General features: G+C 32.7%; 3 protein-coding genes, 1 long non-coding RNA gene and 51 other non-coding genes across 55 annotated transcripts; 2 read left to right on the forward strand and 53 right to left on the reverse strand.

Annotated features, from left to right (window-relative positions):
- Positions 1-5,272: 5,272 nt before the first annotated feature.
- On the reverse strand, positions 5,273-15,308 carry LOC139481019 (inactive hydroxysteroid dehydrogenase-like protein 1). Its single transcript, XM_071264048.1, has 9 exons — positions 15,049-15,308; positions 13,041-13,163; positions 11,766-11,876; positions 10,368-10,426; positions 9,874-9,918; positions 9,359-9,393; positions 7,820-7,901; positions 6,066-6,293; positions 5,273-5,489 (listed from the first exon to the last, which is right to left on the reverse strand). The coding sequence occupies exons 1-9, from the start codon at positions 15,257-15,259 to the stop codon at positions 5,337-5,339; spliced, it is 1,047 nt and encodes a 348-aa protein (XP_071120149.1). The 5' UTR covers positions 15,260-15,308; the 3' UTR covers positions 5,273-5,336.
- Positions 15,309-22,482: 7,174 nt separating this feature from the next.
- Positions 22,483-23,996, reverse strand: LOC139481020 (leukocyte elastase inhibitor-like). The gene has a single exon (XM_071264049.1). It carries the CDS (start codon positions 23,801-23,803, stop codon positions 22,643-22,645), a length of 1,161 nt encoding a protein of 386 aa, XP_071120150.1. The 5' UTR covers positions 23,804-23,996; the 3' UTR covers positions 22,483-22,642.
- A 2,610-nt stretch (positions 23,997-26,606) lies between these two features.
- Positions 26,607-26,691, reverse strand: Trnal-cag (transfer RNA leucine (anticodon CAG)). Its single transcript has one exon. It is a non-coding gene; the product is annotated as a tRNA-Leu (tRNA).
- Positions 26,692-39,427: 12,736 nt separating this feature from the next.
- Trnal-cag (transfer RNA leucine (anticodon CAG)) lies at positions 39,428-39,511 on the reverse strand. Its single transcript has one exon. It is a non-coding gene; the product is annotated as a tRNA-Leu (tRNA).
- A 324-nt stretch (positions 39,512-39,835) lies between these two features.
- Trnal-cag (transfer RNA leucine (anticodon CAG)) lies at positions 39,836-39,919 on the reverse strand. Its single transcript has one exon. It is a non-coding gene; the product is annotated as a tRNA-Leu (tRNA).
- Positions 39,920-40,245: 326 nt separating this feature from the next.
- On the reverse strand, positions 40,246-40,329 carry Trnal-cag (transfer RNA leucine (anticodon CAG)). Its single transcript has one exon. It is a non-coding gene; the product is annotated as a tRNA-Leu (tRNA).
- Positions 40,330-40,653: 324 nt separating this feature from the next.
- On the reverse strand, positions 40,654-40,737 carry Trnal-cag (transfer RNA leucine (anticodon CAG)). The gene has a single exon. It is a non-coding gene; the product is annotated as a tRNA-Leu (tRNA).
- A 325-nt stretch (positions 40,738-41,062) lies between these two features.
- On the reverse strand, positions 41,063-41,146 carry Trnal-cag (transfer RNA leucine (anticodon CAG)). The gene has a single exon. It is a non-coding gene; the product is annotated as a tRNA-Leu (tRNA).
- Positions 41,147-41,470: 324 nt separating this feature from the next.
- On the reverse strand, positions 41,471-41,554 carry Trnal-cag (transfer RNA leucine (anticodon CAG)). The gene has a single exon. It is a non-coding gene; the product is annotated as a tRNA-Leu (tRNA).
- Positions 41,555-41,877: 323 nt separating this feature from the next.
- Trnal-cag (transfer RNA leucine (anticodon CAG)) lies at positions 41,878-41,961 on the reverse strand. Its single transcript has one exon. It is a non-coding gene; the product is annotated as a tRNA-Leu (tRNA).
- Positions 41,962-44,175: 2,214 nt separating this feature from the next.
- Positions 44,176-44,259, reverse strand: Trnal-cag (transfer RNA leucine (anticodon CAG)). Its single transcript has one exon. It is a non-coding gene; the product is annotated as a tRNA-Leu (tRNA).
- A 6,008-nt stretch (positions 44,260-50,267) lies between these two features.
- Trnal-cag (transfer RNA leucine (anticodon CAG)) lies at positions 50,268-50,351 on the reverse strand. Its single transcript has one exon. It is a non-coding gene; the product is annotated as a tRNA-Leu (tRNA).
- A 324-nt stretch (positions 50,352-50,675) lies between these two features.
- On the reverse strand, positions 50,676-50,759 carry Trnal-cag (transfer RNA leucine (anticodon CAG)). Its single transcript has one exon. It is a non-coding gene; the product is annotated as a tRNA-Leu (tRNA).
- A 324-nt stretch (positions 50,760-51,083) lies between these two features.
- On the reverse strand, positions 51,084-51,167 carry Trnal-cag (transfer RNA leucine (anticodon CAG)). Its single transcript has one exon. It is a non-coding gene; the product is annotated as a tRNA-Leu (tRNA).
- Positions 51,168-51,491: 324 nt separating this feature from the next.
- Positions 51,492-51,575, reverse strand: Trnal-cag (transfer RNA leucine (anticodon CAG)). Its single transcript has one exon. It is a non-coding gene; the product is annotated as a tRNA-Leu (tRNA).
- A 323-nt stretch (positions 51,576-51,898) lies between these two features.
- On the reverse strand, positions 51,899-51,982 carry Trnal-cag (transfer RNA leucine (anticodon CAG)). Its single transcript has one exon. It is a non-coding gene; the product is annotated as a tRNA-Leu (tRNA).
- Positions 51,983-52,306: 324 nt separating this feature from the next.
- On the reverse strand, positions 52,307-52,390 carry Trnal-cag (transfer RNA leucine (anticodon CAG)). Its single transcript has one exon. It is a non-coding gene; the product is annotated as a tRNA-Leu (tRNA).
- Positions 52,391-52,715: 325 nt separating this feature from the next.
- Positions 52,716-52,799, reverse strand: Trnal-cag (transfer RNA leucine (anticodon CAG)). The gene has a single exon. It is a non-coding gene; the product is annotated as a tRNA-Leu (tRNA).
- A 325-nt stretch (positions 52,800-53,124) lies between these two features.
- Positions 53,125-53,208, reverse strand: Trnal-cag (transfer RNA leucine (anticodon CAG)). The gene has a single exon. It is a non-coding gene; the product is annotated as a tRNA-Leu (tRNA).
- A 325-nt stretch (positions 53,209-53,533) lies between these two features.
- Positions 53,534-53,617, reverse strand: Trnal-cag (transfer RNA leucine (anticodon CAG)). The gene has a single exon. It is a non-coding gene; the product is annotated as a tRNA-Leu (tRNA).
- A 326-nt stretch (positions 53,618-53,943) lies between these two features.
- Positions 53,944-54,027, reverse strand: Trnal-cag (transfer RNA leucine (anticodon CAG)). Its single transcript has one exon. It is a non-coding gene; the product is annotated as a tRNA-Leu (tRNA).
- A 326-nt stretch (positions 54,028-54,353) lies between these two features.
- On the reverse strand, positions 54,354-54,437 carry Trnal-cag (transfer RNA leucine (anticodon CAG)). Its single transcript has one exon. It is a non-coding gene; the product is annotated as a tRNA-Leu (tRNA).
- A 325-nt stretch (positions 54,438-54,762) lies between these two features.
- On the reverse strand, positions 54,763-54,846 carry Trnal-cag (transfer RNA leucine (anticodon CAG)). The gene has a single exon. It is a non-coding gene; the product is annotated as a tRNA-Leu (tRNA).
- Positions 54,847-55,172: 326 nt separating this feature from the next.
- On the reverse strand, positions 55,173-55,256 carry Trnal-cag (transfer RNA leucine (anticodon CAG)). Its single transcript has one exon. It is a non-coding gene; the product is annotated as a tRNA-Leu (tRNA).
- Positions 55,257-55,582: 326 nt separating this feature from the next.
- On the reverse strand, positions 55,583-55,666 carry Trnal-cag (transfer RNA leucine (anticodon CAG)). Its single transcript has one exon. It is a non-coding gene; the product is annotated as a tRNA-Leu (tRNA).
- Positions 55,667-55,990: 324 nt separating this feature from the next.
- On the reverse strand, positions 55,991-56,074 carry Trnal-cag (transfer RNA leucine (anticodon CAG)). Its single transcript has one exon. It is a non-coding gene; the product is annotated as a tRNA-Leu (tRNA).
- A 325-nt stretch (positions 56,075-56,399) lies between these two features.
- Trnal-cag (transfer RNA leucine (anticodon CAG)) lies at positions 56,400-56,483 on the reverse strand. The gene has a single exon. It is a non-coding gene; the product is annotated as a tRNA-Leu (tRNA).
- Positions 56,484-56,807: 324 nt separating this feature from the next.
- Trnal-cag (transfer RNA leucine (anticodon CAG)) lies at positions 56,808-56,891 on the reverse strand. The gene has a single exon. It is a non-coding gene; the product is annotated as a tRNA-Leu (tRNA).
- A 326-nt stretch (positions 56,892-57,217) lies between these two features.
- Positions 57,218-57,301, reverse strand: Trnal-cag (transfer RNA leucine (anticodon CAG)). Its single transcript has one exon. It is a non-coding gene; the product is annotated as a tRNA-Leu (tRNA).
- Positions 57,302-57,629: 328 nt separating this feature from the next.
- On the reverse strand, positions 57,630-57,713 carry Trnal-cag (transfer RNA leucine (anticodon CAG)). Its single transcript has one exon. It is a non-coding gene; the product is annotated as a tRNA-Leu (tRNA).
- A 325-nt stretch (positions 57,714-58,038) lies between these two features.
- Trnal-cag (transfer RNA leucine (anticodon CAG)) lies at positions 58,039-58,122 on the reverse strand. The gene has a single exon. It is a non-coding gene; the product is annotated as a tRNA-Leu (tRNA).
- Positions 58,123-58,451: 329 nt separating this feature from the next.
- Positions 58,452-58,535, reverse strand: Trnal-cag (transfer RNA leucine (anticodon CAG)). The gene has a single exon. It is a non-coding gene; the product is annotated as a tRNA-Leu (tRNA).
- A 325-nt stretch (positions 58,536-58,860) lies between these two features.
- On the reverse strand, positions 58,861-58,944 carry Trnal-cag (transfer RNA leucine (anticodon CAG)). Its single transcript has one exon. It is a non-coding gene; the product is annotated as a tRNA-Leu (tRNA).
- Positions 58,945-59,270: 326 nt separating this feature from the next.
- Positions 59,271-59,354, reverse strand: Trnal-cag (transfer RNA leucine (anticodon CAG)). Its single transcript has one exon. It is a non-coding gene; the product is annotated as a tRNA-Leu (tRNA).
- Positions 59,355-59,680: 326 nt separating this feature from the next.
- Positions 59,681-59,764, reverse strand: Trnal-cag (transfer RNA leucine (anticodon CAG)). Its single transcript has one exon. It is a non-coding gene; the product is annotated as a tRNA-Leu (tRNA).
- A 326-nt stretch (positions 59,765-60,090) lies between these two features.
- Positions 60,091-60,174, reverse strand: Trnal-cag (transfer RNA leucine (anticodon CAG)). Its single transcript has one exon. It is a non-coding gene; the product is annotated as a tRNA-Leu (tRNA).
- A 326-nt stretch (positions 60,175-60,500) lies between these two features.
- On the reverse strand, positions 60,501-60,584 carry Trnal-cag (transfer RNA leucine (anticodon CAG)). The gene has a single exon. It is a non-coding gene; the product is annotated as a tRNA-Leu (tRNA).
- A 324-nt stretch (positions 60,585-60,908) lies between these two features.
- Trnal-cag (transfer RNA leucine (anticodon CAG)) lies at positions 60,909-60,992 on the reverse strand. The gene has a single exon. It is a non-coding gene; the product is annotated as a tRNA-Leu (tRNA).
- A 324-nt stretch (positions 60,993-61,316) lies between these two features.
- Positions 61,317-61,400, reverse strand: Trnal-cag (transfer RNA leucine (anticodon CAG)). Its single transcript has one exon. It is a non-coding gene; the product is annotated as a tRNA-Leu (tRNA).
- Positions 61,401-61,725: 325 nt separating this feature from the next.
- Trnal-cag (transfer RNA leucine (anticodon CAG)) lies at positions 61,726-61,809 on the reverse strand. The gene has a single exon. It is a non-coding gene; the product is annotated as a tRNA-Leu (tRNA).
- Positions 61,810-62,133: 324 nt separating this feature from the next.
- On the reverse strand, positions 62,134-62,217 carry Trnal-cag (transfer RNA leucine (anticodon CAG)). The gene has a single exon. It is a non-coding gene; the product is annotated as a tRNA-Leu (tRNA).
- A 6,278-nt stretch (positions 62,218-68,495) lies between these two features.
- Trnal-cag (transfer RNA leucine (anticodon CAG)) lies at positions 68,496-68,579 on the reverse strand. The gene has a single exon. It is a non-coding gene; the product is annotated as a tRNA-Leu (tRNA).
- Positions 68,580-68,904: 325 nt separating this feature from the next.
- Trnal-cag (transfer RNA leucine (anticodon CAG)) lies at positions 68,905-68,988 on the reverse strand. Its single transcript has one exon. It is a non-coding gene; the product is annotated as a tRNA-Leu (tRNA).
- A 324-nt stretch (positions 68,989-69,312) lies between these two features.
- Trnal-cag (transfer RNA leucine (anticodon CAG)) lies at positions 69,313-69,396 on the reverse strand. The gene has a single exon. It is a non-coding gene; the product is annotated as a tRNA-Leu (tRNA).
- A 325-nt stretch (positions 69,397-69,721) lies between these two features.
- Positions 69,722-69,805, reverse strand: Trnal-cag (transfer RNA leucine (anticodon CAG)). The gene has a single exon. It is a non-coding gene; the product is annotated as a tRNA-Leu (tRNA).
- Positions 69,806-70,129: 324 nt separating this feature from the next.
- Positions 70,130-70,213, reverse strand: Trnal-cag (transfer RNA leucine (anticodon CAG)). Its single transcript has one exon. It is a non-coding gene; the product is annotated as a tRNA-Leu (tRNA).
- Positions 70,214-70,537: 324 nt separating this feature from the next.
- On the reverse strand, positions 70,538-70,621 carry Trnal-cag (transfer RNA leucine (anticodon CAG)). The gene has a single exon. It is a non-coding gene; the product is annotated as a tRNA-Leu (tRNA).
- Positions 70,622-70,946: 325 nt separating this feature from the next.
- On the reverse strand, positions 70,947-71,030 carry Trnal-cag (transfer RNA leucine (anticodon CAG)). Its single transcript has one exon. It is a non-coding gene; the product is annotated as a tRNA-Leu (tRNA).
- A 325-nt stretch (positions 71,031-71,355) lies between these two features.
- On the reverse strand, positions 71,356-71,439 carry Trnal-cag (transfer RNA leucine (anticodon CAG)). Its single transcript has one exon. It is a non-coding gene; the product is annotated as a tRNA-Leu (tRNA).
- A 324-nt stretch (positions 71,440-71,763) lies between these two features.
- Trnal-cag (transfer RNA leucine (anticodon CAG)) lies at positions 71,764-71,847 on the reverse strand. Its single transcript has one exon. It is a non-coding gene; the product is annotated as a tRNA-Leu (tRNA).
- A 325-nt stretch (positions 71,848-72,172) lies between these two features.
- On the reverse strand, positions 72,173-72,256 carry Trnal-cag (transfer RNA leucine (anticodon CAG)). Its single transcript has one exon. It is a non-coding gene; the product is annotated as a tRNA-Leu (tRNA).
- A 325-nt stretch (positions 72,257-72,581) lies between these two features.
- On the reverse strand, positions 72,582-72,665 carry Trnal-cag (transfer RNA leucine (anticodon CAG)). The gene has a single exon. It is a non-coding gene; the product is annotated as a tRNA-Leu (tRNA).
- A 6,622-nt stretch (positions 72,666-79,287) lies between these two features.
- On the reverse strand, positions 79,288-79,371 carry Trnal-cag (transfer RNA leucine (anticodon CAG)). The gene has a single exon. It is a non-coding gene; the product is annotated as a tRNA-Leu (tRNA).
- A 15,116-nt stretch (positions 79,372-94,487) lies between these two features.
- On the forward strand, positions 94,488-104,579 carry LOC139482810 (uncharacterized). Its single transcript, XM_071266861.1, has 3 exons — positions 94,488-94,890; positions 102,248-102,412; positions 103,783-104,579. The coding sequence occupies exons 1-3, from the start codon at positions 94,572-94,574 to the stop codon at positions 103,992-103,994; spliced, it is 696 nt and encodes a 231-aa protein (XP_071122962.1). The 5' UTR covers positions 94,488-94,571; the 3' UTR covers positions 103,995-104,579.
- Positions 104,580-111,034: 6,455 nt separating this feature from the next.
- On the forward strand, positions 111,035-119,276 carry LOC139482811 (uncharacterized). Its single transcript, XR_011654965.1, has 2 exons — positions 111,035-111,131; positions 118,830-119,276. It is a non-coding gene; the product is annotated as an uncharacterized lncRNA (long non-coding RNA).
- The last annotated feature ends 24,903 nt before the right edge of the window (positions 119,277-144,179 follow it).

Raw genomic sequence — 144,179 nt, forward strand, 5'->3', positions numbered from 1 at the left:
AAATATAAATACACTTTAAATGGCCAAAAATTGAACAAAAGTCTACAATGCTTTTCAACTTTGTACTTTATTTGACCCTAATATAACTTTTTGTTTCAAGTGTCGACCAAACACATGTGTGGCATACAAAATTTCAATGATGAGATAATTTGCAATCATACCATATCTCCTGATTTTATAAAAACTATCATGCAATACTAATGTAAAAATATCATGTATCTTTATATAGGATGTTGCAAGTAGGTGCTATAAAGATAAAAGAAAAACGTGTCAATACCACTCACCAATGAACATAATTAATCTGCAATACATCCAAATATTTAAATATAGGAAGATATGGTATGAGTGCCAATGAGACATCTCTGCATGTTTTGCTCTTTTTAACATTTTTCACAAATATCCTTCAAGAAATGTAGTCATAAGATTGCTACAATACAAATTTTCATATAATTTCTATTTTCATGTGGCATAACTCTTGTAATAAACCATGTTAAAAAAATTGCCAATTGCTTAGTTGGACTTTGATCTGCACATACTATAGTTACTCTTGCATTGCTGATCAGTTTTGCATTTTACATGTTTATCATAGCTCATATAGTTTTCACAATAATGTAAAGAAAACAATATATTTCAAGGGCAGCAACTCCAAAACAAGTAAACAGTTTTCCACAATTTCTCAGGATGGATACAGCTTGTCATAATGATCATTTTTTGCAATTTTGATCTGCCACAGAAAAAGGAAGTTTTGTAAAAGTATTTTATTTTCATGCAATTCAAATTGTGGTTCAATACCTGTTCACAAAGATCTAACTTTCATTTTTTTCTTGTACCTGATTGAATCTTCTCTGCAAAACAACAATAAACAAGGGAATAGTTTCATGAATTTCTCATAATAGCTAAATTATTGTAAATAAACCCACGAATTTAAAGTAATTGTTGAATTGCTGCCAAAAAATTTGCCTAAAATATCTAGCCAACTTTGAACAACTCAAAGAAATGTTGATCTTTCTTTTACTACCATATAACATGGCATGCTCCTTACAGACTGCAGATAAGATGGTTGGTTTTCCAGTTTGAATGATTGACACTAAAAAAAAATTGGGGCCCGTTATAGCTTGCTGTACCTTGCCAAAGCTCTGTACCTTGACCTACAATGGTTTACCTTTATAAATTGTTACTTGGATGGAGAGTTGTCTCATTGGCACTCATACCACATCTTCCTATATCTATGGACACACTCCCCCCTCTGCATGGGTTTCACTGCCAAGTAGGACAAGAACAGAAGACAGTATAATACCCCAGTCAACTTTTTTGAAAATTATTTAACAATGTAAATGAGTATTGTCTTCATTAAGAAAAGTTAATCACCTTACATTCTGATGTGTTGTTTTAACATTTCTTCAAAAAAATACATGAGTTAAATTAGGCCATAATCAAATTAACCTTATGTTAGATATAGATTAAAGTGACCACTTCTTTTTAAAGCTATATATATCACGTTAAAAAATAAACCTATGAAACATGTGTCATATGTACCGTTTTTTAAAAAAAACTAATCAAAGCCACAACACTATGCATCATTTACATGGGTTATGTTAATTTTCACCATCTGACAGGTATCTGGCAATCTTTCTGATAAATTATTTCCCTCCATACATGTGTATGTGGACATGGATGGCTAGGAGCACCCAAATGTTTAATTTCAACTTCATTGAAAAGGAGTACTATAGAGTTGTTATGGAGGTATATTTTCCAATGGCTGAGCCAGACTAATAGTTTTGTTATAAATTAAGCCTTTGGTTTTCTCAATTGAGCTGTTTCATATTTTTCATGTTGGGGCCTTTTATAGTTGACTATACAGCATTGGTTTTTTTCATTGTTGAAAGCTGTAAGGTTTCCAATAGATGATTACATCGGATGATCCACTTCATTTCAATTTTGGCAGATTGTTGTTTCATTCGCATTCATACCATATCTCCTTATTTCTATTTTTATCATATATTTAACAACATGATAGATGAATCTTTCGCATGCAATCTATCAAAGTAACATTATGTAAGTTTTTACTATTACTTCTTAATACAGCATGCTCATCACAGAAGCATAAATAAATGTTGGTTTTTGGTTAGACCTGGCCACAAAAAGTGTCTGTACTGTTGATACAAAAATAAATCTAATCATTGAATGAAATTCTATAAAACTATGGCACATACATTACAATATAGCACAGACATTACAATATAGCATAACAATTTAAAGTCGTAAAAAAGACAAGCACTTTACAAACAATCATTTCATAAATACTTTTTTAAATTAATTTCACAACACATAGAACAATTCATTTGAATGAAGTGAATTTTTCTCTTACTTTCCTTGCATTTGCATAAAAACACAAATACATGCAATAAAATAAAAATTCACAACATGCATATGGTGCATAAAATTGTTTTAGTGCATTAACATTTCAAATTACTGTGGCTAACAGTGGCAAAGAGACTGTTAGACATTGAAAAAGAGCAAAACTAAAATAATTTTTTGTGGGATGTAAATACTTTTCAATTGATAGAAATAGATTGCATATTTAGTCTGAAAAACAATATCAATAACAAAAACTTTTTACACACATATATATATCATCAACTTAATTTTAGTCTGAGTTGTTAAATGTTGTTGCATATTAGGCAAACTTTCATTGCTATCGAATCAATTTAAAAAAAAAAATGCATTTCTTCTGAACAAAATTACTCAGAATTTTTTATCATGTTTTATGTCATGTATGTTGTAATTTTAAAAAATATTGTGAAGAGATAGGTTTAAAAAAAAAGCCTGTGTCGATCACCTTGGTCTATGTGCATATTAAACAAAGGATAGATTTATGACAAAATTGTGTTTTGGTGATAGTGATGTGTTTGCAGATCTTACTTTACTGTACATTCTTGCTGCTTACAATTATCTCCATCTATTATGAACTAGGCCCAGTAGTTACAGTGGAAAATATTTTGTAAAAATTAAAAAAATATATGCAAATTGTTAAAAATTGACTATAAAGGGCAATAACTCCTTAGGGGGTCAATTGACCATTTTAGTCATGTTGACTTATTTAAATGTCCTTCTTTGCTGTACATTATGGCTGTTAACAGTTATCTCTATCTATAATAATATTCAAGATAATAACCAAAAGCTGCAAAATTTCCATAAAATTTCCAACTGAGGGGCAGCAACCTAACAAGGGCAGGCCATTCATTAGGAGGCGGTACCTGGTACTTTTACCCTCCTATGCTATTGACAAGTACCGCGTAAAAGTAGGAATTTTTATATAAGGTATTCATGGAATAAATTGAAAAGTACCACCTAGAAACGTGGAAAGTACCAGTCAACATGAAAGATAATGAAACCCCTGCAAGGGGTTGCCTGAATGGTCTGAAAATTTAGGGCAGATAGATCTGGACCTAATAAACAATTTCAAATCCCTCAGATTTGCTCTAAATGCTTTGGTTTCAGAGATATGAGCCAAAAACTGCATTTTACCCTGTGTACTGTTTTTAGCCATGTCGTCCATCTAAGTTTGTGGGCAGGGTCATTGAACACAACTTCAAAACTTGATACCCTAATCAGTCAGGGGTACTTCTTGTACAAGTTATTTTTATTTACTTGAAGAAGTAAAAAAAAATATACACATATAAGTAAATAAATAATGTTTGAATAATCTCCCCTTAATTTTCTCAAAAATTTACTTGTATAAGTAAATTTTTCTTACAATCCCACAAAGTCCTCGAGTTTTGAGATGTAAATCCATGCCTTTATTGATTTTTCCCAGGTTTGCTCATTTTTTTTTTATTAGAGTTCAATGTTTCATCTCATTAATTCAACAAAAAAACTGATTGCGCAAATATCTAAAGTATTTGCGCAAGGCCTTCAAAATTTGCTCCTTTCGGGCTTGTAAATGAGCAGTGTTCTGAAGATTACAGACAAATGGGATTTTCATTGTCCATGAAACTACACTTAAATGATTAGTAAAGACATCTGCAAAGGGCAGATAATTTAAAATTCTATTAGAGCAAAAAAATCATAAGAATTCAATAAAAGAAGAAAGGATGACTTTTTTACTTCTACAAGTAAAAAAATCTGAATGTCTAAGGGACTTAACTCAGCCAATTTCTTTTTTACCTATACAAGTAAATAAAATTCACTTGTATAAGTATCCTACAAATTTACTTATATAAGTATATTAATATTACTTCTTCAAGTAATAAAAAATAACTCCTACAAGTAGTACCCCTGACTGCTAATGTTGATTGAGGACAAGTTTGGTTAAATTTGTCTTAGTAGTTTCAGAGGAGAAGATTTTTGTAAAAGATTACATAAATTTATAAAAAATTGTTAAAAATTGACTATATAGGGCAATAACTCCTTAAGGGGTCAACTGACCATTTTGGTCATGTTGACTTATTTGTAGATCTTACTTTGCTGAACATTATTGCTGTTAACAGTTTATCTCTATCTATAATAATATTCAAGATAACCAAAATTGGCAAAATTTCCTTAAAATTACCAATTCAGGGGCAGCAACCCAACAACGAGTTGTCCGATCATCTGAAAATTTCAGGGCAGATAGATCTTGACCTGATAAACAATTTTATCCCAAGTTAGATTTTCTTTAAATGCTTTGGTTTCAGACATATAAGCCAAAATCTACATTTTACCCCTATGTTCTATTTTTAGCCATGACAGCCATCTTGGTTGGTTGACTGGGTCACCGGACACATTTTTTAAACTAGATACCCCAATGATGATTGTGGCAAAGTTTGGTTAAATTTGGTTCAGTAGTTTCAGAGGGAAAGTTTTTGTAAAAGTTAACAAGGATTGGACGAAGGACGCAGGATGACAAGTGATAAGAAAAGCTTACTTGGCCCTGTGGGCCAGGTGAGCTAAAAATAATAAGTTGTTTTTGAGAATTTTATAGCCTTATTTGTATGCAAAATGTCCTAAAATCAAAGATAATTAATGCAATATTTTTGTCCATTGATTACAAATTGCAATAATTACTGCATGCATGCACAAATTCTGTATTTATATTTAATAATATCAAAAGTTAGAGGAATCGGAAGATTTCCCCCCTTCCACTCTTAAGTTTGATGTAAGTATATCAAACTTTCCAACCAACATTATCTAGCAAGGAATGAATAAATCACAGTTTCAACTAGACCAGTATCAGTTTCATTAGGATCTTAAATTACTTCAATTACACCTTACATGAAGAAAAATCTCACAGTTTGATTTTCAAGTTTCTCATATTTTAGTACATGCATAATAGTGTGTTCTATTTTCTCTTAACATCAAGAATCTGATTCAATAGACAATTCACTGCCCCTATTCCTGAGTGTTTTCTTGTGATGTAACTTTTCTTGTCCCTGTCTACGTAAAGCATTATTCAGTCTTGTGGCTCCCCACATCCACAGCCATTCAGGAATACTATCTGATATCCATGCCTTTAATAAAATATAGCGATATAACGTATATGGATAAAAAAAAGGGAGATTTAATGAGACAACTATACCTAACAAAGACCAAAAGATGTGAATGTGCAACTATAGACCACCAAACAAAGTTCAATAATGAGCAAATTTCAAAACATATAGAAAAAATTATAATTGGTCCAAGATTGACAAAATGTGAAACAATTTGGCCTAATTTATGCTAAAACAATCAAACAAAATCATCAAACAAAACCCCACAACAATCATAAAATATGTTTTTGGTAGGTTTTTTGTTGCTTAGTCTTTAGTTTTCTATGTTGTGTCTTGTGTTCTATTATTTGTCTGTTTGTCTTTTTCCTTTTTTAGCCATGGCATTGTCAGTTTATTTTCGATCTATGAGTTTCACTGTCCCTCTGGTGTTTTTGGCCCCTCTTTTAATATCAAATCAAGTTACTTATTCTCTCAATTGTTATCAATTTAAAACAATTAATGAAATGACAACATGTTCTTTTGTCTTGGAAATGATGGCTTTGAGTATTTAAAACCACTTCAAACATAATTTATATGTATATCAGGATAAGCATGTACCTGTATAGTATGTGGCCAGTATCCTGATGTTCTGCTACTGTATCCCAGTGTAGCTATTGCTGATTTAGCATAGGTATCTGCTGATGGTATAAATAAACCAGGTTTAGATAATGTCTGACTATAACGTGTCATTCTGGTCGCAACATAAAATGGCATCAGAGACTGTACAATGACTCCTGAGTCCTGGTACTCATATTGTAATCCCCTTGCAAAATAGTCCAGGAAATACTGAAACATAAAATAGCATCTTATTCAGCTTAATGTACATTAATTATTAGAACATATACAGATTTTGTTGGATTAATTTCTTGATTGATAAATCGTAGTATAAATGTTCATTCCAGCATTGTGCAACTGTGTTGATTCATACATATATGAAAAATGTCTATAGAGTTGTTAATAATACATCAGAATTTCATGGTTAAGTGAGTAATGAAGTTATGTTGTGATTTAGTGCAAGAGATGTTTAACTTTGTGTTAAAGGAGAGCTGTGGTGTAGTGGTGAGCGCATCAGACTATTAACACAAAGGTTCCTGGTTTCATCCCCGTTCTGGGAAGAAAATTTCAGGGACAAAATTGGCGGCTCTCCCTTGATATCATTTGCAAGTATGAAATGATGATGGTCCATGGAAAGGGGATGATAAATTGATGACCCATGTTAAGAGAGAGCTATATCTCATGCATGTAAAAGACAACCTTGTAGATTTCAAGAGAGCAGGCTAATGCCGCTACAAGGCACCTGCAAAGTGAAAAGGGATTAATATAAGTTGCAATAACTTGTTTCCCAAACCACTATAAATAAATATGTTTAAACTAAACGATGTTCATTTCATTGATTAAACAGCGACTGACCTATACTTGAAAAAAGTTAAAAATTTTACCCACAAAATTTATCTAAGGAAGGAAAAAACATCAAGTAGTCATTAGAAAAAAAAAATTCAAAATGTCTACATTCTTTTTTATATCTATCATGTCTATATCTACAGTTCTGTACTGATAATAGTGCTACACTTTTGACTGAAAGCATTTGCAATCAAGAAATCATTAGATGATTACAACAATGAAATTACAAAAAAATAAATGAAAGCTAAGAAAAGCACATGGATGTCATCAATAGTTTTGTTCCACTTGTTTATAAATGTGAATTTGAATATAGTGCAAATAAATATTGTGTTAATAATTGTTAATTTAAAAAAAAAGGACTTTCTGGTATGTGTTTTTGTTTGCTTCTACTTTCCCTGATTTTCACTTAGGAATATCTGAAATTAATAGTTTTCTAGAACTATAGTGCTCAGTCTGTAGGAATACAAAAAGAAACACACAAAATGTACCATTTTACACCTAATCATGTAAAATTAATCAATTTGCTGATACTATTTATTAAAAGCTGTCTGATTTGTTGCTTCAGCTATTTTTTTAAACATGCATAAAGTATTAAAATGAAACATCAAAAAGAATGATTCAAAATTAATTTTACAGCAAATTTATTCTTCTAATATTTTCACTAAAAAGAGAGACAACTACTTTGAAACTTTCATAAAGTGACACTGATGATTATTCACTCTGTCATTTTATTCCTTAAGCCAACATAAAATGTCCCTTTAGCAGAATTTATAGATAATAGTTTTATATTTTCTTTTCCATAACCAAAACATCATATTAATCTTACAAATTATTTGAAACAAAAATGTAAGCTACAACAAATAGGATGTTATAAGCATGCAAAAGACGTACTACTCTAACACTATTCTAACCGTTGTAGCAGCATACACTGTCATTTGTGGAGTTATTTTTGAACATGAACCTGAGGACACCATAACTATAGCTCCCTTTTTCCTGTAACAAACAATTGTCAAACTCAAGTTTAAAATTTTATCTCACCACACAATCAATTGGATGAGAAAGATATGCTAAAAAACCATAAAAGTACATATCTAATGTTCTAAAATCAATGCACAATTTTCTAAGACTGCATAAGTTGTCAACTAAATATCTAAATATTTGTTATCATTAATATCCTAAAAGTAAAAATCTGTGTTGGATACAAGAGTTCAGTAGAGAGCTTTAACCCCCACACTTGCGGCCAAATTGTATTAAATCTTATTTTTTTCAAGACATTTTTATAAATGTTTAAATAGTCCAACATAATTTGACGTGCTCAACTCAGTGGTATGTATTCATTTATTGGGAATTATGACCCCATCCCTTTAAAAAATCATGGATCTGCTGTTGAAAATAAATATAGATGTCAGTCAATAAATGATTTGAGAGAGCCCACAAAAAGATTATCCAACAACAACATTAGTACATTGTAGAAAGTATTCTCAATTATTTCTCCTTTATCTTATTTTTGATCTGGATTGCTTCCCTTATGTACATCCTAACATCATAATGTAGTTTTATACCAACATACATCCAGAGGTCTATGAAGAGTTGCACTTACATGGATCCTAGAAAATGTTTATGTGCCAATTCATTTTTATTTTTATGTATATAAATTCTGGTCATCTAAAAGAAAAATCTCATTTTGATATTTCAACACTTTTATGGTTTTTTAACTGTCTTTCCATAAAAAAATAAACAGAAATGCATATGTTTCATTCAATCTTCTAACCTTTGTTGCTGCATAAACAGTCATTTGTGGTGTGATTTGGGAACTTGACCCAGAGGCAAGCATAACAACGGCTCCCTTCCCTCTACAACAGAAAAACATCTAGTCCAGATATATACATATTCAACTATCTTGTCTTTAACTTTCACTTTAAAAAAAATATGGAAAGTTAAAAACAAAATAAACTACTGTAGATCCATTTATTTTTCATGGGTACCAATGTTCGTGCATTGAGGAAAACTTACACTTAAGTTGATATTTATTTTTTGGGATTTGTTAATTTCTGTCATACAAGGCCGTGAAAAAGTTGTAGTTCTTTGAACATTTGATTTCTTGGTTCACCTGTACCTATGAAATCCATGAAATTTGGTATCCAATGAAAAATAATAAATTCACAGTATTAGTGAAAACCATCATTCCCAAAAGTACTTACTTTCTGAACTACAGAATATTGTTTTGATTTTTTAATTTTTGTACAATAATCATGCTTGATTTACCCTCAATACTATATGCAATGAGCGTAAGTTTCCAAATCACAAAAAACAAAGAACATAACAAATTTTAACCAATAACTTGATATCTAAGCTAAAATGTTCTACATTGATATTGGTTTGAAGCTTATTTAAATGAAATAACTTTTTTGGTAACTATATATAGTATACATATATATATATATACTGACCTTTGAACCATCTGTGGCATTATAAGGTGTGTCATCTGTAAATAAAACTTAAGAATATATTTTTTTTCTTCAGAATATCAATAAAAAACTTTACCATAATCAACTTCATTATTGTTAATGTGAATAGTCATACATATTTATTAAACAAAAACTCAAGGTACAGTTAAACCCTGTCTCTGTCCCTTGCAAAAACTGCTCTCAGTGTAAACAGAAATTAAAAAAAAAATATAAGTAAAAATAATTTGTTTTGCCCTAACCAATTGATACACATGATGAAAAGAAACTAGGGTTGATCATTAATCAAAATAATTCAGTAAATAGCATATCAATGAAAGGCCTACTGGTTAAGATTATGATAAATCTTTAATTGCTGTATTTTTAATGATATGTGATTTTTTTATTTTATTAATATACAAAAATATCAAAAAGTTATGCCAGAGAGATTTTGTTTGTTAAATTGCTGTTATATTGACATAATTATACTCCACATGTCATCTCCCTCTAATTTAACATACCATAGTTGCTGCTGCCACATTCACATTCACAAGTGACCATAATCTCTGTAAAATATAAAAATATCATCAAGATGTCTGCTGAAATACTCACATTTACATGTGTCCACAATCTTTCTAAAATATTAATTACTATAAAATTTTCATTGCCACAACAAACTACTTACAGGTATATATATAAACATTAATCCAAGAAGAAAAAAAGATTAATTTATGTGTATATAATAAAGTGTATTGTATATGATATGGCTTCCTCAAAATCACACACTATATGAACCATTTACCAATAAATAATTCCTTTGGCAAACTTTTTATAGAAATTTGTCAATCTATTTTCAAACTGTTGTGGATAGATAAAGTGTGATATTAATGACAAGACTGATGATGACAACCACTTAAGATGACAAATCCCCATACTAAATAGATAGGCATTATCAGTTGACACAATAATAATGGAAAATATCTTATTTTTCATATTACTATACAATTCTACATACCTCAACAGGCACATCTAAGAAAAGCTGAGGAAATTCATACATCACACCAACATTGTTTACTGTAAAATAAAAATGAAATCAGAAGATTTTCTTTATTGTATCTGATGAACAAGGGAAGGGAGGTTTGTATTTCAAAAGACTTAGTGGCTTGGGAGTATATTATCAGATTCTGATATGTTAACAACATGGTGCCTTTGCATTTTCTAAACATGCTTTTAGGTAAAATAGAAATTAAAGATTATATCGTAAAGGTTAAAAAAAAAAAAAGAAAGCTATTTATTGATGTATGTGGAATGCCAGGGGGGATAGATTTCAGGTTGCAATAGATTGTAAATTTTCAGAAAAAATAAATAAGATTGCAAACCAAGAAAGAGTAAGGAAATGAGTACATTTCACATCTGGTTTACTCATACTTAAGATTACATTTATAGTCTAGTTGCAGTTTCCCTAAATATTTCATGAATATTCAGGATGAGAATAAAGTAACGATTAAAAATCAAAGTAAATTTGGTGCTGTGAGATAGCCATCTATACTTGTATATGAATACCATACATTTCAATTAGTTAATAAAGAAAAGAACCAATGACATAATTTATTTATCACAATTTTTTGGGGGCGGAGAGGGGGGGGGGGGGAGAATTGTCTAAGCGAAATTAACACTATTCCTGAATGAATGCTTAAGCTATAGAGTTTTTAAAACTGATATAAAATTGGAAAGTAATTTTTCCTTATTGTAAATATATATATAATAAAATTTTATTGTGTAAAATCAGATGTGGGAGTCACCAATTCCTTATCGAGACGGGAAGGTGGAATAACATATCCAGAAATGATAGGTTGTGACATCTTTGTGAATCAAGATTATCATCATATTATGTCATGTAATGGTCTAAATCAAGGAAGAAAGAGGTTGTTACTTTTTGTCCAAATATAAATATCAGCAATTAATGAGATCTAGTTACTATATTGTTCTTGCAGACCTATGTAGATTTATAAAAAATATAGACTTGAGGGTCACTCCTCCTGGTAAGTTTGTAATTTAATGTTTATGTTTGTATTGTTCACATGTACTTTAATATTTAATGTTATTGTTTATACATATATTTCTCTGTAACTATGTAATTTGTAGTTAATGAGAAATGTGAACAAAATTCATTCATTCACAGTAAGACATCCAACTTGAAGCAAACAAACTGGTCTCAGTGTAAGTTCATGGTGGAACCAAGCACAGATTGAGTTGGATATGAGATAAAAACTTACAGCTAGTTATTTCCTTCTTCAACAATGTCTTTCTCATGAACAATAATATTCTTTACTTGAATATACATCTCAAAAATTGTGTTCAATATTGCATCTGCTGTATCATTATCATGATTATACAGAATGAAGTTTTATACCTAGTATACCAATTTCTTTGTCTTTAATTAGACTCCAAATCTTCTCGTAAATTTCTTTTCCATGAGCAAAGTCAACAGCTATTGTACAGGTTTCCACTTTATATTGTTCTTCTAATGAAATAGAGCAATACATTGTAACATCATGTAATGAAATATTGTCTTAAACGTATACAAAAATACCACAAACATTTATAATACATTTTATCTTTCAAATGTAAGATATAATTGACTAAAAACATGTGCTATAAATTGTATGAAAATGGATTACTTACTGTATTGTACCTTACTACTTGTAAAAGTTTTGAATTTCATTTCATCAGTATACATGGTATATTTATGTTTGTTTGTGTAAATTCAGAAAATTTTACAATGTCATAATTATTTCGATCAAAAGTGTGATGGGATAGGCGTCTTGAATGATAAAACATGGATTTCACAAATGTATATAGCACTATTAATATGCATTGTTTCCTAAAATTGTAAAAATTAGTCTAATGGTTCTTCCCTACGCCTATATCACCCTACTCAGTCTTTCCATAATTCTCGTAGCAAGGTTTTGATACCAGAGCAGGCATTATCAGCGATGTCAGAATGTGAGATGAGATGTTATTAAGCTTTCTTTCATCAAGAGTAAAACTGTCTTAAGGGAGGGAGAAAAGACCACTAATACAATTATAGATAAACAGGTAATTGGGTTTTAATTGTATAGCTATAGTAAAATATCAGCCACTTGACACAATGTGAAGCTTTTAGCTTGTTTTCTGCAATCTCTTTCCAAAAAGATTCATATTGAACTAACAGAGTTTACCCTCTTTAAATAAAGAATTTATAATTATTATTATTATTGTGGCTTACAGCTGATACTTTACAATACCAATGTGTAGAAACCCTTTATCTATACCGGCATGTCTGTCTATGGTTCAACAATTTCAAATATAAATGCACAAAATTTAATTTCTGTGTCATTTGGTCACTTGTCAAGAGTTGTTTCATTGGCATTAATCATACCACATCTTCTTCTTTATATACACAAAAATTTCTGAATTTACATGTACAGTGATTAATAATCAAACGTAATACTGTAAACTAATAAACTTTCATGACTTTGGCTAGTAGAAAAATAATGTGAATATAAATCATCTTAAACATGTACATTATGTTTCCAAAATAAAGTTGCCAGGTTAAAAAACTACTTGAACAGGATACCAATTACACAAAATGAATCAAGGATATCATTATAAATACTTGGGTAGAACTATATAGTATACAGTATACCTATATCTTTAGCTGCTCTGTATAATTTATTTTCTCCTCTACTTATCATAACAATATTCAATCCTCTATTTGCAAGTTCTTTGGCATAGGCTAATCCAATACCTTCACTACTACCAGTAACAACTGTAAATAAATATAATATGATTTCATCATGTAATACATAAACACAGGAAATATAAGAAAAATACAGGAAAAAAGATATTGAAAGCTTGTGACAAAGTGATCTGACCAACACTGACAATGACAGGACTAACATTGACAATGACAGGACCAAATGAAAATGCTATTAATATCTTTTTTATTTCTCAAAGGATTTATCTCAAATTTGAAATCTAATAAGATTTCATCATCTTTTATATATATCATGTACATGATGTTCATGATGTATACATGTATATATATAAAAAAAATAATACTAGAAAAATATTTAAGGTTGCTTCAACCTGACCAAATAATGTTGACAATAACCTCAGGCTGACAAACAATGGCAACATCGCCAAGACAGGACCAAATGAAAATGCTAATAATTGTTTATACAGTTATATGGGGACGAAGTCCCCAATTACGGTAGAAAAATCAATAAAAAAAAAAAAAAAAAAAAATCGGGAAAATTTCCCGAATTTTTCATTCTACTAATGAATTCAAAATCGTTAACTTTTTTTTTCAGATCTAGTTCCTGTTCCGGTTTTCTCCGCTTTTGGGCAGATATCTGTCTTGTTTGCATGAGACTTTGAAAAAATTTATTTTATCAGTCTAGTAAAATATAAGATTGGATCTCAATACAAATTCAATTTTAATAATTGTTTGATATGAAAAAACGTTACCTGATGAAATAAAAGCGTTTCTTTTGTTTACATCGAATATGACGTCATAACTTAAAGAACGTCACAGCTAATTCCCTAACAACAGAATCAAAATCGGGAATGTCACGTCTGAACTTTACAATGATAGACAAAATAAACAGCATGGAAATAAACTAAGAACTTACAGATTATTTAAAGAAAATATTTATATGGAAAAGTACTTATTAATTTTAAATGAGGATGAAAGGCGACTGCTCACTAAGTTCAGAGTCAGTGCACATAAATTAGAAATTGAAAGAGGCAGATATGTGGGGCTTCGAGTGGAGGATAGATATGTAAATTATGTAACACTGAAGTTGAAGATGAAATTCATTTTCTTCTTCAGTGTCCTGTTTTAGAAAATAAAAGATCTGAGTATATAGATTACTTAAATAAGGTTAACAAAAACTTTAAAAGCCTCCCAAATAAATCAAAATTAATATGGTTAATGTCATCTGAGGATAATGTTATAATTAAAAAAGTAAGTTTATTATTGTGTACTTTATTCAAAGAGAGAAAATTAATTCTAGATACAGTTTAGTCACCGGTAGTTTGTCCATCTATATTATATTGTAAAACTATATATATATATATCTTAGTTTTCTGCAGAATTTATTTGGTTGAAAAAGACTTGACTTTGTTTAATTGTTAAATAATCAATGTAATCAATATGTAATCACTTGTATGAAATTGAACTTAATTGTACTGCTCAAATTATTGGGCGTCATAATTGACAATAAAAAACTTTGTATTTGTATTCGTACAGTATTTCGGTTTCTTTTATCAACATGATCAACGTGATTGAATTAAAAAAATAATACATTCAGACTTCGTCCCCATTCACAGGTTATGCCTGCCTCATATTATGGACTTCATCCTCTTTCTCATCCTGAACACCATGAACACTGCTAGTCCAAATAATTATGACATATTGCAATCCTTATTTTTTCGCTGTGACAATTGAAAGAATCAAAATAGCCTTTCAACACGTTATAATTATTTGGACTATGAACATTTGTATGAAATATTTGCCACTGGACATAGACTCATAGTTCAATAAATCAATCAAGCAATCCTTTTTAATCTGCAGCATTTCAAATGTGTGAACAAAAGCTTTGTTATCACATGTCAGAAAAAGATAACTTTTTTCTCTAAAATAAAATTACCCGCCCATGGTCCAAAACGTTTTTTGTAGTTGCTGATATACGACAGTTTGCTCAGGAGATGATCGTTTGTTGCTTTTATTAATCCTGTGAGACATTGAAGCGTTCGTTTACAAGCATACAATACACCAATAACTGCTAAAATATCTCTGGTATTTGTACAGGTTCTTTCTAATTCTTTCAGGAGAAAGTCGAAGCTGTCAACTACTGCCATTTCCCGACCTTTAAGTTACTTTACGGTAATCTACTAAACCTTTACTTTTCTAGCCTCCAATAAAAGAGTAGATAGGCCTAATACCGAAAAACAAAAACGAACAAAAGAGACCAACTAAATATAATGATTTAATATAGTTAGTTATCCCTGAGATTAATCTCATGTTATCCTCTTTTTGTGGAAAATAGGAATGGAGCGGCAAACTATACATATAACTGTTTGTTTTCCAAAAAAATATTCTGATCCCCAATTAGATGGGAAAAAAATATTGTGGTCAAGGCTGGCAAAAAATAATATTCTGATCTCAGATTTCCCTATACACTAAAGTGTTCAATTTGAAAAAATAATAATTATAAGATTGATAGCATCAAAAACCTAAAAAAAAATCTGGGAGAAAAACCCTTATCATGACCCCCCCTTTTTTTTTAAGTTAAATTGTTGCTCCCTTTTATGGTATATTGAAAATAAGTTTAAATTCGGAAAATAAATCATGAAATATTAAACACAGAAATGGGAAAAAACAAAAGGGGAGACTAGTTAGCTATAATATGATTTAAAAGCACTTTGCTATTGGAGAAATTCTCATAATTACATAAACGTTTATCCATTTTTAGATGGTGACGTTCCCTTGTCACCATCTTATGGTGTTTATATATCTCAACTTGTACGATTCGCTCGTGTATGTAACAATTTATTAGATTTTAGCGAGAGAAATTTATGTATTACTGAAAAATTATTACACCAGGGTTTTCGATATCACAAACTGGTCAAAACATTTACTAAATTTTATCACCGGTATAAGGAAATAATTCGTAAATATAACTCAACATGCAGACATCTTATACGTTCAGGTATTTCACATCCAAAATTTTATGGAAATATTCTTTATAAAGCACAAAAATGTCAGTATTCTCCTCAGAAACTAACAAAACCTTTAAAAGGGGATATAGTTACGATACTGTTGTCAGGTCATTAAAGATTGCATATTTTGGCTTTAACATTGATTCACTGATAGGGTCTTTGCATCGGAACTAAACACATTTATTTCTAAAAAAACAGTTGTTGGCATGACACGGGTTATGTTCTTCTCATATATTTTATGATAGTATGATACTAAACCCCTAACGGGAGGGATTGTACCTGATATTCATATGATGAAGACATAATCTTTCAATCAGTTTAATTGAGGTCTGGAGCTGGCATGTCAGTTAACTGCTAGTAGTCTGTTGTTATTTATGTATTATTGTCATTTTGTTTATTTTCTTTTGTTACATCTTTTGACATCAGACTCGGACTTCTCTTGAACTGAATTTTAATGTGCGTATTGTTATTCTTTTACTTTTCTACATTGGCTAGAGGTATAGGGGGAGGGTTGAGATCTCATAAACATGTTTAACCCCGCCGCAATTTTGCGCCTGTCCCAAGTCAGGAGCCTCTGGCCTTTGTTAGTCTTGTATGATTTTAAATTTTAGTTTCTTGTGTATAATTCGGAGTTTAGTATGACGTCCATTATCACTGTACTATTATGCATATTTTAGGGGCCAGCTGAAGGACACCTACGGGTGCGGGAATTCTCGCTACATTGAAGACCCATTGGTTGCCTTCGGCTGTTGTTTGCTCTATGGTCGGGTGGTTGTTGCTTTGACATATTTACCATTTCCTTTCTCAATTTTATCTAAGTTATAAAAAGTATAAAATAGCCAATTTACAATGCATATGCTGGAGTAATATGTACATGTATCCGCATTTCGTGTGTATTTTAGTCTAGACGCCATCATATTAACATCCGATGACTGCCGACGGCATTATCATAAATGTAGATATAAATAGATGGTGAACTCGTGCAATTTAATTTGTCTGGGTCTGTTTGATTTCATATCAAGGTTAGAAATATCTGTTAATTATCGTTTTAACATGTATAAGAATGAAAGTTATAATTGTGGATCGAATCAGCCAACAAAAGGGTTTACCCTGGTTTCACTTTCAATGTTGACATTCTCTTCTTTTTTAAAAATTGAACACGCATAATGCATGCGCACTAAATTGAAGTTTTAACGAGATCGAATTATTCACTTGCAAGTGAATAATTAAGCAGCGATGTTTTAATGCTTATATATAGGCAAAATTTTCAAAACTGACTGCTAAAAGTGTATTATTATTTCAATATTGCACTTTTTTTAATCATTGAACCAAAAAATACATATTTCAATTTTTTTCATATCTCGTAGCTAGTGCCCCTTTAACTGGGACTTTTATCATAGTCCTAGATTTATGTACGACTTTTATGCAAGAGGACACAATACATGTACGTGGTAGTAAATATTTGCAATTCAAGAACAATACAAATGCTCTCCAGAGTCCAGTAAGGCACGTCTTGGCGCTCATATATTGATTATCAACTACGTCTCTATACATGCTTCATCCAATGTCAGACTATAAAATATATAAGAAATGACTGCGTTAATTTGCTTTAGAGAAATTAACACCACCAATGTGGAAACAATAGCAGGTTGGCATAGATATACTTGGAAATTGGCGAACAACCTTTAATATGTAACGAGATTCTGACCAGTCAAATGCAATAAGATGGCATCTAGCAGCTAGGAAGACAAGAGTGCACACACTGAAATGTCTCGCCTTCTTTACTTATCATTGATATTATGCTGATAGTCATAAATATAAAGCTTTACTGTCACATAAACTTAGCATTAACCAAGAAAACTAAACATTGACCAATGAACCATGAAAATGAGGTCAAGGTCAGATGAACCATGCCAGGCAGGTATGTACAGCTAACAATTCTTCCATACAACAAATATAATTAACCTATTGCTTATAGTTTAAGAAAAACAGACCATAACACAAAAACTTAACACTGAGCAATGAACCGTGAAAATGAGGTCATGGTCAAATAAAACCTGCGCGACTGATATATTGATCATAAAATATTTCCATACGCCAAATATATTTGACCTATTGCATATAGTACAAAAAAAAACCCACCAAAACTCAAAAACTCAACTTTGACCAATGAACCATGAAAATGAGGTCAAGGTCAGATGACACCTGCCATCTAGACATGTACACCTTACAATCATTCCATACACCAAATATAGTAGACATATTGCATACAGTTTAAGAAAAACAGACCAAAACGCAAAAACTTAACTATATCCACTGAACCATGAAAATGAGGTCAAGGTCAGATGACACCTGCCAGCTAGACATGTACACCTTACAATCATTCAATACACCGAATATAGTAGACCTATTGCATACAGTATAAGAAAAACAGACCAAAATGCAAAAACTTAACAATAACCACTGAACCATGAAAATGAAGTCAAGGTCAGATGACACCTGCTAGTTTGACATGTACACCTTACAGTCCTTCCGTACTCCGAATATACTGGACCTATTGCTTATAGTATCTGAGGTATGGAATTGACCACCAAAACTTAACCTTGTTCACTGATCCATGAAATGAGGTCGAGGTCAAGTGAAAACTGTCTAACGGGCATAAGGACCTTGCAAGGTACGCACATACCAAATATATATAGTTATCCTATTACTTATAATAAGGGAGAATTTAACATTACAAAAAATCTTTTTTTTCAAGTAGTCTCTGAACCATAAAAATGAGGTCAAGGACATTGGACACGTGACTGGCGTAAACTTCGTAACATGAGGCATCCATATACAAAGTATGAAGCATTCAGGTCTTCCACCTCCTAAAATTTAAAGCTTTTAAGAAGTTAGCTAACGAAGCTGCCGCCGCCGCCGCCGCTTGATCACTATCCCTATGTCGAGCTTTCTGCGACAAAAGTCGCAGGCTCGACAAAAAACTATTTAAACTTTGATTACACCCTGAATCACACTAATTTAGTTTTTTCCCAATCATAATCACAGCAGCTAAGGCAGTACTATCAGATATTTCGCTTGTTGTCAATTAAATATAAGATTTGTTCAGTCTATGTTCAAACTGTTCAGTATTTGTTATTAACCTATACATATCAAGGTATGTAATAGTAACATCATTATACTGAATTGTCTGAAAGCGAAATGTCTAAAAAGTATTGCATTTACTGTATTGGTTAAGTCTAAACATTGACTGATAGTGTTAGAAAAAAAAAGAGGCATCATCAAAAATAAAATTTATTATTGTACAGTAAGTACAACAGACCACATCAACTGCCCAAAACTGTGTTACACATTATCCAGATAGCTTTGGCAGGTACAAGCACACAATGTGATTGGATTAGTCCATATTCATAGTTGCCTACACAAATTTTATCCTTCACCTATCGAGACTAGCCATGATACTATGTCTTAAAAGTGCAGCATGTATGATATAAAAACCTGTTCAGTCTAGCTATACGGGATGAATACAAACGAGTCCAAAAAGAAATTTAAGAGGAAACATAACATGGTATCTGATATAATGATTGCGGATTTTATAATATTTAAGGAACTCTTGAAATATTTCAGGACCTGCAGAATTTGAACACATGATAATTATTCTGGAATTACATTGTAGAACTTCAAGAGTGTGACATATATAATTTGAGAAATCGGGATTTTTAAATATTAGAAATAGAGTCAAACAACTAAGACTCAATCATGTTTTCAACATTTTGATCAATATATACCAAAACTATTTGCATACTTATTTTGTTAGACATGAATCACCTTTCGATACAAGATCTATAGCTATAGTAATAAAAATTGTTATATACCAGGAATTAAAGGGTGCGAATCTATCACTTTCATTTGTAATAGAAATTGTTAAAAGTTGCTCAAAGAAGTATAATTTTAAAGTTCAAGTGAAAATATTTTTGATGTTTAAATTCAAATCCATCTTTAATAGTGGATTATTTTTTTTAATTAATTTTACTGAGGCTTTGACCGTTTATCTGATAATTTTTAATGATTTTTGGGTATTTATTTGCGTCAATCTTAGCTTTGATGGGACATGGAAGTCTCTTCCTAAAAGGACCCGAATGGAAATAATTTTTAATAACTTTTGTGGGTCATTGTAGGGTATTACGCTGCAGTGATAATATAGTCTATGAAATTAACTTATCATAATCTAGTCTATTATAAAAATAATCATGGAAAATTTCCATATATTTAATTTTTCAATTAGATATTTTTTTAGTAAACATGTAAATATTGTTAAATCCATGTCTTTTATCATGAATAGATATATATGAATTGACCAATCAATGAAGAACTCCGGAAATATCATAGCATGTATAGTACTATATTTCGATCTCAGGACCACCACGATCGTTTCATAATTGGATTATCAATGCTCCTAACATGCAGCTTTGGTAGAGTCCAGTTAGTAGTGTCTTATATTTCGGTCATACTTTCATTGAAAACTGCAATATTTTTTAGAGGTCCATATCTAAAAATTATCAGAAATTGGGCGAAAAACAATTTTGACTAAATGTGTGTGTATATCAGACATGCAACCATTGTTCGTTTAATATCTCTTCGTTATCAATTTGGCAAACGTTAACGTTGAAAATGGAAGCGACAAAAAATGTCTGTCTATGCCGGATGTATTAAAAAGCAATCACATCCGGTAGGAATGCTAGACGGATTAGTGTTTTATTAGCTTTCTTCAGTAGTATGAGTACCACACTCTCTACATGTTAAATTTATAATCCTGGCAAAAACTCTTTAATGTATCAGGGCCTTTGGCAGACAACATTTCTGCTCCTTTCAAGCACTCCATCATTATAAAGGTTCTATCAAAGTTGTCATAACCTCATCAAGCTCATCATATATGTCTAGATATATATGAAACATTTGCCACTGGACGTTCAGATATCAATCAATCAATCCCGTAGTCTGCATGAAGCCTTAATTCATACTACTATCTAGTTTAACGGAATAACAAAAAAGCTCAAAGAAAGTCGCACAAACAAAACCTGATTTAGGTGAATCGATATGATCAATCGATGATCAACCTCGAGGACTACAAATACTAGTGGAAAAACGGAAACTGATGTAAACTTTGTGAAGTGAAGGCGGAATCTCTTACTTAACAAATTTTCATCTATAGACTATACCAGTTTTTCGGAGATACCTTTAGAAAACAATATGGATTCATCCCAGATGTAATTAAAATTTTATCAAAATACTCCCTTTTGAAATTTTTTGACAAACTATATGTTTACAGGCACATTCCCGACCAAGTTTCAGTGAAGAAACATTGTCAATAGTGCTGTTAACCTAATTGAAAGACTTCAAAAGGAAGAGCGAATGCGCAGGGACAACGATTTTGTCATGTTTTAAAGATTATCTGAAAACAATAACTATGATTTCCTGTGGCAATATGCAAAAGTTATTGAGTCAGACATACTTTTAACCGCGAAATATATAGCTAAACTCTGGACTACTCCCCCTACTAGCGGAAATTGCAAACTGTGTGGACACTTTGTTCTAGATATACTAAACCACAAAATATATATATGTATGTGCACAGAACTTCAATCACAGAGACTTTTACTATATATATAACAGATTAACTGAATTAACTAGTTTCAATTTCGTGTACACAACGGTTTTTAAAATCGGACGAGAGCTTCTCAGATCTTTTGCTTGACAACTATGAAGATCTCTGTGACATTTTAATTCCAGAACAGCGTTTGGAAGTCCTTAACGAAGGATTTTCCTTCCTAAAATACTGTAAACTGTAAATACTTATCCATTCAAAATATTAAGCTATTGACATTTCTAATTTTGTGATTTCAGAACTTTATAAGTGTACATACTAATTTGAGTATTTGCATTTTGTCTTATCTCATATAGGAGGAAATAAAGTATGATGATACTATTATCTAGTTTAACGGAATAACAAAAAAGCTCAAAGAAAGTCGCACACACAAAACCTGATTTAGAAAAAGCTCATAAATCAATAATATCAGTATAAACAGTTGACATGCTTTATTTAAACAAATCTTATGCGTTTTTATTAACAACAGTTATTAACCACTTAAAAAAATCACCAACATGTTGGATGGAAGAAAAGTGAAATTAACTTGAGGAAAATATACAATAAATTAATTCATGGCGTAATAATATTTAAAAAATTGTTTTTACAATAATGAACATCTAGTTTAAACGTTACTTTTAATTAGAAAGTATGTTTTCCTCAATTACATCACGTTTTTAATGGTAAAGAAACAAAAAATATTCATGAAAAGCTAAAATTCTTCCAAAACATATTTATTATTTAGTTGCACAATGCTCAGTCTATAAATTTTCAATAAGTATATACTCTGATTAAATTACACAAAATAAAAGTTACATGATACTCTTGTTGTACAAGTTCACGGCTTCAATGTTTATACACATACGTACATACATCTTTTATGTCGGCTTTGAATATCTACCCATGAAAAGTATTGTTCCAGATTCATTTTCACGGATGAAAAACAAGAACGGATGGTCTGCTCTAAACTCAAATGGCGGAAGTGGCATCATCATCCGGGTCATTACAAGGGCAGTGGCAGCAGCGGCTTCTGTTCCTTCCTCGTTCACTTCAACGAAAGCTTTGTGTATGGCGTCGCTCACATAAACATCTTTCCCACCATCTTGATAGATTCCACTAAAGTCAGCACTAGTATCGAATATTTTTGTGATGCCAAGCTTTGGTAAAACTTTAGTAAGATCAAACGTAGCCTCAATTTTAAACTTCGGTATTGAAATGTTTGTGTCCTGTTTATAAGTACTGTCAATGGCTTTTTGTAATGTCGAAACGGTCAGATTACTTTCTAACACTTCCAAACCCATCTTTTTGTTTGGTAGAATAATCAACATAGAAAGTGTGTCCCCTTTGTATGGCAGTTGCAAACACTTACAATCCATCTCGTCAAATTCATTGGACATAACTTTCTTTTTACCAAACATCATATCTACTTCGATCACATTTTCGTCGTCCACGTGAAATGATTGCCTCGAAGTACTTTTTTCATCAAATTTGAGCTCCCAATCGCCTTTAAAATATATAGCATTTGTTAAAACCATCAGTGTATCCTTAGTCAGAAGATTCGGAGAAAGGAGATCCTTAATCTTATCGTTGGTTTGTTTTTCTATCCAAGAGTTAATCTGAATTCTTGCTTCTTCCGCTTTGTTTTCAAAGTCCATGAGTTGTACTTCACTGCCATAATATTTCTTAGCAGCATCGGTGAAATTTGTCTTCAAATCTACTCCTAGTTTCGAAAATAATCTATTGGCTATTGCCACTAGTACACCATTTCCTGATTTAGAACACAGTTTATTATGCAGTGAATTGTATCCTTCATGGGCAGAAGAACCTGTTTGTCCCTGAAGGTTTAAAGCAGATTCTAATTCTGTTTTAGTGTCACCATCCGTTCCCAAAAGAAGTAACATCAAGGCAGCAGATACACTGTACGGTGACATAAACACATTTCCTTCTTTGTCTAATGCTTGATACAGTGGTAAAGAGAATTCAAGAACCAATTTCTCGAACGCACTATTCATTTTCGACAGTTCTTGTTGCTGAGACATGATTATTAATAATCCACTCTACAACAGCAAAACAGTCGGTTTTATTACAATCCTTCCTGGGTAGGCGTATTTAATTTACTATAATTTATAAGTGTTTTACGATGCGAAAGTAGCTTAAAGGGAAACACAAATTAAAATGAATGTGATCGATATTTACCACTTTGTACTTGTGTGTACGATAATGATCATATACGTAGATACATGTATATTATGTGACCTTCATGACCTTCACATGCATGATAAGAAGGTAAATCAGCCTTGGGTTCATATATAGGTAAACGCATATTTTATGTAATTTTCTATCTTCACATATTAGTCTTATAAACTTGGCTGTGGAGTTGTTAAGACTGATTAGATTATATTGTAACCCTACCTCTGATCACCATACCCCCATCCCTTCCCGGAAACGAATCTATAATACTATATAGTATATTTTTAAAATAAGATAAAGTTGATTTTATTTTACATAAACAAAATTAGTGACAATAGGACAAATATTAATATCTTAATATTACATATTCACACCTAAAGAACAGTAATTTCAAGTTAAACCATTTTCTTCACTTTGAACTAATTTCATAATAAAAATTATGTACATATACATATAAATACAGTAATACATGAATACAAAGGGATTTGAAAACAATATTTCTTTATATGAATTCCTCTCCTTAACAATTGTCTTCACAGTCAAATGTTAATCTTGAACTTAATTCAATTAATAAATTGTTAGATAATTATACTTCAATTGAATGTTTCCTTTCTTGAAAATTATTGCGTTAACCGCATATATAGATATTAACCATCGGTGTTGTTTTACATTAAACTTATGTTGTTTGTTTCATTCCCGAATATCTGTTGAATGTATTGTCCTCTACTAGTTATCTTCTCCTGACGGCTCCGTGCATTTAGTAGTTATATTTAACTGAGTCGTAACCCTGACGGGATAGCAGCGGACGTAGGGATACACGGTTTATCTTAATATCTTTGATGGTATAGTATATACATGAGTGTTAAACATACAGTACAGTGGCAAACATTCGAACAAAAACCAGGACAACTTAAAAAGTTGTTAGTGTTGAATATACAATGGATTGCCCGAATTTGAGGATTCTTAAAGACATGTTAGTTGCCCATTATCTGTAGTTGATTACTAAATACATGTATAAAGAAGTACATGTATGTGCATTCCAACTTGTCTTTGCAGTGTGGGAAGAAAATCTAGCTTTGAGATGGTCAATTCCAGATATACTAAACAGCTGCACCAAGACTGCACGACATGTCCGTCTTAACTTTCTTACATTAATAAAAAACAATCAAATATCAGATTTCAAATCAATAGATTTAAAAAAAAATATGTTGTTGATACATAAATTTCCGTTTTAAGGTTGTAAAATTATAATAAGGTCATATATAGATAGATAGATATAGGAAGATGTGGTGTGAGTGCCAATGAGACAACTCTCCATCCAAATAACAATTTATACTTTGTTTTTACGGTATACATCATTCAAAGTGGTGTTGTACGCGAAAAAATTACAACAAAATATCGAAATATGTGTCAAATTGTCGCGATTTAGACCGTTTGTGGTTCCTCAGAGATAACAAAAATGTAGGATATTCTCACTAGGAGTATATAAAATTGCCTTCGGTTAAATCATATCTCTGGAAACAGTAAAATCTCCAAAATAGAAAGGTAGCGTATATGCAATAATTGTGTAACGTTTCAAGTAAATCAATACAAGCAAAACCCTAAAATATTGGACAGTATTTCAGACTACACAGACAAACCGCAAACATTCGACTCCTTCATAAAGTATGTTTACAAGGTCAGACTAACAATATTGAAGATCACAGGGTCCAAATAGCCTAACTTGGTCCAGACATAAACTGTGTTATGCTCAAATCAGATTTATATTCGTACCCAGCCACCTTTTTGCTTATCTACTTATTTTTTTTTATATTTAAGAGTTAAAAGTAAAATAAATAATAAAAAAAAAAAAAAAAAAAAAAAGTTTAACCCTTAACACTCAAAATATGCTTACACACATACACCGTAAACAAGTTGCTCCTATTTGTTATTTAGGAAAATATTCACGATTTGTCTTTTATCCCTTTTTGTGATATCAAACATGACACCATTTATATGAATATAGGAGCGAATATTGTCTTTCTCATACTAGCCATTTACTTGAATAGATTTATGAGTTTATGACTGTATCGTAGGCGATTGTTAAATGCTTCAAGTGTATTATATTTGATTTCTCACGACCATGCTGATCTAACAGTTTTGACATATTTACAAAGAAGGCAATACAACTGAAAGATAAATATTTATTCGATATTAAGGGTTTTTCGTTAAGATGTGAATATATTTCAATGTGCAGTATCAATGCATTTTACTCAAAGATTCTTTAATTATCTTGCTTCATCATGACAATTGAAACACGTCTGTTTCTCGAAAAAAAACCTAAGTAGCTTTGAGTTTCAGTAACTGACTTACTGAGATTACTCTTAGATCTGTAATTTTCTTTTAAATTAAGTTGTTTTTTAATCTCGGCCATCCTGACAAGACAGAATTATGGTAATGGCTTTGATAAAAACACTTCTTGTTTGTCAATTAAGAGAATATCCTCGTTCAGAAACGAGTATTAATGAGTATTAAGAAGTTTTGTTTCCTTAAAAACAGCTTTGGCGCATTTACCATGTTTACAAATTTGCGCTATTGTGTACAAGATATTTTGCAATGGTTAAACTGTCCGACGTCTATAACATGTATAGGTGCCATTAAAAATATACCATTTGTTAGAAGTGGGATTCGAACCCACGCCTGGAGAACCAGACTGCGACCTGAACGCAGCGCCTTTAGACCACTCGGCCATCCTGACAAGACATCGTAAGTGTCACTAATTTGTCACTTCATGTAAAAGGTGATTTCTGGACGGTCAAATAATAACAAATCCATTTCATCTTAGTCTAGGGTTCTTTATTCAACAATGATGTAATCATATAATTATTATAAACCCTACAAAATATAACAAGATACATATTAAACACATTAATCTAAAAATACTATATCATACTGTGTTACAGTTATTATAACATTACTGCTGATCAACATAAAATCAGAACATTGAATGTTTATAGTTCTTATACAATATCTATACACAAGGTGACATGACATGCCTGATGATAATTAACACTTGCAAATATTCACTCATCGTTCATATAAAATCATCAGCTTTGACAATTGAACATACTACTATAATGTCAAGATCATATAACACTATTTCAATTTACTAAATAGATATATGTAAATCCATATTCTACAAATAACCATAGAATATATATCAACGGTAGATAACTCTATATTATATCAAATGTTCTTCACTGTCTTACATGAACACTATATATTATGCTATTTCAAGTATACATGATAAACTCACCAGTCTGTGGAACTGAGTTTAATAACTAACATCGACAGTCTAACTAATACTAACAGTAACGATCTTCATACTTCTATAGTAATGGTAACAGAGGTTCACATCAAATATGGTTCTGTAAACAATGTATGACAATAATAAGTAATCTGACTTTAATATCTTAATTAAAGGCATTATACAATTCATAATAAACTATACTAATCTTTATCTTTCATCTCGAATTTACAATTATAAATAAGTAATCTTATTTCAATACTAAAATCATTAAGTACAAGTACAATTGTACTGTTAATTACATCACATTGGATATACCAATGTCATTTCATGACTGCATGACAAAAGGTCAAGGTCATTCATAAAAATAGATTAAATCTCTCTTTCTAACATTTATACTAAAATCTCTCAAATAAATCAGATCCAAACAACACTCAAAGCACATTCTTTCATAAGGCTGGGAATCTTACCAAAATGAATGTAATAAACATTCATTTCAAAGTTAAGGATCCAGTTCATCCAAGACACCTCAAAGAGTACAAAATGTAACTTACCATATAAAGTCATGATGTCCTGTTCCAGAATGAATTCCATCACTATACTAATCCATAGAACTTATGGATCTACTAATCAAACACAATATAAAGTCTATGAGCACAAAGTGCATCAAAACATACAGGATCACAACAAAGACATCATTCCTCCATTACTGTTTTCAAAACTACCACCAAAACTGGGGGCAAGGCTTAATAAACCAATCAGAATACAAGAAACCTATACACTCTAGTGAACAGTGAGTACTGATAGTAAAATCAATAATAGGTAAATGCTACAAGGTAAACAGTTAGATTTTATGGATCAATGAATAATCAATAGGCAATCAATAGAATAAAGGTAAACTTAAGTAAACTACTCTGCAAATGAAAGAATATAATTAATGGTGTCTCGGAATTACCTATAAAACATAATAAAATATATAAATGATTAATATGATAAAAATCCACACTACCACATCTGGTACCTCCGACGGGAATTTTTCAGCGACTCCGTGATGTAGGACTTAAGCTATCACCTAAGAAATGTTCATTCTTACAGAGAAGAGTAAAGTACATCGGACACATTGTTTCTGCTGATGGTGTAGAGCCAGATCCTGAGAAAGTAGAAAAAGTAGCCAACTGGCCAAGACCAAAGACCCCAGAAGAAGTACGCCAGTTCCTGGGATTTGTTGGCTATTATAGGAAATCTATCAGGGATTTTTCGAAGATAGCACGGCCATTAACAGATTTGATGCCAACAACTTGTAAGAAGAAGACCCGAGGAAAGAAGAAACCAATAGAACCAACATCTTGGCACTGGAACAAAGAACAGAATGAAGCTTTTGAGACATTGAAGTCGCACTTGTCGTCACCGCCGATTCTTGGTTTTCCTGACTACAAGAAGCCTTTCGAAGTGCACACAGATGCATGTCAGACAGGACTTGGAGCCGTTTTATACCAGCAACAACAGGGAGAACACAAGAGAGTTATAGCCTATGCCAGCCGAGGTCTCTCAAAGACAGAACGGAATTACCCAGTCCATAAACAGGAATTCCTAGCACTAAAGTGGGCAGTTACAGAGAAGTTTGGAGATTATCTGCAGGGAAACAAGTTCACCGTCTACACAGATAATAATCCATTGACATATGTATTGACGTCTGCGAAGCTTGATGCGACAGGTCACAGATGGATTGCTGCTTTAGCTGCCTTTGATTTTAACATCATATACAGACCAGGCCGTAACAATGCCGACGCTGATGGATTATCTAGATTGCCAGCGATAATCAGTCAACAAGATTGCACACCAGATAAACATGACAAAGAGAGTATTAAAGATCCAACAAACATCTCAACAGAAAGTGTGAAAGCTATTTGTAGTTCGATACAACGACAACCATATGTAGAATGCCTTGCAGTAACTACAAATGATCTTGCTAGTAAAGTGGATACAGCATCAACCAAAAAGATCGACATCAGAGAAGAGCAACTACGTGATCCAGTGATAAGAACTTGGATAAATTATCTATCGCATGGACAGAAACCACGAAAGGAAGATATACCGTCTTCACCTGCGCATAACCAGCTATTCGCCAACTTTGACAAACTGGTTATACAGAATGGAATCCTTTATCGTAGAACAACTGTTAATGGAGACACAAAAGATCAGCTTGTCTTACCAAACTCACAGATACCATCTATACTCCGTTCACTTCACAACGACATGGGTCATCAAGGTCGTGATAGGACAACATCTTTAGTGAAGGATAGATTTTATTGGCATGGAATGACAAAGGATATTGAAGAATGGATTCAGAAATGCCCAAGATGTTTAAAAAGAAAACAGCTACCCAACCAAAGAGCTCCATTGACGAACATCCGAACAACTCAACCAATGAAAATTGTTTGTATGGATTTCCTTACATTAGAACTTTCGAAAGGTGGTTTCCAGCACATCTTGGTAATAACCGACCATTTTACAAGATATGCCCAGGCGATACCGACTAAGAACATGAGTGCAAGAACAACAGCAGAAGCGTTCTTTAATAACTACGTGGTTCACTATGGTCTTCCAGAACGCATACACTCGGACCAAGGAGGAAACTTTGAAAGTCGTTTGATGAAAGAACTTTGCAGTATAACTGGTGTCAAGAAGTCAAGAACAACACCATACCATCCCATGGGTAATGGCCAATGCGAACGCTTCAATCGCACATTATTGGGTATGCTTGGCACATTACAGAATCACCAGAAAGCCGATTGGAAATCATACCTTGGTCCAATTGTTCACGCATACAACAGCACAAAACAGGAAACGACAGGATTTTCACCATTTGCTCTGATGTTTGGCAGAGAACCACGCCTGCCTATAGATCTTGCACTAGGAATAGAAACAACGAAAGAACAGAAGACAAATACGAAGTATATTGAGAATGAAATGACATTGGTATATCCAATGTGATGTAATTAACAGTACAATTGTACTTGTACTTAATGATTTTAGTATTGAAATAAGATTACTTATTTATAATTGTAAATTCGAGATGAAAGATAAAGATTAGTATAGTTTATTATGAATTGTATAATGCCTTTAAGATATTAAAGTCAGATTACTTATTATTGTCATACATTGTTTACAGAACCATATTTGATGTGAACCTCTGTTACCATTACTGTAGAAGTATGAAGATCGTTACTGTTAGTATTAGTTAGACTGTCGATGTTAGTTATTAAACTCAGTTCCACAGACTGGTGAGTTTATCATGTATACTTGAAATAGCATAATATATAGTGTTCATGTAAGACAGTGAAGAACATTTGATATAATATAGAGTTATCTACCGTTGATATATATTCTATGGTTATTTGTAGAATATGGATTTACATATATCTATTTAGTAAATTGAAATAGTGTTATATGATCTTGACATTATAGTAGTATGTTCAATTGTCAAAGCTGATGATTTTATATGAACGATGAGTGAATATTTGCAAGTGTTAATTATCATCAGGCATGTCATGTCACCTTGTGTATAGATATTGTATAAGAACTATAAACATTCAATGTTCTGATTTTATGTTGATCAGCAGTAATGTTATAATAACTGTAACACAGTATGATATAGTATTTTTAGATTAATGTGTTTAATATGTATCTTGTTATATTTTGTAGGGTTTATAATAATTATATGATTACATCATTGTTGAATAAAGAACCCTAGACTAAGATGAAATGGATTTGTTATTATTTGACCGTCCAGAAATCACCTTTTACATTTATATCTCAGTATCCCCCCAAAAAATATTTAAAGTCAAGAATAGGCAAGTGTTGGATCAGATGAAGCTTTTATAGAATTATAGTAATGGCTTTGATAAAAACACTTCTTGTTTGTCAATTAAGAGAATATCCTCGTTCAGAAACGAGTATTAAGGAGTTTTGTTTCCTTAAAAACAGCTTTGGCGCATTTATCATGTTTACAAATTTGCGCTATTGTGTACAAGACATTTTGCAATGGTTAAACTGTCCGACGTCTATAACATGTGGCATTAAAAATATACCATTTGTCAGAAGTGGGATTCGAACCCACACCTGGAGAACCAGACTGCGACCTGAACGCAGCGCCTTATTTTTTTTTTTTTTTTTTATCTTTATTCAATAAAACATTCACTGCAATTTACAATAGTATTATAAAAACAAACATATAACATACATGTTCCATTAAAATCTCAAAATGTCATTCTGTTATCTTATCTTATCTTACTACATATTTACAAATTAAACAACAGGATATCTTCATCTGATAAAACAATACAATTATCATTTAAAAATTTCTTGTTAAAAACAGAAAGTCTGTTTGTATATTTACAATATGTATAAAAATATCTTACATAGTCCACTGTATTTACACTTTTTACATTGTTTTTTTTATCATTTGTCTCTGTTTCATAACAAAGTTTTGCAACAGAAAGGATAAAATTAACAAAATGAATATTTACACCTTTTACTGTTCCTGTCATTCCAAGAAGGAAAATCCTCTTGTAAGTATACTTTTGAAACAAATCTATTTCAGACTTTACAAACAACTCAAAAAGTATATTGAATATATAATCATGATATTCTTTCAATTTTTCACATGTTAGAAAAATATGAAATAAATCTTCTTGATCGTTATTACAACTTTGACATAAATCACTGTCTAATATCCTTATTTTCTTAAGTTTAATATTTGTAAAAATTCTGTTATGAAAAATCTTAAAATCTAAATCAATACAGTCAGATGGCTTCCAATAACTATGCACTTGTTTCCAAATGTCAACAAATTCGCTTTCGTTTACATCACCATGATCTCTCCAAAATTCATAACCATTTTGTTTAATAAAACATTCAGTCAATAGAATTGAGTAAAATCGTTTAGTGTTACAGGAAGTTACATCACTAACTTTGTTTTCGTACTCAATAAAATAGCTAGAAACTTCTTCATGCACTTCATAGCAATTTGTGCATACAACAGTTTTCCACTCATCAGGTATTAACAATAACAATTTTCCAGATTTAACCTTTATGCTATCAAAGCTAACATTTTCCACTTTTTCTTGTATTATTTCAAAAATAGTTTGACTTGACAAAAATCCAGGAATTACTTCATATGTTATATCTTTTAATTGTACAATACCAGCAGTTATAAAACAATCCCACTCATTGATTTTACTTGATAAAAACTTTTCAGAATTAAATAACAAAGGTTGGTGATAAATATCAATAGTACTGAGATCCACACTTATCTCTGGTTTAATATACTGCGACGCTTCCATCATCTCCTTATAAACAGGAGGTAAACATAACATACTTTTTGTATATAAAGACATAAATAACACACTTCTATCTAAGTTCATGTTATGTACTCTTTTCAAAAAATAATTAAATGTACTTTTCCATAAACTTTTACAATCAGAATTTAAAAACCTTCCTAAAAATTTCAGTCTAAAAGACAATATTTTTAAATAAACATCAGGAATGTTAAGTCCTCCTGTATCTTTACTTCCAATAATTGTTCTATACTTTAACAAGTGTGAGCCAGATGACCACAAAAAATTAATACATACTTGTTTCAATTTATCAGAAACCCAATGAGGTACAGATGAAACAGCTAAAGTATACCAAACCCTAGACATCATCAATGAAGAAATTACAACAGCTCTACCTGATAATATTAAATGTCTCTGTTTCCACATATTGTAATTTTTCTAATTTTATCTTTCCAATTTCTATCAATACATTAATTTTGGTTATTCCCAACAAAAACTCCTAAGACCTTTACACAGTTTTCACAAATTTTGAGACCTAGGTCTTTTTTATCACAATCATTTAATTTACCTTTTCCAACACACATTATCTCAGATTTATTTTTATTAACTGTAGAACCTGACGCTCTACTATAAAGATAAAAAACACCAACATTTTCATATATTGACCTCTTGTCGTTTACACATAATGTTGTGTCATCGGCATGTTGAAATATAAGCGCCGTTTCATTACTATAAGGTATATCTATGCCTCTAATATTACAATTACTCTTAATTCTATATGCTAATGGTTCTGCTGATAATACATATAATAAGGCACTGATAGACATCCTTGTCGAATACCATTCTTAATTTTAAAATATTTTGACAAAAATCCATTACATTTAACAGAACTTTGTATATCAGTATAAAATATTTTAATCCAATTTATAAATCTATTTCCAAACCCAAACTTTTCTAACACTTTTACCAAATATTTATGACATAATTTGTCAAACGCCTTTTCCTGATCAAATTTTACAATATATGCTTCCATATTCTCATCTTCTATTAAATCTATTATATCTCTAATACATGCAATTGTATCTGCAATGTCCCTTCCTGATATACAACAAGTTTGACAATTTGAAATAATTTTACAAAGCACATTTTTAAACCTGTTTGACATAACACGAGCTAAAATTTTATAATCGACTTGCAAAAGTGAAATAGGTCTATAATTTCGTAAATCCCTCTTATCACCTTTATTCTTAAAAATAAGAGATATGAGACCACTTCTCATAGATCTAGTCAATGATTTGTCATTTTCTACTGTATTATATAATTTCAATAAAATATCTTTTGAAAAAAATTAAAAACATTTACAATAAAACTCTACAGTAAGTCCGTCTGACCCTGGACTCTTATTCTTTGCCATCTTATTCACAGCTAAAGATATCTCATTAATTGATATATCACTGTCACATAATTCTTGGTCATCTGTATTTACTTTTATAGGTACACTTTGTAAGGTGTGTTCTCATTTCGCCTTAACTGTGAATTCCAGGTAAAAAAGGTAAAAAATATACTACGGCCAGATTGGAATTGAACTAAGGCGAAATGTGAATTTAGATAAAAATATTAAATAAGCAAATTAAACCTCTGTGTTTTTATAGCAATTAAAACAACAAGTAATTAGGGAAGTGTTTCTCTTGGATTGTTATTTTTAATAAAAGTTACCATTTTTATGAATTTAAAAGTTGTGAAATCAGGAAAAATCTACAATAAAAACATTTTTAAGAAGAAAGTTGCTTCTCTTAAAATATTGTTTGTTTCATATTTAATAAAAGTTGAAACTTTTTTTTTAATTTTTAGCAGTTAGAAAAATCTAAATTATTTAATTATCCTTGATATTATGCAACACACAAAAAGTTTAATAAAACAGAAAAACATGTTTTCCCACAGACTTGTTTAATTATATAAAAGAAACTTTAATAAAAAAAACTTTAACTGCAGACTATATGTAATGTGACTGGATGATAACCTAAGTCCATTTATAAGTAAAATACAGAAAACAAGAACAATTTTTTTTCTTTCTAGATACTAGCTTTTGATCATAAACAAGCTTCTGACCAAGTTTGGTACAAATTTAGGATAGAGAAAGTAATTAAAATTTTAAAACTTGACCACAGAGTGAAAGTAATGTTTCCTGGCAGAAAAAAACTAAGTCCATTTATAAGTAAAATACTGAAAAAAATGAATATTTATTTTTTTTAAATTTACATCTGTATACTATCTTATGATCATAAACAAGCTTCTGTCCAAGTTTGGTTCAAATCCAGGATAGTTTAAGAAAGTTAATATTATAACTTTTTTTAAAAACTTTAACCACAGAGTGAATGTAATGTTTCCTGGCAGAAAAACTAAGTCCATTTATAAGTAAAATACTATCATTATATATAGTAATATTCATTTGATGTTTATGTAAATAATTCTTGTGCTTTATGTATTAGTGCTGTTCTCTCATGTGATTCTTTATAACATGTACATTATTACATTATTAGTTTGCTAATTTAAAAATACATTTTTAAAAAGTTGAGCCACTCTTAAAAGAATTGTTCAAAAGTGAGACATTGGTAAGACACATAAAAACACATCTTTTAAAAAGTATTTAAGGATGTTCGCTGCTCAGTTTCAAAATAAATAACTATTCATAAAACTAGTATGTATTGATAGGGAATAAATTGAGGAATCAAAAAAGCAAAAAAAATATAGGGGTCAATGTGCTTGTTTTCGAGATAATAGTCATTGGAATTTTGGCGGGGAAATGTTCTCTCTTGATTTTTCATAGCTTTATCATTGACCAGTTAAAGTTCTCAAATACTATCAAGAAATAAATAAAATTTCATAAGACTTTTAAAAATGACTTATAGTTATACATGTAAAAGATTTATAAAAAGAAAAATGGGGGTTCATGGGGAAATTTTTTTAAGGCATTGAAATGGATAAAACCAGAGGATTCCGAAAATCTGACAAAAACTCCAAAACATGACAAGCAGTCATCCTTAAAGGCAGATTTTGACATTAAAATAACAAATATCACACATAATTGCAAAACAAACAAAAAATAACTTAATTCTATTGTTTACACAAGTTCCCATCTCGCCTTAGTTAATTCATTTTAACCTGAAAATGTATACTAAGGCAAACTGGGATTAATCTTATATTATAATTTTGACAGCTAAGGCGAAATGAGAATAAGCCCTTTGTAACAATTGATCCATGGCATGTTCATTTGTTTCTACACAAGAATACAATTTCTTATAAAACTGATATTGCAATTCTAATAAATTTTCCGTATCTGATACAACAATATTGTGTTCACTGTCAAAAAGTTCTTTTATACAATTAGCTTCTTGTTTATGTTTCTCTAAATTAAAAAAAATATTTGGTACATTTATCATTTTCTGTTGCCCAATATGCTTTTGATCTTAATATAGCACCTTTACACTTTTCCTCCTCTAAAACACTCAATTCTAATTTAAGATTTTCATATTGCTCTATATTAACATTGTCACCTTCTGCAATTCTAATACATATTCTTTCAATTTTCTTTTGTAAAGTATAATACTTAGCATTTTTTTCTTTTGCTATTTTCTTGCTAAATACTTGTGAAAACTTTTTTTATCTTATACTTCAAATTGTCCCACCATATCAGTGTCTCTGTTTCAAAAAGAGGACATTTTCTACTCTCTTCGATCATCTTGATAACCTTTGAAACATATTCTTCATTATCTAAAAGTGTATTATTCAAAATCCAAACACCTGGACCTCTTTCTATATTGTCAAAAATAACTTTCATTTCTACAAAAGCATGATCAAGAAGTATCTTTATAGCTTACATATTGTACATATTGTGATATATTTCTACATATTAAAAAATAATCAATTCTTGATTGCTGCAAATCTAAATTACATACACGCTTCCTTGAAAAAGTTCTACTGTCCGGATTTCTCCGACACCATACACCATAAACATTATTATTATTCATTAAATTACACAATCTTTTATAACCAATATCGTCTTTGTGTTCTGTTTTACTAGGCCTGTCCAATTTTGACAAAGTTGTATTCCAATCTCCAGATACAATAATATTATCATATTGTTGCATATAATTATCTAAAAACATGAAAAAATCACTCTTTTCTTTTACTACATTGTGAGCATATACATTCAAAATATTATAAACACTACCTTCATGTTCAAACTTCACGTGTAAAAATCTACCATCTTTATCATTATACACTTTAGTTACATTGTGTTTATATTTCTGACTAACAAGTATTGCAACACCTTGCCTCAATTGAGTACTATTACTATAAAAAAAACTGTACCTTCAAAAAAGTCAGATAAATTTGTTACAAAACTTTCATCCCAGAATGTCTCTTGTAACATCAAAAAATCTATTCTACTTTCATTTATTACAGATACATACTTCTTAAATTTATTCACATTCCTCAGCCCATTACAGTTATGGCTGACAAATAAAACCATTACGAAAAAAGAGAAAAAAGGAAAAATACATTAAGATTCTCCATTGTTTACACTCTTTTTATAAGGATTCCTTCTTATATTACCTTTCACATTTGGGGGAATTTTCATTTTATTTCTCCGTTTAAAACCGCCTGACTGGATGGACTTAGACTGACCATGTTCTTTTTCATCAGCACATGAACAGTCTTCCATACTTTCGCTGTTGACATCAGATTCTGTGTTGTTTTCACACAATACGATGTCCTTGCTAATATTACTATGAGTATCATTACTTTTATTTTTTCCATCTTGCATATCATTACCTTCATTATTTTCATCTTGCATATCATTATCCCAATTTTCAATTACAATTTCATTATCATTATCATCATTACACAATATTTTTTGCACAGTTTCAGTTTCATCATCATCATCAATCTGTCTTTTCTGTCCTTTGTTCTTTGCACCACTGGGATCTTTTTCATCGGCGCGTTCTTTGCCCTTTGCACCACTGCGATCTTTCCCACCAGCGCGATCTTGTTTCTTTCTACCACTGCGATCTTTGACATCAGCGCGATCTTTATTCTTTGCACCACTGCGATCTTTTGCAGCCTCTTTTTCTTTTCCTTTTGCACTACCATCGCCGCGATCTCCGTTTTCTGTTATCTCCTCGATAGTATCCTCGGAAGAACTGCTACCATCGTCATCAGATCCACCATTCCTGTCATCATCATTTGTACTCGTGATTTCTTCGTTAACGTCACTCATGTCCTTACTTAAGGGATGTACTTCTGCATGAACTACTATTTTGGGATGACTTTCTACATCATGTTCATCATCTACGTCATCATCCATTTCTTCTTCATTTGAGCATTCACATTCCTCTTTCTGTTTGCCACACCCTTCACAATGGCATTTGCATTCATCATATTTCTCATAACAATTTGCCCAAACACATTCACAAGGATTATATTTGCAATATGGACAAGTACCGTCATCTTCAATCGGACAGAAACACTCATTTGGCAAATTATCACATTTATCACACTTCTTTGCTTTACATTCCTTCTTTTTGTGTCCTTGTTTGTCACAACCACGACAAATCAAGTTTGGACATTGTCTATACTTATGTGAAGGAGACACATATTACAAAGTTGTTTCTGGTGATCATGAACTACTTTAAAATATTTTTCCCCGTAACCGGTATCAAACTGCATAGACCACGACAAAGAAATCAAGTCAGGTGGAAATTTCACTTTCACGTATCGAATGCCATCAGCAACCTGAGTTCCCGGATGTACATGTCTATATATAGGTGAATGAATTGTACAGTTCTTTTCTTTCAATTTACCAATTATCACACTATACTCAACATGTGCAGGCAAATTAAAAAATGAAACAACAACTAAATCAGAAAATTGAAAATTACAGTCAAAAGATTGTTCATCTATCTCTAATCCTCTTGTCAATTTTTCAGCATTTTCTTCTGTAATCGTTGTTACCACATAATAACTTTCAGCATCATTTGGTACAACTGCCAAAACGGAATTTTCTCCACATACTTTCTCAGCTGCTTTAATTACTTGCGCAGCCAAAAATGTCCTAGTTGGTATGTTAATTACCTTAACTGCACATTCTTTCTTAAATACCTTGCCGCCTTTCATATATTTTGTTTGTTTATAGGAATTCTGCATTTTTCCATTACGACTAGTTTCTTGAGATATTTTTCCGAACACACCTAACCCAGTCAGGTACACCGAAGTGTCCTCCCCCCTTTTCCTGAAACCACCAGGAATAGGGGTAAACGTCAACACAGTTTATCAATAGAAATTGTCAATAGTATCTTCGAACTAATTTTTAAAGTTAATCTATGTATCAACAATTTATCATAAAAACAATTCTCCAACTCACCGAATATACGAATACAATATAGGTCCAATCAACACTACATGCTTCCGCTTTGGGTGCATTCGAAAAACCAACGCAGCGCCTTAGACCACTCGGCCATCCTGACAAGACATCGTAAGTGTCACTAATTTGTCACTTTATATCTCAGCATCCCCCCAAAAAAAATCTTTAAAGTCAAGCATAGGCAAGTGTTGGATCAGATGAAGCTTTTATAGATAGAATTGTAGTAATGGCTTTGATAAAAACACTTCTTGTTTCTCAATTAAGAGAAAATCCTCGTTCAGAAACGAGTTTTGATTAAGGAGTTTTGTTTCCTTAAAAACAGCTTTGGCGCATTTACAAATTTGCGCTATTGTGTACAAGCTATTTTGCAATGGTTAAACTGTCCAATGTCTATAACATGTATAGGTGCCATTAAAAATATACCATTTGTCAGAAGTGGGATTCGAACCCACGCCTGGAGAACCAGACTGCGACCTGAACGCAGCGCCTTAGACCACTCGGCCATCCTGACAAGACATCGTAAGTGTCACTAATTTGTCACTTTATATCTCAGCATCCCCCCCAAAAAAATCTTTAAAGTCAAGCATAGGCAAGTGTTGGATCAGATGAAGCTTTTATAGATAGAATTGTAGTAATGGCTTTGATAAAAACACTTCTTGTTTCTCAATTAAGAGAAAATCCTCGTTCAGAAACGAGTTTTGATTAAGGAGTTTTGTTTCCTTAAAAACAGCTTTGGCGCATTTACAAATTTGCGCTATTGTGTACAAGCTATTTTGCAATGGTTAAACTGTCCAATGTCTATAACATGTATAGGTGCCATTAAAAATATACCATTTGTCAGAAGTGGGATTCGAACCCACGCCTGGAGAACCAGACTGCGACCTGAACGCAGCGCCTTAGACCACTCGGCCATCCTGACAAGACATCGTAAGTGTCACTAATTTGTCACTTCATATCTCAGCATCCCCCCCCCCAAAAAATCTTTAAAGTCAAGCATAGGCAAGTGTTGGATCAGATGAAGCTTTTATAGATAGAATTGTAGTAATGGCTTTGATAAAAACACTTCTTGTTTCTCAATTAAGAGAAAATCCTCGTTCAGAAACGAGTTTTGATTAAGGAGTTTTGTTTCCTTAAAAACAGCTTTGGCGCATTTACAAATTTGCGCTATTGTGTACAAGCTATTTTGCAATGGTTAAACTGTCCAATGTCTATAACATGTATAGGTGCCATTAAAAATATACCATTTGTCAGAAGTGGGATTCGAACCCACGCCTGGAGAACCAGACTGCGACCTGAACGCAGCGCCTTAGACCACTCGGCCATCCTGACAAGACATCGTAAGTGTCACTAATTTGTCACTTTATATCTCAGCATCCCCCCAAAAAAAATCTTTAAAGTCAAGCATAGGCAAGTGTTGGATCAGATGAAGCTTTTATAGATAGAATTGTAGTAATGGCTTTGATAAAAACACTTCTTGTTTCTCAATTAAGAGAAAATCCTCGTTCAGAAACGAGTTTTGATTAAGGAGTTTTGTTTCCTTAAAAACAGCTTTGGCGCATTTACAAATTTGCGCTATTGTGTACAAGCTATTTTGCAATGGTTAAACTGTCCAATGTCTATAACATGTATAGGTGCCATTAAAAATATACCATTTGTCAGAAGTGGGATTCGAACCCACGCCTGGAGAACCAGACTGCGACCTGAACGCAGCGCCTTAGACCACTCGGCCATCCTGACAAGACATCGTAAGTGTCACTAATTTGTCACTTTATATCTCAGCATCCCCCCAAAAAAAATTCTTTAAAGTCAAGCATAGGCAAGTGTTGGATCAGATGAAGCTTTTATAGATAGAATTGTAGTAATGGCTTTGATAAAAACACTTCTTGTTTCTCAATTAAGAGAAAATCCTCGTTCAGTAACGAGTATTGATTAAGGAGTTTTGTTTCCTTAAAAACAGCTTTGGCGCATTTACAAATTTGCGCTATTGTGTACAAGCTATTTTGCAATGGTTAAACTGTCCAATGTCTATAACATGTATAGGTGCCATTAAAAATATACCATTTGTCAGAAGTGGGATTCGAACCCACGCCTGGAGAACCAGACTGCGACCTGAACGCAGCGCCTTAGACCACTCGGCCATCCTGACAAGACATCGTAAGTGTCACTAATTTGTCACTTTATATCTCAGCATCCCCCCAAAAAAAATCTTTAAAGTCAAGCATAGGCAAGTGTTGGATCAGATGAAGCTTTTATAGATAGAATTGTAGTAATGGCTTTGATAAAAACACTTCTTGTTTCTCAATTAAGAGAAAATCCTCGTTCAGAAACGAGTTTTGATTAAGGAGTTTTGTTTCCTTAAAAACAGCTTTGGCGCATTTACAAATTTGCGCTATTGTGTACAAGCTATTTTGCAATGGTTAAACTGTCCAATGTCTATAACATGTATAGGTGCCATTAAAAATATACCATTTGTCAGAAGTGGGATTCGAACCCACGCCTGGAGAACCAGACTGCGACCTGAACGCAGCGCCTTAGACCACCCGGCCATCCTGACAAGACATCGTAAGTGTCACTAATTTGTCACTTTATATCTCAGCATCCCCCCAAAAAAATCTTTAAAGTCAAGCAAAGGCAAGTGTTGGATCAGATGAAGCTTTTATAGATAGAATTGTAGTAATGGCTTTGATAAAAACACTTCTTGTTTCTCAATTAAGAGAAAATCCTCGTTCAGAAACGAGTTTTGATTAAGGAGTTTTGTTTCCTTAAAAACAGCTTTGGCGCATTTACAAATTTGCGCTATTGTGTACAAGCTATTTTGCAATGGTTAAACTGTCCAATGTCTATAACATGTATAGGTGCCATTAAAAATATACCATTTGTCAGAAGTGGGATTCGAACCCACGCCTGGAGAACCAGACTGCGACCTGAACGCAGCGCCTTAGACCACTCGGCCATCCTGACAAGACATCGTAAGTGTCACTAATTTGTCACTTTATATCTCAGCATCCCCCCCAAAAAAATCTTTAAAGTCAAGCATAGGCAAGTGTTGGATCAGATGAAGCTTTTATAGATAGAATTGTAGTAATGGCTTTGATAAAAACACTTCTTGTTTCTCAATTAAGAGAAAATCCTCGTTCAGAAACGAGTTTTGATTAAGGAGTTTTGTTTCCTTAAAAACAGCTTTGGCGCATTTACAAATTTGCGCTATTGTGTACAAGCTATTTTGCAATGGTTAAACTGTCCAATGTCTATAACATGTATAGGTGCCATTAAAAATATACCATTTGTCAGAAGTGGGATTCGAACCCACGCCTGGAGAACCAGACTGCGACCTGAACGCAGCGCCTTATTTTTTTTTTCTTTTTTTTATGTTTATTCATCATACTTCATATATATACATACAATTTTCATATACACATATTTATATACATTATTATCACAGTTTTAAATATCCATTTATTTTGACATATACTTTATCTATTTACTTTCCTAATATTCATTCATCATTACTGTTATATACTTTATATATTTCTTTTAAAATATCCATTGATATTTAAAGTTATATACTTGATATATTCACTTTCAAAAAAAAAAAAAAAAATATCCATTCATTTTTACAGTTATATACTTTATATCCAATGTCATGTATTTACTTTTAAAATATGTCTTTTTTTTATCTTTTTCTTTTTATCTTTTTTTTTTTTAATTTTCTTCAATTTGAACCAACAAAATACTATCTCTTATCAAATAAAAGTTAATGATTCGTATTCAATTCTGTAAACAGTGATTTTAGTCAAAACGGTTATGCAAGATGAAAAAATAAAATAAAACAATATATGCGGATGGAGTTCCAATTCCTTCACATATTCAAATTTTTAAATCAGCCGCATAAGTTATTAACCAAAGACTCATCTTTTGAAATTGAACAAAAACTAGTATTTCGGTATGCTAAAAAATAAAATTATTTACAACAATATTCATTTCACCAAAGTAAACAGTTCATTGTCAAATGCAAATCTGGCCATCAACTCAACTTTTTCGTCCGTATCGTCTGGACGAAATTCATAGTCTCTCACATCACCAAAGTCTTGTTCTACATTTTTCTTAAATGTATGGTAATCATCATCAATTGAACACACTTCTATTGTATTGTCAAGTTCCCTATCATACCGTATAATTTTACCGGTTCCTTTCAATTTTGCTATTAGTTTATCTGGTAATAATCTACTTTTCTTGATCACAACTTTAGAAATAACGTCATCAATTCCAACTAATATATCCTCATCATCAGATTCATCCAAACATTTATCATCTTTTTGTATTGACAATTTTTTTTCATTTCTACTTTGTTTTACATTTTCCAATAAATTTTATCTACATTGTCTATTGATCCTTTCCTTTTTGTAGTTTTCTTAGGTTTCTTAGGTAAATTCTTATGTAAATGTTTATCTGAAAACATTGTGCCGTTTTCCGGTAATTCATGCGCAATATTGTCCATTACGGTTGCAGTTTCGGCGCTCCGTACATTTTCATTTTCGAGTTCCATCAATTGATCACATTGAATAATTTCAGTAGCTTGACTTTCGTTTGTTGCTATATTTTCATTATCTTTGGTAACTTTCTGTATGAAATTTGACATTCTAATGTTATTCCTGCGTTCCATAGATTGAGATTTACGTTTATTGTTTTTATCCTCACTTTGTCCAAACATTATAGAAATCCTCGCTTTATTTTCATCGCCATGTATTGTAAATGTGATGTTATTAAACAAACTACATGCATTGTCTATCGATTTTACCAAATAAGCAGGTAATTTATCCATATCTACTGTAATTGGACTGGTTCAGGTCAAAATCTAGGTCGACAGCACATATCTTTAAAAAAGTGTCTTTGTGAAACAGGACAAGCGAATTATTAAACAACGAAACAACACTTACTTTAAACTAGTAAGTTCCTCTGCCTCTACATGAAAAAGTATACTGGTAATCCAAGTTTTCAACATATATTTGGAAAAGTTTTCGTTGACAAAAATAACGTCCTTGCCACTCAAAGGTGCGTTCGACTTCCCAGCTTTGGCGCATTTACAAATTTGCGCTATTGTGTACAAGCTATTTTGCAATGGTTAAACTGTCCAATGTCTATAACATGTATAGGTGCCATTAAAAATATACCATTTGTCAGAAGTGGGATTCGAACCCACGCCTGGAGAACCAGACTGCGACCTGAACGCAGCGCCTTAGACCACTCGGCCATCCTGACAAGACATCGTAAGTGTCACTAATTTGTCACTTTGTATCTCAGCATCCCCCCCAAAAAAATCTTTAAAGTCAAGCATAGGCAAGTGTTGGATCAGATGAAGCTTTTATAGATAGAATTGTAGTAATGGCTTTGATAAAAACACTTCTTGTTTCTCAATTAAGAGAAAATCCTCGTTCAGAAACGAGTTTTGATTAAGGAGTTTTGTTTCCTTAAAAACAGCTTTGGCGCATTTACAAATTTGCGCTATTGTGTACAAGCTATTTTGCAATGGTTAAACTGTCCAATGTCTATAACATGTATAGGTGCCATTAAAAATATACCATTTGTCAGAAGTGGGATTCGAACCCACGCCTGGAGAACCAGACTGCGACCTGAACGCAGCGCCTTATTTTTTTTTTCTTTTTTTTATGTTTATTCATCATACTTCATATATATACATACAATTTTCATATACACATATTTATATACATTATTATCACAGTTTTAAATATCCATTTATTTTGACATATACTTTATCTATTTACTTTCCTAATATTCATTCATCATTACTGTTATATACTTTATATATTTCTTTTAAAATATCCATTGATATTTAAAGTTATATACTTGATATATTCACTTTCAAAAAAAAAAAAAAAAAATATCCATTCATTTTTACAGTTATATACTTTATATCCAATGTCATGTATTTACTTTTAAAATATGTCTTTTTTTTATCTTTTTCTTTTTATCTTTTTTTTTTTTTTTTTTTTAATTTTCTTCAATTTGAACCAACAAAATACTATCTCTTATCAAATAAAAGTTAATGATTCGTATTCAATTCTGTAAACAGTGATTTTAGTCAAAACGGTTATGCAAGATGAAAAAATAAAATAAAACAATATATGCGGATGGAGTTCCAATTCCTTCACATATTCAAATTTTTAAATCAGCCGCATAAGTTATTAACCAAAGACTCATCTTTTGAAATTGAACAAAAACTAGTATTTCGGTATGCTAAAAAATAAAATTATTTACAACAATATTCATTTCACCAAAGTAAACAGTTCATTGTCAAATGCAAATCTGGCCATCAACTCAACTTTTTCGTCCGTATCGTCTGGACGAAATTCATAGTCTCTCACATCACCAAAGTCTTGTTCTACATTTTTCTTAAATGTATGGTAATCATCATCAATTGAACACACTTCTATTGTATTGTCAAGTTCCCTATCATACCGTATAATTTTACCGGTTCCTTTCAATTTTGCTATTAGTTTATCTGGTAATAATCTACTTTTCTTGATCACAACTTTAGAAATAACGTCATCAATTCCAACTAATATATCCTCATCATCAGATTCATCCAAACATTTATCATCTTTTTGTATTGACAATTTTTTTTCATTTCTACTTTGTTTTACATTTTCCAATAAATTTTGATCTACATTGTCTATTGATCCTTTCCTTTTTGTAGTTTTCTTAGGTTTCTTAGGTAAATTCTTATGTAAATGTTTATCTGAAAACATTGTGCCGTTTTCCGGTAATTCATGCGCAATATTGTCCATTACGGTTGCAGTTTCGGCGCTCCGTACATTTTCATTTTCGAGTTCCATCAATTGATCACATTGAATAATTTCAGTGGCTTGACTTTCGTTTGTTGCTATATTTTCATTATCTTTGGTAACTTTCTGTATGAAATTTGACATTCTAATGTTATTCCTGCGTTCCATAGATTGAGATTTACGTTTATTGTTTTTATCCTCACTTTGTCCAAACATTATAGAAATCCTCGCTTTATTTTCATCGCCATGTATTGTAAATGTGATGTTATTAAACAAACTACATGCATTGTCTATCGATTTTACCAAATAAGCAGGTAATTTATCCATATCTACTGTAATTGGACTGGTTCAGGTCAAAATCTAGGTCGACAGCACATATCTTTAAAAAAGTGTCTTTGTGAAACAGGACAAGCGAATTATTAAACAACGAAACAACACTTACTTTAAACTAGTAAGTTCCTCTGCCTCTACATGAAAAAGTATACTGGTAATCCAAGTTTTCAACATATATTTGGAAAAGTTTTCGTTGACAAAAATAACGTCCTTGCCACTCAAAGGTGCGTTCGACTTCCCAGCTTTGGCGCATTTACAAATTTGCGCTATTGTGTACAAGCTATTTTGCAATGGTTAAACTGTCCAATGTCTATAACATGTATAGGTGCCATTAAAAATATACCATTTGTCAGAAGTGGGATTCGAACCCACGCCTGGAGAACCAGACTGCGACCTGAACGCAGCGCCTTATTTTTTTTTCTTTTTTTTATGTTTATTCATCATACTTCATATATATACATACAATTTTCATATACACATATTTATATACATTATTATCACAGTTTTAAATATCCATTTATTTTGACATATACTTTATCTATTTACTTTCCTAATATTCATTCATCATTACTGTTATATACTTTATATATTTCTTTTAAAATATCCATTGATATTTAAAGTTATATACTTGATATATTCACTTTCAAAAAAAAAAAAAAAAAATATCCATTCATTTTTACAGTTATATACTTTATATCCAATGTCATGTATTTACTTTTAAAATATGTCTTTTTTTTATCTTTTTCTTTTTATCTTTTTTTTTTTTTTAATTTTCTTCAATTTGAACCAACAAAATACTATCTCTTATCAAATAAAAGTTAATGATTCGTATTCAATTCTGTAAACAGTGATTTTAGTCAAAACGGTTATGCAAGATGAAAAAATAAAATAAAACAATATATGCGGATGGAGTTCCAATTCCTTCACATATTCAAATTTTTAAATCAGCCGCATAAGTTATTAACCAAAGACTCATCTTTTGAAATTGAACAAAAACTAGTATTTCGGTATGCTAAAAAATAAAATTATTTACAACAATATTCATTTCACCAAAGTAAACAGTTCATTGTCAAATGCAAATCTGGCCATCAACTCAACTTTTTCGTCCGTATCGTCTGGACGAAATTCATAGTCTCTCACATCACCAAAGTCTTGTTCTACATTTTTCTTAAATGTATGGTAATCATCATCAATTGAACACACTTCTATTGTATTGTCAAGTTCCCTATCATACCGTATAATTTTACCGGTTCCTTTCAATTTTGCTATTAGTTTATCTGGTAATAATCTACTTTTCTTGATCACAACTTTAGAAATAACGTCATCAATTCCAACTAATATATCCTCATCATCAGATTCATCCAAACATTTATCATCTTTTTGTATTGACAATTTTTTTTCATTTCTACTTTGTTTTACATTTTCCAATAAATTTTGATCTACATTGTCTATTGATCCTTTCCTTTTTGTAGTTTTCTTAGGTTTCTTAGGTAAATTCTTATGTAAATGTTTATCTGAAAACATTGTGCCGTTTTCCGGTAATTCATGCGCAATATTGTCCATTACGGTTGCAGTTTCGGCGCTCCGTACATTTTCATTTTCGAGTTCCATCAATTGATCACATTGAATAATTTCAGTAGCTTGACTTTCGTTTGTTGCTATATTTTCATTATCTTTGGTAACTTTCTGTATGAAATTTGACATTCTAATGTTATTCCTGCGTTCCATAGATTGAGATTTACGTTTATTGTTTTTATCCTCACTTTGTCCAAACATTATAGAAATCCTCGCTTTATTTTCATCGCCATGTATTGTAAATGTGATGTTATTAAACAAACTACATGCATTGTCTATCGATTTTACCAAATAAGCAGGTAATTTATCCATATCTACTGTAATTGGACTGGTTCAGGTCAAAATCTAGGTCGACAGCACATATCTTTAAAAAAGTGTCTTTGTGAAACAGGACAAGCGAATTATTAAACAACGAAACAACACTTACTTTAAACTAGTAAGTTCCTCTGCCTCTACATGAAAAAGTATACTGGTAATCCAAGTTTTCAACATATATTTGGAAAAGTTTTCGTTGACAAAAATAACGTCCTTGCCACTCAAAGGTGCGTTCGACTTCCCAGCTTTGGCGCATTTACAAATTTGCGCTATTGTGTACAAGCTATTTTGCAATGGTTAAACTGTCCAATGTCTATAACATGTATAGGTGCCATTAAAAATATACCATTTGTCAGAAGTGGGATTCGAACCCACGCCTGGAGAACCAGACTGCGACCTGAACGCAGCGCCTTATTTTTTTTTTCTTTTTTTTATGTTTATTCATCATACTTCATATATATACATACAATTTTCATATACACATATTTATATACATTATTATCACAGTTTTAAATATCCATTTATTTTGACATATACTTTATCTATTTACTTTCCTAATATTCATTCATCATTACTGTTATATACTTTATATATTTCTTTTAAAATATCCATTGATATTTAAAGTTATATACTTGATATATTCACTTTCAAAAAAAAAAAAAAAAATATCCATTCATTTTTACAGTTATATACTTTATATCCAATGTCATGTATTTACTTTTAAAATATGTCTTTTTTTTATCTTTTTCTTTTTATCTTTTTTTTTTTTAATTTTCTTCAATTTGAACCAACAAAATACTATCTCTTATCAAATAAAAGTTAATGATTCGTATTCAATTCTGTAAACAGTGATTTTAGTCAAAACGGTTATGCAAGATGAAAAAATAAAATAAAACAATATATGCGGATGGAGTTCCAATTCCTTCACATATTCAAATTTTTAAATCAGCCGCATAAGTTATTAACCAAAGACTCATCTTTTGAAATTGAACAAAAACTAGTATTTCGGTATGCTAAAAAATAAAATTATTTACAACAATATTCATTTCACCAAAGTAAACAGTTCATTGTCAAATGCAAATCTGGCCATCAACTCAACTTTTTCGTCCGTATCGTCTGGACGAAATTCATAGTCTCTCACATCACCAAAGTCTTGTTCTACATTTTTCTTAAATGTATGGTAATCATCATCAATTGAACACACTTCTATTGTATTGTCAAGTTCCCTATCATACCGTATAATTTTACCGGTTCCTTTCAATTTTGCTATTAGTTTATCTGGTAATAATCTACTTTTCTTGATCACAACTTTAGAAATAACGTCATCAATTCCAACTAATATATCCTCATCATCAGATTCATCCAAACATTTATCATCTTTTTGTATTGACAATTTTTTTTCATTTCTACTTTGTTTTACATTTTCCAATAAATTTTGATCTACATTGTCTATTGATCCTTTCCTTTTTGTAGTTTTCTTAGGTTTCTTAGGTAAATTCTTATGTAAATGTTTATCTGAAAACATTGTGCCGTTTTCCGGTAATTCATGCGCAATATTGTCCATTACGGTTGCAGTTTCGGCGCTCCGTACATTTTCATTTTCGAGTTCCATCAATTGATCACATTGAATAATTTCAGTAGCTTGACTTTCGTTTGTTGCTATATTTTCATTATCTTTGGTAACTTTCTGTATGAAATTTGACATTCTAATGTTATTCCTGCGTTCCATAGATTGAGATTTACGTTTATTGTTTTTATCCTCACTTTGTCCAAACATTATAGAAATCCTCGCTTTATTTTCATCGCCATGTATTGTAAATGTGATGTTATTAAACAAACTACATGCATTGTCTATCGATTTTACCAAATAAGCAGGTAATTTATCCATATCTACTGTAATTGGACTGGTTCAGGTCAAAATCTAGGTCGACAGCACATATCTTTAAAAAAGTGTCTTTGTGAAACAGGACAAGCGAATTATTAAACAACGAAACAACACTTACTTTAAACTAGTAAGTTCCTCTGCCTCTACATGAAAAAGTATACTGGTAATCCAAGTTTTCAACATATATTTGGAAAAGTTTTCGTTGACAAAAATAACGTCCTTGCCACTCAAAGGTGCGTTCGACTTCCCAGCTTTGGCGCATTTACAAATTTGCGCTATTGTGTACAAGCTATTTTGCAATGGTTAAACTGTCCAATGTCTATAACATGTATAGGTGCCATTAAAAATATACCATTTGTCAGAAGTGGGATTCGAACCCACGCCTGGAGAACCAGACTGCGACCTGAACGCAGCGCCTTAGACCACTCGGCCATCCTGACAAGACATCGTAAGTGTCACTAATTTGTCACTTTATATCTCAGCATCCCCCCAAAAAAAATCTTTAAAGTCAAGCATAGGCAAGTGTTGGATCAGATGAAGCTTTTATAGATAGAATTGTAGTAATGGCTTTGATAAAAACACTTCTTGTTTCTCAATTAAGAGAAAATCCTCGTTAAGAAACGAGTTTTGATTAAGGAGTTTTGTTTCCTTAAAAACAGCTTTGGCGCATTTACAAATTTGCGCTATTGTGTACAAGCTATTTTGCAATGGTTAAACTGTCCAATGTCTATAACATGTATAGGTGCCATTAAAAATATACCATTTGTCAGAAGTGGGATTCGAACCCACGCCTGGAGAACCAGACTGCGACCTGAACGCAGCGCCTTAGACCACTCGGCCATCCTGACAAGACATCGTAAGTGTCACTAATTTGTCACTTTATATCTCAGCATCCCCCCCAAAAAAATCTTTAAAGTCAAGCATAGGCAAGTGTTGGATCAGATGAAGCTTTTATAGATAGAATTGTAGTAATGGCTTTGATAAAAACACTTCTTGTTTCTCGATTAAGAGAAAATCCTCGTTCAGAAACGAGTTTTGATTAAGGAGTTTTGTTTCCTTAAAAACAGCTTTGGCGCATTTACAAATTTGCGCTATTGTGTACAAGCTATTTTGCAATGGTTAAACTGTCCAATGTCTATAACATGTATAGGTGCCATTAAAAATATACCATTTGTCAGAAGTGGGATTCGAACCCACGCCTGGAGAACCAGACTGCGACCTGAACGCAGCGCCTTAGACCACTCGGCCATCCTGACAAGACATCGTAAGTGTCACTAATTTGTCACTTTATATCTCAGCATCCCCCCCAAAAAAATCTTTAAAGTCAAGCATAGGCAAGTGTTGGATCAGATGAAGCTTTTATAGATAGAATTGTAGTAATGGCTTTGATAAAAACACTTCTTGTTTCTCGATTAAGAGAAAATCCTCGTTCAGAAACGAGTTTTGATTAAGGAGTTTTGTTTCCTTAAAAACAGCTTTGGCGCATTTACAAATTTGCGCTATTGTGTACAAGCTATTTTGCAATGGTTAAACTGTCCAATGTCTATAACATGTATAGGTGCCATTAAAAATATACCATTTGTCAGAAGTGGGATTCGAACCCACGCCTGGAGAACCAGACTGCGACCTGAACGCAGCGCCTTAGACCACTCGGCCATCCTGACAAGACATCGTAAGTGTCACTAATTTGTCACTTTATATCTCAGCATCCCCCCCAAAAAATCTTTAAAGTCAAGCATAGGCAAGTGTTGGATCAGATGAAGCTTTTATAGATAGAATTGTAGTAATGGCTTTGATAAAAACACTTCTTGTTTCTCGATTAAGAGAAAATCCTCGTTCAGAAACGAGTTTTGATTAAGGAGTTTTGTTTCCTTAAAAACAGCTTTGGCGCATTTACAAATTTGCGCTATTGTGTACAAGCTATTTTGCAATGGTTAAACTGTCCAATGTCTATAACATGTATAGGTGCCATTAAAAATATACCATTTGTCAGAAGTGGGATTCGAACCCACGCCTGGAGAACCAGAATGCGACCTGAACGCAGCGCCTTAGACCACTCGGCCATCCTGACAAGACATCGTAAGTGTCACTAATTTGTCACTTTATATCTCAGCATCCCCCCCAAAAAAATCTTTAAAGTCAAGCATAGGCAAGTGTTGGATCAGATGAAGCTTTTATAGATAGAATTGTAGTAATGGCTTTGATAAAAACACTTCTTGTTTCTCAATTAAGAGAAAATCCTCGTTCAGAAACGAGTTTTGATTAAGGAGTTTTGTTTCCTTAAAAACAGCTTTGGCGCATTTACAAATTTGCGCTATTGTGTACAAGCTATTTTGCAATGGTTAAACTGTCCAATGTCTATAACATGTATAGGTGCCATTAAAAATATACCATTTGTCAGAAGTGGGATTCGAACCCACGCCTGGAGAACCAGACTGCGACCTGAACGCAGCGCCTTAGACCACTCGGCCATCCTGACAAGACATCGTAAGTGTCACTAATTTGTCACTTTATATCTCAGCATCCCCCCCAAAAAAAATCTTTAAAGTCAAGCATAGGCAAGTGTTGGATCAGATGAAGCTTTTATAGATAGAATTGTAGTAATGGCTTTGATAAAAACACTTCTTGTTTCTCGATTAAGAGAAAATCCTCGTTCAGAAACGAGTTTTGATTAAGGAGTTTTGTTTCCTTAAAAACAGCTTTGGCGCATTTACAAATTTGCGCTATTGTGTACAAGCTATTTTGCAATGGTTAAACTGTCCAATGTCTATAACATGTATAGGTGCCATTAAAAATATACCATTTGTCAGAAGTGGGATTCGAACCCACGCCTGGAGAACCAGACTGCGACCTGAACGCAGCGCCTTAGACCACTCGGCCATCCTGACAAGACATCGTAAGTGTCACTAATTTGTCACTTTATATCTCAGCATCCCCCCCAAAAAAAATCTTTAAAGTCAAGCATAGGCAAGTGTTGGATCAGATGAAGCTTTTATAGATAGAATTGTAGTAATGGCTTTGATAAAAACACTTCTTGTTTCTCGATTAAGAGAAAATCCTCGTTCAGAAACGAGTTTTGATTAAGGAGTTTTGTTTCCTTAAAAACAGCTTTGGCGCATTTACAAATTTGCGCTATTGTGTACAAGCTATTTTGCAATGGTTAAACTGTCCAATGTCTATAACATGTATAGGTGCCATTAAAAATATACCATTTGTCAGAAGTGGGATTCGAACCCACGCCTGGAGAACCAGACTGCGACCTGAACGCAGCGCCTTAGACCACTCGGCCATCCTGACAAGACATCGTAAGTGTCACTAATTTGTCACTTTATATCTCAGCATCCCCCCCAAAAAAAATCTTTAAAGTCAAGCATAGGCAAGTGTTGGATCAGATGAAGCTTTTATAGATAGAATTGTAGTAATGGCTTTGATAAAAACACTTCTTGTTTCTCGATTAAGAGAAAATCCTCGTTCAGAAACGAGTTTTGATTAAGGAGTTTTGTTTCCTTAAAAACAGCTTTGGCGCATTTACAAATTTGCGCTATTGTGTACAAGCTATTTTGCAATGGTTAAACTGTCCAATGTCTATAACATGTATAGGTGCCATTAAAAATATACCATTTGTCAGAAGTGGGATTCGAACCCACGCCTGGAGAACCAGACTGCGACCTGAACGCAGCGCCTTAGACCACTCGGCCATCCTGACAAGACATCGTAAGTGTCACTAATTTGTCACTTTATATCTCAGCATCCCCCCCCCAAAAAAATCTTTAAAGTCAAGCATAGGCAAGTGTTGGATCAGATGAAGCTTTTATAGATAGAATTGTAGTAATGGCTTTGATAAAAACACTTCTTGTTTCTCGATTAAGAGAAAATCCTCGTTCAGAAACGAGTTTTGATTAAGGAGTTTTGTTTCCTTAAAAACAGCTTTGGCGCATTTACAAATTTGCGCTATTGTGTACAAGCTATTTTGCAATGGTTAAACTGTCCAATGTCTATAACATGTATAGGTGCCATTAAAAATATACCATTTGTCAGAAGTGGGATTCGAACCCACGCCTGGAGAACCAGACTGCGACCTGAACGCAGCGCCTTAGACCACTCGGCCATCCTGACAAGACATCGTAAGTGTCACTAATTTGTCACTTTATATCTCAGCATCCCCCCCCAAAAAAAATCTTTAAAGTCAAGCATAGGCAAGTGTTGGATCAGATGAAGCTTTTATAGATAGAATTGTAGTAATGGCTTTGATAAAAACACTTCTTGTTTCTCGATTAAGAGAAAATCCTCGTTCAGAAACGAGTTTTGATTAAGGAGTTTTGTTTCCTTAAAAACAGCTTTGGCGCATTTACAAATTTGCGCTATTGTGTACAAGCTATTTTGCAATGGTTAAACTGTCCAATGTCTATAACATGTATAGGTGCCATTAAAAATATACCATTTGTCAGAAGTGGGATTCGAACCCACGCCTGGAGAACCAGACTGCGACCTGAACGCAGCGCCTTAGACCACTCGGCCATCCTGACAAGACATCGTAAGTGTCACTAATTTGTCACTTTATATCTCAGCATCCCCCCCCAAAAAAATCTTTAAAGTCAAGCATAGGCAAGTGTTGGATCAGATGAAGCTTTTATAGATAGAATTGTAGTAATGGCTTTGATAAAAACACTTCTTGTTTCTCGATTAAGAGAAAATCCTCGTTCAGAAACGAGTTTTGATTAAGGAGTTTTGTTTCCTTAAAAACAGCTTTGGCGCATTTACAAATTTGCGCTATTGTGTACAAGCTATTTTGCAATGGTTAAACTGTCCAATGTCTATAACATGTATAGGTGCCATTAAAAATATACCATTTGTCAGAAGTGGGATTCGAACCCACGCCTGGAGAACCAGACTGCGACCTGAACGCAGCGCCTTAGACCACTCGGCCATCCTGACAAGACATCGTAAGTGTCACTAATTTGTCACTTTATATCTCAGCATCCCCCCCCCAAAAAAATCTTTAAAGTCAAGCATAGGCAAGTGTTGGATCAGATGAAGCTTTTATAGATAGAATTGTAGTAATGGCTTTGATAAAAACACTTCTTGTTTCTCGATTAAGAGAAAATCCTCGTTCAGAAACGAGTTTTGATTAAGGAGTTTTGTTTCCTTAAAAACAGCTTTGGCGCATTTACAAATTTGCGCTATTGTGTACAAGCTATTTTGCAATGGTTAAACTGTCCAATGTCTATAACATGTATAGGTGCCATTAAAAATATACCATTTGTCAGAAGTGGGATTCGAACCCACGCCTGGAGAACCAGACTGCGACCTGAACGCAGCGCCTTAGACCACTCGGCCATCCTGACAAGACATCGTAAGTGTCACTAATTTGTCACTTTATATCTCAGCATCCCCCCCCAAAAAAAATCTTTAAAGTCAAGCATAGGCAAGTGTTGGATCAGATGAAGCTTTTATAGATAGAATTGTAGTAATGGCTTTGATAAAAACACTTCTTGTTTCTCGATTAAGAGAAAATCCTCGTTCAGAAACGAGTTTTGATTAAGGAGTTTTGTTTCCTTAAAAACAGCTTTGGCGCATTTACAAATTTGCGCTATTGTGTACAAGCTATTTTGCAATGGTTAAACTGTCCAATGTCTATAACATGTATAGGTGCCATTAAAAATATACCATTTGTCAGAAGTGGGATTCGAACCCACGCCTGGAGAACCAGACTGCGACCTGAACGCAGCGCCTTAGACCACTCGGCCATCCTGACAAGACATCGTAAGTGTCACTAATTTGTCACTTTATATCTCAGCATCCCCCCCAAAAAAATCTTTAAAGTCAAGCATAGGCAAGTGTTGGATCAGATGAAGCTTTTATAGATAGAATTGTAGTAATGGCTTTGATAAAAACACTTCTTGTTTCTCGATTAAGAGAAAATCCTCGTTCAGAAACGAGTTTTGATTAAGGAGTTTTGTTTCCTTAAAAACAGCTTTGGCGCATTTACAAATTTGCGCTATTGTGTACAAGCTATTTTGCAATGGTTAAACTGTCCAATGTCTATAACATGTATAGGTGCCATTAAAAATATACCATTTGTCAGAAGTGGGATTCGAACCCACGCCTGGAGAACCAGACTGCGACCTGAACGCAGCGCCTTAGACCACTCGGCCATCCTGACAAGACATCGTAAGTGTCACTAATTTGTCACTTTATATCTCAGCATCCCCCCCAAAAAAAATCTTTAAAGTCAAGCATAGGCAAGTGTTGGATCAGATGAAGCTTTTATAGATAGAATTGTAGTAATGGCTTTGATAAAAACACTTCTTGTTTCTCGATTAAGAGAAAATCCTCGTTCAGAAACGAGTTTTGATTAAGGAGTTTTGTTTCCTTAAAAACAGCTTTGGCGCATTTACAAATTTGCGCTATTGTGTACAAGCTATTTTGCAATGGTTAAACTGTCCAATGTCTATAACATGTATAGGTGCCATTAAAAATATACCATTTGTCAGAAGTGGGATTCGAACCCACGCCTGGAGAACCAGACTGCGACCTGAACGCAGCGCCTTAGACCACTCGGCCATCCTGACAAGACATCGTAAGTGTCACTAATTTGTCACTTTATATCTCAGCATCCCCCCCAAAAAAATCTTTAAAGTCAAGCATAGGCAAGTGTTGGATCAGATGAAGCTTTTATAGATAGAATTGTAGTAATGGCTTTGATAAAAACACTTCTTGTTTCTCGATTAAGAGAAAATCCTCGTTCAGAAACGAGTTTTGATTAAGGAGTTTTGTTTCCTTAAAAACAGCTTTGGCGCATTTACAAATTTGCGCTATTGTGTACAAGCTATTTTGCAATGGTTAAACTGTCCAATGTCTATAACATGTATAGGTGCCATTAAAAATATACCATTTGTCAGAAGTGGGATTCGAACCCACGCCTGGAGAACCAGACTGCGACCTGAACGCAGCGCCTTAGACCACTCGGCCATCCTGACAAGACATCGTAAGTGTCACTAATTTGTCACTTTATATCTCAGCATCCCCCCCCAAAAAAAATCTTTAAAGTCAAGCATAGGCAAGTGTTGGATCAGATGAAGCTTTTATAGATAGAATTGTAGTAATGGCTTTGATAAAAACACTTCTTGTTTCTCGATTAAGAGAAAATCCTCGTTCAGAAACGAGTTTTGATTAAGGAGTTTTGTTTCCTTAAAAACAGCTTTGGCGCATTTACAAATTTGCGCTATTGTGTACAAGCTATTTTGCAATGGTTAAACTGTCCAATGTCTATAACATGTATAGGTGCCATTAAAAATATACCATTTGTCAGAAGTGGGATTCGAACCCACGCCTGGAGAACCAGACTGCGACCTGAACGCAGCGCCTTAGACCACTCGGCCATCCTGACAAGACATCGTAAGTGTCACTAATTTGTCACTTTATATCTCAGCATCCCCCCCCCCAAAAAAAATCTTTAAAGTCAAGCATAGGCAAGTGTTGGATCGGATGAAGCTTTTATAGATAGAATTGTAGTAATGGCTTTGATAAAAACACTTCTTGTTTCTCGATTAAGAGAAAATCCTCGTTCAGAAACGAGTTTTGATTAAGGAGTTTTGTTTCCTTAAAAACAGCTTTGGCGCATTTACAAATTTGCGCTATTGTGTACAAGCTATTTTGCAATGGTTAAACTGTCCAATGTCTATAACATGTATAGGTGCCATTAAAAATATACCATTTGTCAGAAGTGGGATTCGAACCCACGCCTGGAGAACCAGACTGCGACCTGAACGCAGCGCCTTAGACCACTCGGCCATCCTGACAAGACATCGTAAGTGTCACTAATTTGTCACTTTATATCTCAGCATCCCCCCCCAAAAAAATCTTTAAAGTCAAGCATAGGCAAGTGTTGGATCAGATGAAGCTTTTATAGATAGAATTGTAGTAATGGCTTTGATAAAAACACTTCTTGTTTCTCGATTAAGAGAAAATCCTCGTTCAGAAACGAGTTTTGATTAAGGAGTTTTGTTTCCTTAAAAACAGCTTTGGCGCATTTACAAATTTGCGCTATTGTGTACAAGCTATTTTGCAATGGTTAAACTGTCCAATGTCTATAACATGTATAGGTGCCATTAAAAATATACCATTTGTCAGAAGTGGGATTCGAACCCACGCCTGGAGAACCAGACTGCGACCTGAACGCAGCGCCTTAGACCACTCGGCCATCCTGACAAGACATCGTAAGTGTCACTAATTTGTCACTTTATATCTCAGCATCCCCCCCCCCCAAAAAAAATCTTTAAAGTCAAGCATAGGCAAGTGTTGGATCAGATGAAGCTTTTATAGATAGAATTGTAGTAATGGCTTTGATAAAAACACTTCTTGTTTCTCGATTAAGAGAAAATCCTCGTTCAGAAACGAGTTTTGATTAAGGAGTTTTGTTTCCTTAAAAACAGCTTTGGCGCATTTACAAATTTGCGCTATTGTGTACAAGCTATTTTGCAATGGTTAAACTGTCCAATGTCTATAACATGTATAGGTGCCATTAAAAATATACCATTTGTCAGAAGTGGGATTCGAACCCACGCCTGGAGAACCAGACTGCGACCTGAACGCAGCGCCTTAGACCACTCGGCCATCCTGACAAGACATCGTAAGTGTCACTAATTTGTCACTTTATATCTCAGCATCCCCCCCAAAAAAAATCTTTAAAGTCAAGCATAGGCAAGTGTTGGATCAGATGAAGCTTTTATAGATAGAATTGTAGTAATGGCTTTGATAAAAACACTTCTTGTTTCTCGATTAAGAGAAAATCCTCGTTCAGAAACGAGTTTTGATTAAGGAGTTTTGTTTCCTTAAAAACAGCTTTGGCGCATTTACAAATTTGCGCTATTGTGTACAAGCTATTTTGCAATGGTTAAACTGTCCAATGTCTATAACATGTATAGGTGCCATTAAAAATATACCATTTGTCAGAAGTGGGATTCGAACCCACGCCTGGAGAACCAGACTGCGACCTGAACGCAGCGCCTTAGACCACTCGGCCATCCTGACAAGACATCGTAAGTGTCACTAATTTGTCACTTTATATCTCAGCATCCCCCCCCCAAAAAAATCTTTAAAGTCAAGCATAGGCAAGTGTTGGATCAGATGAAGCTTTTATAGATAGAATTGTAGTAATGGCTTTGATAAAAACACTTCTTGTTTCTCGATTAAGAGAAAATCCTCGTTCAGAAACGAGTTTTGATTAAGGAGTTTTGTTTCCTTAAAAACAGCTTTGGCGCATTTACAAATTTGCGCTATTGTGTACAAGCTATTTTGCAATGGTTAAACTGTCCAATGTCTATAACATGTATAGGTGCCATTAAAAATATACCATTTGTCAGAAGTGGGATTCGAACCCACGCCTGGAGAACCAGACTGCGACCTGAACGCAGCGCCTTAGACCACTCGGCCATCCTGACAAGACATCGTAAGTGTCACTAATTTGTCACTTTATATCTCAGCATCCCCCCCCAAAAAAAATCTTTAAAGTCAAGCATAGGCAAGTGTTGGATCAGATGAAGCTTTTATAGATAGAATTGTAGTAATGGCTTTGATAAAAACACTTCTTGTTTCTCGATTAAGAGAAAATCCTCGTTCAGAAACGAGTTTTGATTAAGGAGTTTTGTTTCCTTAAAAACAGCTTTGGCGCATTTACAAATTTGCGCTATTGTGTACAAGCTATTTTGCAATGGTTAAACTGTCCAATGTCTATAACATGTATAGGTGCCATTAAAAATATACCATTTGTCAGAAGTGGGATTCGAACCCACGCCTGGAGAACCAGACTGCGACCTGAACGCAGCGCCTTAGACCACTCGGCCATCCTGACAAGACATCGTAAGTGTTACTAATTTGTCACTTTATATCTCAGCATCCCCCCCCAAAAAAAATCTTTAAAGTCAAGCATAGGCAAGTGTTGGATCAGATGAAGCTTTTATAGATAGAATTGTAGTAATGGCTTTGATAAAAACACTTCTTGTTTCTCGATTAAGAGAAAATCCTCGTTCAGAAACGAGTTTTGATTAAGGAGTTTTGTTTCCTTAAAAACAGCTTTGGCGCATTTACAAATTTGCGCTATTGTGTACAAGCTATTTTGCAATGGTTAAACTGTCCAATGTCTATAACATGTATAGGTGCCATTAAAAATATACCATTTGTCAGAAGTGGGATTCGAACCCACGCCTGGAGAACCAGACTGCGACCTGAACGCAGCGCCTTAGACCACTCGGCCATCCTGACAAGACATCGTAAGTGTCACTAATTTGTCACTTTATATCTCAGCATCCCCCCCCAAAAAAAATCTTTAAAGTCAAGCATAGGCAAGTGTTGGATCAGATGAAGCTTTTATAGATAGAATTGTAGTAATGGCTTTGATAAAAACACTTCTTGTTTCTCGATTAAGAGAAAATCCTCGTTCAGAAACGAGTTTTGATTAAGGAGTTTTGTTTCCTTAAAAACAGCTTTGGCGCATTTACAAATTTGCGCTATTGTGTACAAGCTATTTTGCAATGGTTAAACTGTCCAATGTCTATAACATGTATAGGTGCCATTAAAAATATACCATTTGTCAGAAGTGGGATTCGAACCCACGCCTGGAGAACCAGACTGCGACCTGAACGCAGCGCCTTAGACCACTCGGCCATCCTGACAAGACATCGTATGTGTCACTAATTTGTCACTTTATATCTCAGCATCCCCCCAAAAAAAATCTTTAAAGTCAAGCATAGGCAAGTGTTGGATCAGATGAAGCTTTTATAGATAGAATTGTAGTAATGGCTTTGATAAAAACACTTCTTGTTTCTCGATTAAGAGAAAATCCTCGTTCAGAAACGAGTTTTGATTAAGGAGTTTTGTTTCCTTAAAAACAGCTTTGGCGCATTTACAAATTTGCGCTATTGTGTACAAGCTATTTTGCAATGGTTAAACTGTCCAATGTCTATAACATGTATAGGTGCCATTAAAAATATACCATTTGTCAGAAGTGGGATTCGAACCCACGCCTGGAGAACCAGACTGCGACCTGAACGCAGCGCCTTAGACCACTCGGCCATCCTGACAAGACATCGTAAGTGTCACTAATTTGTCACTTTATATCTCAGCATCCCCCCCAAAAAAATCTTTAAAGTCAAGCATAGGCAAGTGTTGGATCAGATGAAGCTTTTATAGATAGAATTGTAGTAATGGCTTTGATAAAAACACTTCTTGTTTCTCGATTAAGAGAAAATCCTCGTTCAGAAACGAGTTTTGATTAAGGAGTTTTGTTTCCTTAAAAACAGCTTTGGCGCATTTACAAATTTGCGCTATTGTGTACAAGCTATTTTGCAATGGTTAAACTGTCCAATGTCTATAACATGTATAGGTGCCATTAAAAATATACCATTTGTCAGAAGTGGGATTCGAACCCACGCCTGGAGAACCAGACTGCGACCTGAACGCAGCGCCTTAGACCACTCGGCCATCCTGACAAGACATCGTAAGTGTCACTAATTTGTCACTTTATATCTCAGCATCCCCCCCCAAAAAAATCTTTAAAGTCAAGCATAGGCAAGTGTTGGATCAGATGAAGCTTTTATAGATAGAATTGTAGTAATGGCTTTGATAAAAACACTTCTTGTTTCTCGATTAAGAGAAAATCCTCGTTCAGAAACGAGTTTTGATTAAGGAGTTTTGTTTCCTTAAAAACAGCTTTGGCGCATTTACAAATTTGCGCTATTGTGTACAAGCTATTTTGCAATGGTTAAACTGTCCAATGTCTATAACATGTATAGGTGCCATTAAAAATATACCATTTGTCAGAAGTGGGATTCGAACCCACGCCTGGAGAACCAGACTGCGACCTGAACGCAGCGCCTTAGACCACTCGGCCATCCTGACAAGACATCGTAAGTGTCACTAATTTGTCACTTTATATCTCAGCATCCCCCCCAAAAAAATCTTTAAAGTCAAGCATAGGCAAGTGTTGGATCAGATGAAGCTTTTATAGATAGAATTGTAGTAATGGCTTTGATAAAAACACTTCTTGTTTCTCGATTAAGAGAAAATCCTCGTTCAGAAACGAGTTTTGATTAAGGAGTTTTGTTTCCTTAAAAACAGCTTTGGCGCATTTACAAATTTGCGCTATTGTGTACAAGCTATTTTGCAATGGTTAAACTGTCCAATGTCTATAACATGTATAGGTGCCATTAAAAATATACCATTTGTCAGAAGTGGGATTCGAACCCACGCCTGGAGAACCAGACTGCGACCTGAACGCAGCGCCTTAGACCACTCGGCCATCCTGACAAGACATCGTAAGTGTCACTAATTTGTCACTTTATATCTCAGCATCCCCCCCAAAAAAAATCTTTAAAGTCAAGCATAGGCAAGTGTTGGATCAGATGAAGCTTTTATAGATAGAATTGTAGTAATGGCTTTGATAAAAACACTTCTTGTTTCTCGATTAAGAGAAAATCCTCGTTCAGAAACGAGTTTTGATTAAGGAGTTTTGTTTCCTTAAAAACAGCTTTGGCGCATTTACAAATTTGCGCTATTGTGTACAAGCTATTTTGCAATGGTTAAACTGTCCAATGTCTATAACATGTATAGGTGCCATTAAAAATATACCATTTGTCAGAAGTGGGATTCGAACCCACGCCTGGAGAACCAGACTGCGACCTGAACGCAGCGCCTTATTTTTTTATCATTAATAAAATTTTTATTACATATTTACATACTGTCACCATTGAGACATCCCTCGTTGGTGAGAATTTTGTTATATACAGAGTTGTTAGTAGTTATCCTCCTACATTAGTAAAAAAATAAAATACATCTAGATGTACATGTTTTAAAAGTTAAAAGAATTATATACAGCATATATGTTTTTTTTTTTTTTTTATAGCGATTCATTTTTCAAAAAAGTCTATATGAATAGACGGTGGACAAATTCTATATTGAAAGCGAGACAACTCCAAAGTATTTTCAAAAGTCAAACACACCTAAGTGCGATCGATAATTTTACGTTGGAATGTGATCTATTGTTCTAACAACCAATCAAATAGAAGTAACTGTCTAGACAAACAAAACTATGTTGTCGTTTTGAATATCTAATAAAGTGTTTTTGTGTAAAAAATATTTGTAGAATAATTGTCTTTGTTGTGTCATTTTATAATACGTGTATGCGTATTCAATGTATTTTCTTATTGTGTATTTGAAAAAACGTAATGCATCTATTTCTTTGTCATGAAAAACTTTTAAATTCCGTGTTTTGAATATGCAAACTCGGGCTACACTAAGGAAAAAGTTTAGAAAATAAGTATTAATATCTTGTGAACGTTTTAAAAAACCAAGTAAAAATAACTGTTCATAATCAATGGAATTAACCATGTCAGGTGGGTAATTAATAAATATGTTGTGTAATGTGTCTTTCATGTAATCATGAAGTGGTTGAATCTTTTGACAATGTACAAACAGGTGACCAAGATTCTCTATACCTTGGCCGCATGCTTTGCATGTGCCTGTATCTGCCTGACCTATTCTGACCAACTTTTCAAGTGTAAAAATAGCTCGATGGACAATCCTATAATTTAAACAATGACAATCAGGAGGTAAACAACTCTGATTGACAACCAAATAAAGACTTTTGAAATTGAGAGGCGGATACTGCTCCTCCCAATGCTTTTCAGCAGAGGGCGTTTCAAAAAAATTTGACAGAAGAAGGCTGTAAAATAATTTCGTCACAGCACTTCTAAAATGAATTTCTCTGTCATTATCTAAACAAATTTTAACAATCGGAGCATTTTCAACATTCAGAGGATTTTCGGATTTTAATAGTTCTTTCCACTCTTCAGGAATACATCGTATGATTTTTTCGAAAGCTGTTTTTATTTGTTCTGTTTTTTCATCAGGAAATTTTTGTTTTATTATTTCATCTATTGAATTTGATGTGAAGAAACCCGGCATAAATTCATAGCAAATGTCTTTTATCCGTATCAAGCCTGTTTGAATGAATTTTTCAAACAGAAGCATTTTACCGTTGCATGTTATATTTGGATTACAAAACAGCGGATTATTATATACATGTTGCACTTGAAAATCGATTTTGAAATCGGCTTTTATTTTATAATATGCGTTTATCATTTCTTGATAATAAAGTGGTAAGTGTTTAATCTGTTTTGAATTTAAATGCGTATACACAATATCTTGTTTTAAATCCATATTATCGATTTTAGTAATAAAGTAATCAAACGCACCTTTCCAGATTGATTGACATTCAGGATCCAAATATTTTTTAAGAAATTTTAGTCTAAAGGCTTGCATTTTTAGAAAAATATCAGGAATATTTAATCCACCTTCAAGTTTTGTACCTACTACACTTTGATATTTTACTAAATGTGATTTATTTTGCCAAAGAAACTTTATAACAATTAGACGGATTTCATTTTTAACTTTTTCTGGCAATGGACATACAGTTACAGTATAATATAACCTCGACATTATAAGGGAAGTTAAAACTGTAGCTCGACCTGGTAAAGTTAAATCTCTTTTATTCCAAAAGAATAAAATTGTTTTTATCTTTTTTATTTTATCTTTCCAGTTTAGAATTTCACATAACTCTTTATCTTTTCCAACATATATGCCTAAAACTTTTGTTACATTTTCACATTTTTGTATATTTAGTTTATGTAACTCTGAATCAGTAATATTGCCAGAACCTAAGCACATAATTTCAGATTTTTGTCTGTTAATTTTAGCTCCAGAAGCTTCACTGTACAAATTTAGAACTTTGAAAGTTTCATTTACAGATTCTTTATTTGAAGTAAAAATATTTGTGTCATCTGCGTGTTGAAATATTTTAGCATTTACATTTGACTTTGGGATATTTACACTCTGGATATTTTTATTTTTAATTATAGCTTGACCTAATGGTTCTGCCACCAATACATAGAGGAGAGCAGAAACTGGACACCCTTGTTTTATTGAATTATTAAGTTTAACATACTTTGTAAGGAAACCATTACATTTTACACTGCTGTTTACATTATTATAGAATATTTTAATCCACTGCATAAATTTAGGGCCAAAACCAAATTTTTCTAAAACTAGAAACAGATAGTCATGGTCAACCTTATCAAAAGCTTTTTCCTGATCAACTTTTATAAGATAGGCTTCTAAATCATCATTTTCAATTATTTCAATTAAATCTCTTATACTTGATGTAGTGTCTGCAATGTCACGGCCTAATATGCAACATGTTTGAAAACTAGACACTAGTTTCGGCAGAACAAATTTTAATCTATTAGACATTATTCTAGCAATTATTTTGTAGTCTACACAAAGCAAAGATATCGGTCTAAAATTTTTTAAAGAATTTTTATCCCCTTTGTTTTTATAAACTAAGTTTATTATACCATGCCGCATGGATCTTGTTAATATATGTTCTTCTTCTATAACTTTAAAAATTTTAAGAAAAATCTCACCAAACAAATGAAAAAATTTACAAAAGAACTCAACTGTTAGTCCATCAGGACCTGGTGATTTATTTTTTGACATGCCAAATAATGACGATTTAATTTCATGAAGAGTTAAATCGGTTTCTAAATTTTCACTGTCTTCATCAGAAACTTTTTCAGAAATAAATTCCAAAATTTCTTTTGCTTTATCTTTATCTATCACTGTACTAGAGTATAACTCTTTATAAAACTTATGTACTTCTTCTAAAATTTCATCTGTAGTTTTTAAAATTTTGCCCTCTGTCGTTTTTAATTCTTTTACAGCGTTACTATTTTGTTTATATTTTTCAAGTTGCAAAAAATATTTAGAACTTTTATCACCGTCTATAGCCCATTGAGCCTTTGAGCGCAATATTGCACCTTTACAAATTTTATCTTCATATATTTTAAGTTTTAGTTTCATTTCTTCGAACTTATTTACATCAAAATTTACATTATTTACCGCCATAGACGATAGTTTTTCATATTCATTTTGAAGCTTAAAATATTCTGACTTTTCAATACGCGATTTATTTTGCGCATATGATTTTGATAATTGTTTAATTTTAAATTTTAAATTATCATACCAAATAAGCGGCTCATCATCAAAAAGTCTACAGCTTTTTTCTTTTTCAATTAGTCGTGAAATTTTTTGAACATAATCCTCGTCGTGTAATAACAAATTATTAAATATCCATAACCCTGGGCCTCTCTCAATTTCAGTAAAATCTATATTTAGATTAACAAAAGAGTGGTCACTGAATGTATTATGTTTATAATACACGTTTTTGACGAATTGTGAATATGCTTTCGGAATGAAAATGTGGTCAATTCTACTTTGTATTAGGACATTTTGAACGATACGACGCCAAGAGAAGGTTCGTGCATTTTGATTTCTCGCTCGCCATACATCATACAAGTTAGACATGTCACAAATGTTTGTGAGTTTTTTGTATGCTTTATCTTGTGTGTGTTCTGTTTTACCACAACGATCAAGATTTGACAGAGATGTATTCATATCACCTAGTAAAATAATATTTTCCGAATTCGGCATTTTAGAAGTAAGTCTCTCAAAAAACGTAATTTTTTCTTGCATTATGTTTGGAACATAGCAATTAATTATATCAATAGTTTTATCCTCCTGTTTAAAGGAAATATGGATACATCTACCGTCAAAACTTTGTACTTCCGACACTTGATTTTGTACTCTTTTGCTTACTAAAAAAGCAACACCTTGTCTCAGGTTTACACCATTACAAAAATATATTTTTCCTTCCCAAAATTTTTCAATATTTGGAATAATACCATCATCCCAAAAGGTTTCTTGTATACCAACAATATCAAAATAATTTTCTGTACAATATTTTGTAAAATTCTGAAACTTTGTTACATCTCTGAGACCATTAGCATTTATGCTAACAATATTTACCATCAACAAGAAAAATAAACAATAAAGGTGTGTACCTATGAACTTGAACTTGGTTGTTTAAGGGGGAGTTTGGACTTAGGATTAGACTTCATCTTCTTAATATCCTCAGGGGTGAGGTTGGGGCTAGTAACTAAACGACGCCTTCTTTTTTTCCCCATATTACGAGCCAGTTCCTCATCAGTTATTTCCATTTCAGTCTCACTGGCAATCGAAGACTCTGCATTTTTGTCAACATCAGAATCAACCACAACATTTGACTCATGAGAAACTGACTCGTTCACTTTTTTTGACCCCCCTTTTTTATGCAAAATATTTATTTCATTGTCAATTAAATTGTCTTTTGAAAGTTCATGTACTGTCATAACTTCAGTTTGTTCATCATCATCACCGGAATCAGTTTTAGGATTTTCATCTAGGATAAGTTCATCTTGTGCATTATTTTCATCTAGGTTTAGTTCATCTTGGGGAGTATTTACATCGGAATTTTCTTTATCATCTGTTACTTCATCACGGTCATCTAAATTTAGCGTATCATCAACATCATCACGATCATCATTGTTAACCTCTTCATCTTCTTCCATTTGTTCATCATTAGTTACGTTATCATTTTCGACATTAGAGTCTTCAGCATTCACGTCATCTTGGGGTTCTGTATCAGGACGATCATGATCCCATACAAATTCACAGGTACAGTTAGCTGGATACCGGTGACAATTATCACAACGTGGTTTCGGACAATTGCGTGCCAAATGACCACTCTCTTTGCAACGATAACACATATTATCAGGACAGTTGATATAAACATGGCCGGATTCGAAACATTTCGAACAGACCCTTTTCTGGTTGTCATGTAATACTCGTATGTATTCGTGCGAATTTACACCTGTCGAAAATTTCATACTGTACGGTAGACTTTGACGAAATTCAGGGAATCTTACTACCACGTACCTTGTACCATCTGCAATGGACGTGCCAGGATGCATTCGGCGTTTAATAGGTGATATAAGTTCTGCACCGAAATCTTCTAGTTTTTTCGTAATTTCGTCATCCGTCACGTAATATGACACATTTAGGAAGCTCACCATTTTTTGCTTTGAAAATACAGCGTTCGGCTGGAATTTCACATTGTTAACTTTGAACCCAGTGTCACACAACAAATCAACAGCTTCTAATTCTTTAAGAGTTATTTCGTAAACATTTCCGCTTTTAGGTACGCAAGCCTCTACTACACCTTCACCAACTTCTGCTTCTACACTATTTATTACAGACAAGGCCGAAACATTTTTATTGTCCCCAACATCAACAAGGACAGTCTGTTCCTTCACAGTTCTATTCGCCCCCCTTTCACCAGGCATGGTGAAGGGAGGTTACAAAAACACTTTAAAATGTCAGATATATGGAAAATAAATCTCGATTATCAAAGGAAATGTCACTAAGAGTAATCACTTACACCTTAAGCCATGGATGGCTCGTCCAAAGACGAAAAAAATTTCGATTGAAATTCAGCTATGAATATTACGTCCTTCTCGCTGAATGTCCAAACCGGAAGTCTAAAACAGCTTTGGCGCATTTACAAATTTGCGCTATTGTGTACAAGCTATTTTGCAATGGTTAAACTGTCCAATGTCTATAACATGTATAGGTGCCATTAAAAATATACCATTTGTCAGAAGTGGGATTCGAACCCACGCCTGGAGAACCAGACTGCGACCTGAACGCAGCGCCTTAGACCACTCGGCCATCCTGACAAGACATCGTAAGTGTCACTAATTTGTCACTTTATATCTCAGCATCCCCCCCCAAAAAAATCTTTAAAGTCAAGCATAGGCAAGTGTTGGATCAGATGAAGCTTTTATAGATAGAATTGTAGTAATGGCTTTGATAAAAACACTTCTTGTTTCTCGATTAAGAGAAAATCCTCGTTCAGAAACGAGTTTTGATTAAGGAGTTTTGTTTCCTTAAAAACAGCTTTGGCGCATTTACAAATTTGCGCTATTGTGTACAAGCTATTTTGCAATGGTTAAACTGTCCAATGTCTATAACATGTATAGGTGCCATTAAAAATATACCATTTGTCAGAAGTGGGATTCGAACCCACGCCTGGAGAACCAGACTGCGACCTGAACGCAGCGCCTTAGACCACTCGGCCATCCTGACAAGACATCGTAAGTGTCACTAATTTGTCACTTTATATCTCAGCATCCCCCCAAAAAAAATCTTTAAAGTCAAGCATAGGCAAGTGTTGGATCAGATGAAGCTTTTATAGATAGAATTGTAGTAATGGCTTTGATAAAAACACTTCTTGTTTCTCGATTAAGAGAAAATCCTCGTTCAGAAACGAGTTTTGATTAAGGAGTTTTGTTTCCTTAAAAACAGCTTTGGCGCATTTACAAATTTGCGCTATTGTGTACAAGCTATTTTGCAATGGTTAAACTGTCCAATGTCTATAACATGTATAGGTGCCATTAAAAATATACCATTTGTCAGAAGTGGGATTCGAACCCACGCCTGGAGAACCAGACTGCGACCTGAACGCAGCGCCTTAGACCACTCGGCCATCCTGACAAGACATCGTAAGTGTCACTAATTTGTCACTTTATATCTCAGCATCCCCCCCCAAAAAAATCTTTAAAGTCAAGCATAGGCAAGTGTTGGATCAGATGAAGCTTTTATAGATAGAATTGTAGTAATGGCTTTGATAAAAACACTTCTTGTTTCTCGATTAAGAGAAAATCCTCGTTCAGAAACGAGTTTTGATTAAGGAGTTTTGTTTCCTTAAAAACAGCTTTGGCGCATTTACAAATTTGCGCTATTGTGTACAAGCTATTTTGCAATGGTTAAACTGTCCAATGTCTATAACATGTATAGGTGCCATTAAAAATATACCATTTGTCAGAAGTGGGATTCGAACCCACGCCTGGAGAACCAGACTGCGACCTGAACGCAGCGCCTTAGACCACTCGGCCATCCTGACAAGACATCGTAAGTGTCACTAATTTGTCACTTTATATCTCAGCATCCCCCCAAAAAAAATCTTTAAAGTCAAGCATAGGCAAGTGTTGGATCAGATGAAGCTTTTATAGATAGAATTGTAGTAATGGCTTTGATAAAAACACTTCTTGTTTCTCGATTAAGAGAAAATCCTCGTTCAGAAACGAGTTTTGATTAAGGAGTTTTGTTTCCTTAAAAACAGCTTTGGCGCATTTACAAATTTGCGCTATTGTGTACAAGCTATTTTGCAATGGTTAAACTGTCCAATGTCTATAACATGTATAGGTGCCATTAAAAATATACCATTTGTCAGAAGTGGGATTCGAACCCACGCCTGGAGAACCAGACTGCGACCTGAACGCAGCGCCTTAGACCACTCGGCCATCCTGACAAGACATCGTAAGTGTCACTAATTTGTCACTTTATATCTCAGCATCCCCCCAAAAAAAATCTTTAAAGTCAAGCATAGGCAAGTGTTGGATCAGATGAAGCTTTTATAGATAGAATTGTAGTAATGGCTTTGATAAAAACACTTCTTGTTTCTCGATTAAGAGAAAATCCTCGTTCAGAAACGAGTTTTGATTAAGGAGTTTTGTTTCCTTAAAAACAGCTTTGGCGCATTTACAAATTTGCGCTATTGTGTACAAGCTATTTTGCAATGGTTAAACTGTCCAATGTCTATAACATGTATAGGTGCCATTAAAAATATACCATTTGTCAGAAGTGGGATTCGAACCCACGCCTGGAGAACCAGACTGCGACCTGAACGCAGCGCCTTAGACCACTCGGCCATCCTGACAAGACATCGTAAGTGTCACTAATTTGTCACTTTATATCTCAGCATCCCCCCCCAAAAAAATCTTTAAAGTCAAGCATAGGCAAGTGTTGGATCAGATGAAGCTTTTATAGATAGAATTGTAGTAATGGCTTTGATAAAAACACTTCTTGTTTCTCGATTAAGAGAAAATCCTCGTTCAGAAACGAGTTTTGATTAAGGAGTTTTGTTTCCTTAAAAACAGCTTTGGCGCATTTACAAATTTGCGCTATTGTGTACAAGCTATTTTGCAATGGTTAAACTGTCCAATGTCTATAACATGTATAGGTGCCATTAAAAATATACCATTTGTCAGAAGTGGGATTCGAACCCACGCCTGGAGAACCAGACTGCGACCTGAACGCAGCGCCTTAGACCACTCGGCCATCCTGACAAGACATCGTAAGTGTCACTAATTTGTCACTTTATATCTCAGCATCCCCCCCCAAAAAAATCTTTAAAGTCAAGCATAGGCAAGTGTTGGATCAGATGAAGCTTTTATAGATAGAATTGTAGTAATGGCTTTGATAAAAACACTTCTTGTTTCTCGATTAAGAGAAAATCCTCGTTCAGAAACGAGTTTTGATTAAGGAGTTTTGTTTCCTTAAAAACAGCTTTGGCGCATTTACAAATTTGCGCTATTGTGTACAAGCTATTTTGCAATGGTTAAACTGTCCAATGTCTATAACATGTATAGGTGCCATTAAAAATATACCATTTGTCAGAAGTGGGATTCGAACCCACGCCTGGAGAACCAGACTGCGACCTGAACGCAGCGCCTTAGACCACTCGGCCATCCTGACAAGACATCGTAAGTGTCACTAATTTGTCACTTTATATCTCAGCATCCCCCCAAAAAAAATCTTTAAAGTCAAGCATAGGCAAGTGTTGGATCAGATGAAGCTTTTATAGATAGAATTGTAGTAATGGCTTTGATAAAAACACTTCTTGTTTCTCGATTAAGAGAAAATCCTCGTTCAGAAACGAGTTTTGATTAAGGAGTTTTGTTTCCTTAAAAACAGCTTTGGCGCATTTACAAATTTGCGCTATTGTGTACAAGCTATTTTGCAATGGTTAAACTGTCCAATGTCTATAACATGTATAGGTGCCATTAAAAATATACCATTTGTCAGAAGTGGGATTCGAACCCACGCCTGGAGAACCAGACTGCGACCTGAACGCAGCGCCTTAGACCACTCGGCCATCCTGACAAGACATCGTAAGTGTCACTAATTTGTCACTTTATATCTCAGCATCCCCCCCCAAAAAAATCTTTAAAGTCAAGCATAGGCAAGTGTTGGATCAGATGAAGCTTTTATAGATAGAATTGTAGTAATGGCTTTGATAAAAACACTTCTTGTTTCTCGATTAAGAGAAAATCCTCGTTCAGAAACGAGTTTTGATTAAGGAGTTTTGTTTCCTTAAAAACAGCTTTGGCGCATTTACAAATTTGCGCTATTGTGTACAAGCTATTTTGCAATGGTTAAACTGTCCAATGTCTATAACATGTATAGGTGCCATTAAAAATATACCATTTGTCAGAAGTGGGATTCGAACCCACGCCTGGAGAACCAGACTGCGACCTGAACGCAGCGCCTTAGACCACTCGGCCATCCTGACAAGACATCGTAAGTGTCACTAATTTGTCACTTTATATCTCAGCATCCCCCCCCAAAAAAATCTTTAAAGTCAAGCATAGGCAAGTGTTGGATCAGATGAAGCTTTTATAGATAGAATTGTAGTAATGGCTTTGATAAAAACACTTCTTGTTTCTCGATTAAGAGAAAATCCTCGTTCAGAAACGAGTTTTGATTAAGGAGTTTTGTTTCCTTAAAAACAGCTTTGGCGCATTTACAAATTTGCGCTATTGTGTACAAGCTATTTTGCAATGGTTAAACTGTCCAATGTCTATAACATGTATAGGTGCCATTAAAAATATACCATTTGTCAGAAGTGGGATTCGAACCCACGCCTGGAGAACCAGACTGCGACCTGAACGCAGCGCCTTAGACCACTCGGCCATCCTGACAAGACATCGTAAGTGTCACTAATTTGTCACTTTATATCTCAGCATCCCCCCAAAAAAAATCTTTAAAGTCAAGCATAGGCAAGTGTTGGATCAGATGAAGCTTTTATAGATAGAATTGTAGTAATGGCTTTGATAAAAACACTTCTTGTTTCTCGATTAAGAGAAAATCCTCGTTCAGAAACGAGTTTTGATTAAGGAGTTTTGTTTCCTTAAAAACAGCTTTGGCGCATTTACAAATTTGCGCTATTGTGTACAAGCTATTTTGCAATGGTTAAACTGTCCAATGTCTATAACATGTATAGGTGCCATTAAAAATATACCATTTGTCAGAAGTGGGATTCGAACCCACGCCTGGAGAACCAGACTGCGACCTGAACGCAGCGCCTTAGACTTTTTTTTTTTTTATCTTTATTAAAATCAAACATCACATTACATAAATAAAATCATTGAAATGTATCTATCACAGTCGAGTTACACAATACAATACATTTCTAATTACATAATACAAATTCTATTTTACAGTTATCTAAGATTATAGTTCATTAGTACATCAGAGATCAAATATAATCACATCACTGTCTGTTTTCTGCAGTATAGAATTATGCAGTAGGAAATGCTTTTCAAATATGTTGCTCATATTCTTCATTTGACACAAATATTCATTAAAATAAGTCACATAATGCTTCAATGTGTATTGAAAAAATCTTAAAATATCAATATTCTTCACATTATTTTTTACAAGATTTCTTCTTCTAAATATACAGTAACGTGCAACTGATAACATAAAGTTAACAAAACTGGCATTCACACCATTGATTGTCACAGTTAAACCGAGCATAAATATTTGTTCATATACAACAGAATTCACTTGATCTGAATCACAAGTATCTAATAATAACTCTACTTTTGTAATCAAATACTGATGAAAGTCATATAATTCAGAACACTTTATAAACAAATGCATAATATCTTCTATTTCATTACAACAAATATCACACAAATCATTATCTACCAACTTCATTTTTAATAAACGTTCGTTTGTAAATATACAACAGTGAGCTATTTTAAAATCAAGCTCCGTCATTAATGACGGTTTCCAAAACATATTAACTATTTTCCATACTTTATGCATAATACTTTCATCATCTTGAAAGATATTCATCCATTTGTCAACAGATTTTGGTTGCTGACACAATTTATCTATAACAAGACAATATAACTGTTTTGATGAACACATCTTAAAATCAACAAGTTTACAATTCATATTCAAATTAATGTCAATGTTTCTATTGTTTGTTCTATGATACACCTCAGTCCCTACAGTTTTAGTCCACAATTCTGGTAAAGCAGACTGAAGTGATCTATAACGTTTTATAATACTATCTATATCATATTCATCATTCCCATTAGCAACAATTTCTACAATAGCGTTTAGAGGTAAAAACCCAGGTTTCACCTCATAACAAATGTCTTTCAACTGAATTATTCCAGCCTCTATAAAATCATTCCATAAAATTGTTTTCCCACATATCAAAATTTCTGAATTACAAAACAACGGTTGATTATAAATATTTTCAACTGTATAATCAAATGACACATTTTCTCTTATAAAGCAAAATGATTTTAACATTTCTTTGTATATCACAGGAATACAAGACATATATTTATCTTTTAATGACATGAATACAATGTCTTCTGCCAATTTCATATTCAATACTTTGGAAATAAAATACCTAAAAATGTCTTTCCATATTACTTTATAATCTTCATTTAAAAATCTGGCTAAAAACTTCAATCTAAAAGCACAAATTTTTGATTTAATATCAGGCAGTTGTAAACCACCTTTGTTTTTATCACAAATAATAGTATTATACTGTACAAGGTGTGCACCACCATTCCACACAAAGTTAACACATAGTCTCTTCATTTCTTCAATAGCCCATTCAGGCATAGAAGTAACAAATAAATTATACCACAATCTAGACATTAACAGAGAGGTTATTACATTTACTCTACCATGTATTGTCAATTTTCTTTGTATCCACATATTTAATAACATTTTGATTTTATTTAGTTTTCCTCTCCAATTTAATTCATTACATACATGTTCATTTTTGCCAATATAAACACCTAATAACAAAATTTCATTTTCACAAATTTTGAGACCATGGCAATTTTGTTCATTTTCTGTCATACAACCTTTCCCAATAGGCATTATTTCTGACTTTTGCCTATTTATTTTAGCACCAGAACATTTACCATACAATTCAAATACATTAAATACTTCATCAATTGACTTCTTATCAGATACAGTTACAGTAGTATCATCAGCATGTTGAAACATTTTACACACTTTTTCTGACATTGGAATATTGATTCCGGAAATATTACAATTATTGCTAATCATACATTGTAAAGGCTCAGCTGCCAAAACATATAACAGAGCACTAATTGGACAGCCTTGTCTTATCCCATTCTTAATAGCAAAATACTTGGTTAAAAAACCATTACATTTTACAGAGCTATTTATTTCATTATAAAAAATTGTAATCCATTTAATAAAACTTTCACCAAAACCAAATTTCTTTAATACACTTAACATGTACTCATGACTAAGCCTATCAAAGGCTTTTTCTTGGTCAGCTTTTACAATATATCCTTCCATATCATCATTTTCTACTAAAGTTATAATATCTCGTACATTTGCAATACTATTAGAAATATCTCTTCCTACTATACAACATGTTTGATTTTCAGACACTATTTTTGGCAATACTTTTTTAAATCTATTTGCCATGACACGAGCTAAAATTTTGTAATCAACTTGCAGTAATGAAATAGGTCTATAATTTTTAATACCTCTTTTATCACCTTTTTTCTTAAAAATTAAACTGATAACACCAGATCTCATTGATCTTGATAAAATACCTTCATCATAAACAGCATTAAAAACTTTATATAAAATCTCTCTAAGTGAATCGTAAAAAGTACAATAAAATTCTGTAGTAAGTCCATCTGAGCCTGGGCTCTTATTCTTAGACATCGATGATAAGGCCTCAGCAATTTCATTAAATGTTATATCTGAGTCACAAATCTCTTTATCATCGTCATCAACCTTTTTATCAACATGTTGTAAAAAATCACATAGTTTATCAGTTTCTATCTCAACACAAGAGTACAACTCTTTGTAAAAATTATATTCAATATCTAAAATTCCATCAGTATCATTTACAATTTCATCATTTACATTATACAATTCTTTCACAGAATTACTTTCCTGTCTATACTTTTCTAAGTTTAGAAAATATTTTGTATTTTTGTCACCCTCTGTAGCCCATGTGGCTTTAGATCGTAAAATAGCACCTTTACATTTATCTAATTCATATTTACTAAGATCTAATTGCAATGTTTCTAATCTAGTTACATCTATATCTATACCACTTGCTTGTAAAGCACATAACCTTTGTATTTTATTTTGTATATAAAAAAATTCCCTTTTCTTTTCCTTAACTAAATCTGAAGAAAAAACTTGAGAATATCTCTTAATTCTATATTTCAAATTATCCCACCAAATAAGTGGTTCACTGTCATATAAAGAACAATTCATAGATTCAACTATAATCTCTTTAACTCTTTTTACATAATTTACATTTGACAATACAGTATTATTCAACACCCATATTCCAGGGCCTCGTTCAACAACACAAAAGTTAAAATTCATAAAAACATATGTATGATCACTAAAGCTTGTTTCATTATAATACACATTTTGTACATTTGGTGATAAGGATTTACTAATTAAAAAATAGTCTATTCTACTCTGCTGCAATATATTATTACATATTCTTTTCCAAGAAAATATTTTTTTACATTCATTTCTTGCTCTCCATACATCATATATATTACAATTACACATGGTTTTATTTAATTCTCTATATGCCTCATCAATACAATGTTTAGATTTACCTCCTTTGTCTAAGTTTGACAGAGTTGTATTAAAATCTCCTCCTATTATAACATTTTGTAAATTTTCAATATAACTGTTAACAAACTTAAAATATCTTGCTCTTTCTATACAATTATTAGGTGCATAAACAGATACAAAATTAAAAATTTGACCATCTGTTTCATATGAAACATGTATAAACCTTCCTTCATCATCTTTATATACTAATTTTGTTTTATCTTTTACACTATTGGCAACCATGATAGCAACACCTTGCCTACTATTATAACCATTACATTCATATATTTTCCCTTCATACATATTTTGTATTCCATCAACATATGATTTATCCCAGAAAGTCTCTTGCAACAAAGCAAAAGTAGCCCTTCTATCATATAAAACAGATACAAAATTTTGAAAATTATTCACATTTTTTAAACCATTACAATTAAACGAACAAATCAGCACCATTATAATACAAATAAAATAATAAAATTTGTTATCCATTTTTATTTTTATTTTCAGACACCTGAGAGCTTCTACCAGCATTAACATTAGGTTTAGGATTCAACGGCGACCTTCTTGTAAGCTTTCGTTGTTGCTTTTTATATTTTCTAAGCTCTTTAGCAGAGAGAGAAAACACATCAACCTCTTCGTTTGTGTCACCTCCTTCATCCATGTTTTCTTCAACACAGACAGAGGAGTCATCATCACCATCACCACTACCACCCTCTGTGTTGTTTAATGTAACATCACAAAGGGTGTCGTTTCGTTTTTCCCAATGATCGGGATCAAAATCTCCAAAATCTAAATCTTCATTAACAGCTTCTTCACCTAGAAGAGTGCTATCTCCGTTACGTTTAACTTTTTTGCCAGTTTTTTCATCTTTTTTCTCTTCCTCAACGGCACTAACACTAGGAGCAGAGATATCAACACCATCATCATCTTTCACATCTACATCAGTATTTTCATCTGACTCGGAACAATTATCTTCCGAATTAGCAATTTTTCTCTTTCTTGTCTCATGCTGTACAATATTTTCCATGTGCACGGCGGCTTCAACAATCAATTCATTTTTGTTATTATGAATATCATCCACCAGACCTTCACTTTCTGGTACATCAACACTTTTAACCTCGGTTTGTTCTGACACTTCATTATTGGTTTCTTCTTGCGAAGTACTCATATCGTTGACTCCCGTTGCTTCCACGTTGTTAACCTCATTCACGCAACTACATGCGATTTTATCACAAACATTGCACTTAGCAATGATTGGCTGCGGTCGCGTTTTCAAATTGTCTCCCTTCTTACATTTACATTTCAACGGTAGTTCATGACAATGTTCACACTTTGCTGCACGACACCTTCTCGCAACATGACCCTGTTCTCCACAACCACCACAAATAATGTAAGGACAGTTTTTGTGAACATGTTCAGGTGAATAGCATTCTGAACATACCTTTGTCTGGTTATTGTGAACACATTTGTAATACTTTGTGTTTTTACCAACCTTAAAAGGCATACTCCATGGAAGTGCAATAATATGAGGTGGAAAAACACATTTGACAAATCGCGTTCCATCGGCTACCTGCGTACCCGGTACAACTCTTCTAAAAACTGGTGAAACGATTTTAATTCCCCTATCTCTTAACATGTCTATAATATCGTCATCATCAATGAATGCTGGGATGTACATGAAAGACACAACTGTCGTATCTGAGTACATTAACGAACATTCGTAATCTTTGTCTAAAATCTCAACTCCACTAAGTATTTTTGTTGCATTAGACTTTGAGTCAAGCGTAACATCGTACGAAGAGGTATCATCCTTAACCACAGCAAGAACAGAGTTCAAACCTGTGACATGCTCAATTGTCCTTATCACAGAAATTGCTTGCACATTTTCTGTTGATATTCCTATAACACGAATAGTACAGTCTCTCGAATATCTTTTTATCTCCATGACATAATTTTCTTTACTCTTAGGAACTTTCTCAGGCCCTTTCCCAAATCCTTGTGGTCCTTTTCCAAAATATTCATTTGCGCCGGTCATTTTGGTTTTTCGAAAGCAAGTTCACCCCTAAACAGACGAGTGCACCGCTCCACCCCCCTTTCACCAAACGACTAAATCGCCGGTGTAAGGGGTTTAAATGTTAAATAATTGTTAATAAATACTCGTATTCATAAACGGAAGTATAACAATGTTTGAAAATACCTTTCAATATGAAATTAAGTCCATTTATACACTGAAAACAGCAAAATCACATCGGAGGAATGTAAACAACATCTACGTCCGGCTGTGCTTCATTCAGCTCCAAACGCAGCGCCTTAGACCACTCGGCCATCCTGACAAGACATCGTAAGTGTCACTAATTTGTCACTTTATATCTCAGCATCCCCCCCAAAAAAAATCTTTAAAGTCAAGCATAGGCAAGTGTTGGATCAGATGAAGCTTTTATAGATAGAATTGTAGTAATGGCTTTGATAAAAACACTTCTTGTTTCTCGATTAAGAGAAAATCCTCGTTCAGAAACGAGTTTTGATTAAGGAGTTTTGTTTCCTTAAAAACAGCTTTGGCGCATTTACAAATTTGCGCTATTGTGTACAAGCTATTTTGCAATGGTTAAACTGTCCAATGTCTATAACATGTATAGGTGCCATTAAAAATATACCATTTGTCAGAAGTGGGATTCGAACCCACGCCTGGAGAACCAGACTGCGACCTGAACGCAGCGCCTTAGACCACTCGGCCATCCTGACAAGACATCGTAAGTGTCACTAATTTGTCACTTTATATCTCAGCATCCCCCCCAAAAAAAATCTTTAAAGTCAAGCATAGGCAAGTGTTGGATCAGATGAAGCTTTTATAGATAGAATTGTAGTAAAATATACCATTTGTTAATAGTGAAAATTAACTGTTGCATAAGTTTCAATTGGTTAATGAAATCAGTGCCTAATTCTGAGTACAAAAATGAACTATATTCGAGAACAACGATTTTTGCGGATGTATATGATACACTAAACGTCGATTGTTTTTCGGCGGATATATCTCTGAAGCAAAATTCGATCCGTTAAAAATGTTATCCGGCAGAAAACTTGTTATAGATGATGTCGTAAGAGGAAAATATTTCAGTGTTTAAATAATTTATGATCACTGTTAACATTAGAATACAACCGCGACATTTCGGGGATCAGTGACTGTCTGAATTAGAAAAAACCTCGTTACTCTAGTTTCTTTATTTTAAGCATTGCGGATTTTGTGTATTCGTATCTCTGTTGTTCAGTGCTTTCATTTGTTGGTGTGGTTGATGAATGTTTCCCGTTAGTTTTCCTATTAGAATTGTCTCTCTCTGATCAAACTGCAAAAGTCTACTAATAAACAGAAAAAATCTGATATACGAGTGGAATTTAAGCTATTAAATCGAAGATTTATAATAGCGGCAAACTTTGTCAAACAAACATCTAGAAAATATCGAACTTTGGCATTATATTTTTTTAAAAGTAAAAACTCGACTTAACAATCCTCATGATTTGGAAAGGGCAGTCTATTGAAACAAATTTTGAAAAGCTAAAATCAAAAGAAGCAAAATTGTTGCATGCATGTACTTGTACATTTCTCACCAACATTTATCATATATCTAAACAGTAAGAATAACAAAAAATACTGAACTTCGACGAAAATTCAAAACGGAAAGTCCCTAATCAAATGGCAAAATCAAAAACTCAAACATATCAAACGAATGTATAACAACTGTCGTATTCCTGACTTGGTACAGGCATTTTCTTATGGTTTGAACTTTATATAAATATGTTTTTTTCTTAAAAGATTATTTTTGTATTTTCGATCAAATACGTAAGTTGCAATGATCTTAACATTTATTTTTAGCCATTGACACACTTTGTTTTGTAAGGCGAACGTTAAAATATCTTTATTCCATTCTCGTGACTGAAGTATACTTAAAGTATTGTCATCCACTTCAAAAATTACAGTTTGTTCAGAAGGTAATAACTTAATTAAAAATAAATACTTTGAACTTAACCAACAATTAATTTTAAAGTTTTTGAACCTGTCCTGATAAAATATTTGTGTTATTGTTTAAGTATTTATTTATTGTCGGTCAATACCTTAACGTGGTTAAGTGTACTGCTTGAGAATTTGTAAATATATATTAAAAAAAGTAATTATGTTGACTTTTTAATACATACCTATGACCTACATACAAGATCGTTTAAATATTTATATTTTTTTAAATAAAAAAGACATCTCTAAACTTCGAATACAAAACAACGTCTTCTATGAACAGGCAAATACCATTGTTTAGTTCTTTTATTATTAGATCACTTGACTGAAATATTCATCTTCAATTAACAGAGACTAATTTCTTCAAGCTTTGCAGGAAAATGTATGAAATGTCCCATACATAAAATCTTTATTTAATACAATAGAAATCACATTTTCATTACAAAATTGCAGCAAGTACTTTTGCCTTTTCTGAAAAACTAAATTTTTATCCTAGATTAAACCTGAAACAACGATGACATCGCAGCTAAGATGACATCGCAGCTAAATTATACAAACTCCTAATATACATGTATATATAGCGTTTCTTATCAATTACAGCACACCTCTTTATGCCATGCGCAAACAATAGTAGTGTAGTTGCGTAACTTTCGATGGATAGATCTTTATTCTCATTAACTAAATAACATAGAGATGAAAATATATACAATACAACATATTTTGCATAATGTACTTAGTTGTTAGTTGTCTTATTACAGTCAAATCTGCGAACAGCTTATTTTTGGTTTTTTTCAATGAAGAAGACTGACAAGTAATGGAAGGTCTGGAATTGAATAATAAAAATCATGAATTCTTAGAAATAAACAATTATTTTCGGAAGTTCTTAATTCACAAATGAGCTACAGAGCTGAAACTATAAAATGCCATCAAGACGATTCCTTATAACGAATTCAACGGCACCGTTCATTGTAAAATTGGAATCCTGTCCATAAAACGTCCCCTATTTGGTCATGCGGTTTATTTTAAGATTAAAGTACTTATAAACATTTCTGCTTCATAATTCCTGTCAGATGAGGATACATGTTTTTATAGAAAAGCGCTTCGAACGCACCTATTTCATAAAGAGCATTTGGTTTTATTATTCTTCACAAATAGCATATGTAAATTGTACTAATTGTGAAGACTTTAGTTCTGCCGAATTTGGAACATGGACGCGTGACCAAACCGACCTACGTTTTTACTTTTTACTATTAGAATAGATCGCAAGTGCATGTGGACTAAGTTGTGTATGACTTTTGTGTTCATGACTAACTTACGATCGATAACATTCATAAAATTTTTTTTTTTTTTTGTGAAACGAAGGCCAGGTTGGTTACAAATACTAAATAATTGCAGATAAATATATACAATTACAATATATTGGCAAAAAAATACAGCAGATCTATTTTGATATACATGTAAAATCTTTTGTAATTTAGATTTTATCTTCATAATGACACAATTAAACAACATTTGCAATGTCGTTATTTTTTTTTATCTATTAAAAAGATAAGTTTTAAATGCTTGTCAAAAGTAAGACTTTGAGTGTTTTCTTTTCTTTTCTTTTTAAATGAAGAATATTATCTTTTTGAAAGGTCTTTGTAATACGATTCTTATATATAAATAGACTTCAAATATAAAAAAAAAAAAGTTTTGTACTAATTAATTCGACATATTTATATTTGTCTTGATTTAATCCTTAATTTTTTGTTCTCGTCTTCTTCTGTTCTTAAAATGATTAAAGTTTAAGCGTTGTGTTATTACTTTAACTTTGAAATCACAAGAACTATTATTTTGAACTGTAAATCGGAATTAAAAAAGAAAAACAATCTCCACAACTCATGGCCAAGTTATTACTTTTTGTTATTTGTTTCGAAACGTCCTTCCCTTATTAAACGAAACTAGCGTGTATGCCAGTCTAGTGCAAAGCATAGTTCATATTCTATCAAAATCAGGTGTCGACCTTGATATAATGCATAACATTTGCCACTTGACGCCATCTATCCGTCCATCATTCCATCCTCCCTACCTCCCTCCAACTATCCATCCATCTCCATTCTAATTTCACGATAGTCTTTAATTATGCGAAAAATTGTATGTAGCATTTACTATAAGAACACACATTTTGTTTAAGCAACCCCATAACAGGAAAAGAACACACTTACGGAAACAGAGGTTGTAATAATATGAATTAAAATTTTTATGGTAAACTAAACGGATTATAATATGTATAACAACGTAGCGGAGAAAGAAATAGTAACACTAAAACGCTCTTTATGTTTTAAACAATGTTGTATACTTTCTTTCATCATGGAAAAATCAAATAATACAATTTCGTGTATCCAAATATAGAGAATTTTTTTTTAATCGTCCAAGAAAAGAAAATTACGACCTCCAATTATTTTTTCTAACTACCTTTACCCAATTTTAAGTTAAAAAGATAACGTTCAAAGCATATCCTTGACTGAATTTCTTATACAGTTTTTCTTCTTTGTCAACAATTAAATTAGTTACACCGTATTATTATGGTCCGTTTACTATGGCCCAAGTTTATTTCAAATGGCTGGAAACAAGGTCGAAACTATTTGTTGAAAGTAGCCCTGTAACATGATACTTTTTGTATAATTTACTTATGTTTACTATTGATCCCCATGATCCCCATGTATATCTAATTAGTTCAGTGAGAAGTTAAAAATACACTTGATATTCATAAAAAAAAAAGGAAAATATTAAAGTAAACAGAGTAAAATAATTTCCTGTTTTATTGGTTGCAAAAATAGGCTATGTTAAGGCATGTACATATGTATTATTATTGTCGGTTATAAAAGCTCAGAGAGCTTATGTTTATTTGTTATGTAACATGCCGACTATAAATAAAGCTTTGAATTGTATACAAAAAAAAACATTTCTCTCGTGTAAACACATTTAACACTTTAAGTTATATAACTCCTTGGTCGATATTTTCTTTCCTCTTCAATGTTTTTTCTACAATGATTGACAACTGTGATCACGTTGACTATTTTAGGACTTTTACTCTTCAGTTTGCTTGTAATATTCCGAAAAACGTATGTTTCCGATGTATATGAAATGTTTAATTTCTAGCATTCACATTGATAATTCAAAAATAGAGAAGAATATCTTGAAATTCAAAATAAGAAATTAATTCACGGTTTGAAGAAATTCGAATAATTGACCATTAAGAAAGAAAAGACATGACATGAATTGCACGCCCTTTCAGTGTTTACGAGCCAGTAGCCTTTTAACAAAAAATCTGAAGAGTAAAATTTATCGTAAGTTTAAAATATTCCTTGAAAATTCAACAATATATGTTTATCGTAAGATCAATTTTACACTTAAGATTTTTTTGTGAAAAGGGCTGCAGGAGTTTACTCTCAAACAGGTTTTGTTGTTAAATTTAAGTGTAAAATTGCTGCCAATTATCTATAATCCTTGGTTCGCTAGTTTGTTTGAGTGGCGACAGACACGGATAAACTCTGACCAATTCCACCAGTCCTTCGTATTACTGAAAAGCCAATTAATCTAAATTAAAAATTCTATAGTCCAAAAAAATTAAGCCTGGAGGATTATTCGAGGACCGTTGATGTTTTTTTTTATATATATCAAAGACATATATATAGCTTATGCATTTTCAACACATATATTCTTTTGTTACAATATTAACACTTCCGTTTGATAAATCGAAAAAAAGGAGCAAGCGTGTCCATAAAGTGAAGGGTAAAGTAGGTTTTGGTGACTTAGATTAACTATTAAAATTTAAACATTTTGTTTTTAATTTTTCTAATAATTTAAAGATACATGAAAAATACACTAGATAAACACCAATAAAAAATCCGGATACTTACAATGTACAAGTATTCAAGGGGGAAAAAAACGTTTAACATTTGCACCTTGAATTTGCATATAACTTTGAGGAATTTCGGTATTATAACTTGATTGCAGAGATTTTCAAACGGGACAAGCATGTCCTTTTACAAATCTGTTGCAGCTTTATGACTCCTATCTGTCAACAATTACCATTTCGATGTTTTACGTTTAGGTTGGTTGTTGTCATTTATAGCGGATACACTTGTGTCCGATATGAAAAAAGATTATAAAAGGGTTACTGGTATACAAGAACAGGAGGTATGCATTATAACAATACCAGTTAAAAGAAATACTGTGAAAAAGGATGAATTTTTGTAATAGCATGACAAAGAGGTATAAATCAGGGGAATGAAACATAATTTTAGCGAATATAAGTAAAATAACTTCGTCATTAAAACACATTATAGTGTATTGACCTAGCTTGATAGATAGTTCAAACATAATTAAAAGATGTGTGGATGAAATTTTTTTAAATAAAAAGAATCCAAAAATACTGCAATAGAACGAGCCAAAAACTGAAATGCTGGAATCTACAGTTCAAAAAATTTACATCTCGTTTTGATTTAATAAAAATTGATTCAAATATACAGAGCTAAATAATGAAATTATTACTGTTTTCAACATCAAATTAAATGTACTTGCCGGTGATTAAAAAATCAACTTCCTTTACCTAATAGTAAGATAAAGATGTCAGAGAAAGGCTTAACGAGAAGAAGTTGAACTGGACACTTTGTACGAATAGGTCTCTGATAAAACGTCGAATGCGTAAGTTGACAAATCATGTGAATAATCGACAACAGTCTGTTTGCAGAGACAAAAGAGTTGTGAAATGTCCATATCTCTTCATGATAAATATATGTTGTTGTTCGTGCAGAACTATTGTATTTGTTCGTAAATCGTTCTACTACAAGTGACTTGTTCACGATTTGGGAATAAATGAAAATTCAGGTAATCCTACTTACAAAAATATACTGTTTGACAAGGGGGCGTATGACATGTGCGCCGATTTTGGAAATTTTCATTCTTTCATTTGCGCCGATTTCATTTTTACATTTGCGCCGATTTTATATTTGCTCCTAATTAGATTTACAGTTAAGTAAGTTAATACTTGTACATGTACTATACCATTGGTAAAATCTGGTTATAAATGTTGTTCACTTATGTTTAATTAGTTAATTTTGATTCATATTGTTCTGGAACTTCGTTGTAACATGATGGACATATTGCTCATTAAAACTAAGCCGAGGAGTCAATTCTTTAATCAGCGACGATCATACATATAGGAAGGTCAGTGTCCTAAAACATATCTTACTAATGAACCATACAATCGTGTAAATCCAGTCACCACGGATTCTGATAGTCTGACTATTATCAAAACACAAAACGAGCGTAACCATGTGGCAGGTGACCGAAAGTCAGAGGCTATGAACTACGGGTACGGTCAAGGAAAAAGTCTGGAGATGTTTCTTGTGGTCCTTCTTCCATCTCTCCGTGGTGAGCAGGGGACAACAGTTATATATATATATATATATATATATACATGTTATGATTGACAATTCATTTCATTTGTACAAGTGGCTAACCGAAGACGTCTATAATAATAAATGAAAAATAACATGACTTTGTTAGAGAGTTGTCTCATTGGCACTCATACCACATCTTCTTATATCTATTCACCTGTTATTTACCTGTAAAAAATGGAGGAGAAAAATCGGCGCAAATGAAAGAAAAAATCGGCACAAATGAAATGCAGATCGGCGCAAATGTAAAACGCCGTGACAAGGATGAGATGTTGGTGAATCATAAGTCCTCCATGGCTTCAATGGACATTATATTGAACACAAGTCGAATGACTAACCTTGATTGTTTTTAATACCAGAGCCTCACAAAATTCAGTACAAACAATTATAGTACATTCCCTGTTCATCTGCATGAAGGAATTGTACATAAGACTGACACAAAAAATGTCCGCAGTAAATGAGGATATAAGAAATACTGAGCAACTGTTTACTCGCGTAATGGTATTAATCATATCTGGATTCTAAAAAAAACAAAAAAAGAATTTCTGGTTTATTTTAAATTTCAATTTTTCTCTGAAATTAGTTATATCAAAACTTTTGATTTATCAGCTCTGTATACAACCATTCTCCATGTGAAATTGTAAAATCGTATAATAAAGAAATAATTCACAATCACGCTTTTCAGCATAAAAATGTTACCCAACGCTTTAAATTTATTACTTTTGGATACCATATGGCATATTTAGTTAATAATGAACAAAAATGTAAAACATACTACACATTAAATAAGAAACTCATGTGTAGTATGTTTTACATTTTTACAATATGTTGAAAAAGTCTACCTCCAAATTCAACATATCTGGGGGGGGGGGGGGGGGGGGTAGACTTTTTTAACATATTGTCGACATTCCTACGTATGATACAGGAACGAACTGTGTGTCGACTCCTTGTTGACTCCTTCTCATTTTCAAATGAGTCGCAGTTCCTACATACACTTGTCAAAAATTTCCTACATACAAAGAAGCCGGATCATTCATTTTCACATTCAGATTTATTGGTGATGTTCTTTCCATAACAAACCAAACTTTTCGGATTGGATTCCTTTAAAAGAGGGACGAAAGATACCAAAGGGACAGTCAAACTCATAAATCTAAAACAAACTGACAACGCCATGGCTAAAAATGAAAAAGACAAACAAACAATAGCACACACGACACAACATAGAAAACTAAAGAATAAACAACACGAACCCCACCAAAAAACTAGGGGTGATCTCAGGTGCTCCGGAAGGGTAAGCAGATCCTGCTACACATGCGGCACCCGTCGTGTTGCTTATGTGATAACAAATCCGGTAAAAAGTCTAATTCGGTAGGTCACATTCAGGAAAGGGAAGGGGATTGTAGTCACGACGTAAGGAACATATCCGATATCATTTGTGATACGGTTATTCCATAACGGTCAACCAACTCGTGATGGCGTCCGTAAAATTTACGAAGGGATGATTTCAACTTTAATATAATTATCCTCAAGAACTTAATATTAAAGAAACATCCGACATGGCTTCCTATGCATCATTTTTAGACTTAAACCTCGAATTTTACATACGGAGTCTTTTCAGTACCAGAACCAATGATAACGAGACGATTTTAATTTGGAAATTTTCAATTTCTCCCACCTTAGTATCAATAAACTAACTTAACCTGCATATGGGATATACATTTCCCAACTTATTTGGTATTCAAGAACTTACAACTGCTACTCATACTTCATAAAACGCTAGGCAAAAAGTTGATGAACCAACTCGTTCTTTTTCTAAATAAGTTCATTGGAAGATACCAAGAGCTTGTTAATGAATGTTCCGTATCAACTTAACACATAATTTTTATGGTCTTGAAGTATAGGTTCCAGGTACTGACGTTGTTTATCGTTCTTTTATTTGTCTTTGTAAATTATTACACTGTTACCACAATTTTTGACATTTTTACATTTTATCGGTTTGCTTTGTTCACACATAGTTGTCAATATTTTGAAATTTCATAAATGCAACTGTCATCAAAGTTCGACGTTTAGCAAGCTATAAAATCAGGTAAATCTACCCTTTCCTACATAATGAAATGCCTGTACTAAGAAAGGAAGATGACAGGTGTTATCCATTCGTTTGATGTGTTCGAGCTTTTGAATTTGTCGTTTGAGTAGGTACTCTCCGTATTGAATTTTTATCCGAGTTCAGTATTTTTGTTATTTATATTTTTGTATTCAAATATCGATGGAAATAATTGCATACGTCTATCATACGCTACAAATATTATATTTACATTGAACTCTAGTATTAGTTCCAGGACATGCATTGGTGAACTGTGAAAACGATTAGTTTAACGATATTGAAAGAAAATCATGAATGTGATCCAGTAAAAAGTATATAAGCCACATTTAAAACCTATCTCATAAGGAAAGATAAAATCAAAAGTAAAGTTAAAAAGGACGAACAGACAAACCACAGTATAACAAAACTAATGAGAAAACTAACATTTGTATCAGTCTTATATATATCATAGCACCATCGTGGACAAATCCATGGTTTGTACTTTAAAGACGATGAATGTTCGATGGATTACAATTATATGTTATTTTACAAGTCATTTTCTTTACTGTGCAGTATTAACATGATAAACCCCGGGAAGGAAAAACAAAGTGTATATATACCGCCATATCCTTTCTAGACAATTGTCTTACATATTTTATATATTTTGTATAAAAATACTAAACTCCGAGGAAACAAACCAACAATATTAAAACACGAGGAAACAAACCACTGAATAGAAAAATGAAGATTAAGCAACATACACCCAGCCAAAAACCTTGGTCATCTCAGGTGTGCCGGAATAGTAAGTAATAAAACCCTTCTCCTCAAGTGGACTCCATCGTGTTGCACACATAAGTACATATTCGTTGATAATTCTCAATTGGGATGTACGCTAAAATAAATGCGATATATCATCATGTCTGACGAAGAGATGACAACAGTTTTCCAACATTATCAACATGCATATTGGAAAAAAAATTCAATAGCAAAAATGTTGACTTATCATAAAGTATAGTTATCACAAAAACTCTTACCAAAACAATCATAAAGTATAGTTATCACAAAAACTCTTACCAAAACAATCATAAAGTATAGTTATCACAAAAACTCTTACCAAAACGTCATGAAAAATATTCCAACTTTAAAGTTTCAAACTCATCACGTACAAAAATTGAAATAATCAAAGTTTTACGAATATTGTGTAGTCTAAAGGTTAGATAATACTTATTATCCATCAGCTATTGTAGGATGACTTATCACTTGATATAGCTTATCGACTTGTTACGTAATAATAGCACGACGGGTATCACAAAAAATAGATCAGGATCTGCCAACCCTTCCTGAGCATCTGAAATCAGCCCCGGATTTTGGTAGGGTTCATTTTGCTCGGGCTTTAACTTTCGATTTTGTGATTTGTAGACTCTTTCTAATAACAATAATATTGTTAGTTGCTTATCGCCTTATGGGTATGAATATCCCTTTCTCTCACTCCATCTCATATGGCACGATACTCATTGTACATTTTTTTAACATGATTTTTTCGTTTATAAGACTGTAACAAAATAATTGGTGAAGAAAAAATCATATGGTGGTGCACTTCTTTTTTTGTTACGGTCCTTTGAAAATGCCCAATTTTGATGACTTTCCCATTTTTCATCGATTTTTACCTATTTTTGGGCTATTATCGTGAAAAAAATCCCAGTTCCACAATTAAACTTTTTTTCATACTTTCGATAAAGATGAAGTGGACCAATCTGCATAAATTTTACTTTAAAAAACTATAGGTAGGTGTTAATATAAGAAAGTTTTATCATATTTTAACGCTTTTTTGTGTAAAATTTACCATGCTGTCAATTTTGTATTTTTGTGATTTTTTTCAGTTTTAAGAACAAAATGCATATTATTTCAACTTTTTTGTTATTAAATGATTGAAAAAATACATATCTAAGAAACTTGAAAAGACTTAAATGATATGGGATATATATAATTCTTGTAAAATAATTTTTTGTATCCCTCACCCATTTTCTCAAAATTTTTGCTAAAAAATACTGACTTGATTTGTCGATTTTTTCACATAGTTATGGTTGATTATAATATTTTTAAATTTCATAAATATTTTCCCCTGATTTTTATATATCTGATGAATACATTTATGCACGATATACAATTCTCAATCGATGTATAATCAAAATGAATAGTAAAATAAAAAAGAAAGGTTGTCAAGCTATCAAGCAACAATAAAATCAGATACTCTTTGTTATCTAAGTTTGACATACATACAACTATTTCTATTGTGTCATTTCTGGTGTGACTTACCAGCTGAATTTTCTACCCACAACTTTATGGTAGGAAAACCTCCCCAAATCTTCAGTATTAACTGTAAGGTGAAAGATATGAACGAACCAATATTTTTGAAAAATGTTCAACTGATATAAAATGATTCCCGATCAGCATCTACTACATTTATTAATATATACTGTAAATGTTCCTAAATATGTATGTGATCGGATAATAAAAATATTGTTTTTTGCAAAAGTCATTGCATTTGTGTATGCGTATTCATGTTACATATGCATCATTTTTTTCTGGCAAAATATGTAAAACAAATATAAAGGAGTAAAAAAGTATAAAAGCTATCAACATAACTACGCAATACACGTCATTAACTGGGGAGGGTGAGAAAAGATTATAAGGAGCAACACTTAATATAAAAGACTGATGTGACAGTATAGCAAATAATGGATTATCTACTGTTATATAGATATCGTACATGTATTGTGTATCATTGTTTAAATCCGCTTCATTTTAGAATGCATACTTTATAGATGAGATGAAACACTTTGTCAAAAATAGTATTGTAATACATATAATCATAGTTGTTTTCTGTCTATCGCTTTTTTTTCTCTTGGGAAACAATCCTTTTATTTGAAGTTTAAACTAAGTTCTTACTCTTATTCTATATTCTTATTCTTTGAACTATGATGAAATATTAGCAATCATATAGCATCTCCTAACTGCATTTGTTTAACTTGAACCTTCAATCAAAAACATCGAACCGATATGAAGTTAGCAACCGGTTCGTTATTCGTTAATTGATATTCAATATCTAACCGGTCGGTCGAATATTCAAATTATTTAAAAAACATTGAAAATTTTTTTGATAACAATAAAAGCATGATTTTTATAGTTGAAAGGAGCAAAAAATACATAGGAAATCGTATCCTATCAAGTTGTCTTAAACTCTCGTTGTCCTCGAATATAAACCCTTATCAATGCTCTAAAGTAAGTTGCATACATTGTATTTGTCTTTAGATGTATAGGTTTTTATTAATAAAAGGACGCCAAAAAATGTTATTTTATATTTCTTAAAACCAAATCAAAACCCGATTACTCTAGAAACATATAGAACTATACATAGAAATAAATATGGAAAGCCCAAAAAAACAGAAATATATAGCAAAGACATACATGGTCAGACATCATTGTTCTTCAATTATATAAAATTGGACGAATATACAGACTCTGTATACATAAAGATTGAATCAAAAGGATTTCCGAGAACGATTGTCACTTTTCAGCTAAATATTGTCAAAATTCCAGGACAAAAGTAACAGGGCAATAGTGAGAGCCCCTGATCTCTCAATGTTTCTAATATTATGCAGACATTTAGGTAAAAGGAAGATACAAACGTGACTAAAAGGAATTTAATAAGGTAGAGACCCCTCTGGTCTTTTAAAGTCAATAAAATTCAATTAAATCATAGACTCTGTATATATAAAGGTTGTATCAAAATGATTTTCCAGAATAATGTCATCTTCGATATCTACGAAGGGTTTAGATTGTCACTTTTTTGTCATATACCATCGCACTTTAGCGTGGCATACCATCGCACTTTAGCGTGTCATCTCATCGCATATAAAAAAAAAAAACAAACAACCATCGCACTTTAGCGTCTGACACTATCGCACTTTAGCGTAGACCATCGCACTTTAGCGTAACCATCGTACTTTAGAGTACCATCGCACTTTAGAGTCCTACATATATACAGAGTTTATGATTTAGTTCAATTTTATTCGGTACTTTTCTATCCCAAATTCATGTATTTGGTTTTGATGTTATATATTTTGTTATTCTCATCGGATTTTGTCTAATGCTTAGTCCGTTTCTGTGTGTGTTACATTTTAATGTTGTGTCGTTGTTCTCCTCTTATATTTAATGCGTTTCCCTCAGTTTTGGTTTGTTACCCCGATTTTGTTTTTTGTCCATAGATTTACGAGTTTACAGTATACTACTGTTGCCTTTATTTATGGACATTGAAAGACCAGGGGGGTCTCACCTCATTTAAGCGGTCCCAGGTAGATTTTCACTATATATTTCTGTTTTGTTTTTCCATAAATATTTCTATTTATATTCCAAAATGTTTCTAGTGTGATTGGTTTTACTTTTTGTTTTAAGAAATATCATATATAAAAGTACATCTTTGAAGTTTTTTTATTGACAAAAAACTATATTACATAAAGATAAATATGCCAATTAGAAAAGGTTTTATATTCGAGAACAACGAGAATTTAAGGCATTTAGAAGAGGTCATGAAACGATTTCCTACGTATCTTATCAGTCCTCTTAACTATGAAAATCATGCTTTAATGTTATTAAGTATTTCCTTTTTTTATGATTTTCAACTAACTAGCAGCCGGTTGGATATTGAATATCGAATATCGAATAACGAACCGGCTGCTAACTTCACATACATATCAAAAACTGCCTTTCTTAAGGACACACTTTTTAAATGCGTAACGACGGACAGCAGGGAGTTAAAAAAAATAGCATTTACAAATGCGTCTTTTAAAATTCAATGTTATCAATAACAACATTTTTACAGTGAAACATGTTTTGAGAGACCACTTAAAGGAGATCAGGTAGTCTTTTAGCCTTATTTAGACTATATCTGGCGTACCAATTTAAAATCCTTGTCAGAAAAAAAAATGCGATTGATGAACACATGCATTTTTCAAAATATTCATCTTTGCATTTGAAACAAAGCAGTTGGAAGGCAAAATCAAATATTTCCAAATTACCAAAACAATAAGCACAATTTTACATCAAAAAGACCATAATGATGAAAATACTTGCTTTCCTAAAAATTGATGACATACAGCAACGGTTCACGACACCAGTCTACCATATTGTCGTGTAAATAACAATAGTTATTGTTATTCTTTATTCATATCTTTTTTTTTAAATTTTGGTGTACTTTGACTGTCGATAAATGAAAATAAATGAAATCATCGGCCATACTACTTTCGTAAACAGACATTAAAGAATGCAAAGAAAAATAACCATCATTGTACGTTTGTTGGAACCTACGAAAAAACGATAAAAAGGAATGCATAACACTGAGCACATTTTAAAAAGGCATTTAAGGTCGAGCATCAGCAGCACTTTGGTACATGCAATAATGCAATTATATGTTGCTTTTGTTTCTGAAGAGAACCGATGTGTTAACATTTTTATTTAAAGTTATGTTGTAATATAGAACGTACGCATTATATCATATACTAACCAATCAAAATGTATATCTGGTAATAAGTTGTAAAATGTTCATATAATATACATACTCTAATATGAACAAGTTTAACATTGTGTGATGTAATGATTTTTTAACTAATTTAGAATGCGTTTTGCAATTGACTGACAAGGGCATCATCAATAATACAATTTTAGATAGACGAAAGATACTAGAGGGACATTCAAAATCATAGGTCAGAAATAACATGACAACGCCATTGCATAAAAAAGGGCAACTAGATAAACCTACATAAAACAGACAGAAAACAGAAAAATTAAGATTGAGCAACACAAATCCCACCAAAAACTTATAAGGTACTTCGGAAGGGTAAACTAATGTTTGTGACTACGAAAATATAATAAATCTAATTCTTACTTTATTTTGAGTTATATTTTCCAATGATTCATTAAAAAGACAATATATATTTAATTAAAAAAGATAAATGTGGTTAACCTAATATATGTGTTGGGTTATTTGTGCGTGTCTGAGTGGGTATCTGTTTGGAACATATAATTCACTTACTGCGTTGAAGTTCGACCATTATTTAGTAACTTAAAAGTAAATCTTAAAAGTTAAAAATTTTATTTTGAAAAACAATAAGTAGTTATAACACATATTGCAACGACGACTTAACAAAATTTTCTAGAGGAATTTTTAAACCATGTAGTACACGATATAATACATCTACCTGTTTTCGTTTTAATTTAAACTACCTTAAAAACTAACGGAGTTATTGAAATTTTCAGTTAAAATTCTGTTGCACTGTAGAACGCAGGCATTTCATTCCAAGTACATAGCTGGTAATAATTTGTTAAACGATACTTCAAGTATACATGATACAAAATGAGCAACGCAAAAGAAGCCCTTTTTCCAACCATTATTGGTGTAATGTTTTCATTTGTAACACTTGTATTGCTGATAGCCTCACAAATAAAGCAAACCTGGATTTTATATAAATTTGTTATTTCTGGATCCGTACAAGCAGTTTATTTAGGCAATCCAGTAACCGTAACATATACATTTACAACGACAGCGGATATCGGAATATGGAATTATGATTTTTCAACCATATCAGCCTATTCCAATCAAATTCCAGGCATAGCAGAAGATGGAACCATAACTGGAACTGAAGATTCAGCAACAAGTGGCTACTTTTCAGAAGGTAATAAATTTATATAGATTATGCATTATGAATCATGTCTAGTTTTTGGCATGCTCTTTATAAAAAAAACCAACAATATCGAGTATTCATAAGAATGTAATGTAAATGAATTGGTGAAATAAACAAAAATATACAATTTGAGATTGATACTTAAACAGAAGAGCAGTAGCTAAGTAATAAAATAAGCTAAAAATGTTGATCGGTTATGGAACTGCTTCTTTTTGAGATATTTGACGCTTAAAAATTGGCTTCATTTGTTTTTACTTTAACCCACTTTTTTTTTTTTTAACATTGGCATTATTCAAAGCTAAAAAAATATCTAGAATTTACTTTAATTTTGGTAATAACCTTTTAATGAGCTATTCTATGGAATAAATCGGTGTCGGTGTTACGGTGTAAAATCCCTGTATCATAGGGGAAAACACAAGGAGTCCAAACATCCGACAAAAATTCAGAAACCTGACCTGACAACATCTTTAAAACAAAAATTACATTCAGAGATATGAGAAGTTAGAACTGCTACAAGAACTTTTTATTCTGATATCAAAAAAATGTTTTTTCTGTTAACGAATTCAAATGTTTGAAAATATATGTTACCGTAGCCTATACACTTAATTTATTATATCACAAATATATTTGTCAAATACTTCAAAGTTTTCAAGAAATCTCCACATATATGAAAACTTGATATCCGCGATAAAATGCTTTATCAATTCGATGTGATGAATGAGTTGCATCCTACAGTTGCAATGTAAATAGGTCCTAATTCGACATAAATGTATCTGATATATATTATTTCTTTATCAGTGTTGTCTTTCGTTTCGTTTTTATCGTTCTGTTGGATATGGAGTGTTTGAGAACATTAGTCTCGAAATCTTAAGACATCTTAAAATAAACAAGTAAGAGAACATTTTCTTACTAAAAATTACTATACAAGTACATTGAATGTATGTTTCTTAAAGAATCGTTACTTTGATTGGCCAACATCAATCTCGCGTCCTTCTGAAATTAACATTCATTACACAATGAAAAGTAAAATTCATGATGACACGAGGTCCCATCATAAAGTCCACAGGTCAATTAGAATGAAATTCAAAACAGTGTGGCTGTGGCCATTGATTGACACATTAAATTCATCCATTGACTTGGACAATTTAGGTGAAAGTTTGTATGTAACGACCACTGCTCACTATGTACTTTTTAAAGACACTTAAACTATGGGGTCACCAAGGTTCAAATAATCAGAAATAACACGATGTTTTGATTTATATCAATTATATAAATCAAAACATAAAGGTTATTCCTAATTTTTCGAATTATTTTATAATTAAAGGCGTTAAGAAACCTTTGGTGACCCCACAGTTTAAATATCTATCGTAGGTACGTCATGAACAGTGGTCGTTACAGACAAACGTTCACGTAAATTGTCCCAGTCAATGGATGAATTTAATGTGTCAATCAATGGCCACAGCCACACTGTTTTGAATTTCAGTCTAAAGAAAAACTTGATAGAAATCGTGCTTTTTTTTGTAATTTCATACCCGAGTGTAAAATCGTTGATCGTTGCGCACACATTTTTAAACTGTAGCGCTTCCACGCTTTATACAAAATGTACTTCGGTCAACGCTTTTACACTCATGAATTTACACAAAGGAGCATTTAATTTATTAACTGAAAACACTGTGAAGATCAAGTCAACGATAGTCAACGAAACTACTTTAGAGTATTTTCTCTTTCATGAAATTAAATTCTGGAGTATTTTCAATGATTAATTATTTTCAAGCAGTTCCATTCTAATTCTATAACTACCGGACATGATGGGAAAATTAAAAATATAACTTGAAATTTCATACGTATTTGTTTTGCTATACATCAGTACAGTATCTTTAATCAGATCTGTTAGACCTATCATATACGAATCATAAGTAATAATAACAAAAATAACAGAGAGAAAAAATACTTGTGTTTTATCTTCCAGTTTTTTTATCACATGGATTTTCTACAAGAACGATACCGGTAGCTCAATGCATAGTTAAGAAACGGAGTTGGAATCTTTTTACTTAGAATAAAATATTTGGATCAGTTTTCCATTGCAAGCACATATTTTTTCTGTTCATGGTTCACATTTGTTTACTATCGAAAAAAAAAGTAATGTTTTTGAATAACCTCATTTGATATACTGTGGATTCATTTATTTTCGTGGGTATCAATTTTCGTGGATTGCTGAAGACTTGCATTTTCTTGGATATTTGATTTCGTGGTTTTGCCAACCTGTATACAAAGCCTATTAAAAATATGTTGTTCGTTGAACATTTGAATTCGATGATCACCTCTTACCACGAAACCCATGAAAATTGGTATCCAATGAATAAAAATGAATCTACAGTAGTGTCTTTTTTTTCACTTGAATTTAAAATTGCACTGAAGCTGTTAACAATGACCTTACCGCTTCAGCTCTAACTGTAAGGTACCCTGAAATTGTTAGTATCTAGATAAGAACAGGGTTTCATATAGATAAGAATCATTTTCTCATATTTCATATTAGAATAGTATAATGCAATACAATGTTCAATAATAGTATAATACAAATTAATTATTATTAGTTTTATATCATTTTACAATTAAATACATTGTTCAATATTGATATAATCGGTGCATTACGTTTGCGCGCATTACCATTACATTTGCGCGCATTACCATTACATTTGCGCGCATTAATCATTATGTTTGCGCGCAGCTTTTGATTACAATTGCGCGCATTTATTTGACAGGTAAACTCCGGTAAGCTCAGGTAATAATACTTATTTATTTATAAATTTATTCAATTATTTTTAAGTTTAAGTATCCTTTCCGTTAGTCGAAGTCACCTACTCACCCACGAGGACTGAGGTGGAAGTAAGATTCAAGCAGGATAAGTCGGTTGCATTATATCATTTATCAATACGTGCAAATGTAATCAAAAGCTGCCCGCAAACGTAAAACATTTTAATCCCCAAAAGTGCGCAAACGTAATGCGCCCATCATCCAATATAATACACTTATCCGAAATTGAATATCTAGTGTCGGTTCATCTCGTTTATCAATTACATGATTTAAGTGTGTGGAATATCGATTTTCTTGATATAGTGTCAGTTCAATGTTGAGTGCTACATGTCCGTGATGTTTATTATGACATCTTGTATTCCAATAAGATCAAACTGGGAGATGACATGTGTTAAAGGAATAACTGTAATATGCTTCTGTCTATAAAAAATTAACATAAAAAATGTGACGTATATTGAAAAACCTGCGTCCATCTGATTCGTGCTTATTTTACAACGAATTGTAGGTTAGACGATAAAAGCACGAATCTTTGCAAAATTGTATAGTTATATCTGGTAGTCAACTGCAATTTAAGCTATGACACACTAAACAAATCCAAATAGCGGCCATTTTCAAGATGTCTGCTAAATAGTTTAAATTTTACAACCATGGATATTGAAGCATGATATTAAAGTAAAAAATAGACAAATCAATTCTGTTTTTAAAAACACGTATAAAATTTAATCCGTCATAAAGTTATATAAGACTTAATTTTTTTTCAAAATGGCGGAAAATTTCAAAATGCCGTAAAAAGGAGAAAATGAACAATTCTATCGAATTTTAATTTCTAGTTCAGCCAATATTTTAGGGATTACGTGTCCATGATATATGGCTGCTGCTTGAAAGATATTTAATCAAATATTCTATTGATGGAATGATTCGATCAATCAGAAGCCATCATAATTTGTTTGACCATCGGAGACTCAAATGATAATGATTATGTTCCATTTCTCCTTGCCACAATTTTATTCTAAATCGATTGCGGTAGCATGAAGATGATTAATGAATAGTTCTTATCACCGAATTTCTACTGACCATGAGCAGCATCATGAGTGCTACCAGTTCGTCTCAAACATAAAATTCCTTCCGAACACTTGTGTTGGCTCCTTGTTTTGATGAGACTATGCTTTCAATGTTTTGTTATTTGCTCTTTATTTTTCAATGTCTGTGTTTTCAACAAGTGAACGTTTGTCAATCGTACAGGCATAGCAAACGTTCACATTTTTCCAAGTTTAAGATCATTTACATATACCAATGCAATGGTTTTACATGTTTTATATATTTTAAATTCTTATGGTAACTTTAGAGATATATATAAATACACGCATTTTTAGCCATGGCGTTGTCAGTTTATTTTTCGATTTATGAGTTTGGCTGTCCCTCTGGTATCTTTTGTCCCTCTTTTATATTATATATGCTTAATTACTGGATATTAGTCATCGATCTATGTAACCAAGAGCATATAGGTAGGTGTCACTAGTTGAAGAGGAACTGATGATTCTTCTTAAATATATGAGACCATCCCCGATTTTTATTTGGTTGGTGTTGCAAAATATTTAGCTTATTTTGTTTAGCGATTTTGTGTTATTCTTTTTATTTAATTTTTTTCTTCTCTGTTGTTTTTTTACGTATGAATTTTGATTGCCTAAGTATCTTCCTCATATTTTCTATTATCTAAACAACAACATATTTCACAACAGTTTTCAAAAATGGTTCTTTTGGACAGTCCAACTGACCACAACATTTTAAACAGGACCGTACATAAAAGAATTATCCAGGTGCGTTTCCATCTACCGTGACATCCGTTTTATATCTCTCAATCACATTATATTACGTCATTACAAAATGCTGATACCTTTGAGATTAATGTCAAGCAGCACTCTGGGCAAAAGGTTGATACTTACCGCGCCTTAAGCTTTCACATGCTTTGAGAATGTTATGTTTTTGCTTTTACATGTTTTATATGTCGTTACGTACAAACGTTCAACTAAATTGTCCCAGTCAATGGATGATTTTAATGTGTCAATCAATGGCCACAGCTACACTGTTTTGAATTTCATTCTAGTTAAATGTATTTATCGCGCATTGGTACTGGAAGCCATAATTTGGATAAAAAAATGAAAAGAACCAATACATAAGCAAATTAAAACCTAGAAAGAACAATATCTTAATGATCTTACATCAACATGTCGAGTTCAATCTTTAATGTTACAGACCAGTTGTGGACTGTCAGTTTTTTTTCTTATAACAAATTAAAATCACAAAAATACTGAACTCCTAGGAAAATTCAAAACGGAAAATCCCTAATCAAACAGCAAAATCAAACGCTCAGACACATCACACGAATTGATAACAACAGCCATATTCCTAACTTGGTACAGGCATTTTCTAATGTAGAAAATGGTGAATTAAACCTAAGGCTGGTTTTATAGCTAGCTTAACCTCTCACTTGTGTGACAGCTGCATAGAATTTCATTAATTTGACAACGATGCGTGAACAAAACAGACTGTTTGACAGAAGTGATAAAAACGTCAAAAATAATGGAAAAGCCGTCAACATCGTGTTGTTATCTTAATCAATATAAACACAAACAAATGTGTAAACAAACATCTGACATGGCACACAAAAGGGATGTTTAACTACAGAGCCACGTCATATGTAACAAAAAAATTCAAAAAGAATAAAGACATGCACATAAGCAAAATGTGAGATAAGAGTACAAAACTTATCATAAAACAATAACACAATGACGGGATGTATAAGTACAGAGCAACGATATATGTAACCAAAACAAAACACAAAAGGGCACATAGAGACAAAGCATATTAGTAAAAAAACAAGAATACAAAAATTGTCATAAAACAATAACACAATGAAAGAATTTTTACATCACGTAAAATGGATACCACCACAAACAGAATAAACACTAAAAGGACTCTTGATAAATACAAATGAAAGAATACTATCAGATCAACTCATTTTTGGAAAAACGTATTGAAATTACATTTAGAATAAAATTCAAAACAGTGTGGCTGTGGCCATTGATTGACACATTAAATGCATCCATTGACTGGGACAATTTGGGTGATCGTTTGTATGTAACGACCACTGTTTACTATGTACTTGTTAAAGACACTTAAACAATGGGGTCACCAAAGGTTCTCGACACCTGAATAAAGTAATTCGAAAAATTAATCAGAAATAACACGATGTTTTGATTTATATCAATTATATAAATCAAAACATAAAGCTTATTCCTGATTAATTTTTCGAATTATTTTATAATTAAAGGCGTTAAGAAACCTTTGGTGACCCCACAGTTTAAATGTCTATCGTAGGTACGTCGTGAACAGTGGTCGTTACAGACAAACGTTCACGTAAATTGTCCCAGTCAATAGATGAATTTAATGTGTCAATCATTGGCCACAGCCACACTGTTTTGAATTTCATTCTATGAGGTTCCTTCATTGATTCAATGAAGTAATGTGGTGGATTCTTACAAAATTTCGTTTCCCTAATTTTCATTAGAAATCATGTTTCCTGAAAAATATGCTAATCCTGCCGCGACAAAATGTCTTATCTTGATAAACTTTCTGTAATTTCTCTTTTCTTTCTTGAAAGGAAATCTGACAAATATAAAAAAGAAGATATTATATGATTGCCAATGAGAAAACTCTCCACCAAATGCCAAAAATTTAACAACTATAGGTCACCGTACGGCATTCAGCAATGAGCAAAGTTCATACCACATAGTCAGCTATTAAAGACTCCAAAATGAAAAATGTAAAACAATTCAAACGAGAATTCACAGCCTTATGTATGTAAAAAAACAAAACTGAACGAAAAATAGACTTGCAACACATCAAAATGACAACCAGAATGTGACGGGGTTAAACATGTACACATACTTCAATGACATAGAAATATGTTTGTGATGCATGAGAGCCTCTAAAAAATCTGCTATTCATTTTAAGTATTATGTTTCCTTAATTGAACACTTATTTTCTAACCAATCACATAAGGTTTTCAACGATGTCATGTACATGAATTTGCTATTTCTATGCGAAGACCTAAACCAAAAATATTTTTGTTCTGCTAGAAATATGTTTGCCAAGTTCTACTGTTTCGATTTTGCAAAACACAATACGATTGATCATAAGTGATAATTGCTAAATAATTTTTAAACAAAAAGCAAAATTTCTATAATGTTGGTCATTATTTCCAAAATCCCTTGTAAACTTTTCAATTGTATGATTATATTTTATTTCGTTGATTGATACTCATTTATGAAATATGCGGTTTCGTCATTTTGACTGCTTAAAAACGATGACACTACCTGATGGTGTAACAGATAAAGAAAACACTAACTCTTATAAATCCATTTGAAAAAGAAAAAAAAACGGTAATACTGAAAACGAAGACAGGCGGTTAGAAGTATGATACTTTCTGCAAACTAAAATTTAAATTAACTTGTTCCCTTTTTTTCAATTTTAGCGGCGGTCAAAGCATGTAGAGCATTGGCAATTTTAGCCACCATATCCACTTTGATTAACATTATTTCGTCAATTGGAACTTATATACTTTCGATGAAGACAACAGGAAACGTTTTGAGACTATTTAAACTTTACACCATTACAATATCCACGGCAGGATTTACAGGTAACTAAAAGATCCAATATACTAGAGCTAATTTCCTAATGCTTGAAGAGTAAGACTGTGGTTTGCTGGCTTGCTTTGTTTGTATTGATATTTGATCAAGTATTGATAAGAATTACATCTACAAATAATATAATTAAGCGGGATTTAACCTGTTAGTTGATATTTCTAGCCTCCAGGTTAACATCAAATCAAATTTAAACATAATGTAAACAGGTTTGTCTCTGTCTATTTATATTGTTTGCAAATGTCAATTTTCATTACAATGCTCGAACAACCATGTATACAAACATAACAAGCAATGCAACCAAATTATCATTCTATAAGCATTAGAAAATAAGTTCTAATAATTAATCTTTTTTAAACTTGTAGAGTCGTTTGTTCGAAACAGCGATATAAATTGAGGAATACATATCAGAAAGATCACTGTTTTTTTCTTGTGTTCTTGTTGGGGGAGGTGGTATCATATCATGGTTTAAAAACAAAATAACAGGTTGAACAATGCAAACCGGTTTAATATGTATTTGTTTGTTTTATTTCATACATATTTTAGTCTTGGTAAAATGCAACCGTTGGCTTAGTTAATCTTGATTTTTTTCATCAAATTGACTATTTCATTTATTTGTTCATCCTATATCATACTGCATTGAATTATTATGAAATATACTTAATTCATTATTAGCCGATTGCCATGATATATAACTGTCAGTCTACCCATACATAGATGTGAGAGGTAACTTTTTTGCCTGAGTCTTCATGTATGACTATCGGAATGGTCCTGCTAAAATTGAAAATTCAAGCTGATGAAATTAGGTGACAATTATCGATGATAGACAAAAGGACCAAGTTAAGCAATTAGAGATTACTTTACTACCTTTAACAATAAGGAAACCCCATACAATACAGTATCCTATCAAAGGCACCGGTGTGACAAAATGTGTAAAAGAGAACATACGTCTTGTCTTGTACTACAATAATAAACAATGAAACATAAATGACAGACACCAACCAACGGCAACCACTGGATTATGTGTTCTTGCTTTTTAACAGGCACATAACGCATATAGAGGGTCAAAGATGTATATGGGTGCTCTTCCACCCCTAACAGGGGACAGCTTTGTTACAAAACAATATTGAAACAAACTAAAAACAATCAGTTTGCAAAGTGTTTTCTCTTAACAGAAACATGCTATTTGTTAGATGGTATGATAAATAAGATAATTAGAGAATGGTTTAAAACCATATTGAGCGTTAACATGGTTTTGTATATGTATTAAAACATAACACTTGTATAAAATAAACACGGACAAATCTATTTTAATATACAGTGACTTTTAAATATACGATTTGAACATGTTCTCTTTTTTTTTCAGTTTTTACAGCGACTTTGGCTTTAATTGTTGTCCGAACCCAGTTTAAGGATGGTATGAGCATAGATACGTCCTTTTACATCGCTATAGCAGCGAATATCACAAGTGCAATAGCGCTTGTCATGTATAGTATTACATATGTCTTTCTATATAAATACAGAGGATCTTCAATCACTCAAGTTCTTCCTGTTGAAGATGTAGGAACCAGTACCTAAAGACAATGGTGGACAAAAAGTTATAAGCATCAATTAACAGTTCTTTGTTGTTATTAGCTCTTTTGTTTGGTGTGCTATAACATAGAGCAATTCCATTTTCGTTTACATCTGAGTGAATGATGGCATTTTGATATATAAACCAGACAGAATTGTGATATGGGCCGTGGCCAATTAAACTTCATGTACCGGTATTTTATTTCCGTTTTCTTTTACTATATTATAGTATGAATGATTGCGAATATGACTTTTTGTGTATATACTAACTATTAACGAATCATTATGAAGATATTGTATGCATCATTTGTAAAATACTCCTTTCATTAGTTTCAATTAACTGTCTTAAATAGATCAATGTAATATGTAAATGCAAAAGTTATTTGAAAATCTTGAAGAACGTAGAGTATATGTTGTTTGTTTCAAGAATGTCGGTTTTTTTTTCATTCCACTGTTACAATTTTATTATACATTCGAAACATTTTTTGATAACTGAGCAAAGATACTTATCTCAAATGTATACACTGAAAACAAAATTTGTTATTTGATGCGGTGATTTTTTACCTTCATTAAATTAGAATAAAGTTTAAACAGTTTTCGTAAAACATATTTGTCAATACTATGTGGTGTACCTTCTTAAGCAAGGCCGTTAGTTTTCTCGTTTGAATTGTTTTACATTGTTATTTCGGTGCCTTTTAAAGCTGACTGGCAATCATACAACATCTCCTTTTTTTATACTTAGAGTGACTGTAATGACGTACCCCCTGTATACACATGTACAGTCTTGTTCTTTGAATAATTGATAATTATACGTATAAATAATAGGAAATTTAGACAATCTAGTATGTTCGATAAGGACCTAAAACGGACCATGTTGCTGGAATGAATTTAAAACTAGGATTAATTGACCAATACAAGACGAATCATAGCTAATACAATGACAATACAATGACACAGACGTCACTTCAGACGAAAATTCAATCAAAATAGATAAATTTCAATTGATTTCTTAGATAGGAAATATAGAGGATATATGCATCGACAGCACAATGTTTTAGCATAATCTTTGTTATGGCATTTTACATATCTGACACAAATATTAAGTTTGTAGACGCCTACGCTTAACGTTTCCTACTATTAGGAATTAATTTGGTTGAAATCAGAACTATTATTGTCAAAAATTTCAAAGATCTCTTTTTTTTTTACCTGTTTGAGATGTAAAAATCAACGCCTCGCGTCGCCAATAAAACTGCATTTGCGACCGTCAAATCAACAATTGACGAAGGTAACTCTTCAACTACAGTACTGTTATTCCTTAAATGTTGAATATATCTATTTTTGTTCATGACATTTTGCATGTTCTTTGTAATTATAATTTGTAATAGTGTGTCAAACTACTTGTAATTACTGTCATTGATCAACATTCATTACTGTCAGAATTTCATTCCGTAATACTTTCTTAGTCAAATCTTCAACAATAATCTTCTTATGACAAGTATATGGAAATATGCTGTAAACCCTGTTTAAATAACATGACGTATCAAGTGCATAAAATGACTTTTCAAAAAAACTTTACAATTTTTTTTTACTTATATTCATAGCAGGCTTTATTTGTTTATACAAAGTTAAAACAAAGTTTTGAATAAAATACAGTATGAAATTCATGGAAAGGATAGTTCTTAAAAAGAGACCACAGATACGAAAGGAACAGTCAAACTCATAATTCGAAACTAATCTAACAACGCTATGGCTAAATAACAACAATAAAATTAATGAACAGAATCCATACATCATAGAAAAATTAACGCTTATCAAAGCGAAATTTAATTTCTGCTTTTATTTACTTCCCATTTCTCAGTAAACATGGTAAACAATTTAAGATCTATCGCCTACAAATTTATGTCCGACTGGTAAATATACAGCGGTATATAATTCGTGCTGATGGAGTACAATATCCTGCTACTTATATTTGAGGTATACCGGGATTTGCTTGGCTTACACATAGCAAATATCAATTTCTAAAACTTAAGTGTAGCTTGAGGATCGAGCCTATAACACGTAGAATATGATGCGGGCAAGCTGAAAACATGTTGTAAATTTTTCTGTTTCTGTCTTTCAAATTGAAGTGCATTGAACATAGATAAACAATAAATACTACAATTTGAAATTCGAATTCTTATCTAATTGATGTTTTGATCGTTTCGCCGATTCTACTTATTATAACTTAAAGTAATTATAGGTATAATTATGTATACATAAATTACAAATGAAGTTACATGTTTATAAAGAAACGACCTCTGTGACCTACACAGTTTAATATATACTTTTTAAGTGATCAACTCACAATCAATCAAGGACACTGAGAAAGATTGAAAAAAATTACTTTGTTCCCTGGTAAGAAAATTGTCAAAATTGGGTGAATGAATAGATATTTTTCTTCAACAAATAGGTTTAATCTGCCCAGTGGAGGTGAAGAAACATTATTATCACTTTATTCATAATTACTTATTCTCCTCAAATTATGACTTTCAAGGATTGTTTCTTTTTAAAAAGTGTACTTTAGATCATTTTTTATGGTCAAAGGGGTGTTTGCAGTCCAATAGGGACTAACAAACTTTAAATGTGTCAAGAAAGGAAGTCGATATTGTGAATAACGATCGACTCTATTTATTAATTTACATCACTGGAAAAATGCATATGTTATGTTGTTTAGACCTGTGAATATCGTATAGACACATTGTTATTATAATTTCTAGATTTGTATTTGGTTTTTGTGTCTTAAAGTTTGAGGTTCTGCATTATTTAAAGGGTCACTAGCTACGGGATATGCCAAAAAATAGAATATAATTTCGTTTGGTTCAATCATTTGATAAAAATGAAATAAAGAAATAATAATTTGCTTTAAGCAGCTAATTTGGTTCAATTTTGTCAAAATAAGTAATGCAATATTGCTGCTGAATTCTTCACTTGCAATTCCTGTGACCTTCAATTTAACCCATTAGCTAGAGATTGATAACGCATGCACAATTCGAGTTCAGCCATTAAAAGGTAAATCATGTCAACATTGAAAGTGAAACAAAGGTGAACTATTTCGTTGGCTGATTCAATCCACAAAAAAAAACCATTCTTTAACAGATACAAACGTCAATTGACTTATTTTTTAAACTTATAACATGAAATCAAACAAACCTATAAAAAGCATGTTTTATTTGAGATTTATTGTAATTTAGATAAAGGTGTTAGTACGTTATAAAACAAGTATGATAATTTGAGTCAAATCGTCGAACATGAATTTGACAGCTATTGCCCCTTTAACCTAATCCCATAACTTCTTTTGTGTCTGTACCTATGTCGCGTAGCAAAGGTTAGACAATAATTGGAAGACCAGCTAAAGAATTTAAGAACTTTGCAAGTCATATGTAATGTTTGAGTATCTGTACTCATATGTATGTTCCTAGTTTACACATGAAAAAAGACGGTATGTAGAAAGGTACCTAAGAACACAACTTTTAACTGACTAAGCATATTCAAATTTTTTTTAAATGCAAATCATATAAGAGTTATATTAGGAAATGGCGTTTCATGACATTACATATTATGCATCACGACTGACAACGCTTCTGTTTAAAAAAAAACCATCATGATAGTAAAAGCAAGTTATGGAATATCACATCAACTAGAATTTGTAATTGTTACACTAACTATGACGCCCGGCTTTAGTTGACGATAACATTGATGTAAATAGCTTAGAAAAAGATTTCGTGGAGGACACTTGGAGACCCTTATTCTAAAGTTGTTTGTAACGACACTTGTTTAATTCGGATATCCAACAGGATGTGAAATGATCATATTGTTCATTTTTGGTTGAGATTTAAAAGGAACATAGTACCTGGGAACAGTATATCTATTTAAAAAAAAAAAAAAGTGTCCAAAAACTTTTTATTTATTTAATTTTGAAAAGAGAAGACGATTATAACCATAATTTGCCGTTTTTAATCCAATATTTCTCTTTTTTATTATATTGTATATTTATAATAGTGATTCATTATATTCCTATTTCAATGAATGAAGAAAAACAAGTTTCCAAACCAATAGTTTTTGAGCTGTTTCGAATAGGAAATGTAGAGCCGTTAATTATCGACCATAATAGCAAATACGAATTTATACCATGTCCGTTTCCGTATCGTGTCATTTATTATTAACTTCACGACAAGGAAATCGGCGATAATTAGGTAGTGTCAAGTCCCGTTAATATATATGTTCCTGATAGTACAAACCTAGAATTAAGAAGATGAGGTATGAGTGCCAATGAGACAACTCAACATCCAAGTCACAATGCATAAAATAAAGATAAAATTAATCATTAAAGGTCTAGTATGATTGTATTTAGATTTTCGTCTTTGGTAAGTGTCGTGGAGGTATATGTTAAGTTTCTAAGTATCACCTACCAGCATTTTATTCAATGTGATTTACCCATATATATACGATAGTGTTTGTTTTATTCGAACATCTCATCCTTAACGTATACGATGATATACTGAAATAAAAATTAAATTCCAAAAACAATATTGAAACAAACATAATTACACTAGTAATTTTGGGGCCCTTTATAGCTTTTTGTTAGGTGTGAGCCAATGCTCCGTGTTGAAGACCGTACATTGACCTACAATGGTTTACTTTTATAAATTGTTATTTGGATGGAGATTTGTCTCATTGGCACTCACACCACATCTTCCTATATCTATAAAACTACAGATTTACCTACAGTGACAGTAATATCAAACTTCAGTACAAGATGTTACAAGTATCAGAAGTCGACGGTATCAGCTCATACGACTGAACCATTCATCCATCAACAAGTGCTTGGATGTCACCAGTTATTATGTGTGTTTGTTTTGTTGTTGTCAATAAAATGAAATTTCATGCAACTGTTATACAAGTGAGAGGTTTAGCTACATTTAGTTTTCAAACAGATTTAATTCACCATTTTCTATATAAGAAAATGTCTGTGTCAAGTTAGGAATATGACAGTTGTTAACTTTTCGTTTGATGTGTTTGAGCTTTTGATTTTGCCTTTTGATTACGAACTTTCCGTTCAAAATTTTCCTCGAAGTTCGTTTCTTTGTTTGTTATTTTGCTTTTTAAAAGATATTTTGTATTTGTTAGTTTCAATTTTATACAATTTAATCTTTGTTAGGACTCCCTCATACAAATTTGACCGTTGACGGTACTTTTTGTTTTATTTATCTCCTTAAATATGTTTTTACATTTGTGTTACTTAACTTTGAGCCACGATTGTACGTCATTCAAGTTAAAACTATTGAGGTAAAAATCATTGCATTTTTTCTGCTATAAACGTATAGATTTTAGACTTCACTAGAATAATTTCATCACATTTGCTCAATATCAAAATTTTTGGAACTCGAATACATTACACAGTTTTGAGAGAACAAAATGAAGTCATTTCTTATCTTTTCGACAACTTGGGGTATAAAATTAAAAGACTGGATATAATAAAGCGATGGCGAAAAATTGTCAAAAATAATTTCGGTCAATATGAAGTGGAGCAAGTGATTTTTGGTCGAAAGCAGCATTAACCTTCAGATTGGAAATAATGAATATCGAAATAGAATAGTGACTAGATACACAATTTTCAAATGATGACAACAACAAAATCAAAACCCGAAAAAAAACAAAGAAAAAAAACGAAACCACAATAATAAAAAGTAATAAAGCAAACATGAATAAATAAAAATAACATACAATCAGAAACCCTAGTGACACTAAATCAAACCGTAGCCTTTTTTACTTAAGATATGGGTGAGGACGAATTTATTACAATGTCAACAAAATGTTTTGGACATAATTAACAGGTATTTATATTCAGAGTTTCTTATTTTTAAAAAATCAGAAAGAAAAAAAATTATATTTTAAATATTTGTAATACCACTTTAGTCTTTAACAAAAATCCTTGCCAAAAATGTGCATACTGTAATTACTATAATAGGTGACTGTTGATTGTCTATAATTACCACTATTTCGGTGTTTTTGTCCTCGGACTGAAGTTTAAAATCTACCTTTGTAGATATATTTATCTTTATTGTCAAAAATCTATCGAAGATTGTCATCCTTTACTTTTCTCCAGTAAAACGACGGACACCGAATGTGATGCAAAGATGTCGGTAGATAGATTATTTATTCAGTTGCTCCCCCTGACCCCGTGAACCACTTTTTTTTTTTTTTTTTTTAGGATCGACAAAGAGTGTCTTTGTATAGACTTGAAATTTTTTCTATCCCGACCCTTTTAGTATCATCGACTAATTATAAACGATTATGGAACACAATATTTACAAATTTTATAATCACCTCCAAACAATATTTTCTTTACAGTTTCAGGACACTCATATTTTTATTTTATGAAGCTCCATCGTGAATAATTTAGTATTAACATGATATTTTCATATATTTTCTATATGATTTAAAGCAGCTAACGCCATTATAAGTTACCAAAAAGAAAAGACAGTAACTGTTTATTACTGGAAAAAACAACAATAAACAAACCAACGCAAAGTGTGAACATTAATAACGATTTTTATAACTCCAAAAAGTAAACATGATAAAAAATAAAACGGCTACGACACGAAACATAAATATAGGTTATATGACCTAGCCACTGGCTAGCATCCACTCCCGGTTAGCAGCCACTCGCTAGCAGCAAGTTTTCCTCGGAGTTTAGTATTTTTGTGATTTTACTTTTCCCTAACAGTCAGTTTTCAGATTTGTGACATATTTCTGTGTCAGTAGTACTAATGATTACAAAAATAAGTTATATATGCATCTTATAAACGGAAATAATGTCACAGTCCAGTAGAAATGTAGATAATTATAAACCTAATATTTTAGTTTTAGAGGCTTCCATGAAATAATGTCCGCTCACAAGAGCAAAAGTTAATTTCATTTTTGAATTTTATTCTTGTGAAGTATTTCTACTGATTGTGTTTGATGCTCCAATCCGGATGCTGTATAGCAATATTGATCTTTACTGCGTCAGACTTTGGAAATGTTTAGGTCCATATATAATGGATAATAAATCTCAGTTTAACCACACTGATACCACAGGATAACAGACCGGACCGAATACGGGTAGGTACCAATAATTATAATTATGTATTTTGGCAGAAGTATTTCCATAAACATGCAGCACACAGATGCTTTTTCTAAATATATTTTAGTACATACACGTATTGGAATAATGAAAATTTCGGTTACATTTAGTTTAGAATAATTTTCAATTTGTTTGCATGCATTTTTACATGGTTTCTTAATTGACTTTTGTTTAAAATACAAAGATGTTATAACAACAACTCTTTCAATTGTTTTGAGATTGGGATGATATAAAGGTCCTTTCAGAATAATTTATTAGCGTGTTGGTCTATAAAGTAATCCACATTATCAGTACCGATAAAACACCAATGACATATAGAGAATTGGATTTGAAACATATTTTTGTGGTATCCTTCCTCTATACGAATGCATATTATTTGGTGGATAATTGTCTTTTGTAAATCATATCGCTTCTCCTTTTTTCATTCTCAAATTTGACAATCATCGTCAATATTATGAACGTCACATTGGAGACTACTCTTTTAATAGAAGTTTCAAAGAATTTTATATGAGTACGTATCTACATTTTATGCACATGCTGGCGATATACATTTTCTAAACCAGCCTCCAAAAATACTTGAATTGTTAAATAAATACTGGCGAATAAAGTTAACAATGCCGATCGTTATTTTAGATGAACTTCCGCAAATTATATTTTTTATAATATCCATGATCTTAATAGAATCATTCTGCAGTGAAATATTTTTAGAATTTTATATTCTAACTTATTTCCCGGTTTCGTTTGAAATCCCAATGTTTATACTTGCTGCAGAGTTTGTATCATTGGTTGCTTATGGTTAGAATATTTTGTGCTGATAAATACAATTATTAGATCTGAACTTTCTCGGAAATTGAAATCGATATGTACCTGTTTATGGTCTTGCGTTCGTTCCAAAAGAGAGCGCCCAGTTACATCATAATTATAAAAACAATATCCCCTCAACTCAATTCCAGTTTTCACTGCCTTCAATCTTATACATTGTAAGAACGATTGGACACACACAAGTTTAGATAAAAAGTATGACTTGGTTATCAAAAATTACATCTTAATTATAGTTTATATTAAATTTATATTAAGATTGATTCGTTGCTTTTTGGTCTATGGTTTCTTGTGTGTTTTGAGAAGATAGTTGAACAAACATTGAAGGCATGTTTTGAAATGGGGAATTTAATTTGTGTTCGACATTCCATAACCTGTCCTTGATTATGCTATAAAATTATCTCCCTTTCAGTTTGATGTCATGCTTTCACTAATTACTACTGGAAAAATTATTCAAATTACAAGAACATGATAAGAGTTTACTACTAGAAAAAAAAGAAATATTTGTTTGATCGATGAAACGATTTCTAGACCATAGTACATATCAACTTTCATTATGGAGGAAGTTTTAAATATCCAAGTCATATGCTCTAAATCAACTAATTTTCACTTTTTTAAAGGAAGTTGTAATTCTATTCCACCCAAATTAGATTGTATAGAACTTGTACTTCAAAACTCTATTAAATATTTACTGTATAATCAATTATATGAATTTTACATTAGCAATATATACACTACAAAACATTCACAGGATTACCACATGTCTCTTTTTATTTGGAAAAAATATCAAAAAACATTTAAAGGACACCACAATTGTAAAAAACGATGAAAAACGATCATGTTACAATCCACAAACAAGAATGTGTCCCCAGTACACGGATGCCCCATCCACACTATCATTTTCTATCTTCAATGGACCGTAAAAATGTTGAAAAATCTCTAATTTGGCATTAACATTGGAAAGATTATTTCATAAGGAACCTGTGTACTAAGTTTCAAGTTGATTGGACTTCAACTTCATAATAAACTACCTCGACCAAAAACTTTAATCTGAAGAAGGACGAACGGACACACAGACAAAAAAAACATAATGCCATAAATGGGGCATAAAAACCCTTTACTACATGTAGAAATCCACACTAACGTGCTCCTGTGGTGGAGAATATACTCACTGCATTAGTGACATAAAAGTAAACACTTCAAAGGTCATATGTGTTTGCAGTCGAATTTAACAAATCTGAAATTGGGACCTGCCAATATTTGATTATAAAATCATACCCTTAAAATATCGCCTGATAACAAATCGACCACATGATAACTTGGTTATGCTAAACTTAGGTGCAACTATAAATGTGCAATCTTCTTTAACAAAGATATTGATGCTGATAGTAATTGACTCTTAAATAATATTGACATTTAACATTTAGCACATATAGGAACAAGTCCTTTTCCATAATCATATTAGTTATTACACAATTCTAGAAAACTGCATAAATAAGGTTTTACAATTATGGCATGACTTAAATATGCAAACCAGTTATCAAAATTTGAATTTAAAATTCAGATTTTGTTACATCATGTTCTTAATTCTAACTAGAAACCATATATTACCATCTTCGTGATCTTTCTAACGTATAGCTCAAAGTAAAGTTTACATTATTTTAGGTTATGCTTTCACCAACACTTATACTTTAGTATTCGATTGTTTATATATTATGATTTTTTTCTTTCTATTTATTCTTTTTAATTAAAATTTGAATTTTGTTTATATATTTTAAATTGGAAGTCGTTTATAATATTCTGAAAATGAAATTCTCTTGCACACACAAAACGCATCTTTTTTCAATTGCAGGGAATAAACTTGAGTACATTTGGTTTGAAGTCTTTCTCAATTTTGAAGAAAATAAGTTGTTAAATTTCTAGTTATTTATTCAGAGCATTTGCCATTTGATTTTATTTGTTACATTTTGGAGACAGCCTGTCGTACTCATTAGAGAAACACAGAGTATCAGAGATTTTAAAATTCACGATGCTTAATCTAATTTTTGTTTTATATACAGAGATCCTTGCAGTGATCTTTTAAAAAAAAATGCTCCATTTTCAGTTTAAATTAGTAAAGATTATTCAGACAGACTACACTTAGCCTATATTGTTTAAAAGCTTGTTTTGGCTGCATTAGCTATGAATAGTAGTATACCCGATGCATTGTTTTATATAATTATAGTATGTTTAAAGTAAAAACTAAATATACTGAACTATGTCAAACATAATTATATATTACTGCAAACACGTACATTTCAACATTTATTATCACACATTTCTTCAAATAATAGTAAACAATGATTAGAATACTATATTTACTGGCAAAACACGAAACGAATGAAAATTGTCCTTCCGATGCACATTACGTTTCACTCTTTCGTTTTATATGAATTTTAATAGTTTACATGCCAATTAATATATTAATTTAATCGGTCTTCACTTATTTTTTAGAACATTTTTTAAATAAAAAGATCCCCTTACCATTCTCTTGCATAAGAAAAACACAAGAGCAGTCTTTGTGCTATATGTTCTCTTTTGAAATTTTATCTAATAACATAAAAATTATGAAATTAAAACATTGACCCAGGTACTTCAGATGTGCCTAAACGTTATTTTTTTATCACTTACATTGCATGTAACAACTGGTGGTCACTTAAAATAGTAAAATGGTGCTCTAGCGATGTCTTCACGAAAGTTGTTTTTAAGATTTTTTTCCTTTTTTTGTATAATTCCTATGACCAAATTTCATCGTTAGTTTACAATTAAGGCTTTCATTCCATTCATCTCATTGTTCCTTGCATATATGTTATTGTTGTTACCTCTGAGAGTGTCTCGAGAAAACAGTTCCAAGCTTGAAGTTTCTGTCTTGCTGCTTTTCATTGGCTTATTCTTTTTATGACTCTCCATTTTAACCCAAGATTAAGGTACTGATTCCTCCAGGTTTTTAATTACTATTGCAATGTCATAAGTGCTACCTTCGGAACTTTAGGATATTTTGAGTCCCTTTGGTAAACGATAATTTACATAAATAATTAAATTTAGAAAAGAGATTTTGCTGATCAGGATTATATAGCATATAATATCTAAGTTAAAACTAATTAAACGTAATAAAAAGTACGAATTTTATAATTATTTTATTACATTTCCACGATGGTTGATAAATATATTTGAACCACATCTCGTTTCATCATGATAGCAGGTTTTTTTAAATCGTGGTAATAGCTGTAGCTGTAGTATTTAATTGCATTTCATATTAAGAGTCTGGACGTAGTTTATGACTATACATAAAATTCAATTATAAGGTACTAAAGAGTACCAAGATTCGAAAATGTATACCATCAAATAGAAATGAAAACAGTTTAAATTGTCCATAAAGTTTGTACAAAACTCAATTATATTATCGCGACATTAAAATATCGAAACAAGAAGTTAAATTCATTAACCACTTGAATTGCGTCGATGATGGTGTAGATCTACTGTAACAAATGCTACACTGATTATCTGGAAACACAGGTTGAACACAAAATCCAAAAGTGCATACATTTTGAGCAAACAATGTCAAGCAAAAAAATGATCTGGATCAACCGTCAAAAAGTCATAAAGATTATTTGTACGAGATCATCAGAAAAAAAAATGTGATGCTGTTTTAGAGACCGTTAAATTTAATACGATCCGTGTTTCCAAATTTTTGATATTTTTACACCAAAATCTTTTGAATGCAGTGCACTGCTTGGTTTTCAAGTCTTAAAAGTGTGATTTTTTTATTATTTGCTATTCACTTTTATATGTTTGTGCTAATACACATGTCCACTATCAAAGGTCATGGGGAGGATTGGGCGCTTGCAAACATGTTTAACACCCCCATATTATGTATGTGTCTGTTCTAAGTAATTCGAAGTATGTGAATCAGTGGCTGTCATTAAACTTCATTGTCGTATTCCATATTTGTTCTTCTGCTATAACTGTTTTGTACACAAATCAGAATGACAGTATTTCCTGTTTGAATTGTTTTAGTTATGTTATGTCGAAGACTTTTAAAGCCTGCTTTGCAGTATGAGTTATGACCTTTGCAGTATGAGTTATGACCTTTGCAGTATGAGTTATGACCTTTGTTGAAGTCCATACAGTTATTTATTGTTTCTAAATTTTACATCATTTGTTCTCTGGCGAAAAGTTGTCTCATTGGTAATCATACATATCTTGTTATTTCTGTAGTACGTTTACCAAGTCAGGCTAGTGGGACCGTGTGTAGTGTGTTCGTCTTTTTCCTTTCGAGGAGTTGGTGTGGCCGTTGTGCTGTCAAGTATGCATGGTTATCATGGTATCCTTTTGAAGCATTATTTAAGGATTCAATTTTGAAGACAATCTCAATCGTATTCGTTAGTCCATGAAGATAAAAAAAAAACACAAACAGGGGCAATATAAGTCATTCTTTTTTCCCAATAAAAACATGTCAAACATGCCGAAAATAAAAATTAACGAAATCACAATCAACAGTTAAAAGTTACAAAGGAAACGAACGAGCAACACGAACCCCATCAACACTGGGGATGAATTGAGGTGTTCCGGTAGGTTCAGCAGTTCCTCTTCAACTTATGACTATGCAAGTATGTCAAGCTTTTATAAACTTGAGGGACTTACGAACTTCTTATTTAGTTATGATAAAAAGGATTAAACGTAAAAAGGATCAAACGTATCTATTCTTAAAATATAATATTTGTATTGAAACTGTAGTATTCTATTCACTTTCTTCTGTGCATCTTTTTCCTTCTAATTAATCAATGTAAACTGACTCCTATGATTTATGAACAGTTATAGTGTGATGCATTTGTAATAAATATGTCAGGGGTGTTTTGAATTAAGGGATAAAGTGACTATTATACTTTGTTAAGTAGTGGTTTCTCTAGGCTAACATACAGTTAGTTAACTGATTATCCGAAAATCCATCAATGTCAATATATGATTATTTCTCTAAACTTTAGCATTGTTACAACGTAAAGTAACTGTCAACTGCAAGTTAACATCTAGTTGTGCTCTAAATTTTCTTGATGCATAGTTAGATAATTTGTATTAGTTCTCTTCTCGATATATTCCTTTTGCAGAGTTGAGCAAACACCCATCAATCAATCATTTCATGAAGCATACATTTAAAAGGACTTCATTGCCAGTTACCTTAAAAGATATACCATCCATGGTAAAATTTTGTGACTGCGAAATCAAATCACTACTCCATTTCAAATTTAACATGGTTGTGATTTTATTTTACAAAGAAAAATATCTCTTTGCAAATACAAATGGCATCCCTGCTAATCAGAATATCTTCGAAGGAGAATGAATTGATGTTCGTAAGGTGCTATGATTTCTTTTATTGTACAATCACCTTTTTGCTTTCCGAAATACTTTATCACACGGTTACGAAGTAAAATTATTATAAAGTCCAGCAAAAGATACAACATGTTCACTTAAACCGATACAGTAAAGTCCTTCTCTGTGGTTGTTTCCCTAATAAGGTTTTCTAGATATGAAATTGCGTGTGTTAGAGAATTCTCAAATTTAACTAGGTACAGAAAATAAATAAACCGAATTATTGGAGGTTATACAAAATATAGCTTGCACTATACCTTATAAAGCTATTATACTGAAAATGTGGTATTGTCTGGAATGTTCTTATTGAGAATGGCACTAGAGAATTGTCATATATCAAAATATAAGTGGTAATGATCAATTGACAATTTGAATATGCAGAACAAAAAACATTTCTAATATCATTTCCTCATCCCGAGTTCCTCATTAAACAAACGTCTGCACGGACAATAACATTAAACTATACTTATGGAGCTTCAATTTGATTCTGGCATCAAGCCGGTAATATTATTTTTTCAATCAATTGCACATGTCAGTGATTTCGTATCTAAGTTGTTGGATGTGAATTCTAAACTGCTCGTTGGTTCCTAAGCGTACGTTTTCAACATATTCCTTATCTTTTTACTATCAACTCTTTCATTTATTCATCTATTACATAATGTGTATTTTGTTTTCATCATTTTCGGATATATCCAATATTTATTCAAGATATAAAGACAACATATAAAGGGTTCTTAATTATATATAGATATATTTGTAATTGTGAATTCATTTATTTTCGTGGGTTCCAATTTTCGTAGATGGATAAAGACTGTATTTTCGTGGATATTTTACATCATGATGTTGACAGTATTAGCATACAAGCGTTTAGAAAATTATTAATCCGTTGAAGATTGAAATTTGCGATACACCTATACCAATGTAGCCCACGAAAATTGGTAGCCCACACATAAATAAAGGAGGAATACACAGTATATCGAATAGGTATCAGATCTTAAGTATGTTGTATGAGTGCCAATGAACCAACTCTCCATCCAAGTCACATTTGTAAAGGTAAATCATTATAGGTCAAAGTACGGTCTTCAACACGGATCATTGGCTTACACCGAACATCAAGCGATAAAGATCCCCAACAAATTACTAGTGTAAAATCATTCAAACGGGGAAACCAAAGGTCTAATCTACTAGTATATAAAAAAAACGAGAAACGAGATACACTTATGAACCACATCAACAAACGACAACCACTGAACATCAGATTCCTGACTTAGCACAGGTACAAGGAAATGCAGCAGGTTAAAACGTTTTAATAAGTACCAATCTTCACCCTTACCCGAAACAATAGTGTGACATCACAACATAGAAAGATGCATGAGTATGAAACCGGTTATTCCAGCATTTATATCTATAACTTACAATCATTGATCATTTTGAATGCTTTTTATTTTCAGACATATACACAGAATGGCTTGTCAAAAAGTGTTGATTGTTTTGATGGCAGTAATGATAATTTGTGTATACACGACAATGGGAATGAACACTATACAAGTTAATTCTTTACCATGCGAACCATGTCAACATGACGAACTTCCGCTTTGGCATTTCAAGAAAATGTCTCCTATTTGTGGACCATGTGGAGTTCTGTTCGGAGCAGAATTTGAATATTGTTGTATGTGTGATGAAGATGTCCGAAAAGACTGCATGGCAGCACTAAGAAAGTAAACAAACTATACCATGCGGAACAATTTCAGTCGTAGATGTCATAAAACCTTGTACGATTATAGTGATTATGTTTTTGTGATGGAAACATTAATAGCAGACCAGAAAGAAGAGAAAAAAAAACAGAAAGCAAACTTGAGATATTCATAGATGAAATAATAAATATGTTTTAAAGTTTATTTCACGTTGTTAGGAATTGTCAATTTAATCCAATTTAAGAGTACTGATTGATATATTTTAGTCTTGAATACATGATTTTCTTGTTTGTTATTGTTGGCTTAGAACTAGTTTTCGACAACTAGCAATACTCGTAGATCTGAACTTTGTGTCTTGAGTTCATTTGATAGTTTTTTTTCTTCTTTGTTTTGTTTCGATCTGATGGGTCAATGAACATGAAGGTACATATTTTAATGCACCAGATGTATAGGCGGATCCATGTGGCCCTGGGGTGCCAGCCCCTATTGTGGGAAACATTTGATTGATTATTGATTATAAAGAGTCATAAAGTATGACTGGAATCCCTTTACTCAGCCAGTTGCCCCCTTCCCGTTTGCTCAGTCAGTGAGCCCCTTTATAAAAAGTTCTGGATACGCCACTGAGATGCACATTTCCACAATGCCTCTTCGTTGATGATCGAACTTTGAAACAGAAAAAAAAGTCCAAAACCTAAAACAAACAAAAAACATTGAAGAGAGCTGATTAAATTGGAGAAACCCACCCCTCCGCCCTAAAAAATAGAAATCTTTAAATTCAGTTCATTATAATCTACTGATAGTACATCATTTATACAAAGAGTACAAATATTGACTAGGATTGTCAGTTTTCCAATCGAATGTCGGTGGTTTTCTCCGAAAAATCCGGCTTCCCCACCAATAAAAACTGGCCGCCACGAATAAGCCCAAAAGGGGCACTAAACACCAACAAACAATCTATCAAAGAGTACAAATGTATACAGAAGGAACAACGTAATGGTAACACCATTGTAAACAGAAGAAATAACGTAAAAGTACATAATTAATACAAATACATGTAGCTCCTGTAGTGAGATACTTGTCAACAAATCAACAAAAGGAACAATATTATGTACATAATTTAAACAGCATCTCCTTTGGTACTGGGCAACAATAGTAAATACAAACATAACATCAATAAAAATACTGCCAAAAATTGGCGACAAGTGTCATCAACAATGAGCCTTACAAGTCACATCTTTAATAAAAGCAATATGATACCCAGTACAGAGTAATACGGATATATATGATATGTATTGAAATAAGTACAAATGTAAAAAGTTTACAATGTAAAAGCAATCTGCAAAGTTAATCTGTATATACTGTCTAAACGACTTTATAATCATAGTGCATCCGAAGTCATTTCTTTATTTACCATCACCAGCTTAACTTCTCACTTGTACATGACAGTCGCGTCAAATTCCATTATATTGACAACGATGTGTGAACAAAACAAACAGACCTTATAGGTAAAAATATCAGAAATGGGGGTACAACAGTCAACATTGTGTTATAATCTTAATTACTATAATAAATCAAAATGCAACTGAACAACTGAGTAATGACTACCTTACCATCGTGGACTAGCAGTTTACCAGCTGCAGGACCGAAACACAGTTCTAGAAAATGGAAATAACTTATAAACTATATCATTTTTCTTAAAATGCCTTCACCATGAACGTTTGATACGGTGCTTTTTGTCCGCGATTTGCTTTTTGTCCGCTTTTGCTTTTTGTCCGATTATTTTGCTTTTTGTCCGATACTTTTGCTTTTTGTCCGTTGCTTTTTGTCCGTTTTGCTTTTTGTCCGATAATTTTGCTTTTTGTTCGATACTTTTGCTTTTTGTCCGTTGCTTTTTGTCCGTTTTGCTTTTTGTCCGATAATTTTGCTTTTTGTCCGACACTTTTGCTTTTTGTCCGTTGCTTTTTGTCCGTTTTGCTTTTTAGCTCACCTGGACCATAGGACTAAGTGAGCTTTTCTCATTTTCTCATTATTCGTCGTCGTCATTAATTTTTACAAAAATCTTCTCTTCTGAAACTACTGGCAAAATTAAAGCAAACATGGCCAAAATCATCCTTAGGGTATTTAGTTTCAAAAAAGTATCCGATGACCCCGCCCAATAATTAAGATGGCCGCAATGTCTAAAAGAAGAGCATCGCATAAAATGTAGATTTTGGCTTATATATCTGAAACAAAACCATAGAGACAATCTAACAAGGGATAAGAATATTTCGCCTCATAAAATAATGTGGACCAGTCAGAACTTTTCATGTGGGACAATATGAGCTCTTAATTTAAAAAAAAGTGGGACAATCGGGAATAAGCCCTACAGACTTGAACAATTTTAAAATAAACACTGTTGATGTATCTCTTTTAAATTTTCTATTAAAAAGTGTTTTACATTTACGAATGCACTATATTGTATCTGTATCTAAAATATTAAACGCATTTATTTCGTGATAGAAATTAAGTAAATGCTTAAGTAACCATTTTATTACTTTCCCCCCTCTTTTCGAGTTTGTCAAACAAAAATAAACTACTTTGTTGAAAATGATGTTGTGTTAACCAAAGTTTCCTTAATCTTATTACTTGAATAACCTCGAACTTCCTCGTCATTTGGATATAGTTGCTAAATAATTCCGAAATGTATGGATTAATACAGTTTATCTAAATAAATAGCTACACATGTATTACGTAAACTTTGTGAAAGTGTTCCAAAAATGAAGTTTGTTTGTTTGTTATATTTGTAATATTTGTAATGTTTAAGAAAAATAAAGTTGTTGGAAATATGACGAAAATATTACCAGACTTAAAAAGCTTTTTTTTAACTGAAATGTTGCAAAATATTTTGGAGCGACTGTCAATCGGCCATTCGCATATAAGTGCAAATGGTGACTATATATTATTAGCGGGAAGAAGAAACTGTGCGTTTAAGCAATAACATGTCGTAAATGTGTGCACTTCCACATGTAGCAAACGCCGACACCATTTAACATAATGATAAAACTATTCAAACGAGAAAACCATTGATTTACAAAACACTATACGACAAACAAATACAGAAACAAACAGCAACTATTGAATTACAGATTGAAACTCGTTCCTGACTTATTCGTATGATTATCATATATAATATTTAGCGCGGTTAAACATCAATTTAGAATTTCAATAACGAAACCATCACTCATGGATTATTTGATTTGATAAATTTCTAAACTATTCTAAAGTTTCGAGCATATAAAAAAGAAGATGTGGTATGATTTAAGTAAAAAAATGAACGAAAAACAAATATGTAACACATAAACAAACGAAACCACTGAATTACAGGCTCCTGACTTGGGACAGGCACAGATTTAAATAATGTGCCGGAGTTAAACATATTAGCGGGATCCCAACCCTCCCCCTAACCTGGGACAGTGGTATAACAGTGCTTAACTCATCAGATAGACACAAATACAAGTAGACGTGGCCGGGTACTTATACATCCCGACACAAAAAGTCACAATGAACAGATCTGAGAGTACTCGCAGTTATCTGACAGCTATTTCAAAGCCACTAACAACTAATAAAAAGTCATGCCTCTGAGACTTAACGTTCGTTTAAGTCTTTGAATATCCCATGTATTCTACAAATTGGTGTACGTACACCATTGCTCACACGTTTGAGGATGACAGACTAACTTACGACCAGAATGAATAAGAATTAGTCTATATAACAAGATCTAAAATATTTCTAGTGTAAAAGACTTTAACCTCGCCACATTATTTATGTATGTGCCTGTACCAAGTCAGGAGTCTGTATATTCAGTGGTTGTCGTTTGTTTATGTGTTACATATTTGTTTTTTCATTTATTTTTTTGACATAAATAAGGCCGTTAGTTTTCTCGTTTGAATTGTTTTACATTGTCTTATCGGGGCCTTTTATAGCTGACTATGCTGTATGGGCTTTCCTCATTGTTGAAGGCCGTACGGTGACCTAATGCTGTTAATGTCTGTGTCATTTTGGTCTTTTGTGGATAGTTGTCTCATTTGCAATAATACCACATCTTCTTTTTTATAAGAATGCCAACTCCTCACACGTACAATTATTACTTCATTTTCTTTTTTTCACTCATCTAATTATTATATCTATTTTAATTCAATATTGTATCCATATAAATGTATATGAACGCTTACATATATATAATTATTGCGATATTATATATAAGAGAGAGGCAAAGTGTACCAAAGGATAATCACACTAAAAAGGGTTGAAACAAACCAACAAAGCCGCAGCTGAATGAAAAACAACAAGATACACAACAGTCCACAAAACAAATGGTCCGAGAACACAATTAATTCGTAGTGCATTTCTTTTAGAACATAAATGAAAATTTGAAAAATCCCACCTGCGCTTTCTCAATGAAACTTTTACAGTGTGTTGTACTAATTTTGGGACAAATTATATCAAAATTATAGAAAATTTCATCGCGTCTAACTCAAAATATGGACAATTTTGTGTTTAGGGTGTCTTGAAATCTTTTGACAGCTTCCGAAGTGCTAATTTTTAACCTTTTTCAGCTGGACCAAATCACTACTTTCCTGTAAAATTCTGGACCCAATTTTTTTTACAGTGTAATTTCACCCCCCCCCCCCCCCCCCTACTTACAATGTGAGGCATTAAACAAGGAGAAATAAATTTGGAAGGGGTATAAAAATTATTGGCAAGTAACCCACTGTTATCACTAGGGACTAATAACGAAATACAAGGGACGACAATTGTGGTCTCGGACGAAATCATTGAAATTTAAAATCTGAGCAACAAGAACCAATGCAACTGTGATGATGTATGGTTAACTGGAAGAGTAAGATAATCCTGCTCCGTCCATTAAGTTTTAAAAAGTCATGTATTAAACTCAAACTCTCGAACACGTTGTCTTGGAAGATCTTTATTCCAAGGGGGTCCTTAATAGTTGCTTTTTGATAATCCTGTAAGGAGTTTATAATTTAACTCCTTGCGAACACTTTCATAAGGAACGAAAATTCCCATCTGCATCTTTTTGAAAAGATTGCAAATATTGTTTAAATTAAATAGGGTATCCCATTTCAAACCCAGCGTCTCGGAAAATCTCATTTTAGGGCACTAGACAATGATTAAATGTAGTAATTCGATAATAATACATGGATTTCTCGCGAAAACATCGTTAAGGCGAAATTTAAAGTTTGTCTTGGCTGATTGAAGAAATTTCACAATAAAAACTGAAACGCAAAAACGCAAAAACGCATAAAGATGTTTATTCAGGACAATAACTTATATAAAACAACAGCAGAAATACATATAATGTATCACCAATGGAGGTTGTAAAATACTGTAGGTGATACTTAAACGTAATGTTCTATTTATTTTTTTTTGTCGTTAAGGGGACTGGAGGGTATTAATCCATTATTTTTTAAATATACATGTAGGATTTTGCTTGTTTTTCTATAGATGAACTTTTATCATATACTAAATAGAAAAATCAAATAAAAACATGGGGTTATCGTTCACTTAAGCTCACAATCTGCCCTCGAAAGAAGCAACCATTTTTGTTAAGGTACCTTTTTTTTTAAGTTGAACTAATAGGAGAAATAGAGAGATATATATATCGAAATAAAAAAAGAACTAAATTACAGAAATCGATTTAATTTTACAACTGTTTAGTTTACGTAAAGCATATTTGAAAAATATCTATAGGTCACCGATGAGTTGAAAAAGACATTTTAATTCTAATGCCAAAACAAAATGTCATTATTGCACTAAAGGGAGACAATTTGGAGCTTTTACAGTGATATAAACATTTGAAAAATAAATCTGAGGCCAAAATCATTCGATTTTTTGGGTTGATTTTTGAGCCAATTCATAAAGTTATAACTAATAGTGTAATAAATAAAATTTGTAATGAAAACAAAAATGACAAATTTTTTGCTGAAATTACCCTCGAGCCTCCGAAAGAGCAAGTATTGCACAAAAAAAAGGAATCATCCTTTAACGGAAACAACTCTTGAAATCATCGGCTATTCGTCGATGACTAAAGGCTATTTATTTCTGAAATCTAAATTTTGCTTTGCTGTTCTGAGTGTTCAAGATGTTACATGCAGCTAAAATATTGGTAAAACATTTGAAAAAATACTGATCTGTATAAAATTTACACAAAGGTAAACGAATGAAAGCCCCTGGAATGCAGTCCAGGACTCGGATAAATAAGCACATTTAAACAAGAGTGCACACACTGAAATGTCTCGCCTACTTTACTCATCATTAATATTATGTTGATAGCCCTAAGTATAAAGATTTATTACAACTGCCACATAAACTTAACATTAACCAAGATAGCTAAACAAAGACCAAATGAATTATGAAAATGAGGTAAAGGTCAGACGAATCATACCAGGCAGACATGAACAGCTAACAATTCTTCGATACAACAAATATACTTGACCTATTACTTATAGTTTAAGAAAAACAGACCAAAACACAAAAACTTAACACTGTGCAATGAACCGTGAAATTGAGGTCATGGTCAAATAAAACCTGGGAGACTTATATATAGATCATAAGATATTTTCATGCACCAAATATAGTGACCTTTGGCATATAATATTAGATAAAAAGACCAAAACTCAAAAACTGAACTTTGACCACTGAACCATGAAAATGAGGTCAAGGTCAGATGATATCTTCCCGCTAGACATGTACACCTTACAATCATTCCATACAACAAATATTGTAGACTCATTGCATAAAGTATGAGAAAAACAGACCAAGACAGAAAAATTTAACTATAACCACTGAACCGTGAAAATGAAGTCAAGGTCAGATGACACCTGCCAGTTGGACATGTACACCTTACAGTCCTTCCATACACCGAATATACTAGCCCTGTTGCTTTTAGTATCTGAGATGTGGACTTGACCACCAAAACTTATTCTAACTTTTGTTCACTGATCCACGAAATGAAGTCGATGTCAAGTGAAAACTGTCTGACGGGCATGAGTACCTTGCAAGGTACGCACATACCAAATATAGTTATCCTATTACTTATAATAAGAGAGAATTCAACATTACAAAAATTCTGAACTTTTTTTTCAAGTGATCACTGAACCATGAAAATGAGGTCAAGGACATTGGACTGACAGAAACTTCGTAACATGAGGCATCTATATACAGAGTATGAAGCATCCAATTCTTCTACCTTCTAAAATATTAAACTTTTCAGAAGTTAACTTACGCCGCCGCCGCCACCGCCGCCGGATCACTATTCATATGTCGAGCTTTCTGCAACAAAAGTTACAGGCTCGACTAAAATGACAGGTTAAATGAACTGAGTGGCAATAAAAGCACAAGTCTAACACTTGCTTTTTAAAAAATTAAAATCTTTATTTAAAATGGTTATCTTTAAACAAACAAAAATTGAATATAAAAAATTTACAGTTCCAACAATAGATCGATATTAAACAGAAATGTTTCATTATCATTTTTCGGCTACAATTGGTATATGAACCATCCAAATGTCAAAATATCAACATAGAGTATTTACAAAGAATGTTTCTGTTATGTTGTGCAACTAAATCTCTACAGCAAATGGTAGTGACAACACTAGATGTTAATTAGGATCCAGCGAAAAGCCAGGCTTTTGTCCACGAAGGTAGCATATTGTCGGTGTGACTATCGCTGACGGCTTTTGGTAACACACGATATGGTTGTTGGTCATGTTGTTATCACCAAGGGAAGGTCATCGTGCTCTTAATTTCCACACAAACTGATATAGCTCCAAAGGTTTAACAATGAACACCAATGGACACTCATGTCAATTGGAAGGCCACGCGGAATCAATATCGGAGATGTTAAAGACAAATGCGTCGGTCATGCTGGGCTTTTGTTGCTTAATGTCTAAATGGACATGGCCTATAATTAAAAGATCCTTTTGCGGAATTTGTGGATTATTTGGTCAACTGTATACAGTCTACGAGCAATTGCATCCTGGGAAAAGCCTCATTAGATAAACCCCAATTTGTTTGTAATTGGTTGTCAGAAAGACCTGGCATATAGTCTTATATTTATTGAACTTACTTACTTACAATAAGGGATAAGCCAGCGAGTAAGTCAGCAAAGGGTTAGGGAAGTACCTTTGTATATAAAAAAGTCGAAATAAACAATTGCCGGCTGGCCAAGAGATTCTCCACGTGGGGTATGATGCCAGAGGTAGAAGTAGGCATTAACTTTAAAAAAGCGCAGATCACTTAGGCCCAAGACCCGTACGAGTTTGACAACAATGAATTAAAAGGGTAAGGTGGTACCTCTGTTTGCAACGAAGTCGAAATACACTGTAATAATTGCCGGCTGGCCAAACTAAAAGATTCTCCACGTAGGCCATTTTACCAGAGATAGAGGAGGGCATTGCCGTACAAATTTCTTATAGCACTTATGCCCTAGACCCGTACGAGTTTGACAATAATGAATCAAAAGGGGGAGATGATACCTCTGTTTACAACAAAGTCGAAATAAAGTATTGCCGGCTGGCCAAACTAAGAGGTTCTCCACGTAGGCCATTTTACCAGAGATAGATATGGTAATTGCCTTTAAAATGGCATATAACACTTATTCCAAAGACCTGTACGATTTTGCCTGCAAGGGGTTAAAAATAAAAGGTGTTACCTTTGTTTACAACGAAGTCGAAATAAACCTCTACCTCTGGTATAATGATCCACGTAGAGAATCCCGGAGTTTGGCCTACCGGCTACAGTTATTTTGACTTTAATGTGAACAGAGGTACCACCTCCTCATTTTAGCTCTTTACTGACAAACTCGTACGGGTATATGCCATATAAGTGCTATATGCTATTTTAAAGGCAATGACCACCTATACTTCTGGTAGCATGGCCCATGTGGTGAATCTCGTAGTTTGAACAGCCGGCAATATTTCATAACGACTTTGCGATATACTAGAATACCCTCCTTTCCTTTTGCTGGCATAAGTGCTATAAACCATTTTAAAGGCAAGGTCCACCTCTACCTCTGGTATCATGATAAACATGGATCATCTTTTATTTTTGGCCATCCGGCAATAGTTTATTTCGCCTTTGTTATATACCAGGGTACCCTCCTTACCCTTTGCTGACAAACCCGTACAGATCAATGGAATAAGAAGTATGGGCCATTTTAGATGCAATGTCCACCACTACCTTTGTTATAATGGCCTATGTTGAGAATTTCTTTGTTTGGCCAGCCGGCAATAATTCATTTCGACTTCGTTGTAAACATAGATACCACCTCCCCCTTTTAACACTTTGCTCGAGCACTGGTACAGGTCTACGGCATAAGTGGCCATTTTTGAGGCTATGGCCACTTCTACCTCTGGTATCATGGCCCATGTGGAGAATCTCTTCGTTTAGCCAGCCAGCAATAGTTTATTTCGACTTTGTGATATACTTAGGTACCCCCTTACCCTTTGCTGATTAACTTACACGGGTCTGGGACATACGTGTTATGGCTATGTTAGAGGTAATGCCTACCTCATCCTCTGATATAATACCCCGCGTATAGAATCTTTTAGTTAGGCCAGTCGGCTTAATTTATATTTTCGTTGTAAAAAGAGGCATCGCATCCCCCTTTAACCTTTTGCTGAAAAACTCGTACAGGTCTATGGCGTTAGTTTTATCAGCTATTTAAAAGGCAATGCACACATTTAACCTAGGATTAATGGCCAACTTGGAGAATCTCGTACTTAAGCAAGCCGGCAATAATTTATTTCGACTTCTTTGTAAACAGAGGTTCCAACTCCCTTTTAAACCCTTTGATGATACCGCGTACTTCTCTAGGGAATAAGTGATTTAGGCCATTTTAGAGGCAATGACAACCTATACCTCTGGTATCATGGTCCACGCGGAGAATCTCTTAGCCATCCAGCAATAGTTTAGTTCGACTTTATTATATACTAGGGTACCAACCTTACACTTTGCTGACTAACTCGTACGGGTCTAGGTCATACGTGCTCATGGTCATAAATTTTATAGAGGCAATCCCTTCCTCTACCTCTCATATTATGGCCCGCGTGGATAATTTCTTAGTTTAGCCAGCGGGCAACAGTTTATTTCAACTTCGTTATATACCGGGCTAATTCATCCCCCTTTTAACTCATTGTTGACAAACTCGTTCGGGTCTATAGCATAAGTGCTATGAGCCATTTTTAAGAGAATGACTACTCCAACATCTAGTATAAGGGCGCACCTAAAAATGTCTTAGTTTGGGCAGCCGTCACTATTTTTGGTGGACTGTGTGATATACTAGAGTATTCCCCTTACCCTCTTCTGACCAACTCGTACGGGTCGAGGACATAAGTGCCATGGCCCATGGACCATTTAAGAGGCACTGCATACCTATACCTCTGGTATAATGGCCAACGTGGAGAATCTCTTAGTTTGAAGAGCTGGCAATAATGAGGTTTATTTTTACTTCGTGATATACCGGTGAAACTCATGCCCCTTTTAATTCGTTGCTGATAAACTCGTGTAGATCCAGGACATAAGTGCTATAAGCCATTTATAAGGGTTTGACTACCTCTTCTTCTGGTATAATGGCCTACCTGGAGTATGTCTTAGTTTAGCCAGCTTTCAATAGTTGTTTTTTAGACTAAGGGATATACAAGAGTATTCCCCTTGCCCTCTGTTGACCAACACCTACGGGTCTAGGATATTAGTGCTTCGAGCCATTTTAGAGGTAATGCGATATATTGTAAAAGACATGAAATTTCATGTACAAATCAGTTATAATGTGAGAATGGTCTGTATTTAACTCCTAAAAGGACATGGTATTTTGAAGTTCAAAATGAAACCTGCCAAAAATATACACATTTTATATCGGACATAAAGCAAAATTATCGGACAAAAAGCAAAACGGACAAAAAGCAACGGACAAAAAGCAAAAGTTTCGGACAAAAAGCAAAATAATCGGACAAAAGGCAAAACGGACAAAAAGCAACGGACAAAAAGCAAAAGTTTCGGACAAAAAGCAAAATAATCGGACAAAAGGCAAAACGGACAAAAAGTAACGGACAAAAAGCAAAAGTTTCGGACAAAAAGCAAAATTATCGGACAAAAAGCAAAAGCGGACAAAAAGCGAATTGCGGACAAAAAGCACCGTATCAAACGTTAAACCAAAACATTTGAAAGTCGAAGATCATTAGATATTTGAAAGTTTAAAAAGAGCTTTATAATAAAAAGGGACCTACAAAATAGCCAAATTCTTTTGAGATCAACTTTACCGGACGGGAGTTGGAAACTTAGTAGATTAATCTTTTTTTAATTTATCAATGGAGTATATAAGAAAGGATCAAAAGCTGCTTGCCAAAAGTCTCGATTTAGCAGAAGACTTTTGATTCTACAAGCAAACAAGATATTTAAAAATGATCAACTATTTTCAGACATTTTTTTTTTGGTTAAGAGCAATTGGCATTGAATTGGACAACCCTCCTTCTACATTTTGTAAGGAAAGCGCAAACTTTATAGACAAAGAAATGCAGAATCCAATTGTATTTACACCTGCAACTAAGGAAAACATCACATTATGAGGTTATGCATACTACCCTCCTTTCAAAGTAGCCTAGTCCTGCAGACAGATAGATTGGTTATTTGTCGGACTAGCCTTCTCTTAAAGGGGCACTAGCTACGATATATAAAAAAAAAAAATAAAGTATGATTTTTTTTTAGATCAATCATTAATCAAATTGGAAAAATGAAATAATAATTTGCTTTTAGCAATCAATTTCCTTTAATTTTGTTGAAATAAGCGATTAAACATAATTTTTGACTGATTCACTTGCAAGTGAAAACGTCATCATCATTCTAACCGGTATTCATGTGAACTTCAAGTTAACCCCTAGCTAGAGATTGACAACGCATGCATTGTACGTGTACTGGTGATTTAAAGAAAAAGAATGTGAACAATGAAAGTGAAACTACGGTAAATCATTTGATTACTAATTCGATGCACATAAAATCATTCTTATATGGTTAAAAACAATGAGAAACATCTATTTTTCATCTATAAAATAAAATCAAACAGACCTATAAAAATGCAATTGCACGTGTTGGTTTAATCTATTCGTATCTTTATTTTTGTTTACATCGCTTATATGGTCATCTGAGGTCAAATCGATAGTTAATTAGATGGCGTTTGGACTAAAATACACACGAAACGAACCTATATATTATCTACCCCATGCTCTGTAAACTGTTTATTTTAGACTTTTGATAGTTTGGATAAATGTTTTACATTGTTATAAACCAAATATGAGAATTTGAGTCAAATCGGTTACAATGAATTTGACAGCTAGTGCCCCTTAAATGGAGGTTTACATAACCTAATAATGACTTCACGGGTCAGTTAGCAAGTAAGGTAACCAAAGATATAACCTTTACCTACACACTCGATGCAATCTTTCAAGAATTGAAATTAAAAAAGCATTTGAATTTTATGCTTACTAGTAAGCATACGCATACGGTTTTAATTTTATATTTTTCTGAAATCTCTTTTTAAAAAGCTGTATTATATATTTTTGTGTTTCCGTTCATATTTAAAAATATATTAATATTTAATAAATATATCAATCTTTAATAAATATATCAATTATTTTTAGCGCCATCTCTCTGTTCTACAGTATTCTTGGTAAACGAATGTACATGTATGATCATGCCGTATCATTCTGTTAATAGTGCTAAATTAACACTACAGTTTGTCCTGTTGTAATACATTCCACTGGATGAAGAATATTTATATTCCAGAGTCGGTCATAAGACTAGTGCCTTCATTGGTATCTGGCATTTACAAGTTAAATGAGTTTATTATTTATATTTGCAGGTCATACGATAGTTACATTTCTAGCACGTCTGGTTACTCCAGACTATGGCACTATTCTGCTAAAGCTACTTTAAAGTTTGAAAAAACACCAGAAAACGTTGGAAATGGATACGATAACAAAACCGGGATTTTTACAGCTCCAGTCAAAGGTCTTTATCATTTCACTGCTGACAAAGTCGGAGTGGATATTTGCACTTGGGATTGTACAGAAACGACGAAGAAATGGCAGTCTCTGTTGGAGTTAATTACAATTCTCTAACAATTGGTGCACCATTTACACTGCAATCTGGCGATCATGTTCTCGTAAAGAACATATGGACTCAATCGTCTGGCATTGTTGGGGCTGGACAGTCCTATTTTTCTGGTCACCTTGTACACGTTATGTAGAAAATAAAAAAAATACATGGCTTGAGGTTTTTTTCCTTCTTTTTTTCAATTAGATGAAACCACAATAAACAAACACACTGTACCTATCATAATATAAAAAAGAAAACACCATACCACCCATTTTCAAATTAGAAATTATATGAAGAAGTATTTTAGTCTTGCTTAAAACTCATATATTAACTCATAAATTAACTAATCATATGATTGAACAACAATAATGCATTTATAACCTTTATCAAAAGTTCACTTCAGAATATCAACTGGTCTACCCCTTACCGGACGTGTTGAGTATGTGCGGCTTTTTATAATCTACATGTATCCAAATTCGGTTTTAGCTACAGGAATTCCAGATGAATACTTACAATAGTGACGCACTCGATATCATCATGTATTCTCGTATCTAGTATTCTTAATTTTTTTGCAACAAACATGTTCTCTGTAACATTGGTCAAATGCAAATTTGACTAGGGAGATTATTGCAATGATAATAGCTATACATACATCAACAACTTCGGTCTAAAACTTTGAAGCTCTGTCTAAAATATGTACTATTATTTTACACTCGTCAAAAAATATGTAGGAAATAATAGACCGTTAAAGCAAAAAAATAAAAGTTCAATATTGACATTTCCCTTCATATGATACAAATCTTTAATTGTTGTACTAGTTGTTTCATCTTCACTCAGTGTTATTGTTATATACTCTGTTGTACAGTATGCGCTATTTTCCTTTTGCTAGGAATACATCAGATTGGAGTATTACATCAATAAAACAGCAACCCAACGACATTATATATTGAAAAAATATATTCTAAAATAAGTTTTGTTTATTCAATTTAGGGAAAAGTACTAACAAACAAAACATATTTATACTGAGGTAAAATGTATGATTTCGCCGAAAGATTTTTCAAATATCATTGCATTGATGATTAATGTACACTTTGATATTTTAGTTGTACATTTTGTAAGTACATATCCACTACGACGAGACGATAGTTCACCTACTTTTCATTTTTTTAATCATATTGTTCTTTTAAACTAAAGTATTTACAATCTTTAAACATTGAAAAATAAAATAAACTCTTAATAAGATAAAGAAAATGTCGTTCAGTAGTGCTAAATCATTGTCTAAATATTTCATTTCGAGCTTTAAAAATTAATTTACATTAATCGACCTAATTTTTTATGATCAGTACGTATGTACTTGGTATACACAATGTAGGGATGAATTGTAAAAAGTCCCTTTGATGAAAGAAAGGCAAAGAGATATGGAAACTCAACTGTCGAAAAAAATGACAATGCAATGGAAAAAAACGGTACACAAAACACAAAATGGACCAATGAGCAACATGATCCCCACCAGGTGCTCCGAAAGGGTAGGTAGATCCTGCTGAAGTAAGAACAGCCAAACTATATGATAAGTCTAATTCGATAGATAATTTTCGAAGAAAAGAGAGCGGGATTTTGGATACGACAATTGGAACATACTCGTCTTAATTTGGGAAGAAGATATTCCATAATGGTTAACCTACTCGTAATTGATTTTTTTTGTCCGTTAACCTTTCGAAGGACTGATTTGACCGCTTGGTTTGATAGTTTCTTTGTAAGCTGCAACCATCTATAACTAATATACGATTTTTTGTTTGTTTTATTTAATAAGCTGTAAATAGTTCATCTAATATCGGTGCTGTCTCTTTGACATATTACCTATTTCAATTCTCAATTCTATCTAATATGACTTCATTTCCACAAAAGAAATGAAGGTCGTATATAGATAAGATTCTAAAACTTATTATGTATGTGTACGCCCTTAACCTAATAAATATAACGACTATCATTAAATGTATATATTATAATATTGCTTCATTTCATATGATAATATTGTTTTCACTTACAGGATTTTAAATATCAGAATGGTGACCTGTTTACTCTAAATTGTTGGCGGCTTAATGTAAGAGGAATAACTCGATTTTCCCCTTTTTTTCTTTAAATATCAGACAGGTTTAAGTTTAGAATTACATTTATCGTCCTAATATTTCCAAAATGCTGACAAAGCTTCATACACACAAACGATATAAAATGTTCAAGTGGATGTGTATATGTACATATCAGCATACCTTTTTTTTTTAAAAGGGAGACGATACAAAACCACTAGTCAATGAAAGCCAGACAACAGTATGACTAAATGAATAAAAACCACGTACATACAAACAACTGTGTATACAAAACTACACAAAAACCTAAAGATTGGGATTGATCATCACAGATCCACCAAAACAACAGTCCATAAAACACAACACAGAACTCTAAACATTGGGATTAAACAACAACAAACAACAGTCTTTAAAACTCTACTCTTAAGACTAAAGATTGGGATTGATCATCTCTAGCCCAACAAAACAACAATCTTTAAAACACTACTGTAACACATAAAACTAATAAAATACTAGAATTGACCATCACCAGCCCAACAAATCAAACAGTCCATTAAACACTACATAGGGAGGAATGTAGGAATAATTTCAGTTCACAAATGTTCCTGTTTTTTTCAAAGCGATTTCTAAAAAATAGAGCAAAAGTAGAAGAAGCTTATTTTGCATTCAAAATTCCTGCAATATAAAGTCAAAAGAGTTATGCCGCTTTCTATAGTACCGCCAAGTTTGCCAAAACATCATTTTTTTCATAAATGCATTAGCTGGAGCAATTAGGGGCGTAGCTGCCGTTAGGCACTTTAGGCACGTGCCTACACATATTTTTTTCAGAAATATTTTTTTTTTATTAAAAAACTAATAAACAATGTATCTGTAGATGAAAGCCGGTGAAATTGTCAAAACTCTTTAATTATCGAATTTCATGTGTACACTAGTCTCTCGTCCTTAGTGAATGGAATATTGGATAGAATTGAATGTTTTTACGATTTTACCTTATATAGAAACTATAAACTAGAACTTAGGAGTTCATAGTTGATCTACTGAAAGGCAAAATGTCTGCTCCTATCCAATAATCCCTCATTTTCCAATGCATGGCATTTTTAAATTTCCAGACCTTCGTCCTGGACGACACCTATTACAGGTGGCACGGTAGTATTTGCATTCCAGAATTTCGGTTGCTCTTTTGTGTACCCTACTTAGGTAAATGTATCTAAACAGTGTGATTGGACAAAATATACAGTATCAACTGAACATACTTTCCCAAACTGAGGGATGAATCAGGTGTAGAAAAATATGAAATAATTTTACATACAGATGAAAATGAATTTTTGAGAATTTTTTTAAATTTTGTATTCACTGCACCATAAAATACCTCAAAGTACTAGTGGTCTTAGGTTTTTAAAAATAGCAAAAAAAGTAAACGGTCATGATACATATTCAAATTCATTTCTGAATAGTAAAATGAAAGTACTTCAGTTAACTGTGAATGTAGAATTTTTTGCAGTGTTAGAAAGTGGTGAAAATTCTAAAAAGGCTATCATTATCCCTTATGGGCCAGGAAATACTACCGTGCCACCTACAGTACCTAGCTCCATGTTGTATTTATTGTAAAAAAAAAATTCAACGGTCCTGAACTTGCATAAATATTTGACACTGGATGTAAAAAAATCAATCAATCAACTGGCTTCCAGTAATTTTTAGTATTCTCAAATCTGTGTGTAATGGCCACAATTATTTAAAATTCCTAAGAAGGTAGGGATTTTACAGTAGATGATATAAAGAAATACGAATTTCTTGTTTGAATTTTGTTACACAAACACATACAGACAATAGGCATCGACTAGGTCTGTATGTGTTTGTGTGGCTAGGGTGAAGGTTTAAAATTCAAAAGATTGATGGTTGATGTTCTATTATATAGTAGTATCAGTGTTTACGTGCCTATTTTTTTTAATGAAGGATCGTCAATATGTTCTATTAATTAAGTTAAACGTATATATATATCAATCAGAACGGAATAGATATGATAAACAGGGTGTGTGTACAGCTTAATTAACGGGATACGCTGATCCACTCTGGGCAATGCATATTGTAAATATTTTTTTATATTACGGATTGTACTGCGTTATTTAATTCACCAGTCACACTCAGATGCTATGGTACATTATCACAGGCACTCGTCTCAGAAAAAAATTTCCTATATACCTTTATATAACAACTCGTCTCAGAAAATGTTTTCCTATATACCTTTATATAACAACTTGTGTTATATAAAGGTATATAGGAATTTTTTTCTGAGACAAGTGCCTGTGTACATTATTCATAATTCTTCGAACTTTTCATCATGTATATTATAATTATCATGATTAAATAACCAGTAAATTTAATATTTTTGTACATAAAATTTTGCAGCTAAAACGCTGAAAACTGTTTTCCGTCGGGGGGCTTCGCCACCTAAACCGCCTACCAGGGCTCTGCCCTGGACCTGCTGGGGGCCTTAAGCGGCCCCAGAACCCCTGCCGATTAGTGCCTACAGTTGACTGAATACCTAGCTACGACCCTGGCAATCTCGCTGAAAAGTCTACAAAAGCTAAAATGTATGTACGGGGTAATACAAAAAAGATACAACGTACAATCTTTCGATAAAATGTCAAACTATTGTTTTGTTCGACAAGATTGTAAAACTGCTACACAGGTAGAATGTCTCATATATTATCAGATTATTACATGGCATTTTTCATATCGCATGTATTATCAGCCCTAGGTTTAATATCAGCCCAAGAGCCGCATGGCTCGAGGGCTGATATTGACCGAGGGCTGATAATACATGCGATATGAAAAATGACATGTTATGATCTTTTTATCATATGCTTCAACAGTAGAGAAAAATAACAGGTTCATATATTGATCCATCTACGTGGTTCCCGAAAAGAAGTTGAAAGAGTAAAAAGTTCACGGACGTCGGACCCAAAATTTGATACATTCAATATGAAATCTTTCAATCATATGCCTCAACCGAGAAAAAAAAAACACATTTTATATGGACGAATCAACAAAAAAATAATTCAACAATATGCATAATGAAAATTATTTGGAAAAGTCAACTTTTTTAAAGTAACTTTCTAAATTGTGTTTCAGAAAAACTTTAAAAAATGCATTCATTTAATAATTTTTTATTCTCTTTTTTTTTTAATTCAATTTAAGTATTTTACACAACATACTCTCCGGTATTCAAATAATTGTTGTGTTCACTAATTTGTAATGTTTTTCACTGAAAACGTAGCATTGATGTGTATTTTTCGGAATTTGCCGAGTATCACCGGAATGCCATGTGATAACGTTACGGAAAGGCATGTGATAACAATCGAAGCATATGATAAACTTTTCATATCAGCCCGCTAAGCACCAATTCGAAAAATATGGAAAATATTTTAATTTAATGCTATTATCATACTGTAAAAAACATATGTTATTTAGTTTAAGTATATGATAAACATTGATATAATACAAGGTACGAACTCGTATATTTTAGAACTGCTACTCTGTCACGAAATTTCGTTATATTTCGATTCAGCAGTTGTCTATCCAACTGGAACATGTTATGTCGTAAATTTACAGCGAATTATCTACAAAATGATGTATGCCCTGCTTATTTTTGTTTTTGGATCGAATCATTCGAAGCAGGCCTTCCAAGTATGTTAACTGTAATTTATTTCGTATTCACACACCATTAAACAATAAAAACAATTGTAGATGAATAAGCTTGGATGCTTTTGGCAGAAGAAAACAAATTATGTTGACATCAGTGAGAGTGTTGTCAGAAAATTAAGTTATGTGGACTTGAGGAAAATATAAGTTTTACAAAAGTTGCAATGTATTTATGTCATACAAAAGAGAATTTGCACCTCATTAATTCAAAATCTTTTTCATGATGATAAAACGACTTAATTTAATAAAATATAGTATATACTGTAGTGTTCTATGGTTCTAATAGATCTTTTAGAGTACATACAATCTAACTCTCTTTCATCTTGTAATAGTATTAAAACATTTGACTTTTCTACACTTTATACAAGTATTCCACATTCCAAACTAAAAGACAAATTAAAAGAGTTGGTATTGCTTTGTTTCATAAAAAAAAATTACCAACGAAGATACAAGTATCTTGTCTTAGGAAGGGATAAATCCTACTTTGTAAAGGATCACTCTGATTCAAACAAAATGTTCTCTGAAACTGACATTAACGAGATGCTTGATTTCTTGATTGACAACATATTTGTTACGTTCGGAGGACGTGTTTTTCAACAGACTATCGGCATTCATATGGGAACGAATTGTGCCCCTCTTCTTGCCGACTTGTTTCTTTATTATTGTGAGGCTGACTTCATACAGGAACTTCGTAGAAAGAAAGATAAGAAGTTATCAATATCTTTTAACTCTACTTTCCGCTATATAGATGATGTTCTTTCACTAAATAATTCAAAATTTGGTGACTATGTCGAACGCATCTATCCCATTGAACTAGAGATAAAGGATACAACAGACACAGTTAAGTCGGCCTCATATTTTGACTTACATCTAGAAATTGACAATGAGGGTCGATTGAAAACAAAACTTTACGACAAAAGAGATGATTTCAGCTTTCCAGTTGTGAACTTTCCATTTCTAAGTAGCAACATTCCAGCAGCACCTGTATACGGTGTATATGTCTCCCAATTTATACAATATTCCCGTGCTTGCATTTCCTATCATGATTTTCTTGATAGAGGGTTGTTGCTCACAAGGAAGCTATTAAATCAAGAGTTCCAAATGGTGAAGTTGAAATCATCTCTTCGTAAATTTTGCAAACGCCATCACGAGTTGGTTGACCGTTATGGAATAACCGTTTCACAAATGATATCGGATATGTTCCTTACGTCGTAACTTCAATCTCCTTCCCTTTCATAAATGTTACATACCGAATTAGACTATTTACCGGATTTGTTATCTCATAAGGTAGCAATAAACAGTTAGGAAAAAATATCAAAATTTGCTCTCATGTTACTATCCCCTTTTCATTGCTTCTTGCAATATAAAGCTTACTATTTGTGTCATATATAAATCCATAGATTTTATATCCAGTACAAAAAAATGGTAAAATATAGTTTGTTTTGGGTGTATCCATGGCAACAATCTGCATTTATTTGCTATAAAATATTGCAAAAAGGGGGGAAAAGATGTCACAAATTTCCCCAAAATTTGGCTAAAAGTAGAATTTCAATCGCTTGAAGTAATACCTTTTCTGAAGCTGTTTACATATATCTTTCAGTTAATCCAATGAAAATCAGATGTCTTTCGTCTCATTTTTTGGTAAATTTGCTTCAAAAACTTCGTGTAGAAAAAAAGCGTTTGTAAACATTACATTAATGTCTGGACCGATGGCTGATCTAGCTATGAAAATACGGAGAGTCAAACAGAAAAAAAATAGCTAATAAAACATGTAATAAATAATCTTGATGATCTTATAAACCATATTTGCAGGCTAAACTCCTAACTGTGTATTGCTACCCAAGCAACACGACGGGTGCCACATGTGGAGCAGGATCTGCTTACCCCTACGGAGCACCTAAGATCACCCCTAGTTTTTGGTGGGGTTCGTGTTGTTTATTTTTTAGTTTTCTATCTTGTGTCATGTGTAATATTGTTTGTCTGTTTGTCCTTTTCTTTTTAGCCATGGCGTTGTCAGTTTATTTTCGATTTATGAGTTTGACTCATTTGAGTCTCTCTGGTATCATTCGTCCCTCTTTTAGTATAATAAACAAAAATACACAAATTACATGAAGGTAATTATCAGGTAAGTACACATGAACTAACAGTACTATATGAATACACACACCTAAATCAATCAATCAGCCAAAAGTTCACACATCTAAATCTTAGTTAAACACTTGTAAAGTGTCCTATAAAACCTGTGCCTATAAATATGTGACATGCTTATATATACATGTCTGAACTATGACTAACAAGAATGTGTCCTCAGTACACGAATGCCCCACTCGCACTATCATTTTCTATGTTCAGTGGACTGTGAAATTGGGGTAAAATCTCTAATTTGGCATTAAAATTAGAAAGATCATATCATAGGAAACATGTGCACCAAGTTTGAATTCGATTGGACTTCAACTTCATCAAAAACTACCTTGACCAAAAACTTTAACCTGAAGCGGGACAGACGGACGAACGAACGAACGGACGCACAGACCAGAAAACATAATGCCCCTCTATTATCGTAGGTGGGGCATACAAACTAGCATAAGCATTCCTAATGTGTAAGAGGTAAACGTCAGGAAATATTGTTAGATAATAGCGGGGAACGAAAAAAGATAGATGAGGATACCCCAAAAGTAGGATCAATATGTACAGAAATTTGTGGAGACGCAAAGCAGTTAAATGGAAAGTCAGGTGCAAAAACATTACTGATAAACCTATATCCAAAGGAAAAACCAGAACAACGTGTAAAACATATGCGATAATTACATGAATTAAGCGTGACTGTCCTGGGTCAATTGTTTTAATTCCACTGTTCTTTCATCAATAAACCTTAGTCCGTATCTAACTTTCTGTTCGGTAGCTTGATACATCACTTTAAATGTAAAACGTTTGTTGATACCATCTGTAGTATTTTGCATTAGTAAATATTCTCTGAATTCTTTCGATTGCACATGCTATTTTTCTAAGCCTTTCAACAGGACCTATCTCACCTCTTTTAAGACTTCAGTATTTCCTGAATATTGTTCTAAGTATTTTAAATTTCCATCTATAACACTCGTTCTGGTTTCTGAGAGTACTTTAAAATATCTTGAGACGTTTTCTTCAAAAATATCTCTAGCTTTCAGAGTGTATTTCCGCATCCTCCAGATACCAATGGTTTGTCTGATTCTTCCTGTTTTTCCATGTCACAGACTTTCTACTGTAGTGTTCTATGGTTCTATAAAAATCCAAGTATTATAAAAGTCCTTTATTTCTTTGTTCTAATGACATTACATTCTTCCCAGGGAAGGTAGAAAGCTGAAATTCTAAAAAAAAAAAGCCATCCCAAAAGACTGGCTTCAGATGTTACAATCTGAAAGTTCTATTAAAAGTATTGTAAATATTTCTAGACAAAAACTAATCTGGAAAGGTAATTACATTGCGGCTTCAAGGTTTTCAACAAATATATTATATAAGTCAATTTGTAAAGATAAAACTGAACCATCAATTGGTGTTAGCAAATGGATGCGTATTTTACAAATTAATGAGAACCTTAGTATATGTTTTCATGTCTTATTATTTCGAAGAAAAAAAGTTAAAAATATATAGATGGAAACTTTTACAATTCATATTATCAACAAAACAATTATTGTTTGAATGGAAACAGAAGAATGACAGTCTATGTAATGTATGTAACGAAGAAGAAGATTATAACCACTTTTTTTTATTTCTTGTCGATTTTTAGAAAATTTTTGGAAAAGTATTCATGAGTTAATGATAAAATCAAATTTAAATTTTAGAGTATCATTAAAGCAATTAGTCTTTGGATATAAAAATTTTGACAAACATTATTATGGTCTGAATTATTTCCTAACAATCTTGGGTTTTTCCATATACAAATTGTATTATGTATCTAATCAGAAATTGACAAAGGTAAATGTTTATCAAATTTTTGCTCGAGAATACATAAAAAGATACAACGAAAACAGAACAATGAAACTAAATCCATTACTAAAGTCACTAAAAAGAAGTTTAGACGATTGATAGAATAAAACATAATATGTTTTACAATTGTACTTGAAATTTATATATATTATTATAATATATACATATATACCAGCAGCTGATTGCTAACCTGGGTAATCAGTGGAATGTAACAGGATGCATCAAGAAAAGCTTGGTTTCTTGGTGTAACAATGTAACAAGCATATTTGATGAATAAATATATAATGTTCTTAAAAAAAAAGAAATTAATAAAATTTTCCTATTACAATATGTCCTTAGCATATTAACAAAAATACACAAATTACATGTAGGTAAGTATCAGGTAAGTACACATGCACCAACAGTATATGAAAACACACACCTAAATCAATCAATCAGCCAAAAGTTCACACATCTTAATCTAGTTAAAAACTTGCAAAGTGTCCTATAAAACCTGTGCCTATAAATTTGTTACATGATAATATATGCATGCCTAAATTATGACTAAAAACTAGCATAATCATTCCTAATGTGTTAGCCCCAGTCCCACTAGACCACGATCGCACCACGCTCACCGCGATCTAAAATAAATTTAAGCCCCAGTCCCACTAGACCACGATTGCACCACGCTCACCGAGATCTAAAATAAATTTAGATCGTGGTGAGGTCGTGGTATGAACGGCATGAACATGTTAATTTTCGTTGCTTTCACGATGCTACTACGTCCTAATTACGCTTCTACAACGATCCCGCTACGATTAAACCAAGTTCTCACCGCGCTTATTCTGCGACCTCACTACGCTTATACAGATCTTTCTACGCTCTTCACGCTCTCACTACGACCATACCACGAGTTATCCGATTGCAACACGATCTTACTGCGATTATAGCACGTTATTACCACGATTATACTACGTTCATACCGCGATCTTACTACTTTATCAGCAATACCGTCAATATCGTGTTTCATATCAATATAGTTCCATTCCTTCTATTTCTGATTAAAACGGAAATTTCTCGGAAACAATACAGTCATGCAACCAAAATCTACTAGAACACGTGGGCGTGGTGGTAGGAGTTGATGTAGAGGCAGAGGAAGCACAGTATGAACGCCATACTAAACTCCAAGAAACTAAAATTGAAGATAGTACAAGACTCCTGACTTGGGACAGGCGCAATATTAGTGGGGTTAAACATGTTTGTGAGATTTCAACCCTCCCCTATACCTCTAGCCAATGAAGAAAAGTAAACGCATAACAATACGCACATTAAAATTCAATTCAAGAGAAGTCCGAGTCTGATGTCAGAAGATGTGACTAAAGAAAATATTAAACAAAATGACAATAATACATAAATAACAACAGACTACTAGCAGTTAACTGACATGCCAGCTCCAATTAAACTGATACTATACACATAAGTAGTATAATTCTTGTCATCAAGAGATGGCCAATCAAACCTAAATTGCAATCTATTGCTGGTCCATAAAGCTCAAATGACGATATTTTAGTGAACGATATCAGAGATGACACAGATGTGTCAATATATATAGGAAGATGTGGTATGAGTGCCAATGAGACAACTCTCCATCAACGTAAAAATCTATAAAAGTAAACCATTATAGGCCAAGGTACGACCTTCAATACGGAGCCTTGGCTCACACCGAACAGCACGCTATAAAGGGCCCGCCAAAAAACTAGTGTTAAACCATTTAAACGGGAAAAACCAACGGTCTAATCTATATAAAAACGAGAAGCATGGTTGAGCCGCTAGAGCAAATGGATAAATACATTCAGACAAACAAAATCTAGGGAGTTTTTTTTATATATTTTATGTGAAAATGACAATAAAAATGATGGTCGTAGTGTGAACGTAGTAAGGTTGTGAGAAGAGCGTGATGAGGACGGCAAGAGCGTGCTAGAATCGTACTATGGTCGTGAACAGCGTGGTAAAATCGTAGTGGATGCGTAGTTGGGTCGCGGTGAGAACGTGATGGTCGTAGTAAGGTCGTTATAACGTCGCTGTGAGATCGTAGCGCAATCTCTCCGAATAAAATCACGCTTTCGCTACGCTTTCGCTACGCTTTCGCTACGCTTTCGCTACGCTCTCGCTACGATTGTACAGCGACCTTTGCGATCTTACTACGATCTTAGTGCGCTCTCACTACGCTT

This window comes from Mytilus edulis, chromosome 7 (assembly GCF_963676685.1).
Source record: "Mytilus edulis chromosome 7, xbMytEdul2.2, whole genome shotgun sequence".
Taxonomy (NCBI): domain Eukaryota; kingdom Metazoa; phylum Mollusca; class Bivalvia; order Mytilida; family Mytilidae; genus Mytilus; species Mytilus edulis.

Bases quoted from the DNA above. Each gene is read 5' to 3' on its own strand.
- LOC139481019 (XM_071264048.1), bottom strand. From the start codon at position 15,259: ATGGCAGTAGTTGACAGCTTCGACTTTCTCCTGAAAGAATTAGAAAGA. The intron at 11,877-13,040 runs GTATACTGTATA...CTATTTCATTAG, and splicing joins CAGAGCAGCTAAAGATATAG to AAGAACAATATAAAGTGGAA. The intron at 9,394-9,873 runs GTATGTTAAATT...TTTTATTTACAG, and splicing joins ATGTGGCAGCAGCAACTATG to ATGACACACCTTATAATGCC.
- LOC139481020 (XM_071264049.1), bottom strand. From the start codon at position 23,803: ATGTCTCAGCAACAAGAACTGTCGAAAATGAATAGTGCGTTCGAGAAA.
- LOC139482810 (XM_071266861.1), top strand. From the start codon at position 94,572: ATGAGCAACGCAAAAGAAGCCCTTTTTCCAACCATTATTGGTGTAATG. The intron at 94,891-102,247 runs GTAATAAATTTA...TTTCAATTTTAG, and splicing joins AAGTGGCTACTTTTCAGAAG to CGGCGGTCAAAGCATGTAGA. The intron at 102,413-103,782 runs GTAACTAAAAGA...TTTTTTTTTCAG, and splicing joins ATCCACGGCAGGATTTACAG to TTTTTACAGCGACTTTGGCT.